At 43.1% G+C, this 119,974-nt stretch overlaps 2 protein-coding genes across 3 annotated transcripts; one reads left to right on the plus strand and one right to left on the minus strand.

The window, feature by feature from the left end:
• The first annotated feature begins 705 nt into the window (after positions 1-705).
• On the plus strand, positions 706-43,493 carry COL17A1 (collagen type XVII alpha 1 chain). The gene is made up of 55 exons (XM_065893738.1): positions 706-760; positions 2,659-2,703; positions 3,949-4,053; positions 5,052-5,186; positions 7,334-7,381; positions 8,268-8,303; positions 9,328-9,375; positions 10,749-10,892; positions 12,122-12,280; positions 12,880-12,951; positions 14,320-14,391; positions 15,211-15,279; positions 16,363-16,524; positions 16,897-16,977; positions 18,117-18,161; positions 19,172-19,384; positions 19,966-20,187; positions 20,551-20,580; positions 20,959-20,985; positions 22,341-22,367; positions 22,470-22,532; positions 23,270-23,374; positions 24,118-24,180; positions 25,056-25,091; positions 25,717-25,770; positions 26,141-26,176; positions 26,708-26,743; positions 27,392-27,454; positions 28,646-28,681; positions 28,950-29,021; positions 29,841-29,867; positions 30,830-30,865; positions 32,673-32,708; positions 32,944-33,024; positions 34,149-34,184; positions 35,669-35,722; positions 35,842-35,883; positions 36,046-36,099; positions 36,567-36,626; positions 36,919-36,945; positions 37,272-37,304; positions 37,385-37,459; positions 37,769-37,819; positions 38,292-38,408; positions 38,880-39,017; positions 39,354-39,422; positions 39,732-39,872; positions 40,362-40,451; positions 40,552-40,662; positions 41,146-41,292; positions 41,575-41,916; positions 42,404-42,541; positions 42,785-42,847; positions 43,003-43,083; positions 43,444-43,493. The coding sequence occupies exons 1-55, from the start codon at positions 709-711 to the stop codon at positions 43,491-43,493; spliced, it is 4,455 nt and encodes a 1,484-aa protein (XP_065749810.1). The 5' UTR covers positions 706-708.
• Positions 43,494-48,514: 5,021 nt separating this feature from the next.
• SLK (STE20 like kinase) lies at positions 48,515-102,263 on the minus strand. 2 transcript variants are annotated; one of them, XM_065894215.1, is made up of 19 exons: positions 101,773-102,263; positions 84,466-84,630; positions 82,228-82,276; positions 81,748-81,897; positions 74,955-75,027; positions 74,598-74,792; positions 73,727-73,808; positions 71,630-71,758; positions 69,915-71,285; positions 67,802-67,932; positions 67,450-67,573; positions 65,824-66,003; positions 63,291-63,383; positions 55,607-55,736; positions 54,885-55,009; positions 54,181-54,369; positions 53,501-53,626; positions 52,221-52,334; positions 48,515-49,103 (listed from the first exon to the last, which is right to left on the minus strand). In XM_065894215.1, the coding sequence occupies exons 1-19, from the start codon at positions 101,920-101,922 to the stop codon at positions 48,957-48,959; spliced, it is 3,723 nt and encodes a 1,240-aa protein (XP_065750287.1). In that variant the 5' UTR covers positions 101,923-102,263; the 3' UTR covers positions 48,515-48,956. The 2 variants fall into 2 exon arrangements, with proteins under 2 accessions (XP_065750287.1, XP_065750289.1); XM_065894217.1 differs by lacking the exon at positions 63,291-63,383 and having other exon boundaries at positions 48,957-49,103; positions 101,773-101,922.
• Positions 102,264-119,974: the final 17,711 nt, after the last annotated feature.

The following is a 119,974-nucleotide window of genomic DNA, read 5'->3' on the forward strand; positions in this document are numbered from 1 at the left end:
ATTTATAGAGACGTGGATGGATGTAGGGACTGTCATACAGAGTGAAGTAAGTCAGAAAGAGAAAAGCAAATATCGTATATTAACGCATATATGTGGAACCTAGAAAATGGTTCAGATGAACCAGTTTGCAGAGCAGAAATTGAGCCACAGAAGTAGAAGAAAAACGTATGGACACCAAGGGGGGAAAGCGGCAGGGGTGGGTGGTGGTGGTGGGATGAATTGGGCGATTGGGATTGACGTGTATACACTGATGTGTATAAAATGGATGACTAATAACCTGTATAAAAAAATAAATTAAGAAACAGGTTATGAATTTTTGATTGTTGTGGCTGGATTATGGGAACAGGGATATTCATTGTCCTATTCTCCCTGTTTGTATATATTTTCTATTATAAAAAGTTAAAGTTGAAAGCAACTTAAATCTTTATCAGTGGGGAATGAGATAAATTATGGTGTCTCCATTCAAAAAAAAAAAATCCCAATACAAAGGAGTAGAATCCAAGGTGGAACTATTAAATTACTCTCTCACTGATACAGGAAGTGGGAATGACTCTTGTTAAAAAAATATACACATGAAAGAATTATGCTTTGAATTCTAGGAATCAAGTTTTGGTTCTCAGCTTGAATAGTAGGGACCTATACTTATGAAGTGATGGTCATAGACATGGTTATTCATGGTTTCTGGCTTTTTCCGTAGGGGGCAATGGTATGGATGTAACCAAGAAGAACAAACGAGATGGCAGTGAAGTCACCGAAAGACGTAAGAGCATGAAACGTGTCATTATAAAAGTAAAAAACATTTTGGAAAGAGTAAATAATTTATTCCTAATTCTACCACAATTACTGTATCTTTTTTTCTATTTCTTATGTTTTTGTTTTTAGTTTTTTTCTTAGCTTTTTCTTTTTGCTTTTTTTCCCCACTGTATCATTTTAAATGTTTTCCTAAATAGACTATTTCTTCCTATAAGAAGCCTTTTGTTGATTTTTTTAAACACACTTGTAATCAAAATGTGTTCTGCTTTTTCTTCAAAGATGAAAATCACCATTTCTACGTTCCAGTTTTTATAACCAGCATTTTTAATGGTTTCATAATATCCTGTTGAATGAATTTACAACAGCTTACTTAACCGTGTTCTTTTTTAGAGATACAGGGCAACAGAAATCCAAAAGAATAATATCCCATTATTGCAGGGACAAAGTTGGAATCACACTGGTGTCACAGTTGCAGTCTACACTGAAAACTGAAAACAGACACATTTCTTTTGTGAAATTGCCCAAATAATAAACTCAGAGACATTAAAATAGCCCCTTAACAGCTCTGACTCTTTCATTTATCCCGTGACTTTCATATATTGCCAATAAAAAATTCTGGCTCCACAGACTTGGGACTTTTAGCTTAAGCAAGAATTAATTTTTATGTGTCTTAGGATCCCAAAGGTCCACACAATGAGAGGTTTAGTGGAAGCTCAAGGACTATTATTCAAATCAAGCTGCCATTTTAGTCTGAAAAACCGTTTCCTTTTACGCATGGAATGATGCTTCTGCTCCATTCATAACGCCATGTCGCTGCTAGGACAACCAAGCTAATAGGAACACGCAGGGTGAAGAAGGAAAGGGTGAGGGAGCAGTAAGACGGGTGTGGGATGCAGCCGTTGCCAGCAGCACAAAGTGACGCCCCACAATCCTCCTCATCCTTTTCTCCTTTCACCAACCATACGTGCATACACAACACGCATGTGAATATGCTTGGGCCTGTGCACGAGAAGGGTGCTTCTAGAAACCCGCGACCTTCGCTAGATAGGTGCTCCTTGATGTCCAACCCGGAGGGAGGTAGTGGTTGGTGATGGTCACAGGCAGAGCACAGAACTGGCCCAGTTATGGTTTCGGGAATCTACTCACCTCCCCATGCTGCTGTAGAGGAAAGAGTGATTCAGGAAGGCAAGAGGTCTTTCTTCTAACTGGTGTTTTTCAAAAACACCGGAAGCTTTTGTGACCTCTGTAGACTCACCATCACTTGGAGTCTTCTCAGTTTCGGGAGGCAAAGGGACTGGTTCTTCAAGTCTGTCTTGGATGTTCATCTGTCGAAGCACCAAATGTGACTTACCGGCCCCCTTCCTTCCTACACCTCCTCACACTCAGGGGTGCCCCTGAAGACTTTAGAATGAATTATGATGTCCTTGAGACACCCCCAAATTCATAAAGAGGTCCAAGGTAATTATTCGCATCACAGTGTAATCAGCCAGGATGATATGCTGGCCTCAGCTGGACTGGGTGACCATTTAGAAGGGGCAGTGCAGAGAAAGAGAGTGACTTGAGGGCCTGATCCTCCTTCAGGGGCAAATCCAGGCCTGGACTAGATCTAATTGTTATATGAGAGACATTAATGCAAGACAACTCATTGTTCAAATCAGTGGGTAACTAACTACTTTTGGTACCAAAGGGATATAAACCTGTTTTCCAGGTACGTTAAGCCCTATTGTTATTGCACCTATTTGCTTTTACAGTGGGTCAGATCAAATACCTTAAAGCACAAGTGTATAAAAGTCTATATGGAACCTAATTTAATGAGCCGAGCCTGTGAACGATGTGACACCTCGCCAAAGTACAGAGATTTCAGTACATTACTTAAGATCTCATCTTTTCTTTGTCTTTTTCTAGTTATCACGGAAACAATAACTACAAGACTTACGTCCTTACCACCAAGTAAGTGACCATCTTGAGAGCTTTCTTCTCAGTAAGGCCTGTGTGAAGGGCTCCACATGTAACCTTTTCCATGGGTACTCACTCTCCCGTCGAGCAAGTCCAAAATATCTGAAATCTTTTATTTATTTATTTATTTATTTTGTGCTGTACGCGGGCCTCTCACTCTTGTGGCCTCTCCCGTTGTGGAGCACAGGCTCCGGACGCGCAGGCTCAGTGGCCATGGCTCACGGGCGCAGCCGCTCCGCGGCATGTGGCATCTTCCCAGACCAGGGCACGAACCTGTGTCCCCTGCATTGGCAGGCAGACTCTTAACCACTGTGCCACCATGGAAGCCCTGAAATCTTTTTTTTTAAACAGCTGTATTGCAATTACCTTATATCCCACAAAATCCACCCGTGCAAAGTGTATAATTCAATTGTTGTTAGTGTACAGAGTCGTGCAGCCCCTTTGCAACAATCTAATTTTAGAACATTTCCATCACTCAAAAAAACCCTCCATGGCCATTAGCAGTCACTCCCATTCCCCCTTCCTTCTCCCCAGCCCCTGAATACCACAAATCTACTTTCTGTCTCTATAAGTTTGCCTGATCTAGACACTGAAATTTCAGAAATCTTATCCAGCCTGCGCCTGGGGTGGGAGGAGGGAACCACAGCCAGGCTTCTGTCTGAATCCACTTTTTTCTCAGGAGGTTATTAGGGTTAGTGGATTCTATAATGGAGATCTGAGCCCTCAAACTAGCCCTGCACCTCTTGGGAAGCCTGACTCAATGTGGGGAGTGGGGAGATCCCTCCATCCACACACGAGGTTGGAGCATGATGGGCTGCCAGGTGAAACACCAGCAACCCAGAGCTCTCACTCATCCCTCCAACACTTCCAGTGGCTGCCATGTCCAGTGTACCGACCAGGCATTCAAAAAAAGCAAGCCCAACCCAGGCCTTGGCCTCAAGGAGTTTTCATCACTTGCTGACTTTTCAAATATTTAATTTTCCTAATCAGCAACTTGCTATGCTCCACCCAGGGAACTTTCTTTTTAAATTGGGTAGAATATTTGCTCATGACATTTGTATCAAAAACAAACGAACCGAGAGCACGGCAGCATGTATCGTGCAGTGCAGGTGGGAAAGGGGCCCCAAACCAAGAGCCTCGTGAGTGAGAAGCCAGGGAAGGCTTCCGAGGGGCAGGGAACGAGGAAACCCTCTGCACTGACTCCACTTGTAAATTGTCACCTGCTCCTCCTTTCTGCAGAAGGGGGCACCAGCAACGGCTATGCTAAAACAGGCTCTCTTGGTGGAGGGAGCCGGCTGGAGAAACAGAGCCTGATGCATGGCAGCAGCGGCTACATAAACTCAAGTAGGTGCCTGCTGGTGTGAGGGCTGGGGAAGGGCAGATGGACAGGGAGAGAGAGGGTCCTGAATGGAGGGGGACCATTACCACTGCTTGCCACCCATTCCAAATACCCCAAAGAGCTGTGTAAAGGACACACATCCCACCAAAGGTGAGACTTTCGACTTACCCACATTTGAAGCCTACTTAAAATGGAATCAGTTATCATTCTGTCCCCCAATATAAATAACAATAATTAATTAAGAAGGCTTCCTGGGGAGTTGACTCCTTTTCCACTGAATTACTCTCTTTAAGCCATCTCTTTTAGAAAAGGGTGTGCATATCTGAGGGTTTACAGTTTGAATTAACAACAACAAAAGAAACTTAACGATTGGGTTACTGTGCTAAGGAAATCTGGTGACATATGAACCCACACTTTGTGCGTTTCCACTGGGCAAACGTCCAACACAGGCCTAGTTGTTCCCAAAGAAGCATTCTTTCATGGTAGCTTTCAAACTGAAACAAAACAAAGCAGGGAAAACACACACACACACACACACACACACACACACACACACACACACACTACCGCTGAAGCCATTTTTAAAATCTTGGAATGACACTAAAGAAAAGACCCAAGACAGGCAAACAGCTGGGCTGACCAAGTGCAGCGCCTGCCCTTACCTCTCGAGGAATACTTCCACGTGGGGTTGTATTCTAGTCCACCCAGCAGTGCTCTACGATTGCAGGCCAGGTCCTCAAGAAACATCCCGCTTCTCCATTTCCATGCACTTTGGCCACAGACATAAAGGACCTCCCTACCTTCCAGTAGCAATAATTTCATCTCCCATTTCTGAGCAGCCGCGGGAATGCTGAGGGGTGGATCCTTTCAGACGTGCTCTCCTGAAGTCCTCTGGCCCCTCCATAGGGCCCTCCTTTATTAGGAGCAGTCTGTGTGCATTTAGTGGAACTGTATGTCAATCTGTGAAGTGCTCTGAGGGTCTGTGCTTTTTCCCCTCTTGTAGGTGGGAGCACACGAGGCAATGCCTCTACCTCCAGTTACAGGAGGGCCCCTGGTGAGTTGGCCTCCACTCTGCCCAACTCACCAGGCTCGACCTTTGAGAGAAAAACTCACGTCACCCGCCATGGAACATACGAAGGTACCGGTCCCACAGACTTTGAGAGAGAGCCACTCTCTTCCCTCAGTGACTTCTCTCATCCTTTGAAGACTGAAGCCTCAGCCACCTGTCTTCACCTGGGCCTTCCCACCTTTCTTTCCACTCTTGTTTCGGTTCTTTTATGGACTCAGGTTTCTTGGGGATTTTGTTGATTTATCGACCCCTCATTTATTCATTTATCCATTTAGTCACTTTTTTAGCTGGTATTTTATCAGATATCTACCAGGCGTTTAATGCCGTGCAGAATGCCTTGATGGATGCTTAAATGAATCAGACCTGGATCTTGTCTTCAAAGGGCCTAGAATTTAACAGACAAGTTAAGATGACAGATAAACTATAATGTAAAGTAGAAGGGGATTATCATTTCCAGTTGGGTCTTCAGGGAAGAGTCTATGTGGGAGGTGGCATCTGAGCTGGGCCTTCATGATGTGTAAGACCTTTACCCGATGGAGACCTGGCCTGTTCCAGGCTGCAGGAACAGCAGCACAGTGAAGGGAGTCCAGGGCTCAGGTACGAGCAGCAGTGGTACTTGTGTGAAGAGAGATGGAAAGACTCAGATTCGGTGCTAGGCCGAGATGTTTGGGCTTTATTCTGCACACAACGAGGAGCCACAGAGATTTCCGAGCAAAAGCGTCCATCATGTCTGTGGTCCAGGACTAGAACTCTGGTTGCCATGCTCAGGACAAATAGGGCGGGAAGAGGCTGAACACGGTGACAAGTTAGGAGGTGATCAGTAGTCCGGGGAGGGGAACCTTGGCCAGGACTGCGGTGGTAGCAATGGGAGCCGACAGGAGGACCTGGAGTGAAAGGTGTTGCAGAGCTGGAATTGACAGGCTTGTTAATTATTCAATTTTGGGGGGAAGGGAGAAAAAGGAGTCAGTGTTTCCACTGAGATTTCAGACACAGGTGGTTGGGTTCATTGTGGTGCCAACGACTGAAGCAGGGAAGCCAGGGGGAGGCCTCCCAGTGGATGAGTTCAGTTATTTTGTCCTAAAGTAGAGCTGCTGGCACAGCTTTCTGGTGGGGGTACCACGCAGGCAGTGGGACACACAGGACTCGAACTAAGGGGAGAAGTCAAGGCAAGACATCCGGTTTGGGGTTTTTCACAAGGAGTTGTTAGTAGAGGTTGGAAAACTGAAGGAGTTGGCCAGGGAAAGAGTTTAAAAGCAGAAGGGGGGCTTCCCTGGTTACGCAGTGGTTGAGAGTCCGCCTGCCGATGCAGGGGACACGGGTTCGTGCCCCGGTCTGGGAAGATCCCACATGCCGCGGAGCCTGCGCGTCCAGAGCCTGTGCTCCGCAACGGGAGAGGCCACGACAGTGAAAGGCCCACGTAATGCAAAAAAAAAAGCAGAAGGGAGCATAGAAAGATAAAGTTGGGGGAAGATGGAGAAAGAAGAGCCAGATCACAGAAAGGAGGAGGAGTCAATGGTGACGCCACTGAAGTCAGAGAGATAGAGAGAGAGAGAGGGAGGGAGGAAGCTCATGACCGAAAAGGAGAAGGCGAGAGGAAGGCATCTGGGTCCTGCTCCTGAGGTTACTGGAGTTCCTGATGATCTGAAGAAACAGTTTTAGTGGAAAATAGACAAGCCAGGCGGCAAATGGGTCTAAGAGTGAATGGATATGGGTACCAATGATGGAGAAGCAGGATTAAGGATGGGTACCCCAGTAAAGGATTTTGACCCACGGCTGCTAGGGCTAGGGAGAGCCCCGAATCTCGGCCAGGTGGATGGGGTCACCACAGTGCTTCCTGCTGCTCTGCCGGCACGTGGGCTTGTCTCTTCATTTCACAAGGCCCACATCCGGGACGAGCTGCATGGAGTCAGAGAACCCCTGGTGCTGACAGCACGTTCATTTGATCAGAGCCGGTTCGCTGGTGTCAGCACTGCATAGGGCCAATGCAGTGGAGGACGTGAAAACAAAAAGGAAACGAAAACTTCCTGCTCTCCTTTGCTCAAACCTTGCCCCACCACAGTAGATCAGTGACCAGAAGCGAGTGCCGCAAGCACATCCACTGGGCGAATCCTGGGTGCTGAACACCCAGGCTGCAGAGCTTCAGAAGGGACCCACTCTCTGGGAAGCCATTTGGGCCTAAGGGGCCATTTGTACTAAGTGTTTTCTCCTCTCTCCAGGGAGCTCCAGCGGCAACTCTTCCCCTGAGTACCCTCGGAAGGAGTTTGGTATGTCCTATCCCTATCTTCTGTAGAAATGGTCAAACGTGCCTGGCGGGGATGGAGGGGGAGCGTCATGAGTTGAGCGGATTCTTCTCGAGGAGTCTGACCTCTGCTGACCCCTCTTCCCTGCTCTTTATCCTGAAGCATCTTAAGGGGACTGTCAGCCACGTTCTTTTGCTCGTGAAATGGCAAGTTATCCATACAAGGCTCAGGCTTGGACAGATAAGCCCTCAGGCCAGGCAACAGTCATAGGATTTTTCCTTCCACAGGACGAGACCTCCCTGCCAAGGGGAGCAGGGCTTAGAATGCGCAGATGTCAAACATCCCAGCACCTCCTCCAAAGCAGTCTCAAAGGGACACATTTTAACCAAATGAAACCCTATGCTGTATCTTCTTCACATGACCTTAAATCTTTAGTCCGCGTTCTTGGGTTCTCACTGCATGAATTTATGATACGATCGTTGATTTTACAGTGATTATAATTTCATGCATTTATTTGCATACAGTGGGAAAACGAAGGCAGTCTCTACAGAAGACCCGGAAAGGGAAAGACCTGGCAGGCTTTCGATACAGTTGACCGGTGGGGTCAGCCAGTCCGAGTGGATCACGCGCCCAAACAATTTCCTTAGTTAACACTAAGTGTGAGCCAACTTCACATTCATTGGCTAACTTAACACCCTAAATGCACCGAGGCTTACAAAACTTTCTCTGCCCTTTGGCTATGTGGGCATGATTTACTAAGCATCCACTGTACATTAAGGCTTCTATCTGGATATAGATGCACTATGAAAACAACCTCCACCTCCCACCCAAATAGGTCTTCCTCCATGTCACAAATATTTAGCATGCCACCTCTTATATGTGCCTAATATTACTTTCCTCTGTTTCTCAGCGTCTTCTTCAACCAGAGGACGGAGCCAAACACGAGGTGAGCTCTGTTGCTGGATTCAGTTCAGTTCATTCAACCAGTATTTTCTGAGCTGCTAACGTGTGTCCAGCTGTGAGCCAGGAAATGTGAGGTGTAAAGAATGAATAAGTCACGACTTCCACCCTCAAGGAGCCTGTAGCGTCTGGGCATCTTCCGCTGGCTCCATGAGGGTGGGAAGGGCAGATTTTGACAGCGACCTAGCAAGTACACGGAGTGGTTCGCACTGCTGTGGATTGTCTGAAGGTGCTGGCGTCACATCTGGTTTCGCACCCGGTCTCCTGGGTGACTTTAACAAGATGTGCTATAATTGCCTTTGTGCGGCAAAAAGTGAGCACAAGCCCTTCTTTTTCATCGTTCCAGGGGACAAAGGGCTCCCTGAGAGTTTTGCACTCTCCACAACTGCCTGTAGATAAGGCCCTAGGAGGGAATGTGTCCTGGAGAAAGCTGGCCTTGATATATCCGGTGAGGGTGGCAAGGAGCGTGTGAGGGCTATATGGAAGGCAGAATTCTTCACAGGCCCTGGGAGTTCTCAATGACCAGTCTAAACTTCCCAGGGGCCTGGTTGTATTGGAAACTGGAAAGTTAGACACACACCGACCGCCTACAACTTCAGGCTGATAGTCCGATAGAGGCCCATACTCCACCTGAAGCTAATAATGTAAAATCACCCACTTTCTGCCCTAAAGAGGCCAGAATGGCTAAGGAAACACTACAGGCTTTAGAATTGTCTTGCTATTGCGGAGTGGGCCCTGTGAGAGGGGCTGGTCATTGCCGATCGTGACGGAGTCTCGGGGCTCAGCCTGGCGTTTCTGCTCCAGGCACCTGGGAGGTTAGCTGTGGGCAAGCTAGGGGGTAGAGAGAAGACGCCTCTTTCTAAGCACTCTTCCTGGGCACACCTAGCTTTTCTGTTCCCAGGACGCAGATTGCAGAGCAGCCCAAAAATAATCTGCCGCTCAGAGCTCAGTGTCAGGCACTGCGAGCCAGGCTCCCTCACTCACAGCGTCTCCATCTCTCCCCTGTACAGAGAGCGAGATCCGAGTTCGACTGCAGAGTGCATCCCCATCTACCCGATGTGAGTGCTCAGGTCTTGGGAAGGACCCAGGAATCCAGGGCTACTGCTGTGCGTGTGTGCGCGTGTGTGCGCGTGTCACTCCACCATAAGTGACATGTCTAAGGCCTTCTGTGACGGGGACTCCGGGCTGGGTGCAGGGAGTGAGGAGCTGTGAGTCAGTCATGGTCCCTGATGCTTCACAGTTCACAGACTAAGGGGAGACAATAAACCTACCAACCGTGACAGCTCTGGGAGCTGAGGGAGTGGGGGCCACAGGAGTCTCCCCGGGCTAGTCAGTCGCTTGAAGGGAGACTGAAGGGTGGGTCAGCTAGACTCAGCCAGATGAGAGGGCAGAGACACGGGAGGAAGGTTCAGTGCAGCTGAAGGAAAAAGAGCAGGAGGGGACGCAGTGGGGCTGATGAAGCTTAGAGAAGGCTCAGAAGCAGAGTGTAGGAGTTTGAACTTTATCTCGAATGTCCAGGATTTCCCGGTCTCTGTCTGTTGACTGTGTTGGACTCCTGTTGTTTGCCGTTTTGAAATGAGCCCAAATGGGTGAGAGCCAAGTACAAAGACTAGGAGGAGAAAGATCTGGGTCGAGTGGCTCAGCAATCAGAGCCTGGGACTTGCCCAAAGAGCTCAGGGCCTGGGCTGGACTCCAGGCCTGATGCTGTCTCACCTGAGTCCTTCCAGGCTCGGGGTGCCTGAGCACAAAGGCTGGAGCTCTCGGGAGAGGGGCTGCCTGGGCAGTCCTCCAGCAATGTTGTCTGAAGATGTCCTGTGCGTTGCCCTTGCGCGACGCCTCCCTCCCCTCTGTTGGCCACCTCAGGAGGCACGGGGTGCTCACTCCACTGAACCACCTCGCTACAGATTGTATCAGCCAGAGGGTCTTGCAATTAACCCACAGGAGAGCAGTGTAATATTTAAGAGTTATGGGCCACAAATTCCTTTTGACACTACAGAGCATACAAGGTCAGGGACCCAACACCTGAGGCATCCTGTACCCGGGATGAGACCACTGTTGAAGCATTTGTTTCAAGGGGTCTGGTGCTCCAACTGTCCTGGGTGTAAATGTTCCAGGATGACAGTGTCTTCCAGCCACAGAATCTTCCCTGTGCTGTCTGATGAGGTCTAATTAGGAAATATGTACTGAGAACTTTGACTGCCTTGTAGAGGCACTCTATTTATGCAGCCACTAATATTACAAAACACCAGGTTAATCGGTGCTATAAATTGACAAAAGGCAAAAATTATAAGGCTAATGAAAAACGTCCCGGCGGGTGAGGTGGATGCTTCATCCTCCCTAGTATTCAGAGTGCCGTGAATGTTCCTCCCACTGCACTTGGACTCAGGAAGGGATCCTGGGCCTGATGGAAAAGTGGAGGATTCCTTTACAGGGACGGAATTGGATGACGTCAAGCGTTTGCTCAAGGGAAGCCGATCAGCAAGCGTGAGCCCCACCCGGAATTCCTCTAACACACTCCCCATCCCCAAGAAAGGCACCGTGGAGACCAAACTGGTGACAGCGAGCTCCCAGTCAGGTAAGCCCCACAGCCCCGATCTGCTGTGGAAGGAAGGGAACAAGGTGGCAGATGTGTCCGCGCAGGGCTTTCAGGCCGTGGCAGAGACTTCACAAAACCCTGAGCATTGCTCTTCCTGCAGCGTGAGAATGTGGGCTGCATCCTTCTCACCCCAGTCTGGTCAACCATTCTATGTGCTGGCTATAGTCCGGCTCTAGAGCCTAGAGATTCTCTCCCAGGAGATTCTTGACATGTCCTGGGAATGTGTTGGCCAGGTTCCCTGAATGAAGACTACTGGGGAAAGTTGCGGTGTTTTCTATCATTCACTCATTCATCCAATGAACATTTATTATATGCCAAGCACCGGGCACTGAGGAAAGACAGTGAGCAGGATGGACACGGCCACTGCCCGTGTGGATGTGAGGGCTTCTGGGGGGAGTCAAGCAGGATGGGTGTAGCTCAGCATTCATATATCACGTGCCTACCAAGAGCAAGGTCTCTGGGGGGAGATGAGGAAAGAAGCCAGTTCTGCTATGAGGTGAAGCTTTCCTCTCATTCACTACTGAAGAAAAACCTTCTTGAGACAGTGATCTTGTGTTGTTCAATATAAAACCAAAACCTCAGGGTACTTTGTGACCTGAGTGGCTAACTCCCTCTCAGATGAGAAATAGGCAGAATTGACTTCAGACTTGAAGAAGTACCCATAGCCCCTCTTGGGGGCAGAGTGCCCCTTGGGTCTGGTTGGCACATGGGAATGTTTAAGGAGGGTTCAACCGGAGAAGGCTGCCACCCGTGCGGCGTGGCCTTGGGACGGAGGGCTTCCCTACCTGTGCTGCTGTCTGCCTGGAATTCTCCTGTAAGGGAGTCTCGGGTCCATGGCATCTTTGAAGGTGGAGTCAGCAACAGAGGGAGAGAGAGACCGTTGGTGGGGACAATGCACCAGGAGGTGGCAAAGGGGGCTTAGCAGGAGAAATGGGTGGACCGCAGAGCAAAATTTACCTACCTCAGATTTCACCAAGAGCCAACAAGAATTTCTAACCCAAGAGGTCAGGTTTTCACCAGCTCTGAGATTTCAAACAGAAGTGATATGACCAACTGTCCCAGTTCACCTCAGACTGAGGGGGTTGCCAGGGCATGGGATCTTCAAGGCTAAAACCAGGAAAGTCCTGGCAAACCAAGCCCACTGGATCCCCCCAGTACAGAGAGGGTTTGTCTCTCACTGGGGTGTGGTCGGGCATGTCTGTTTCCAGTGTTCGGCACCTATGACACAACCATCCTGGATGCCAACCTTCCCTCCCACATGTGGTCCTCCACACTGCCGGCAGGGTCCTCCATGGGCACCTATCACAACAACATCACAGCCCAGAGCTCATCCCTCCTCAACACCAATGCCTATTCTGCAGGATCAGGTACGTGGCTTGCAGTGCACATCCCCTCCCAGTCCTAAGCCCTCCACGCCTTATGATGGAGCTGAATGACCCCTCCAGCATTTGCCATCCCCAAGGCTTCTTAGAGGGGCTTTCTGTGGCTAAGCATCCCAAGATTTTTCCACTGGAACTTCAATTCAACTTCTATGGCATTTCCTCTGGTGGGTCCCCTATGGAAAGGACTACATGGTACAGTGTATCCAAAAAAAAATGTAATGGGAAAGAACATGAAAACAAATGTAAGGAACCTGGTTTCACTCCATGTGGATTAACTGTGTGACCTTAAGAGGTCATTTAACTTCTCTGGGCTTAAAATGCCTTCTCTGTAAAATGGTCACTAACAAGAGGGGCTTAGCTGGAACTGATGTCCACTCAAACCCCACCGACCTGTGACCGCCCATTGGCTGTTATGACCCAAGGCACACCACACACTAATGGTTGGTTCCGTGCTGCAAAGCAAGAGCCCAGGTTTTTCCTAAAAACAGAAATGTAACACAATGCAGTGCTGGCCTTTCTTCCTGTGCTTCTTTGCCCCTGTTCTGTGTGGACGTCCTCTCACCAGCCTTCTTCTTCCCCCACAGTCTTTGGAGTTCCCAACAACATGGCCTCCAGCTCCCCAGCTCTGCAGCCTGGAATCAGCACCAGCTCCTCAGGTCGGTGCTTGCCAGCTTGAAACAAACAGGGATGCTCTTGCCTAGTGAGGACAATGGAATGGTTTGTAGGGAGGATGTTCTTCCTGACGGAGAGCATGAGGACTTCCTCCACGCCCATGGCAACGTGGAACCAGCAGCCAAGGAGCTGCGTTAGAAGGCACAGAGCCTGCCCTCCATAGGAGACTGGGCTCAGTCCCAGAGGGAAAGGGCTAAGGGGGAGGGCGCCGGAGACCACACTTCCGTGCTTAATTCTGCTCTGGTCTCCTTACTTAATGGGAGAGGTGGAGAGATGGAAATAAAGGGGCCAAGTGAGGCAGAGCTCAGGACATTTTCAGGTGGAAAGCATTGTTAATTTAGAAAGAGCTTAACTTCACATCTTTTTATAAATATCGCAGTTCCTTGGGGGCTCAATAATGTTACTGCCTAACGTCCAAGGCAAACATAGGATCATTTTAAAGAAGGATGTGTGCACTCTAGTTCCACATACATCGTAATAGCCTATACGTGAATAAGTGATCCGCCCACACCTTTTGTTAAAGCAATCTGCCTCCTCTCTGTGAGATCATGACTAATAAATACGGTGATGTGGGCCTCCCTTATTTCCTTGGCTGGTATTCCTGGCTTCTGATTTTAACACCTCCAATTGACTAGAGTCCCACAAGCCCAGAAGACACCAGCTTCATGCTTTGTTCCTCCTGCCTTTGCTATTCAATCAATACTTTGCAAAGTCCTGACTGAGGAGGGCAGGCAAAGGGGATCCTTGATCTTGATCCTTGATCATGCTGGATCCATGATCTTGTGCCCCAAACTCTAGACAGGATGGAATAAGAGAAGCTGTTACCTGGGGAGGAATGAGCTTCTGCACATTGTTAAAAACAGACAAATAACCAGCCTTTGAAATCGTAATGGGGGCGAGGGGAGTTTTGTGTGTTTGAACCAAGAAAAGAAAGGAGGAAAACTAGGGTCCTGCCCAGTCAGTGCTTCTTAGCCTCCACTGTGTCTGTATCCACAGTTCCCACACTGTACACCACGGCACCCAAGGGTCCTGCAGGGAAGGGCACCCCTGGGATATTTTAAATCTTTGAGGCATACAGCAACAGACCCTATGCGAACTACCGCTATTAAGTTGTGTGAACCTAACTACTCAATAAATGGAGCTTAGTAACTTTTGCCTGGGGTAGGGAGGTGGGGTATTAAAAAAATTGCCACGTCAGTGAGAGTGTGGGAACTGAGAATGTCCGGGATCTCTGTCATATACAAAGGCATTACTTGTGAAAATGGTTTGGGGAGCTCCTGGGACTGGCTGCCTTAACCTGGGGGGGCCTCATCTATGTACCTGCACTCACCTGTCCTCAATTCCTCTCACAGTGTTTGGCATGCAGAACAATCTGGCCCCCAGTTCACCCGCCCTGTCCCATGGCATGGCCACCACCTCCACAGGTCCGTAACTGGGGTTTGGAGCCTAGGGGATGGGAAATAACGCCTCTTTGCAGCTATAACTCACAATAGCCCTTTTCAACAAGGGAATTAGAGGGGCAAAAATGTCCCTAAAAATCAATCGACCTTTCCCACCAAAGAAACAACCCTCCACACCTCGACCCGGAGATGCCAAGCTGAATCGTGCTGGCACAGACATGAGTGGGAGCCTGTGCTGGGGGGGCTCCTGTATATCCCCATGTCTCACTGCTGTCCTTGACAGCCCACTGTCACCGCAAGTCAATCATCTGGCTGACTTTATAGTGCACCTGGCGGGGTGGGGGACAGAAGAGGTGGGAGCCTCAGCCTTTGAACTCAACTCGCTTCCTGTTAAGTTGGAGTAGAAAGTCTAAGACACATGAAACGTCTGGGGGATCCTGTTAGCATGAATCAAGCTGTGCAGAGCAGGTGTTAGCTGAAGGAATTCAGAAGGGAAGGAGATGTGGGAGGGTCTGGGAGGACTTCACGGGGGAGGTGGCCTTTGGAATGGTCCTCCAAGGATGGGGATTATATCATAGACGTTTTCATCTGAACTCACTGCTGCCCCCAAGGTGGGAGAGAGTTGATTCCATTATCCATTATTATTCTGTTTATTATTATCGGGTTGGCCAAAAGTTCGTCCAGGATGCTACCGAAAACCCGAATGAACTTTGTGGCCGACCCAGTATCTTCCTCTCGCCTGGGGAGGCTGCCTGTCTGCCAGGGCGGGTCAGGCTGCTTCCACCCAGCGTGGAGCTGCCCTCCTATGCTGGCTCTGCTCATTCATAGGTTCCCCTCTTGCAGCGTATGGTGTGAAGAAAAACATGCCCCAGAGCCCTGCCGTTGTGAGCACTGGGGTGTCCACCTCCACAGGTGAGTGCTGTCCCCAGCTGCTGGGGGCAGGCTGGCACACAGGAAGAGCTGTTTCTGAGTGACACATGGCAGGAGGGGACATAACCCATTGGTGGTCTGAGGTCTGCAAATGGGACTCACCCCACGGGCCTCTTGGTTGTTTTCAGGAGTGGGCAGGTGGGTATGCCCCTTACCTTACCTTGGCCTTCCTGTCCCAGAGGGCCAGGAAGCTCCGCACCTGCCCAGGGTCAGGCACTCACACCCCAGCCCCCACCCTCGTTGGAAGCCCCTGGCCTGGTTACTGGTTACCCATCACAAGGGCCAGGGCGCCCCCCAGAGTCTGCCGCACCCTCCCTCCTTCCCGTGGAATCCATCAACTTAGGCTGCCACGAGTCACGTGTCCATCTCTCCCGTTGCTCTGATTCTGGTGCGTTTCCCTCCATTCAACAACTCATTCATTCAAAAGCTGTTTACTGAGCACCTGCTTTGTGTGAGACCGTGTTCTGAGTTCCCGGATTACAGACATAGGCAAGGAGGCTAGATTCCTGCCCTCACCAGGCTGACAGTTCCAGTGGAGGAGGCAGATAACAAACAAGTGGAAAAAGGATACAAGATAGTTACAGGAAATGACACATAATTGAAGGGCCGACATAATGGGGTGGTAGAGACAGGCCTGTGTGTACGCTGGGCGGAGTGGTCAGGAAAAGCGCCCCCAGGCTGCAAACACTTGAGACCTGCAGTTAAAAATGAACCCACCCAGTTGATTAAAGAAAGGCCTGCCTGACACAGCAACTTTTGACCATTCACTGAAGACCCTGTAATGTTCAGGTGGGGGGCAGCCCCTCAGGCCAGCCCCCAGCACTTCTGACATTGACCCGACCTCCTGATGGCCAGGCCCAGCTAGGCAGGGGAGGGTGTCTCTGGTCCCCAAGATGCTTCTTAGTAACCACGGCGAGCAAGAGCAGATGACCCTCCGACACACCCGCTAACCCTTCCTTTTCCTCCACCCTCCTCCCCTTCCTCTTCTCCTTCTTCTGGTCATTTCTTCCCTCTTCCTCTCCCTCCACGTTTTCCGTCCTCCTCACCCACTTCTTTCCTCTCCAGCCGGCACCACAAGTGTCCAGAACAATGACCTCTTGCACAAGGACTGTAAATTCCTGATCCTGGAGAAAGACAACACACCTGCCAAGAAGGAGATGGAGCTGCTGATCATGACCAAGGACAGCGGGAAGGTCTTCACCGCCTCCCCCGCCAGTGTCACTGCAAGTACGTGGGAGCCCACGAGACTTGGGTTTTGGAAGAAGGACAAACAGCGTAGACCGATGTCCTAGCAAGATGGTTTGAGACATTTGAATGATGAAACCAGTCATCCCATTCAAATGGAAAATGGCTGACAAATAGGGTGTCCCAGGGTCTGCCTTGAGTGCAGACAAGTCAGGGAAAGTCCAGCAAAGAGCTCCCAGAGTGTCTTTGGGCAATAATAAGTCTCCTAACCACAGGCCCAGACTGGGGGGATTAACCCCGGGAAAGCAGGCCCTCTTCCTACCAGGCTAACTTCTACCTCCACAAGCGGGAAAGGATGTGGGGTGGCGGGAGCGGGGAGACAGTATCCGGCATCACTGTGGGCTGCGTGCACAGCTTCTTTTTCAGAGGACACCCTGAGACAGGAAAAGCAAGCCGCACACAACACTGACACCTACCTAATGTCAGAAGCTAACGGTAAGAGCAAATCTGATGGCTGTCCGCTTTGACTCCGGCCAATCCATCTGTCATTTATTTGTCTCCCAAGACCTCAGTACTCTGCGTGTGGTCCTGGACCAGCAGCACCTGTGAGACCTGGGCGCGCGTTAGAAATGCAGAATCCTGGGCCCTAGCCCAGACCTGCTGTGTCGGAGGTTGCCTTTTAACAAGCTCCCCTGTTGATTCTCGTGTGCTAATTATAGAAGCAAAGTGTTCTCATGGTACATCTAAAGTCCACAGTGGTATTTTTTTCTCACCTTACTTGTCCTCCGTAATTCTCAGAGCTAATAGAAAAAGTCTTTTCAAAGCACTTGCTAGCTTTATTTTTTTTCTTCCCAAATACCTGGATTCTGTCTTGGATAACCACATTTCTTCACTGCTCTGCTTCCTATGTATCTCTCCAAATCACTGATTTTAAGGAGGTCAGTAAAGGAAGGGAAAAGTTAAGTCACAGAACAGTTTTTTTTAATGCAGATGACATCAGTTATAGTCCTCTCAAGGTTGGAAGCCAAGTCTTCTAAGTTAGCAGTTCCTTACATTTTAGGGGTGGAGGTGGGGTTTGGAGCCAAAAGATCCTTTGCAGAATCTGGTGAAAGCTATAAACAGTTTTCCCAGAAAATTCCACACATGCCCACAAACTCAGTGGTCAGACAGCATCCAGGACTCATGATCTGCTCTCCTCCAAGCCCATCTTTGCCTTTCTGTTCCCTCCACCCCAGGTTAGGAACCTGTGTGCAGTCTTGTAACCAAGAAATCAAGAGTCATTTCTCACAGGCACATTTATTATTTGAATGCCATGGTCATTCCTAACACGGTCCTCCAAAGAATGTCTCGGACTTTAGAGGTGGAAGGTCACAAGAAGGTTATGACACTGTGCTTTTTCCCACTGTGACTTGTTTGCCAAGCCGTGTCTTCAACAATGTGATTGTTGCAAATATGAGATCTGTGAGGACTTAGTTAATAGATGTTCCTGCACATGCACGTGGCTGTTCCACAAGGTCCCTGGGGGCACATCTACTTTAAGCCCTGTCCCAAGTCCACGCACAGGCTGGACTGGACTGGGCTCCTGCAGTTGAAAGGCTCAGTCAAAACATGTGTTCTCGGTGTTTGTATTTCAGGAGACGTGAAGACTGTGTCCGCAAAGGGCAAGGCTGCCTCTGCCGGTGAGTAAGACCTGGGCCGTGCAGTGACTGGAGCGGAAAGGGCTGGTTATGGTGAATGGAATAGATAACGGCCTCCTAGCCTGGAGCCAGGGCGTGCATGAGCCACCCAACTCTACAGATCTTCCCCAAAAGCCTTCAGTGGGAGCGGGGTGGAGGGCAGGGGAGGGGCTGGCTGGGGGCTGGAGGAGGGCTGCTGAAGGAGCTTAGCTCAGGAGATGTGCTTATGGGCCACACTGCCCCTGCTGGGTGCCCATTGTCTGCCCTTAGCTGCAGAGTCTGCCAACACGGCAGGAGCAGCACAGCAAGGCTACTGTTGTGTCTTACAAACGCCTCCCCTCCCCCCACCCACACGGGCTGCAAGGTGACACTAAGACCGCACACTTCTCCAGTCCTTTACACTTTCCTCACTTGCTCCCATAATCTTGTGAGAGAAGCAGATCAAGGGGTATCAGCCCATTTTAGATACTAAAAACTAAAAACACTTTCACTGAAACTAAAAAATAAATAAAAATAAAAAGCTTCCTGACCACCCCTTAAGAGCTGAGTGCAGTTCTAGGCACTGTGGGGATTACAAAGAAAGAGCCATGTGAACTGAGACATGAAGAAGAGAATTATTCAGCTTTGGGCATAATAAAATGCAGGAGGTTGTAGCAGATCCACATTCATAACCGAGAATTTTAAGCCTGGTCGTATCTGCTAATTACACTACATGCCTTATTTCATTCAACATCCATCTCATGAAGAAAGGTCGGCTTTGAACTCTGTTTTCTAAAAAATGAAACAGAGAGGTTAAGTGACTTTCTCTGGGTCACACAGCTCAAGGCCAGGATTGTCAGACCTCCACTCTTCGCCAGCCACAACCCTGTGTTTTTTCCAGGAGCCACACAGGAACCTGAAAGCCCCACTCACATTCACTCAGGCCCACAGGAAGGCACCAAAAGTTGGAGAATTTGGAGGGAAGAGGGCAAGAGCTGCCTGCATTCACCTTACCCTTGCCCTCTCTTCCACAGACTTCTACGGCTACAACCGCCACCGTGGGGGCGGCAGTAGCAGCGGCAGGGGCGCCGGCAGCGGGGGCTCCGGTGGAGGCGGCAAGGGCTCGTGGGGGGCAGTGCCAGCCTGGTGCCCCTGCGGCTCCTGCTGCAGCTGGTGGAAATGGCTGCTGGGCCTGCTCCTCACCTGGCTGCTGCTCCTGGGGCTGCTCTTTGGCCTCATCGCTCTGGGTATGTGGTGACGGCAGCCCCGCTGCCTGTTCCGAAGGGCGAGAATCAGTGAATGTCCCAAGCGTCAGGGGCCAAGGGTCCCGAGATCATGGGTGCAGACCCCATGTTACTGCAGATGAGAAAACTGGGCCTCCAGGAGGCATCTGGCCAAGGTCCCATGGCTGCTCCGTGGCTGAGCTGGGACTCTAAGGCAGCTCCTCGGTCCTGGCCCTGGGCCCCAACCCCGTGGCGTCCTGCTCTAAGCCCCTGGCTGCCCTTAACAATCAGGCCAGGCCTTTCATAACCTTTTTACTTTCCACGTTCTGTTGGCGCTCACACCAGCTCCCTGGGAGAGAGGGCCAGCTTTGTGACCGTCTCAGGTGATGGCCAGGCGTCTCCAAGGCTCGGTTCCAAATTTGAGTAGCTCATCCTGCTGGTAGCCACGACAGACTGTCTCCCCCAAAATATGCCAACAAAATGTCCCCATGGCATGAAGAAGCCGCCACGGACTCCAGAGCCCCCTTTTCAGGCTCCCCTGGAAGCTTGGAAGGCACTGGCTCGGGGGCCCCTGTGCTGACACTGCCTCCGTGTGTCCATTTCAGCCGAGGAGGTGAGGAACCTGAAAGCGCGTGTGGACGAGCTGGAGAAGGTCAGGAGCAGCGTACTGCTTTACAGCAAGAAGATGGAGAGGACCAGCCAGGACTCCGTGCAGGGTGTCGCGCCGAGGCTGGGCGAGGGTGTCGGCAAATCTGGGCTTGACGGCTACAGTCAAGAAGACCTATGGCAATTCATGAGGGGCAAGCTGATGGCAGAACAGGAAAACGGTGAGCACATCGCCAGGCAAAGGGCCAGTGGCTCCTGGTCCCGGCTCCTGTATGTGGAATGGTACCCATTTAGGGCACTCTCAAGCTCCCCTCATTCAGCCCTCTTGACAGCCCTGGGAGGGAGGGAGGGAGGGAGGACCCGTATTGCTATCCTGTTTTACAGCTAGTAAAACTCAGACCTGGGGAGAATTGCCCATGATCAAGATCACACAACCTGCACACTTTAGAATCAGATTGCTAGTCCTAGCCTCTGTTTCTTCTTACTGTACCACGGTGATCCCCTTCAAATGTGTGTGTGCGTGTGTGTATGTGTGTGTGACACAGAAGTTGTGCGGCTAACTCAGGCTTTGCTGTCTCTTGTAGGAAATCTCCGAGGAAGCCCTGGCCCTAAAGGTATCACAGTGGATGGAGCCCTTTCCCTGCTCTCATTTCCTGCACTTGGAGCTGGGTTTTCTGGGAGGATCAGAAAACTTCTCTTTTTTCCAAATTGAAGGATGAGCAGTGGAAAGATCTTACAGAATCTGTTGGGAGGGTTGAGAATTGGCTGTACAGTCAGAATATCTTAGAATGAGAAGGGAACTAAGGCATCATCTAAGAGAGGCCGAGTGAAGTGCCCGAGAGACGCAGACGGACACTGCGAGGAAGCTACACCACACGCCAGCTCACCTTGAAATGCCATTTACACGCTGTCGGCTGGCCTTAAGATACTAGGAGAGAATGGCCCTTGGGTTCTCACCCCATCTCACAGTTTTCATGTCTTTCTGATTTTAGGTGACATGGGAAGTCAAGGCCCTAAAGGTAAACAAAACCTGGAAAACTTTACCTTAAATATTAGTGAGGGTTGACAGTTTGAAGCAATCAGCAAGTGTCAGAAAACGCACCTCCCACTCCCCTGGCCATGTCCCCTTGTAGAAAGCCCTGCACACCCTCGGGCTTTTGGGACCTGGGGGCTTCATGACAGAGCAAGGCTACATCTCTGGGGCAGCACGGTGGCGCTGGCCCCTTCTCAGGTGTTCCCACGCCAGGGACCCTGAGGAGGCCTGCATCCAGGGCCTGCATCTCCCCCAGCTACAAAGGGCAGCCTGCGGGCCTGCTACTGCACAACCCCTGGGGAGATTTCGAGAAATACAGATTCCTGGGCCCTGCCAGGAATCAGATGCTCTAGGGATGGACCCCCTCCCCCCAGGTTAATTCTGATGAACCAGGTCAGGGATCACCAATCCAGGTGAGAAGCCTGCTCTCAGGGGTTTTAGCCCAGGTAGGCTGGGAATAAAAGCCACCAGTCAGGAATGGAGCACCTGCGGGGTGGGGGGGGGCGGGGGGGAATTCAGTAGGACCAACACCACCTGCCTTCAGGGGAAGTAGGGGCGTCTGGCAGGGAGACAGGACATAGTCACAGGAAAAGGTGCCCCTCAGTGTTGGTTAGCTGGGGGACAGTCACCTGCTAACTTGGGTAGCACAGTGTCGCTGTAGGAAACTGATACATGTCCTCAGAAAAATGGTCTGACAATCACTGGGACAGGCCTAGGGGTGGCAGGAAGATCTTTCCAATCCCAGTGACCACAGAAGTGCCCCTCGATCTAGCTGAGTGGGATCCTTAAGATTTGGGGTATGTAGGAATTGCCGGAAGATTCTGGGCTCTACTCCCAGAGCCTCTGAGGAGCAGGTGTGGGTGGGGCCGTGAGCCTGTGGCCTGGATCAACCCCGGGTGGTTCTGAGGCCAGGGCTGCACAGACCATTCTGAGAATCACTATTGGGAATGACAGGGTCACCCCTCTCTCCTTCCCAGGGGATCCCGGTGCAGGAATTGGGGTTCCTCCACTTGGTGGCCCTCAACTTCAGGATTCCCTGCCCCGACACGCACACCCTGGGTCACTACCTCAGCCCCCCTTCCTCAAGGCTCCAGCTTGCAGGTCCCACACCCCTCCTGACTATAATATAGGATGCCCAGTCAAATGTGAATTACATATAAACACTAAATCACTTGTCACTATAAGTAAAAGTTTATTCAATGTTTTCCTGCAATTCAAACTTAACCGAGAGTCCCGTATTTTTCCTTGCTAAATTTGGCGATCCCACCTGAATTGCACTGGTGGCTCCTTAGGTGACCGGCCTGAGTCCTCTGGCTGACTTTTTTCTCTCTGTTCCCACAGGAGATCGAGGGTTCCCTGGAACTCCAGGTGCGTAGCCTCTGATGGTTCTGCTGAGGTTAAAGGCTGCCCGGTCCTTGCTCCTGGGGTTTGGGAGGAAAGCAGGGCTGAGCTTTTCTTGTGTGTCCACAGGTATCCCTGGGCCCTTGGGCCACCAAGGTCCGGAGGGACCAAAGGGACAAAAAGGCAGCGTGGGTGAGAACCGCTTTTCTGTTCACTTATTCCCTCATTCCCTCATTCATTCATTCATTCAGTAAATGTTCGTTAAGTGCCTGCTGTGTGCCAGACCCTGTTTTAGGTGCTGGGGAGGTGTGGTGAACAAAACAAAACCCTTGCCTACTTTTGGGTGGAGATAAACAATAGACATGATAAATAAGTGAAGTACACAGAGGGAGGAGGTGGCTCGTGAAATGGGAACACAGAGCCCATTGGAGCCTTGGGAGGGCTGAGGGGTAATTGAAAATAGGGCCGGCAGGGAAGGCCTTGCTGAGAAGGTGCCATTTGAGCAAAGAAGTGAAAGTGGGGCGAGAGCCAGGCCTGAGGACATCTGGGGGAACCCTCTAGGCAGAGGGAGCAGCTACACGCCCTGGGGCAATAGTGTGTGCCCGTGGGTCCAGGAGCTTGGGGGGGAACAGGAGGAATGGGGGCCGGTGCTGGAGCCCACTAAGAAGGCAGAGAGTCGGCAGGGAGGGCTTGCAAGGGTTCAGCTTTTACTCCCAGTGAGTAGAGAAGCCGTTTGCAGGTTGGGGCAGAAATGGGACACGATCCACTTGCCTTTTCAAACTCTCTGACTTCTGCTTTGAGTCTGGGCTACAGGAGAGAGAGAGAGGTAGGGAGTTGGGTGTGGACGCTCCAGGCAGGTGTCCCGCCAGCGAGGTGCTGCCTGGGGCATCCTTCGCAGCCCTAACTGAGATGGACATTCCTGTCTTTAGGAGAGCCTGGCATGGAGGGACCCATGGGCCAGAGAGGGCGAGAAGGCCCCATGGGGCCTCGCGGTGAACCAGGGCCTCCTGGGTTTGGAGAGAAAGGAGACAGAGGTAAGAGGTGATTCCTTCACCAGGAGGGTTAGCTGCGTCCACACTTCCTTCTTACATCATTCTCCCTCCCTCTGTCTTTTACTAGCATTAGCTGAGCACCTGCCTTGAGCCAGGGGCTGTGCTGGGCCCTGAAGAGACTGTGGTCTAATGAGGGGGCGTGGGCTGTGCTGTGCGTTCAAGCCTGGGGCTAAGACCCCTGCAGTCTGAGTCCACAGAACATGGTCACAGGGAGAAATGATCTTCCCAGGAGGGGGTGGGGACGAGTCAGGGCTGAGGTGGAGAGCTCAGGGCAGGGCCTGAAGGAAGGCAGAGTGGCGTGCCTGCCCTGGAGCCTCTCATGACTGGAAGGAGGCGGGGAAAGCTTCAGACACAAGCCCAGCCCTGGAGGGAGCTGGGAAGATGTTGCATTAGATACTTAACCGTGAGCCTGCTTTCATCAGGGGAAATGAAGCACAGACACCAGAAATCCTCTCAAGGCCAAAAGATTCACTCTCTCTTAAAAATATTGCTCTACCAGGCAACAAATACTTATTGAGCACCTACTGAGTGCCAGACTTCATGGAATATAGACTCTGGAGGTAGAAACTGAAGGTGTTTTGCTGATTCTTGGCCTCATGGGGGCCCCAGTGGATCAGAGACCACTGGCAGGGTGGGAAGTGTTCCCTCCACCCTGCAAATGACACCACTGGGCTGGGTGGGCAACCAAACTGGGGTACTCTCTCAAAGTGCTTATTTCTCCCCAGGGGATGCTGGTCAACCGGGCATTCAAGGCCCACCTGGTGTCCCAGGTTCTGTGGGTCCCAAAGGTAAGTCAGGTACCCAGACGGTACCTAAGTTTGCCACAACCAGGATGGATCTCAGAGATCCAGGCGCTGGGATCCCAGATGGTCCTAACCCACGGTCCCAGGCCTGTGTGGGGTCGACGGGCCCACAGAGGGTCCCCCCACAAAGAAATCCCTGGGCATCAGGATCGGAGCTGTATTTTTGGCTTTGTGGTGGATTTGGGAGTCACGTTTCCATCTCTCTTTTTTTATTTTTTCCGGTACGCGGGCCTCTCACTGCTGTGGCCTCTCCCGTTGCGGAGCACAGGCTCTGGACGCACAGGCTCAGCGGCCATGGCTCACAGGCCCAGCCGCTCCGCGGCATGTGGGATCCTCCCCGACCGGGGCACGAACCCGTGTCCCCTGCATCGGCAGGCGGAGTCTCAACCACTGCGCCACCAGGAAAACCCTCCATCTCTCTTTGATGGCCCTGTTATGTGGCCCCTAAGTGGGGGGATGGATCTGGAAATCAGAAGTCAGACAATTTCCTTGCTGGCTAGGGCCGAGATGCAAACGTTTGAGAGCAATATGTCTGGACAAGCCAGGCAAATGGGGCCTACTCACAGCGTGATGCCCATCTGGTCCACTCTCCGCCCTGCCCCTGCCCCTACCCCAGCTCAAATGTTTGACCGGGAAGGAGCAAAGGGTCTCTTGATCCCAGCAGCTACAGTTTCCTGCCTAAGGAGGACTTTGCACTGGGATCACTCCTGGACCCACTGGCTCTGGGGTCCTGGTGTGCACACGCAGCCCTCACCTGGGGGTGCGTGCCCCACCCCTTCCACCTGCCACTCACCATGGGGTCAGTCTCCCTGGCCTGTACCCGACCCATCTGATCAGCGTTGTCGTGTTGTCCTCCTCAGGTTCCAGCGGTCTTCCTGGCCCACAGGGTCCCCCAGGTTAGTAGCCTTCTTCTCATAAATAGATGCTATTTCTGAGGTAAAGAGAGGATGTTAAATGGAGAAACAAACATTTTTAAAGCAAAAGAAGCAATTATAAAGAGAGCCTCTAAGAGACACAAAACTCACATCTGCACGTGTGTCCCCTGCGGCTGAGGCTGGTACCGATGGGTCCCCTGAGATCTGTTCTGACCCGACTTGGGGCACGAGGCCCTCCAGCAGCTTCAGCAGCAGGCAGCTCCCAGCCTGCCTTGATCTGAGCAAAGCGCCTGCCTCACCTGGTCCCCTGTGGGCCAGAGCTTGTCCCGCTGTCCTGGGAGTCTCGAGCTGCAGCCCACTCTGTGATGCCGGCCAACGTCTCTGCCAGGGTCCCATGAGGGGTCCTCATCCCCGGGCCTGGTAATCTCAGGGACAAGGAACCTGCACCAGGATTATGTAGCAGGGACATGGGGAGAAGTCTGTGAACAGCAGCCCTTGACTTTTACTCCAGGGAGTGTGTGTGCCTATGTGTGTGTGTACATTTGTGTGCCAGATAGGTGTGTGTACGTGTTGTGTGTCGTGTGCATGTCCATCCCTTCCAAAGCTGGGGACACTCATCCACCCATGTGGTTTCCTCTGTGTGCAGGCTCTGTAGGTCGCCAAGGGCTCCGAGGTGAAGTGGGACTCCCTGGCATCAAAGGTAAGCTGGGGGAAGGGGTTAGAGGGAGGGGACATCACCTTGTAGATGCCACTCACTTAAGAAGGAGGTCTGGGGGACTTCCCTGGCTGTCCAGTGGTTAAGACTCCATGCTTCCAACGCAGGGGGCACGGGTCAAACCCTGGTCAGAGAACTAAGATCCCGCATGCTGTGTGGTACAGCCAAAAAAAAAGGAGGAGGTCTGGGGGGACAGGGTCTGGTGGACATGCCAACAGCCTGTGCAGGCCAACAGGTGCATGAGGGGAAGGGGCAGTCAGGACTGTGGAGGAGCCTGTCTTCAGACACAGACTCTGCCCCTTGTTGGTCGTCCCTACCAAGGCTTTTCACACTAAGGTGTCCATTTCCTTTTCAGGTGACAAAGGACCTATGGGACCACCAGGACCCAAAGGTATGCTTCTCCTGCTGCTGCCCAGACAACACCACAGCCTGCCGACTCCTGGGAACCCAGATGTGACCCCTGTCCTGGTGTCCAAAAACCCATATGACTTGGCTCCTGGACCCTGGGGCTGGGAGGGATCTGAGATTCTAGTCGAACCTCTCAGGGAAACTGAGGCACAAAGAGGAGAAACAGTACCAGCGTCACAATGCTCGGGGTGGCCCTCGGGGTGGCATCGATGCAACACTGAGGCTTCTCCCCTCTAGTGTGGTCCCCCTCTTGCCCACAGCACCCACTGGTGTGACAGCAGGGCCTGGGTCAGTTTGTGGGTGGGCCCTGACCCAGCAGAGATCTATCTAGTGTGCCTTTTGGGCTGTGTTAATGCTGAGTTCTTGCCAAAACTCAGCTGACAGCAGCTTACAGGTGCAGTGGGAACCGTTCTGCAGCCCGGGGTCCCTCTTACTGGGTGAGATTCTTTTCCTTGCTTCTGACTGACGCTTGTTTCCTCCACACCCCCCCACCCCTGCCCCATTTTTATTTTAGGTGACCAGGGTGAGAAAGGACCCCGAGGCCTCACAGGTCAGTCCCACACAGGAATCTACTGTGATCCACTAAAGTCTTTTTGTAAATCCATTGGGTACTGGAGATGGGGGGAAAAAATACAGAAGTAGGAGACAGAATCTCTGTCTAAAACCTTCAGGGGACTTGCAATCCAGAAAAAAGCAGGACAAGATAAAATAAAGCACTGAATGGAGTATAAGCCAGCATCAACATGTATGGTCCAGACAGTAAATGTCTGGGGCAGAAAAGGGAGCTTGTGATTATCTCTGATTCTTTTGAAGAGTTGAGTTGGGAAAATTAAGCTCTTCCCTAAGTGGCAGAAAGTTTGCCCTACTTGTATCCACTTACCTCCTGCCAACTTGCGTGATTAAAAAGGAATTTGACAGTACTAGTGCTTTGGCTACAAGGGCCAGCTTTCTGTTGCCAAGGAAATAAGACTCATACACAGGCCCCTTCAGACCAGGCGTGGCCTCTGGGCCAGTCCGTGCCTACTGCCGGGGGTGGGAGGCCTGACTTTAGAATCAAAGCTGACGCTGTGTCTCCAGCCTCTGGTTGGCACACCAAGCTCCTCTGGTTGGGGAGGTGGCAGGCTTGGGGGTGGCCGGGAGGGTAGAGTGTTCTACCACTGTCAAGCTCCTCCAAACACCTAGTCCATTTCCTTTGCAGGCGAGCCTGGCTTGAAAGGTTTACCTGGTGCTGTGGGCGAGCCCGGGCCTAAAGGAGCAATGGGTGAGTGTCTCACAGCAGCAGACACCATGGGTCTGCCCCGCCACCGTCATCATCATGGCCCTAGAGTTGAGATTCTCCTAGAGCTGCATCTCCCATTCTCTAATCTACCCACCCCTGGTAGAGGCTCCATTTACAGGCTGTTCCTGGATCTGGGCATCCCTCTTGGGGCTCAGAGAGCTGCTGCCGTCTCTAACAGTTTCTTACTGCTCTGGAGGGGCTTGGCAGGATATGGTCCATCTGCCCCGGTTCCTGCCTCTAAGACCCTCAGGCCCTTGGGGAGGAGAAACAAGGGCTGAGGTTCTTTGGAACCCACAGAATTCCAGGCACAGCCCTGATACTCCAGGGTTCAGCCCTTTGGCTGACCCTTACTGAGGGACCTGTCAGCCAGGACAAGGAAGACCCCACATGGGGCCAGGCATTTGACACCACATCCCAGAAGGGTCTAAGCCCCACCAAAGGAGATGTGGTGCATTCATGATCTCATTCATTAACAAAGTGCTAGGAAGCGCTGATGGCGTGCAGGATGCTGTGCTGGGCGAGTAAGATGCTTTACCTCCCTCGAGGGGAGATAAAGCTTGTGTGAGATGACAAGGGCCATGAAAGGTACAGGGTGCTATGTGGAAACAGTAGAGAGAGAAGTTTCTTCCAACCGGAAGGATGAAGGAGATGCCTTTTCAGATGGTTCTAAAAAGTAAAGAATATTTTAATCACATCAATTTAGAAAATGCCACGCAGAGACATGAGTGAGGAAAGACAAAGAGGTGGGAAAAAGCAGGTGGGAAGAGCTGGCCCCGGAAGGACATCACTGTGGATGGAGGTTAGGGTGATGCCTACAGCAGAGGAGACAAGATCTTGGAGAATCTTGACCTCCAGGACCTGGGCCAAATGAGGCCGACGTGTACTGAGCATCTGGTGTGTGTGAGTCCTGTGCCATCGGTGCGGGAGATGCAGTGGGGGCCGTGGAACAGTTCTCAGCAGGAGAAGAGGCATTACTGGTTTAGGAGGAGAGGGCAGGAAAGCTTCACCCTGCAGGTGTGACAACGACAGGGCTTCTTCCACGTCTGATGGCTGCAGGAGGGGATGCATGGGTGCCCCACCTAGGAGACAGCTTGTGAGGCTATAATGCAGTGGAGGGAGGGAGTCCCAGAGTAGCTCCCAGAGTCACTGATGAACTTGCATCTGCTTTCCTAGGACAAGCTGGCCCCGACGGACACCAAGGCCCAAGAGGTTGGTCACTCAGCTGCTCTCCTCACTCCCCCGGCCCGCCACTGCCCCCCCTGCCCACGTCCCAGTGCTCAGCCCCCAGCCCCCCCATCACAAGGCCAGAGGGCGTACATCACAGGGAGGTGTGCAAGGTCCCGGTCTCATCCCCCTCCTCCCTTCCACCTGCCAGCAAGTTACTCAGTAAAACCCCAAGAGACCATTGGCTCCGATGCGTTGGCTGGTCAGCTTGCCTAAAAGGCAAACGTTTCCACGTTGGTCATGCTTTCTCTAGGGGAACAAGGTCTTCCAGGGATGCCCGGAATCCGGGGCTTACCAGGACCTTCTGGAGACCCAGGAAAGCCAGGTAACAGAGTGGGAAGCGGGAGCTGGCCATGGTGTGTGTGTGTGTGTGTGTGTGTGTGTGTGTGTGTGTGTGTGTGTGTACCTTCCTTAATCCATTTTCCTCTAGCAGCTCATTAGGAAAATGCCACAGCTGCTGGCTAGAGCCGGGCACAGCGGCTGTGAGTCCTGACACCTGAGTCACCAAGTCTGGCAACTTGGAAAAGAGAGATCAACACTGAAAGCAAGGAGTTCTAGAAAGGGGCAAGGAGTCTCCTAAACATGGTAGTTTATCACCACCTCAGTGTCTGGGTCCCCTGTGGACCCCCTTGGGCCGTGCCTGGACCCTCGCCAATAGCCACCAGCCTGGGGAGATAAGCCGTTGTTAGGGTCTCCACCAAAGGCCCAGCAGGAGCAAGATCCTCAGGGCTGCAGGAGGAACAAATCAAAACAAGCCAAGAAAGCCGGGAGGACAAGGTGGCAATCCTCAGGGGCCGATGAGGAACAGGGGGCCTCTGGGCTCCTTTGGTGGGCGCACAGATGGAGAGCACCCAGGAGGGAGCCTGGGGGCAGCATTAGGGGTCAGTGGATGTGTGAACTTTTGGGGTTGGTAGCTCTCAGACACCAAAGGGTCTTGAGCCCAAATGGGCTAAGAACCATCCCCTGATGGAGCAGTGAGTCAGAAAACTGCTCTCATCCAGGGCTGCGAGGACCCTGGAGTCCGGCTGCCCCAGACACGGGGTTCGTCCTCCTGCACCCACCAATCCCTTCTGCCCGCTCCTGCTGCTGAGGGGTCGGCTCCTCTGCCCTTCAACTCTCCTCTCATGTCTTCTACTCTCCGTAGGTCTCACAGGACCCCAAGGACCTCAGGGTGAGTCATCGGGTCACTGCCACTTCAAATGCCACCGCCAAGCCTCCCAATCCCGGCATTCAGCAGATGCTTCTCCAGTCACCTTAGTGCTTCCTCTCCTTCCCTCACTCCCCCAGCAAAAATGGGTTCAGGTCATTTTGATGTGAGTCTTGAGAAACACCTTAGGAAGCAAAACTAGGCACAGAACAATCTAGAAAGCCATTCTAGGAGAGACGAGTTTAGATCACGTGCGAATGCTGTCTGCCTGAGCCTGGTCCCCTTTGGTGCAGGGACCCCCAAGAGGAGGCTCCAGGCCCAGGAGTCCCATTAGCCCCACAGAGGCCCACATCCCCTGTGGCACGGTAGGGAGTGGACACTCATCTCATGCAGAAGGGCCCGGCCTCCCTGGGACAGCCTCAGTGTCAAAACCTGTCCGACAGTTGGACAGTGTGCACCCACTTGGATTTGAGAAGCTGTCACCACACCAGCCCCAACTCCTAAAGGAAATCAGGCAAGGATGTAAAATAAAACCAGACAGCATCACCCCTCAACAGTTGAGCGCACAGGGATATCTTTCAGATGCTCCCTGGTGGAGCTGTGGACAAAAGCAAGAGGGGTTGTTGCATCAGATACAGGAAGCCCAGCCCCTACTCCCCCAGGCTGCAGGGACGGTGGGTTACAATGGCCGCTTTGCAGGCTGCAGGGGACTCATCACCCAGAGGGACTGGGATCCCCCAAAGCTGGACCTGTGAGCCTCTGCCTCCAGCCCAGCTGTTGCTCCATTTCCTAGAGAGGGAGAAGGGCTCAGAGCAAGAGGCTCCCTCAAGGGAGCTGGGCTAAGGTGGAAGGTCGAGCCAGGTGGGTCTGCAGGTTTCAGTCAGCAGTTGTGGCCTTGCCAGTGACAGAGCGCCAGGTACTACCACAGGGGGTCTGGAATTGCTGGCCCTCAATCATCCTGACTGACTTGTTTTCAATCACACCAGGACTTCCTGGGACCCCCGGCCGACCAGGGGCTAAAGGTAAGTGATTTTCCAAATTAGACAGTCACCGGTCATTTTGGCAGGAGGGGAGGCATTGGCAGGAGGGAGGTCCCTCTGTGGCCAGAGCCTGGATCAATAGTGGCATCTAGTGGCTTCAGTGGAAGGCTGTGAGGCTGGGGAGCCAGGGATTCTTCTGACCATTTGAGCCCAGAGTCCTCAAGCCCCACCCTTCCCCCCACAATCCAGAGCCTCGCTTTGGTGCCTGGCTGTCTCCAAGCCCTCGATGGAGGAGGATCTGCAAGGGTGCTGTCCCCACCGCTGACTCTGTAATGCCCCCCACGAGTGCTCTGTCCCCTCACTTAGGCGTGGTCCCCCCATGATGTGCCTCTTCCCTGGGACAAGTGTTATGGTCCACACAGGCCTCAGTGTAACGGGGACACTGCCACCCCCTTTCTGAGAGGGGGCTTTGATGCAGGCAGGGAGGAGCCTCTCAGATGTTACTAAGAGGCCAAAGTCAGAGTTCTCAGAGGGGCATCCTCAGGACTCAGACTCTTACATGTAGGGCGACATTCGCATCTGGTTCTGGGCCATCAGACCCCAACCCTGAGCCAGTCCAGGAAAGGGGCTGCTCAGGGACGGTCCTTCTCCTTCTGTCCCTGTGACCCCACGTTCCTGAACCCTGAGGTTCGCTGGAGCTGCCCTCTGTCACTGTCACCTTGGGGGGGGACCTGCTTTCCAGAAACTATGGCTAACAATGGGTTGGGCCAAGGAGTTCTTTCAAGAACATCCCAAGCAGACACGTCTCTGGGTCCACAGATCTGCTCATGGATTGATGGCATCTTTAGTAAAAGATCAGAGGCTTGGGGATTCTCGAGGAGAGACACCCTGCCCTTCTCCAGGGCCTGTGACTTTCTGTCCAGCGTGCACAGAGGTGGACATTGTACCTGACACTGGATTGTGTTCCAACAAAAAGAAAGTCAAGTGCTTTCTCTTGGCCTTGACCTCGAGGGGCTGGCAGATTGCAAGCTTCCCCAAAGGAGGAAATCAGTATCACCCCTCAGCGTGTGGATGACTGAATTGCCCTCAGGCCTTGGGAAATGACAAAAATGTCCCAGAAGAATCTCCAGTCAAGGGTTTTTCCATCCTCTACTTCACTCACTTGGTTCTGCAGAATGTGGATTTCCATCACGATAGCCTTGGGAAAGTGTGAATCTGACATTCCCTTCTTGGAAGTCCTCCATGCACATTCGCATTTTCAACCCTCTAAGACGCAAGGCAGAGAAGAGATCTGTTAACCTTTACATGACTCGGAGTTTCCCAGACCACAGAACCCCCTCTTGACTCTGTGCAGACCCTACTACTGTCCCAGGGAATTAGCACCTGAGGGGCACTGGAAACCAGGCTCTACCCCGCAGGCTCACTGCCTCTGCTCTTTGACCTCTCAGTGCTTTTTGCACCTAAAGCAATTCCAAGTAAGAGCCTGCAGTGCCCAGTGTGGGAGAAGATAGAGTGTGGGAGGGGGAACGACTACTGAGTCAGCTCATTCTGGCCTCACCACAAGGCAAACTCTCCAACATCCACAAATGAAGCCTCTTCGCAGAATCCCAGCTTCTTCCAAAAGCTAATGTGGGCCAAGAAGATTGATGCTCAAGCCTCCAGGGTCTCCAGCGCAGAGATTGGTGCTTAATGCATCCTGTATGCTCCCCTTCAGTTCATCAAAATGCCTTCAGCCTGAGGGTTAGAAGCCCAGGAGTGGGTCTCAAATGCAATCAGAAGCCTTGAAAATGATTCATTGAGCCACTAATTGAGCCTGGGAATAACCACTCTCCTTTGCCTCCCCTCCCAGGTGAACCGGGAGCTCCAGGCAGGATCGTGACTTCAGGTAGGTAGACCCTGCACTGTGTACAGCGCGTCCGCCCTGGCTCTGCCTCAACAGCCTGCAAGTCCGCGGGCTCCGTGCTTTGGGCAAGGTGCAGTGCTGAACTCTTCCAGTCAGAAGTGAGGAGGGTCGGGGGATTTCAGACGTAATACTGGCCCAACCTGGCCCACAGTCTGGCCTGGGTCCCCTCTGAGCGAGGAGAGTGGGGCTCAGCGTTCAACGTGCCTTCTGTTTTCAGAGGGATCATCGACTCTCACTGTCCCAGGTCCCCCGGGACCTCCTGGAGCCATGGGACCTCCAGGACCTCCAGGTGCCTCAGGTCAGTCTGTTTTCTTGCTTTGCCCCAGATCAGCATCAGGCCTTGGTTGCATCTGACTATAGCAGCATTCGCTCAAATCCTGAAACCCGGGCCGGAACCCGGGGAAGAGTAGGAAGGAGCTGAGAAAGCCCCTCCCAGACAGCCTGGTGAGCCCTGATCACTCCCCGGCACGTATCCTAAGCCCTGCATGGCATTGCTTCACTAGGTCCCCGCAGTACCGTTGGAGGCTTGAGCAGGTAAATGACACGCCTAAGGTCACACGGGTAAGAAATAGCAGAGTCAGGGTTCGGCCCAGGTCCTTCTGCCTCCAGAACCAGTATTGACTCGTCAGAGTCAGTCCTCAAATTGTTTCCTCTTGGAAAACAACTTGATAATATGCATCAAGAGCAACAAAAGTGCGAGGAATCTATTTGAAGCAAATAGCCCCAAATTGTCCAACAATAATGAGATGGCTACAAAAATATGAAGACTTAAAGTTGTTAGCAGATAACAGTGTTATTTAAAAGGGCAGGTAACACAACGTTGTAAATCAGCTATACTCCAATAAAAATTTTTTTTTAAATAAAAGCAGAATACTCGATAAGGTGTGCTCTGTAGTTGCAACTATATTTATATAAGATAAAAGAATGCTGGAAGGAAATACAACAAAATGCCTGTAAGTTAAAGAATTGTGGGTGATACTTTTTCTATTTATCCAAAATGCCTGTTTTTTTATATCTATTTTTTAATTATTTAAAATGTTTGTGTGTAAATGAAATACATTATTTAATATGACAAATGCAAGTATGGATCGGCCTTCCCTCCTGATAAACTCCAGTGAGACTGGGGACACTGGGGGTGTTTAGAAGTCCCTAACCATCAGAGGACAGTGTCAGAGAGGGCAGTCCTGCCCATCCCAGGGGCCCCAGTGCCTGGCAGAGGAATTCTCACTGGAATGGACCACAGGGCTGGTCTCAAATTGCTTATTGCTTTCAAATAAGCAAGATGACCTCTTTGGGCCACTGTTCCATGCCTTGTGAGGAAGGTACTTAATGTACCCAGGCACCTGTCTTTTCTTCAGTTCTTTCTAGAACTCTGCCCCTAGAGGTGTGATAAAACCTTTTCTTCCCCAACCCCATTTCCAGGCCCCATCGGCCCAGCTGGTCTCCCAGGACAGCAAGGTATGTCACACCCTGAAAGAACGCATGACTGTAGGCTGTGGAGAGCTTCCTTCCTGGGGTGGCCCTGCACCCCATCTTTAAGTGAGAGATGTGCACGTTGGGAAGGGAGGTGAGGGGCCACTGGGCTCTTCTCCAAGGCCCCGGCAAGGCCTCCATAGCCAGAGGAGACACCTCCTCCCACCTTCTTCCATGTTTCTGAGAAGGTAGGGGTCCTCCCGAAAGGGAGATTGAAGCTCTTGGGTCAGGATCAAGCTCAGCTATCTTCACAGGCCTCAGGCCTCTGGTGACCAGATCCTGAGAATCGTGTCACTGTCCAGCAACTTATCCAAATATCAAAAAACGGACTCCAGGTCCTCCCGGGGTGTGTCTTGTTCCCAGCCAACACTCTGGCCCTGCCAACAGTCAGCTCCGCTTGGCCCTGCCCCACCCCGAGCACCTGGGCGGCTCCAGAGAGAAAGCACTGACAGCTGCAGGTGGTGTCCCCCAACTCTGTGTCCTCCCCACAGGCCCGCGAGGGGAGCCAGGACTTCCTGGTGAATCGTTCATGGGCAGCAGCAGCTCCATCTCTGAGGTCCTCTCCGCCCGTGAGTGCCACCGTGTTCTCTGGGACAGGTGACACAGGGGTGGGAGTGGGAGAGGTGGCCATGCACTGGGGCCTGCGGCAGCGGCACCAGTGAGTCATCGTGAGCCCCAGTGTAAGGATGGCCAGTTCCTCTGAAACGCAGTGCTCGCTGAGAAGGAACAGCAGGGGTTTTATCAGCTGTGGAGGATGAGTCACAGGGGATGGTACAGCTGTCAGAGAGGCTCTCTGGATTCCAGGAGGACCAGGGTCACGTGAGGCCTCTGAACCCAGCCCTGTGAGTGTGACCGGAGGAGTCCTGAACCCCCCACACCATGAATAACGACGAGGGTCCCTGGGTTCTCAGCCACAGGCCCGGCCTAGGAGCACTGACTCCTGGGTCCTCCGGTTCCCAGAGTCCTTTAAAGAACCCAGGCAGAGATGCCGCTGGGCCTCCCACCTGGGCACCTGGACACTTGAACAGCAAAGACAACGCTAGCCCTCGTCTAACAGTCACCATGTGCCAGGCGCTGTGCCTTGTCGTCCCACAAGGCCCTTGTGATGTAGATCTTGCGCCTCTGGTTTACAGTGGAGGAAGCTGAGGCTGAAAGGTCAAGAACTTGCCCACAAGCTGGCAGTGATGAGGCAGGATTTGAACTCAGGCTGTCTGACACCGAAGCCATGCTCTTAATCATCACTGCACACCCCCATCAGCCACCAGGGAGCTCCACTCAGCCCTGCCCTGCCTCTGAGCAAAAGGCATCTCTAGCAGAGGGGCCCTTGGAGGGTCCTGTGCCACGACCCATGACCCATGGCCTGGTGTGTGGGTGTAAGCACCAGCACCGAGGATCCTGGTGAGGGGTGAGGCTGGCGGAGAGCAGCCTCATGACAGCTTTTGCTCATTTCTGGTTTCTCCTTTCCACAGAGGGTCTTGATTTACGAGGTCCCCAAGGCCCACCTGGACCACCTGGGCCACCAGGTGAGCACCTCAGGGATCTTTGGAAGGTGGGGAATCTTGGGGGCAGGGGGCTCAAGGCACTTAGTGAGGAAGCCAAGATCCTGGGTTCAGCATTGCCTCTTCCTCACCCTCTTCTACAGGACCATCCATTCCAGGACCCCCAGGACCCCGAGGCCCAGCAGGTGAGAGCTGAGCAATGGGAGATGAGAGGCGATGGGACCCAGAGCCCAGGCGTCTTCCGGGCCGGCTCTTAGGAAAGAGCTTCTCTGTCACTTCTGCTCCTGGGCAGAGTGTTCCTGGCCCACCTCTTGGCATTAATAGGTCTTGGGTGCTCTCTTATCTAGGGGAAGGCTTGCCAGGCCCACCAGGCCCACCAGGATCTCTCCTGACCAGCTCAGGTAATGCTGGGGAGTCAAGTCGCTCCTGTTCTCTACCTCAGCCCCAGCCCCAGCACATGCCATGGTCATGGGCACACAGCCTTTCTGACCTACTCACCATGCTTTCTCCTTCTGACTTTCCACCGTGAGTGTGTTTGCATAAACTCCATGCTACCTGTTGCGTGGAGAGAAGGTAACTGATGCCAACCCAGCCACCCTGAGAATCCCTGGTTGCCCAGCCAGGGGGAGATCTGCCTTTGGGAAGCTTCTGGGCCAACTGGGGAGACCTAGTTCCTGTCCTCAGGGAGCCCAGCTCTGATAAAGTGGGTAGGACACATGCTCGTGAAATGAGATAAACACTGACAGTATAACAGAAGCATATGGAAATAACTTTAGAACATACTTTAGCCCAGAACTTGTCTCTAGTGGAAAATTCATCCATCCATCCATCCATCGTCCACACTCAAAACTATTTCCTTCCTCTACAGAGACCTTCTTCTCTGGCCCTCCAGGCCCACCTGGCCCCCCAGGCCCCAAGGGAGAGCAAGGTGAGCACAGTGTCTTAGGGAGCGCAGGAGCCTGACCCAGCTGGTGGCCGGGAGAGCTCTGATGAGGCTGGATGAGCGGGCCTTCACCCTGCTGCCCTATCCCATTAGGAGCTCAGCAGCCTGCAGCAGGGCGTGGGGGGTGGTCGGAAGCTCTGCCAAGAATATCCGCCTCTGCCTTGTCCTGATGGGAGGAGAGGCACGAGGGGCCCTGGAGCCCCGACCCCTTCCCCATGGGCCCCTTGCAGTCACAGCATCTGGGTGGGAACTGTCTCATGACTGTCTTCTCCTCCAGGTGCCCCAGGCCCCCGAGGACACCAAGGTACAGTAGAACTGGCATCAAACAAACCTGGGGTAGGGGTGGGAGTGGCAAAGGCTGACCTTCCAAGATCCCTGAGCTTCTTGAGTTTGGTCCAGATGAGGGTAGATCAGTGTGTCTCTGATGGTTGAGAACTTGCGAGCGTGTGTGCGTGCGTGTGTGTGTGTATGTGTGTCTGTGTGGCAGCTCTAGATACTACCCAAGGACCGGTGCTGCCCCAGCCATCATTAATCTTGGGGAGCCTTGGGAGGGAGGTGGTGTCTTGGGCTGGGGCATGGGGAGAGGGAGGCTGACACAGCTGACTGTCCCCTCTCTGCTGTGTCCCTCAGGCGAGCGAGGCCTCCCAGGGTTCTCAGCCTCAGGTAAGTGCTGAGCCCCCTGCTGCCGGCTCTGCCGGAGCCTCTCCCCACCTGGCTGACTGCCCTGTGTTGTTGGCCTCCAGGCTCCAGTTCTCTCGGACTCAACCTACAAGGACCGCCAGGCCCACCCGGCCCTCAGGGACCCAAGGGTGACAGAGGTCAGTGAAGGCGGGGAGGAGTGGGAGCAAGGCTGGCTCCCAGAGCCCGAATAGAGGGCAGCGAGTACTTGCTGATGCTACAGCCTTGGGAGGAAGAAGAGGCTGAAGAGAGGAGAGCCTGGAGGGAGAAAGGGACGGTTGTGGGGATACAGTCTCTGCCCAGGGAAGCTGTGACACCATTGCAGAAATGAGACTGAGAAACATGGGACAGTTGTTGAGCCACAGCTGACAGTGTGGTTGAACTTGAGGAACCAGGGGAGGCTTCCTGGAGGAGGTGATGCAAACAGAGCTGCTTGTTTTGGATTCCAGGTGACCCCGGAGTCCCAGGGGCTCCCGGCATTCCCAGTGGGCCCTCTCGAGGTAAGAACCAAAGGTGCCCAAAGTTCTTCTCTCTTTCTTCAAGCGAGGGTGATCATGCCAGTGAGGATATTAATTAACTAATTCATTCACTTATCCACGATTCAGTGTTGATGAGATACTTTCTCCACGTGCTGGGATCTCTGAACTGCCTTTAAGGAGGTTACAAGTTAGCGGGGGTGGGAGGGAAGGATGCCTGCACGATAAAGATGACTAGCAACGCCGATGATGAATGATGGCGAGAACAGAGCCTGGGAGCTAGAGGTTCAGGGGCGAGGGAGGCCATGTGGGCGGTGAGCAGGTTGCCGAAGGAAAGGGAGGGCTCGGCCTGGGAGAGCTCCTAGGAGCTCTTTGCCACTGTCTTAGTTCTCCTACTGAGAAAGAATCTCCCTCCTCAGACTATAAAAGCATTGCCTGGGCTCCCTTGTTGGACCCCAGGGTGGAGAGACCAACTCAGAGGCTTTCTCTCCTGCAGGGGGATCGTCATCGAGCACCATGTTCATGCAGGGCCCACCAGGGCCCCCCGGGCCTCCAGGCTCCATCAGCAGCTCCGGCCTGGAGATTCAGCAGTACATCTCTGACTACATGCAGAGTGAGTGCCCGGCGTCTGAGTGGGGCAGCGTGCGTGTGTGTGTGTGTCCACGTATTGATACATAGACTTGTCCTCACCCCAGCAGAGGCTCGTACACCCTCATGCTCATCCACATGCACGTGCGTACACACACACACACACACACTTTCACACTGGTGTGCACTCCCCCAACCTCATCCGTGTGCTGTGGAGGTGAGGGTGTGATTTCCACACGTGGGCACCAGAGCTTTGTCAAATGGGTGGCTGACTGGAGTCTCGTTAGTCCACAGCCATGGAGATCCACCTGGCCCAGCACAGAGTCTGCCTCAGTTTCTCCATCTATAGCAAGGGGAGTCTAGGCTCCCTGCTGGCCCTGCCTTGGCCTGTGTGGGATGGGTGGGTGCATTTCCTCAAGTGCTTCAGGTCACCTCTGTGGGGAGGACACGCCCTCTTGGGGACAAGCCTGACTTTGCTTTATTTCCTTGTTGGCAGGTGACAGTATCAGGTCTTATCTATCTGGAGTTCAGGGTCCCCCAGGCCCACCTGGTCCCCCCGGGCCTGTCACCACCATCACGGGTGAGACTTTCAACTACTCAGAGCTGGCCAGCCTCGTCGTGAGCTACTTACAGAGTAAGCCTCTCCCCACCCCCTGTAATGACACCTTCCTCCCAGGGTTCACGGTTATTCCTGGAGCCTCATCTCTTAATTGGCTGTTTGCTTTGCCCTTTTTCTGAATGCGATGTTCAATGCTGAATTCACGGTAATCAGGCCACCGAATCTAGCTTCAAGAAAGGTTTGTTCAGATTAAGAAATATAGAAATAAGAAATTATAAATGGCCTGCTAACACCCCCGTGCATTCATTTCCCCCAAACGGAAACAGCTGGTTGACTGGGTCTGTGATTCTGGAGTAATGAGTGCGTTGCTTCAGTACCAGCTAAGCAGGTAACCGGTTTCCTTCCCCACAGCTTCGGGGTACAGCATCAGCACGTCCTCCACCTCCATCTCCTCTGAAGACATCCTGGCTGTGCTCCAGCGTGAGTCGGCTGTGGTGGGCTAGAGGGTGGGGTGCCTTCCCTCTCTCCTGGCCGCACTTGTCAGGAACACTTGGCGGTCCCTTGGGACAAGGAGCCACTCCCTCCTCGCTCCCAGCAGCCAGCTGGAAAGGGGGCATCAGCTCTCCCCTCGAAGGCCAGGCAACCAGGCAGGAGCCCCTTCAGCTACCGGAAGCTTGTTGATGTCCCCCTGGGGGGTCTGAGAACCCCCCGCTCACATGTCACTCGGGCCAGTCTGTGGGGAGGTTAGGCTGGACGTGTGGTCCATACTGGCGCCTCCTCTCCTTTCAGGGGATGACGTGCGTCAATATCTACGGCAGTACCTGATGGGCCCTCGGGGTCCCCCAGGGCCACCAGGAGCCAGTGGAGGTTGGTCCCTCCAGTCTCTGGACTACGCAGAGCTGAGCAGCCGCGTCCTCAGCTACATGTCCAGTGAGTGTCCGCCTCCGTGGCAGGGCAGGCAGCAGGGCGGGACATCCCGGAAATGGCCCCCTGGCCCGCTCCCGCCAGGCTGCACCCAACCCAGAGGGAGGGGGGGCGCTTCAGAGCTGTTCAAACCTGTGGCTCCAGAGCAGGTCACGGAGCTGGGCGAGGGAAGCCAGAATGAGTGTCCCGGGCACCGTCCCGCACACGACTCACATGCACACACGCACACTCCCACGCACCCAGCAGGAGGAGGGCTGTGGGCACTTCGGACCTGCACTCGTCCCGGCCCTGGGGCCTCTCCTCCGTGGTGCCGTTACCCAGGGTCTCGCGTCCGCGTTACCCTCTGCCGGTCTCTTCCCGCTGCCCCTCTCGCCCCTATCCCAGCCTCCGCTTCTGTTCAGGTTGCTTCTGTCTGGCTTCCTCTCTGACACGGTGTTTCCATCTGCCCTTCCCTGTCTGATCTGCATCCATCGCAACTTGGGATTTGTTCCTCAGGCTCCGGAGTCAGCATTGGGCTTCCTGGCCCCCCAGGGCCCCCAGGCTTGCCGGGAACATCCTACGAGGAGCTCCTCTCCTTGCTCCAAGGTAGGGCCGAGCAGGGCCATCTGACCGAGTGCTTTGGGGTGGACGGCAGAGCTCCTTGGCCCAGACTGTGACCGATCCTTGCTCTTCCTTGGTGTCTCAGGGTCTGAATTCAGAGGCATTGTTGGGCCCCCAGGTCCCCCTGGGCCACCAGGGCTCCCAGGCAGCGCGTGGTCCAGCATCAGCATGGAGGACCTCTCGTCCTACCTGCAGAGTAAGGAGTGAGGCAGGCGAGGGCTGCAGCCTGACCTCCAGGGCTCCCGCGGGTCTGAGCCAGGGCAGCCATGGAGGGCTCAGCCCAGGCACCAGTCCTCCTAGAGCGGGTACAGGGCCGGGCTCTGGGGCCCTGGAGGGGGACACACTTGACGTTGAGGTGCTTTCAGCCCTGGCAGGGGGAGAAGTGGGGGGACACCATGCGTCCAAGTCACGAGAGAACTCAGGGGCCATAGGGTGACCAGGTGCCCAGCCGGGAGCCCCAACTCCCAGCGGCAGAAGGGCTGAGGGGAAGGGATATGATTTGGGTTGAATGAGGCCCGGGACTGGGGGTGGAGAGCAGCGGGGAGCAGTCACCCCAGGGGAGGACGGGACACGCGTGTGGGGGCCTCCCTCACTGCCTCCTTCCAGACGGGCCCAGGCTGGGAGTTCCGCGGTCCTGGCAGGGGATCCCTGATCTTTCTTTCTCTTGCCCCCTGCTCAGCTGCTGGCTTGTCATCCATCCCAGGCCCTCCCGGTCCCCCTGGCCCCCCAGGCCCTCGAGGGCCCCCGGGTGTCTCAGGAGCTCTGGTGACATACGCAGCTGAAAACAGCGACAACTTCCGGAGTGAGCTGATCAGCTACCTCACAAGTGCGTGTCCCTGACGTCACTCTCCTTCCTCCATCCCCTCCCAGACCAGGCAGCTCCCTGTGAGAGGGGCAGCCAGCGGGGCTTGAAGGGAACTGGAGGCCAAACACATAAGCCGCCCGGGTCCGTCGAGGAAGCCCGGCTTCCTCCTAGCCCACATGCTCCCGCTCTGTGCGAGTTCACATCCTGCTCAGGGGTGCTGAGGCCCTGGGAGAGACACCCCCAAGTCCCACATCTTTCTCTCCCCCAGACCTGGCTCCCACTAATGCCGCTTCTTCCCCACAGGTCCTGATGTGCGCAGCTTCATCGTCGGCCCGCCGGGTCCTCCCGGGCCCCAGGGTCCCCCCGGGGACAGCCGCCTGGTGTCCACGGACAGCTCCTACAGCCGGGGCAGCAGCTCTTCTCTCGGTCGGGCCTCTTCCTACGGCTCCTCCACGGGCATAGGAGGAGCAAGCGGAGGCTCCCTGGGCGAAGGGGGAGCCTTTGGCCTGGACACGGGCCGGGGCCGAGGCTATGGGGCAGCGGCAGAAGGCGGCACGTATGGCGGTGACGGTGGTTTCGGGGCCAGCTTTGCTGGAGGTCTGGATTACAACGAGCTGGCCGTTCGGGTGTCTGACAGCTTGCAGCGTAAGTGGGGACACGTAGGCTTCAGCGCTGCGGGGTTACGGGAGCATGTGAGCATCTCCACATCCAGTAGGACAGCAGTTCTGGAATCAGACAGGCAGGGACTGAAGACAAGCTTAGTTTAAGGGGCCCAGTTGGGACTGCAACCTATGTTGCAGGGAACAGAGATGCTGGGGTCTTTGTCCTTTGTTTTCCTAGAGGAGTCTATATGACTATGAAGGTTTTCTGGTGGGGCTGAGGGAAGGCTGTTGACTAAGAAGCCCTTTCCCGGGCGGCTCACCAGCACAGCTATGCAGTAAAAGGCCTGTGAAACAAGCCCACGGAGGCGAGACGTGCCTGTCAACAGGGGAGGCTAAGGAGACTCTTCCCTCGCTGCTGCACAGAAGAGTTTGGGATGGGAGCTAGACAGTCAGAGGGCACCGCGCTCCCACCGTGAGGAGGGTGCCGGGTGACCCCTGCTGCCTGTGGCCACCCACTCTGGTTTTTACAGGTCAGGGCCTGCTCCAAGGGATGGCCTACACTGTGCGGGGCCCACCAGGCCGGCCTGGGCCCCAGGGGCCCCCTGGCATCAGCAAAGTCTTCTCCGCCTACAGCAACGTGACCGAGGACCTCATGGACTTTTTCAGAAGTAAGGGCATGCCCCGATTACTTTCCCAACACTTCACTTGCCGTGTAGTCTGCTCCACAGAAACCAGTCTCCCCAAAAATCTTGTTAACACTTGAGATGCTGAAAATCGGATAAATTCTGAACCGTTTTCTTCTTACAAGTCCAAACTCTACCACTACCTGCCTGCGTTAGTCTGAACAAATCACTTTACTTCCCAAGCTCCAGGATGAGCTCTCGTCTAAGGCCAGTTTTTCCCCCTTGCAGCGTATGGAGCCATCCCAGGACCCCCTGGGCAGAATGGAGAGATGGGCATCCCTGGCCCCAAAGGTAAGTGGTGGCAGGAAACAGCCACCAGGATCCCGTGTTAACGACTGCCTCTTGTGGGAAGCAGCTCCCTTGCCAGCGCCATGCTGGGAACGTGTGCGGCTCCTTCAGGCCCTGCACTGTGCCTCGCTTAGCCGTGCCCCTTTCTGTCCTCCTAGGTGAGAGGGGCCCTGCTGGGCCACCAGGTCAGCCTGGACCACCCGGCCCTCGAGGACACAAGGGAGAAAAAGGAGACAAAGGTAAGCCTCACTTGCCACAGTTCCTGGAGTGCTGGGAAGCAGGCCACGTGTTCCAGAGCAAGCCTGAAAATTTTAGGCAAATGCCAGCTACGAAAGGCAGGCACTGGCAACAGCATACTTTGTGTACCTATCAAATGAACAGCCAGGGAGAAAGGAAGAAGAGTGTCAATGCAGGGAGGAAGAGGAGAACCAGGCTGGTAATGAAATAGGGTAATCAATTTCAATCAGTTGACAGTCTTACAAAAGAGTTCATCTTTCAAGCCGGTTTTGTAGTAGTCACAGTTACTGTAATTACCCAAGCGGAAGTCCCCACAGACCACAGGACATTTTCTAACTTCCCATTCATCTTCCAACTTCTAGGTGACCAAGTCTATGGCCGGAGAAGGAGAAGCATTGCCGTCAAGCCATGAGCGACCCTTGGCGGAGCAGCCGCCTGGACCAGTTCTTGCAGTGGCTTATGTCGCTTATGTCAAGACCTCTCCAGAGGGTAAAAGCTGGAATCTCACTGTCCTACTGAGGCAGCACAGCAACTAGTCAACTAGAACCCTTATCTTAGTCTGGAGCAAAATATATGTATGTAGAATTCAGTCCAAGGTACACAGTCTGAAACAGCTTCACGGGGTAGACCCAACAGTGGCCGCATGCAGTGTGGGAGGATGAAGCTGGCCTCCCTGCTGTCCAGGCCTGAGCTCCTCGGCTTCTTTAACACTGAGTTCAAGCCCCAGCCTAGGAAAGCCAGGTACATAAAAGTTGTTTCAGGAGCCCTTGAGCTTCACCTTAAAAATGAGCCCAGAAAATGGAAGACGGGATGGGGGGGTGCCTTCCTGGGAGCCACTCGATGGGACTGTTCTGGTCAACGCTGCAAGGCTGTGCTCTCACCTCCTCTCTCCTCTCTTCACTCTGCATTCTCTAGTCATAGGAAAAAACTCTCAGCTGAAAAAACTTAAGAAATCCACTTCCCCTGAAGGTGGTGACAGGGTTTCTACTAGTATTTCTCACTATGTATCACATTCCCACTTAGGAAGTTTGTTTGACTGCAGCTATGATCTGTCTCCATAGGTCCACGCTAGAGTTGATAGTATGTTACACTGAACTCGGTTGCAGCCGATAGGAAGAGAAAGGCAGGGGGCAAGGAGGAAAGAAGGGGACGGGAGGGGAGGGGAGGGAGAGCAGACTGCCTGACACTGGAAGCCGGCACCCCTGCTCTGCACTTAGGAAACGCGTGGGGGACTGGGCGCAGTTGGTTTTATTGCACTTTTCAACGTCTACAAACATTCACGTGGTCTATTAGATGAGTCATTTCAATTGCAAAATTTCCAATTAAAGGGTTTTTTCTTTTTTAATATGCTTAATGTGATCCATCCAAAAAAAAAAAAAAGAAGAAGGGAGGGGAGGAGGGAAAGAAGGAAGGAAGAAAGGAAAGGAGGAAAAGAAAGAGGGAAAGGAAGAAAACATTTTCGGTTAATTAAGTTTGACATTTTACTGTCTAATGAAAACTTATGTATAATGAATGAACACATCGTGCCTTTCTCATATGTTAGTTTTACCTAAAGGCTGACTCAATTTGTTTTTGTAATAGTAGCTTTAGAAGCTCAAGTATTATATCCCCTTTAATGATTCTTACCTTGATTAACCAGACTTCTGAGTTTTGTCCTAGTTATGAGATCTGCCTATCCAAGCTATCCCAAAGTCTTCATAGAATCGTATGCCCAAGAGAAATAGGGTAAAAGCCCAGACTTGCTGGCTTCTCTGGACAGAACCCAGATATGAGATATGTCCTCAGCTGCATGGCGGTGGATCTTAGCCTCTTTTGTTTCATTAAAAAAAAAAAAAAAAGTCAAGCATGAGCTCCACAGTATGCAATGCTCCTGGATTAGAAAATGACATGCTGTGCCTCCCTCCATCCAAGCTGACCACGTGCCAAATGGTCAGCCCAGTATGTCTACTGAATCTTGCATGAATGATGAAAAGAGGTTGTTTTTAGCAGAAGTGACGTCACAGTTTGTGAAATGTTTGGTGAGAAAAATAATCCATTCCAAGGGGAAAAAAGGACATAAAAAGAGGTACATATACATATGTCGATGGAAATATTTTAAGCACCACCCAAAGGTGGGGTTTGGGCACTGAAAGACCAGTTACCAGTCCCAAGTTACCAGTAAAAAGGACCCTCTTGTGTGTGATGACTACAGATGGTCTGGAATGCTAGTAAGTCTGAAGGGTCAGAAGATCTGGAGGACTGCGAGTTTTAAAATATAATTAGGATTTTAAAAAATGCTATAAAATGTTCTCATGCAGGACAATCTAGTTTCAAATAGTCTCAATAAAAGACTGCTTCCCAAAGTAGAGTAAGAAATAACTTTATTTTTCATTTGCCAACCCCATGATTGAAAAGACATGTTGCTCCCAAATCGACAAGAGGCATTTTCTGAAACAAAATTCTTTCTGAAAATTTAGCTTGTGAAGTTATTACACGGCAAATCAGAGAAGGATTACAAAAAGCTACAGCCAACATTTAAAACTGGTATCACATTCTACCCCAAGCTTGGTAACAGAAGTTTTAAAGCTGTATCAAAACCATGTCAGCCACAGGATAGCAACAGTAGTGGCATTAACTGTTGTGCCTTCAACTTAAGAAAAGCATTTAAAATATCCCATTTCCTATAAAAGATCATTTCCCAGGAAAGAACTGATTTATTCAACCAGAAGCCTATTAGAACTGGAACTACAGAGCTCGCCGCCTCCGCCTCACAGCTCTACGTTTCCCTGTAATCAACAATATCTCTAGCTAATCATTTGACAGAATTTGGCTTCTCAGAAGAGTCTTTGTCATTTAAGCACAGTGTGGAATGGGGAAAAAAGTGTGTAGTTACAAGGGAACTAGGAGACTACAAAAGACAATCACTTCTGAAACTCACTGATGCTCAAGAAATCAGAGACCCTCCATCACAGTGGGTCTCATATGCCTGAGAGCTTTGTGCTTGAGGAAACACTACTTAGAGGTAGCTCTGGTTCTGGTTTATATTTAATTACAATTTGCTGTATCCTTTAACAGGAAAGTTTCAACATTTTCAGCAAGGTATAAGCACTCCAAATTTCCTCCTTACCCACCCTATAGCTTCCCCATAGAAAACGGTAAGAAAAAGCTTAACTGTGAGTCCATATAGCATAGCGGCTAATTCAGCAATTCACACCCGACTATGGACTGACAGGACTAGGAAAGGCAACCTGGTGCAACGAGCTCCATGAGCTAGACCTGCAGAAGCGTGGTGGCCTGGCGTGTCCACAGCACGCAGGGAGAGGAGGGGAGGCTGAGTAATTAGGGGGCACACATGGAGAATTTCTTCTATGCATTTCATAGCACATTCTGCCACAGCAACAAAACCACCAACTCAGGAATGCCTTTGACTGTACTCTGATTTCAAAGATGTCTGTGTCCCTCCCCAACCCCCCCACCTACACTTCATGCAAGAGAGAAGGATTACACTTCTGTACGTGAATACAGGGCCTACAGCAAGAAGTGGGCAGGGATGGGTACAAACAGCATGGTCTATACAACAAAATACCTTTTGAAAAGATTTATGTAACTTTAAGTATTAAAATGAAGGTTTTACCTCTACATGAATATCATTCTGTAGTCCTGCTCCTACATGCACATGGTCTGGTCACTTTTGAAAGAGAACTCGAGCGTGAACAAGGAATCCAAAGGGCAGTTTTACGGGAGATGCAAGAGGTGCTAACAAACTTACCAGCGTGTCAATCGTTCTACTCTGAGCCTCTTTATTCAATACTCTGTCAACTTGAAAGGAAGAAAAAGAACCAAATATTCAGACCAAATTAATTATGTGCCATAAACTATTCAGCACACAGGATATCCTTTAAACGATACTGAAAAAATGTCCACTGCCTGAAGTATTAATTTTTAAAAAGCCAATAAACTGAAAATTTCAAAGGAGAAAGTGGTATGAGAACCTTCTTCCTCTCTCCCTCTTCAAATAAATCATTAAATACACTGGGTAACATTATACTGTCATTTCTATCATAACAATATAAACAATTTCCATCATCACCCTGAACATTACTGTATAAAGATATATATTTTAAAAGGCTTTCAAAACATTCTTCAACCCAGCATTTGAGAATAAAGCATTAAAAGAGTTTTGTATACAGTAACACATTCATGTGATAAGTGTATGAATTTACAACCATACATAATATATATATATGTATATATATTTATATAAAAAACAAACTTGGCCAGAAGTTAAGGCTACCTACAAAGTTGTCCAAGTAAGTTATGCTTGTCAAAACAATTACAAAATTAAAATCACATGCATTTTAAAATCATCTAAACCACTGAAAAAATAAGGTTCAGCATTCAAAGTTTTCAAATTAACTGCAAGAAAGTGCTACAGATATTTACATTTTCTTAACATGAATCAGTGTTCCCACAAAGTTTCATTTGCATTCTTCACGAGCCTCAAATGTAATATAACTAAAAACTGAAATTTCTACAATTTGGTACCTGGCACTCATGACAGAACAGGCGCACATGGCAGGCAGCAAGCTTCGTCTACAAATGTACTGTCTCACACCCCGAAATATGGTTTATAATACTGTTTCGACCTGACACGTGCTTGAAATTCTAACCCTCAAAAGGGACTAGAGTGAACATTTCATTAATAATTACACGTATCAGCACCCTCATGATAAAGGTTTCAGGCTTTTCCCACTCAAATCAAAGTAAATAATTTAAACATGGAACAAAACAAAACCAAAATATAAATGACTCGATCTCAAAACAACGAAAAGTCATTTCTGATATTTGCCTAAATATTTTAAATTCTTAAAAACTACTCTGAACAAATGCCTCTTTTAAGATTAATTTCATAAAAATATATTCATAAATATAACTCAGAGCCTGCCAGCCTCCAACAGTTTTAAACAGAATTTGCTAAGATGGGAGAATTCATTTTACCAGCTCATGTATTATTTTCAGGAAATAAGCTGAGATAGCTATATCTGTATTTTTTTTAATTTGGTGAGTTTTACATTTCCAATTTGGACATCTAAAAGCTACCATTTTTTTCATCTTTCCAACTTTGTACAATATATACTTTAGGATGAAATTTTCTATCAATTGGTAATAGGAGCAAGATTTAAAAAACAATAATGCTTAATGCTAAGGGTGTTTTGTCCCTGTTGAATCAAAAAAGGAAATGCCATTTTAGACTCAACTGAAATTTAGTGTTTTAGGCACTATTTTAATAAAACTAGCACCCTTAATTATTAGCTCATGTCTAAACAGGTAAGTATTTTAGACAAATTATTGAAATAATTTTTCTCTTTTAAAAGAGTTTGATGCTAACATTTAAAGGTAACAGATTTATTTGCTGAATCAGTATCATATTTTGAGCAACTCATAGTTTTTTCATGAGAGCTGATTCACCAAAAAATTAATCCAACTCTCTACAGCAGTTTCAACTATAGATTTTAGGCATCATTGAGAAGTTAAGTTAAGGAAAAAAGATATTTAGTAATACTTAAGTGACGTAACAGGGTTTTTTAAAATAACTTTAAACATTATCTCTCTACCAGTTTTTCAGGTAACAGTATCTAAACAACACAATTTTTAAGATTATATACAAAAATCACCTTAGGGAATTACTGCAAGATGCTACTTTGCCAGCATGGCCCAGCATCTGTCTTAGTGCCTTTCCCTTTATCTTTGCTGAACAAAACAAACAAAAAAACATCTAGAAGGTGAGGCAGGTGATTGTCTTCGTGAGCTCTCTGATACAGACTACGGCAGAAGATGAAGAGAACAGAATGACATACTTAAGAAGACAAACCCAACCACAGAATGCTTCCCATTGTTACGATCCAGTGGAATGCAAGCTAGGAATAGGATAGAATTTGGAAATCCGGCTCTGTGTTGATGGGTTAAGGCATTCAGACTCCCCGGTCATTTTAAAGAACACTTCCTGTTCCTGTAGTTTCCTAGCAAACTCCTCTTCCAGTGTCTTAAAAAGGAAGGGAAAAAGAAATTATGCACTGGTATTAAAAACAGAATTTACTCTGACAGCCCAGATAAAATTATTTGCCCCAAAGACTTTGTTATCCTAAGGAAGAAGAGACTGCTCAACAGCTAGGACCATAGGCTGTACAGCCAGCCCTGGGTTCAAGTCCTGACTCAGCCACATGAATGGATAACTTGGGGGTAATTACTTAACTTCTCTATATTATAGAATCATTTCATTCTTCTGCTATGAAACAGCGATAATACCATCTACTTCTACTGGGTTGCTATGAGAGGATTAAATGTGATAATGTACTTAACACACACTAGGTACTCAACAGATGGCACCTATAATTAACTATTGATATTAACTGTCTCTTCCACATGGAACTTACCATTTTCTATTTTTTTATTTTGATTACTGATGTGCATGTCTTTTCTTTCACATTGAACTATACACTGTTTGAAAGTAACACCTAAACCAGATTCATCTTTACAACCCCACAATATGGAACAAATATAATAAGTGCTTGATAAATATCTGAGGTATCAATAACTTTGTGGACAAGTGACTCAGGAGAAGTACTGCTGTAAAAATACAAAGTACAGGAAAAGATGGAAGTATAGGAAGGTTTCTCAGAGGAGGAAAACCATGAGCTTAGTTTCAAAGGAAAGATAAGAATTTGATAGACAGGATGGGGAAGACACGCCAGACAAAGTGAGCTGAAACAATGCACAGAGGCAGGAAACTGTGGAGTTGCTGTGAGTAACGGTGATTATACCCAGTACCGGAACATGAACTGGGAACAAAGTGGCTAGTGGGAGACAAAGCTAGAAGGGCTGAAATGGGCAAAGTGTGGCACTATGAAGGCTTCAAAGTCAAAGTGAGGCGTTTATATTCTACTCTCTTGGAACTGAGGATTTATCAACACCACTATGACAGTAACAGAGATGCTCTTGAGGATGAACACTCTGGTGATGGCAGGCAAGTAGGAGGAAAGGGAACAAGAGACCAGAAGGACCATTAGGACATTACTGAACAATTTTAAGCCACTAGTAGGAAGACAGTAAAGAGAAATATTATGAAATAAGAGTCAAAATTATTTGTCATCTGATTGAATGTGGGGTGTGATGGAAATGAAAGGTAATTCAGGTTTCTAGCCTAGATGTCAGTTAAGAGAACAGAAATGTTAGCAAGAACACCTGATGGTGGGTAGGACTGGAGAGAGGGGGAAAGATGAGATGGAGATGAAAGAAAAAAGATTTTGAGTTTAGTTTTATCTCCACTGAGTTTACAATCTTTAGTCAACGTTCAACAACATTCAACAGGTATGTACTGATCATTTACAATGTGCAGCGAGCTTACATTCTGGTGGGAGAAGACACACAATAAAGAAATGTGTCTGGTGGTGATGAATATTATGAAGAAAAACAAAGAAAGGTTGAGGGGATAGAGAGTGTTCGAGGTAGGCATTGAAGCTATATTTTATATACAGTCATCAAAAAAAGAAACCTTTGATGAGATGACAATGGGACAGAATGAATGAGGAGGAATGGAACATCCATATGGAAAATGAGAGCTGAGAGCACGAACCTATAATAAAAACAATAAAATAATAACCATAACAACCATTCATTGGATCCTGACCACATCTCAAGTACTGGGACAAGTACTGTACACGCATCACTTCCGTTAACTGTCTTAACAACCCCAATTAGGGAGGTAGTAACATCCTCATTTTACAAATGAGGAAAGCTGGGCTCAGAAGTGTTAAGAGACAAAATTAATCAGTGTCAGCACTGAGATCTGAACCCAGACCTGTATGACTTTATAATTCATGTTCTATACAAGTTTTGGAATTGTCCTTAAACATGCAGCTGAAGCCATGACAATCTACAAGATCATCAAGATAAAGAGCAGAGGTAAGAGTGTAAAACTGGAAAATGTCTACATTTCCGGTGACTAGATGACAAAGAAAGAGCACAGAGAAAGAAGAGAGTATGTCACAAAAGTCAGGTGAGAAGAAAATTTTAAGAAGATTTTAAAGAAGAACAGGTAGATAATGCCACTGGTGACCACTGTCACCCAATTCAACTGGGGAGGAATTTGAGGCGAAAGCTAGACTGCAAAGGGTGAAAGGAGGAACTGGAGAAGGGACTTCTCACTTTCACCCTTCTGTGTACCCTTTGAATGCAGAAACACATGAATGAACTACCTATTCAAAAATGTAACAAAAAAACAAAATTCAAGTTAAAAAGCTACACTATTAGCACATGGTAGGTGCTAAATACATATTTCTTTGATTAAGCCATTGGGTGAATGGAAGAAAGGAATGGTTGAAATGTATAGCAGGCAGGAAGCCCAAGAGAAAATAAAGGTTTAAATTTGACAGTTGGCAAAGAGAGAGAATCATAGAGTAATAGCAAAGACAGAGTTGAAATGGTTGACCAGTTAGACCAGGCTAGCAGGGAGTCAAGTGCAAACAAAGAAGATAGCTGGCTGGCTGGCGCGGTGTAGGGAGCCATCCCTATTTTAGTAAATTGTCAATTAACACAGCACACAAGGGCCGTGTAATCTGGCTCCAGTCGACCCACCCAGACAAAGCTGTCATCCCTTCCCTCTCTCCCTCCCTAATGCCTACACACAGGCACACACTCCCTCTAATGCTACAATGACAAGGAGCTACTTATGATTCCTGTACACATTGTCTTCACTCATTCTCTTTTCTGTACTTAAATTGCCCCCACTCCACTCCGATCTGTCTGTCCTCCTAGCAAGCTCTTACTCATCTAACAAGCTTCATTGGCTTACAAGGCGTCTCCTCTCTAACCCTTCCTGACTTCCCTGAGCAGACTTATGCACTCCTCCTCCTTTGCTGGCACACTGTGCTCCTCTGCTCTGTATCTTGTGCTTACCTCCTTCAGACAAATGCTGCTACTGATCTGCAACGGCTTGTCAACTAGATTCTGAACCTTTCGGGGACAGGGACTTTGACTAGTCATCTCTGCGTCTCCTGTCCCTGACACTGTTCCTGACACATATTAGGTAAAGAGCCAATAGCTGGGAGGATGGAGGGATGGATGAATGCAAGCATATTTTAATTAAAGCTTTTAAAATTACCTTTTTCCTAGGTCTCAATTTCTCTCTCCATTCCTTTAATTCTTGGCTGTGTTCCTCATCTAACTCCTTTAGTTTCTGAGTCTCATGCTCAACCAAGAGATGGCATTTTTCATTCTGAAAATAAAGTTTGGATTTAAAAAATTTCAGATCAAGTTAGCAATTTTTCACAAGTACAATTATCTTCCAAAATAATAAAGTATTCATTAAACATAAAGCTATTACTGAGGTTGAAATTCTCCTCTAACAACCAAAGGCCAAGAATTATGAAAAGAGTCATAACTTCATTTTTGCAAGTTTAGAGGCTAGATCTGTTATCCATATGAAAAGAACTTGAATAGAAAGAAGTAGTTTGATCCTGATTTTCCTTCTAAGGTTTACTCACAAAACTGACACTTCAGAGGGCAACTTGCAAGCATTTTATCCAATGGTACCAGAACATGGGGTTAGAAACTATTCCACTCTAGTAAATTAAGCAAATATGTAGCATATCCACAATGTATACACTACTCTGAAACTGTAAACATTTTAGAAATTATACTACGTTACAATACATTATATTATATTATATTAGAGAGCTGCATACTCTAGGTAAGGTTCAAAAACAGTCCTCTCTAAAGTAATGTTTAAATTCCTTAGGAAAAGAATTCTCATATACTTATCACCTTTTTCAAAAACCTTGAAGAAAATGAACTATTTCTCCTTAAATAAAAAGAAATTTTAAATTCAGAATGATAAAAAAAAATGCCTACATCATTTTTAAAACTTTGTTCATCTTCTTTGCAAAATACACTAAAAATTCTCAATAGTACTTTTGAAAGATGTAACTTCTTTTTTTTTAACCGGTACACGGGCCTCTCACTGTTGTGGCCTCTCCCGTTGCGGAGCACAGGCTCCGGACGCACAGGCTCAGCGGCCCTGGCTCACGGGCCCAGCCGCTCCGCGGCATGTGGGATCTTCCCGGACCGGGGCACGAACCCGCGTCCCCTGCATCGGCGGGCGGACTCTCAACCACTGCGCCACCAGGGAAGCCCGAAAGATGCAACTTCTTATATCATAAATTAGCTTCATGTTTATACTAATCACGGCTGTGTAAGTTCTAAACAAGTGCCTGTGACACTAAACTGATCTTCCTTTGGGTCTACAGAGGAAAGAAAACCTTCAAATCCCAGCATCTTCACAAGCAATGCGCAGCGTACTCTGAGTAGCTATTATTTCCTCAAAACCAGACACCTGTACTGTGCATCTAGTACCATCTCTGCATTCATGCTTCTGCAGCTAACCTGCAGCTGATGCAGTTCTCGGACATTGGCTTCACACTGCAACTGAAGATCCCGCATTTGATTTTCATGTTTTTGATGCTGAGCCATTCTCTCATTTTTCTGCCTCTTTTCTTCTTGAGAGGCAAACTATAAGTAAGAAAAACAAAAGATAAATATGGTTAACAAGTAATGTAATTCCTGCGTCTTCCAAAGGTGTAATCAAGGAATGTAACAAAGCTTAAAGTACAATAAACTAAAGCTTCAAGTAGTAATATGCTGGGACTCAAAGCTGGAGTCTACGTCATGGCTTTGGTGGAGTGTAGGGAGGTGGAGAGAGACTTCTGATTAAAACCTTGTTCCTCCTACCTGCTTAGGGACCTCAGTTAATTTGCGTGTGGGATCTGTGACTGTAGAAGTATAGTGAGACCACACGTTTGACTGAAAAGCTGGCCAAGTCATCTTATTCCCAGAGCTGGTCTTAGGACCAGCCTAGCCCTGGATCTGGTGTGGGGCGTGGAAGAGAGCAGCTCTCCGTGGCCAGCACCTGGGGGAGACTGAGTTGGTATGTGCCATATGTGTACAGAGCCACGGTGAACATCAGCGAGCCCAAGGTAGCTCCAAATGTTTACAGCACAATTATGTGGTACCCCTAAAGGCCACTCAAAACTTTTAAACTTAAAGAGAGTAATTTTCTTATTTACTTGTTTAATTTTTTCACGATCCTGATCCGGTGTTGCTGTTGGGTTAATTCTCAAACTCTTCTTAAACATGGCCATGCGAGTCTTGGCTTCACTGCGCTGAATCTTAGGCAGTCTTGCTCTTTCTTGAGTCTGTCTGTTTTTCAACTCCTCAATAAGTCGTTGATTGTAACGCTGCATTTGTTCTGTTTCCTAAGAAAGTTTCAGAGTCCAGTGATGTAGATATAATACTCTGTACCCACATGTATGCTCAAACATGTCATTTTGCTGTTGCTTCCCCAAATTACTCTCTCCCTTGTTGCATACCAACCAGCAAAATACTAGGCAAAAAATAATTTCTAAGAAAAATAAGCTATTAGTAATAGGAGATTCATATTGACTCTCGTATACTAAGTATAGGGAGTCCACATTTTTAAGATACCTGAACCATAAATGGAGCCAAAATAGCTAACTCTGAGAGACAAGATGAAGATTATAATGTATAAGAGGTCTTTAAGCATTGTAATTAGTTACCTTCCTTGGAATTTGTAGAAAAGAGTTTGCAATCGTGACCAACATACAACTAATGACTCCAAATTTCAAAGAAATTTTAGGATAAAAGAAAGGAAACCTGAACTTTATTCTGTAAAAAATATAAGTTTCAAAAATAAATAGCTCTGCACACTTTAAAATGAACAAAAAAGTGAACAAATTTTCCTTTCATTAACCTTCTCATGGCGCTTAAGTAGCTGATGTCTTTGCATAAAATACTGATCTTTAAGTTGCTGTTTGAGCAGCTGGTGTTTTTCTTGTAAGTGTCGTTCTTCAAGCTCCCAAATCGCGGCTTCTCTAGCTAGAAGAAGAAAGCAATTTCAAAATGTAACTTTGCTCTTTTTACTAATGTACTTTGGTCTTCATTTTAACATTTACATACAAGTGTTCTAATAAACTAATTAATACACACGGACATTCTGAGCTATAAATGCAATATTACCAACATAAAGATAATATCCATTACCACTTTCCGTTCTGCTCTGATGTCCTGTAAACAGAGAATGCCCTACCCACAACACCAAAATTCCATTTAATCATCTTAATGAGAAAGAAAAAAAATATCAGGTATTTGTTAGGGGAAATAAGTGCTTAAAATTCCATTCTATCATGTAGCCAATTTAAGTATACCAACACTGTAAGGCATAATGAGTACATAAAATTATTCAGGTATATTTCTACCATCATCTGGACAAAAAAGATGTTTTAAGGATTATATGTTTATGTTCACTTCTATTGCAGTATTTCTTAATTTTATAAAGTATTTTCCTCTTATTTAAGTTGCTTCATCTTTCCCTCTACCACTCTAGCAAAAGAAAACATTCAAATAATTTCCAAGGTATATCTCCGCAATGTTTTGAGATATATATATATACATATGCTGCATAATTTCATGTACCTCTCATGAGCTGTTGTTTGTTATTCAGGCACTCTCTTTCAATATTGGCTAACTCTGCCTTCTGCTGTTGGATGATCTTTTTCAGAGAGCCATCTAATTCTTGTTGTTGCTTCTGAACAAACTCTTGTTCCTATTAGACATAGTTAACCATCAGTTAATAAGTATCTACTGAGCAAAACATCCATTTATCTATACCTCTGTATATTTTAGTGATTAACAAGATTTCTGAACCAAGTTTCTAAAGTCAACTGGATTTAAAAATCACCAAAATCATATAGTATAGACATAACATAAATGTATTAGTCACCCAATTCAAGCCCAGAAAGGAAGTACTAGAATACATAAAATTCTAAACTATTAAGAATAACACATACAAAAGAAGTCCATAACCCACTCATAATTAAAATGCCCTACATCTTTGGGAAAAAAATAAATTTACAGTTTCTAAAACTGACTATTCATTTCACTAGAGTGTGGACAAAACAAGAATAAACAAGAAATGCCTTTCAGGAAGAGAGGCAATAAAGAGCAAACAAGAAAAACGTATCGGGATTTTAAACTCTCTATTTTTCTATTAATAAAGAGGAAGCCATACCATGGCTACACTAACAGTGAAAGACAGATTCTGTACCTTTAGCCTGTGCCTAAAAAGAACAATACTTTAAGGATTTAATGAGAAATAATGCATTGCTAGAGAAATATGAACTAGAAACAGGAAAATGAATTAACATTTTATGACTCTACAAACAAAATTCCTTATAATCAGAGAATCCTACCAACATGTAAGGGATTCACTCATTCATTCAACAGTATTTACTGAGTACATACTATTTTTGCCAGAATGCCAAACTTATACTTTCAAAAAAAAAATCCTTCAATTACTGTGTAAGGAAAGGGAAGGTTGAAGTGACTTATGGTCATTATGCTAGATTATACATTTGCAGAAGGAAAGGAAGCACACTCAAATTGAAGAAATGCAAATTTTGCCAGTAAACGTTTGGCTCTCCATCCCTCTCTTGGCTGTTACAGCAGTTTGTGATCAGCTCAAGGGTATTCTGATCAATTTGAGTATAGATTTAGAAATTTGGGGTTGAGCAGCACTTCACCTATAATCCCTCCTCTTGCACATCTACGAGACATAAAACCTCAAGATCCATTTTGGAACTACTTTTTAGGCCTTGGACAGAGTCTGACAGGATCTGGATCACTACCAGCCTGGTCTTCAGTGCACAAAGAGTGAGTCAGCAGTGCTCCTCAAGATGCTTGTCTTACTACTGTTTCTCTGGAGGTGAGAATCAGGTCTTACCATCCATGACATCCTGTTAGTTTGTTGTCACAAATGCTGCTGTCTCATCTACATCATGATTTGTATTTTAGCAAAAATACAAATATACAGTTGCTACCGTATAAGACTAATAAACTGTCTCTATAAAATACAACTGCCAGGGGCTTCCCTGGTGGCACAGTGGTTGAGAGTCTGCCTGCCGATGCTGGGGACACGGGTTCGTGCCCCGGTCTGGGAGGATCCCACATACCGCGGAGCGGCTGAGCCTGCGCGTCCGGAGCCTGTGCTCCGCAACAGTGAGAGGCCCGCGTACCGCGAAAAAAAAAAAAAAAATACAACTGCCAGTTGCAAGTGGAATCACATGTACTTTTGTATTTATTGAGCTATGGTCTTATGTACTGGGGACAGGAAATGTACTTATGTGTCGTTAAAAAAAATATCACGCAAGTTGTCAGTTCCGTAGATACAATAAATGCTGAGCAAATTTATACAAAAAAAATTTACAATTGCCGACTTGACTAGAGTCACCTACATCGCTTTATCACAGCAAAGAAAAAAATAAAAACTCAATGAATATTTAAATTCAACTATCTAGAATAAGGCTTTTGAGCTTTATTTAAAGAGATGCAAAAATCTCCATCCTATCTTATAAGCAGTTATAACAAAGTAAGTTGTCAAGCTTCTCTTTTCCTACAGTAAATATCATTTGTAATAAAAATTAAATTGATTCTCTAATTTCATTGTGAAATTTCTATGTGCAAACTTGTTTAATAAACAATATAACCTGCAGATATATCAAAAGTTTTCTTTTGTTCAACATTTTTACCACTAGTTTGCATAAAGAACTTTTAAAAAATATCTGTGTGGACAGAAATAATGGGTCCAAATTATCATAAATAAAAATATTACATTTATCAAAAAAATCAAGTGTAAAAGATGGGGCAAATAAATATTTATATGAAACTAAAAAAGGTAAACACAGTGGACCCTTGAACAACACAGGTTTGAACTGTGTGGGTCCACTTAAACGTGGAGTTTTTCACTAAGTATGTACTGCAGTACTACGCATTCTATGGTTGGATTAATGTCCAGATGTGGAACCACAGATGCGGAGGGCCAACTGTAAAACTGTATGTGAATTTTAAATTGCGTGGAAGGTCAGCATCCCAATACCTGAGGTGTTCAAGGGTCAACTGTACAAGCCAGTGCCACTAAAAAAGTGAACGTGATTGCTTGTCGATGCAGTTTTTGGTCATATTATATTTATGTCTAAATTAAACAAGATAAGAGTTCAGGTCAAAGAAAACCTTTATTAAGCACTTAGTAAATGCTGGGGACTGTACTACTTACAGGGTTACTAAAATTAATAAAAGACAGTACTGCCTTCAAGGAGTTTCCACTCTATTGGTCCCAAATTGGTTTTATCTGTCAGCCCATATAAAGAGTAGTGGGTCCCTTCCCTTAGTAACATACTTTGAAAAGTTCAAAAGTAAACCACAGAGAACTCAAAGCAAGGAATAAGGGTCCAGAGATCAAGACTCAAAATGAGTGACAAGGAACTACAAAAGCATGCCCTGAAGCGGCCAGTATATGAGGAAAAAGGAGCTAAGACTGTTATATAGAAGCGGGCAGAACTAGCACTGTGCTGCTCCAGAAGATATAAAGATCAACAGGTCAAGGCAGGCAATGTATGGAAGCGTTTCCTAACCATCAGTTTGCAAAGACACCAGCTGCCTTACAGAGCTATGGACTTGAAGAATCAAGCAGAGTGTGGATGATTACACAGTCAAGAATACTGCACATTTGATTTTTTTTTTATATTAAGGCCAAAAACTACCGAAAAGGTCCCTTACACATTAATATATTTTATTACCACAAAAGAAATGAAAATTTAATATCACTGAGCTTTCATTAAATTTCCTAACTTCAAAAGCCAAGTATAATACATTCACAGTGGAATCTGTAATTAGAAATTACTCTTAGGATCTAAAAGAAAAGTGATCTTACATTCCAAAAAGACTGCACAAATTACACTCATTTAAAAAAATAATAACAGATCAATTTGATCACTAAGAGTAACAATTTCAAAATGGACACAGAAATTGTAAAATGAGTGTTCTTTAAATGTACAAGTTTTAATTCTGGTAAGGAATCTTATCCTATTAGTCAGATAACTGTGAACGTTAAAAATACAGCTTTGGGTTCTAGAAAACTCTAAGAAAGGGTTATGATACGTGGCACTATTTGTACATCATCTGGTCATTTTAACTTAAAAGCTAAAAATGGTAATGATCAGAAAAGTGTTCGTAATTCATAATTTCTCCCTCTCGTCAAAAAATAATTAACATTTTGACTACTCTTTCAGAAAACTATAGAGTCCAATGGCTGACAATAATATAAATAAATAAATAAATAAATAATTTCAGGAGGAGGGAAGGAGGGGTTGAAATCAAGCTGTATTCTATCTACTCCAGTTGTGTATATCAAACATCACAAACAAAACTTACAGTGTTGAATAAGCTAGTCATTTCCCTATAGAAACTGTGAGAAAGAATACAGCCTGGAACTCCAGACTTAATTTAAAACTGCAACATGGAGAATAGCAACCCACCATTCATTATGGACAATTTGAACAGTGAAAACTAAATGGAACTAAAATCACCACTTTTAACATGGCTTTTCTGACCATATCCATAATTAAAACATCTACATAAACATATATGCAATCAAAATGTCACTTCACACGAAGATAAAAATCTAACCACAGCATTCAATTTCTCACATGTGCAAAGTTCATAAAATACTATTGAGAAGATATTTCTTGAAAAAGGTGAAAATCTCAGATTAAAATTTGTGGTGGTGTAGACAGAAAAAAGAACACTGTAGTAGAAGTGTTCTAGTTCCAGCTCTACCACTAATCTCTTTTGTGACTTTAGGCAAATCACTTAGTCTTCTGTGCCTCGATTTCCTCATCTGTAAAACAGATACACTCCATCCCTATATTAGGGGTTGGCAACGGGAATCAAATGTGAACTCTTCAAAGAATACTGTACTATAAAGTTCATGTCAGGTTATTACTATTGTCATCTCTGACATTATCATCTATCAATCTTCTAGATTTACAACAAATGAAGCTAACAATGAAAAGGCACATGTGAGCCAAAGAAAAAGCAGGTAAAACAGAAGAAGGCACCCTCCTACAAGGCACGCGGGACTTACGTCCTGCATTTGGGCGTTGAAGACTGCACAAGATGACAACTGAAAAGACTGAATCATGACCTGAGCAACGCCCTGTGGATCAGAATACAACGCACTTCCCAGGTAAGAATAAAGCTGAATGACTTTTTGTAAATGGAAAGAATAATTATACAAACGCAGAGTTTCCTGAGGCCTGGAACAAGTCACTTAACAAAGGGGTCTCTTTCTCATCTGTAAAATGAAGGATTTGAACTAGATCAGTGGTTTCCAAACTCTAATTTGCTGCCATTGTTTTTAAACCAGTTGAACTCTCTTTTTAAAAAACACACCAAAACAATCTCAGTTTATAAAACAGATGTAAAGTGGTCCTGCTCTGGAAGCAGGGGCCCAGAGCCCTACTGTCCTTTTTTTTGTTTTTTTGGGTTTTTTTTGCGGTACGTGGGCCTCTCACTGTTGTGGCCTCTCCCGTTGCGGAGCACAGGCTCCGGATGCGCAGGCTCAGCGGCCATGGCTCACGGGCCCAGCCGCTCCGCGGCATGTGGGATCTTCCCGGACCGGGGCACGAACCCGTGTCCCCTGCATCGGCAGGCAGACTCAACCACTGCGCCACCAGGGAAGCCCTATCCTCACTTTTTGAAGGATTCTCGAGATGCTTCTTCCAAACTCAAGAGATCCTGAGAGTACAGTTTGAAAACCACTGGACTAGATGATCAAATACATTCTAGTTCCACGACCATATGGCTATTATTCATAAACTCTTTAAAAAGTTTAAAATATTAGACTCAAGTTATCATGTGTTAACACCTTCATCAAAAGTGATAGCTAAATAGAAATACTTTTGAAATTTGTTAGATTACTAAATTCTTCATTAAATTTACAGATAGAAATTTACTACTGCTTTCAGCTTTAGTTGGAAAATACAGGCCAGCCCCTCAAATTATATGAAAAATCACCAACAAAGTTTTATTAAAGCATTCGATCACTTACCATTCAACACTAAATCCTCAATTTCAACTCTAGAGTCTGACATATTACCTTTTGGAATTAAAAACTTTACATTCCTTTACAAGGCAAAACCAAATTGTTATCTTCTGGTTTGAAATCCAAATTACCCCAAAACTGATGTGTGGCCAGCAAGGACTTCCTCTTCACCTATTAATAAGACACAGCCAACAACCACTGGGCCAAGCCAATAATTTAGATTAGGCACAGAAGGGGTAGCTTAAATACAAGAAGCAGTATGATGTGGTGGTTCAGTGTATGAAACATGGAGCCAAATTTGCCTAGATGAGAATTCTGGCTCTACCACTAACCAGATGCATGAACGTGGGAGAGTCATTCAACCTCCTGTGCTTTAGTTCCCTTACCTGTAGAATGGGGGTAATATGAGTAACTACCTCCTGTGTTGTGAGGTTAAATGAGTTCATATAGGTAAAGCATTTAGAACAGTATGTGCCATACAGTAAATGCTGTGTTTGCTATTATCACCTTAACTACAGGCATACCTTGGAGATGCTGTAGGTTCGGCTCTAGACCACCGCAATAAAGCAAGTCACATGAATTTTTCAGTTTCCCAAATATATAAGCTATGTTTACGCTACAGTCTATTAAAGTGTGCAACAGCATTATGTCTAAAAAATATACATACCTTAATTAAAAAGTAGTTTATTGCTAAAAAATGCTAACCATCACCTGAGCCTTCAGCAAGTCATAGTAGTAACATCAAAGATCACAGATCATCATAACATAATAATGAAAAAGTTTGAAATATTGTGAGTATTACCAAAATGTGACACAGAGGCACGAAGTGAGCAAAGCTGCTGGGAAAATGGTGCTGACAGACTTGCCCAATGCAGGGCTGCAGGAACCTTCAATTTGTAAAAAACACAATATTGCAAAAGCGCAATAAGTGAAGAGCACTAAAACGAGGTGTGCTTGTAGTAATTCCCATACCAGGCCAAGACAAAATTTTTCATTGGCTCACAGGAAGAAAAAAACAACTAAATTTATTCAAATGGGCTAGTTTTATTAAAATTTTAAATTCTGAGATCGTTTCCTTATTTTTCATGGTGTTAAAATCATCTCTCTCTCTTTTGAAATGATGGTGACAAATAAAGGGCAGTTTCAAATAACCTTCCTTGTCAAAAACAAAAAAAATTTTTAACGGCAACCCATTTGTCATGCCTCCCAAAGGGTTTTGTTGCTTCTATGTTTCTTTTCATGAATCTATAAAATTCAAAAGTCTGGGAACCACTTTTTAAATTACATAAAACCCACATTAAAAAGATAATTTAAAGCAACAAATAAATAATCCATGTCTCTTCTTCCTTTCATTAACATCTGTAACTACAAACTGAGCTCACTTCTCTCTTTGCCTCCCAGCTGAGTGCAAGCTTAATTAAAAGAAAGGTGATCCCAAGTATAAAAGACCTCATACTCATGTGAGATACTTCTAGAAAAATCTGTTGAAAATACCAATTTATCTATTTTGTAGAGAATTCACCCATTAATTGGCTCAGCCTCATCATAATCTAGAATCAGGTTTATATAGGTAAAAACTGTCTATTTTTGCAACTGCTGGATTCTGAACCAAAAAGAAAAACAACATACTTAACATTTAAAATCTGGTTTTAAGTTGCTTATATTGTTGAGTTTAACAGTAATAAGTGTTTGATCTACCATTTAACATTACCATTTACCAGGCTTGCAGGATCTCAGTTCCCCCGACCAGGGAAGGAACCCAAGCCACAGCAGTGAAAGCCCGGAATCCTAACCACCAGGCCATAAGGGAACTCCCGAATTAATGGCCTTTTAAATATGCATTCCTTTTGTATGCATAAAGCTTATATACTCACCCTCTATATTCTTTTGCCCTAAAAATCTTCTATCAACCATTGACATTACCACTTAAATACAAGCTTCCATCATGATTAAAATAAGAATACAGTGGATTATACATTAACATACATGTTTATTTCATCTGGAGTCAGCTTTCCAAACATTTCACTTAATTTCACGTTAGCAACTTAAATGTCACCATTAGTGTGAATTTAGTACTACATAAACAATGCCCTGGGAACCTTTGTATAAGGAGACGTCAACATCATATAAGTACCGAATTTACCCTTTCAACCATGGTTCACTGAGCTGTGAGAATATTGCTGCTTTCTGTTTTTAGTAGCATTAAGCTGCTGCTGTTACCTGAGCATGCTGGCTTTGTGCAAGCTCCTCTTTCCTGCGTTTCATGAGCTCTTTTCTCAGCTCTTTGGGTGCTTTCTCCACTTCATTTATAACCTACAGTGTATAAGCATGCAGGAGGTGGGGAAAAACACTTTCTCCACAGCAAGCATTTATGTGAGCAGACAAGCTACAAGTCAAGTCAAGTTGTTAAAAAGCTCCTTTCAACATGCATCAGCACAGGTGTTAGTTTGGTGAAAAAGAATGAAAGGATAGAACATGCTTAATCTCAGTGCAGAAAGGGACATTACACCATATAAGGAAAATTAGTTGCCTAATTATCCCTACGTATCTTTCTCTCTTTAGATCCAAAGACAATCAGTAAAGAATTACTTGCAATGCTAACGCTGAACTAAAGGTGATAAAACTCAACTGACCTTGAAAGATCATAAAAATATAAACATATCTACTGACATTGTCTGAAATATTGGATATAAGGAAAACAAATGCCATTCATTTATAAATTGCAAAATTTCATAATTGGCTTGATAAAACCAATGAAATAATTCTAAATGAAATCCACTTAATGAGATCAAAAGAAAAACAAAAGGGAAAGTAAGCATTAGAATACACAAAGGAGAGACAAATGGACACTAAGTTTTCTTTTTTCATAATAAACTATTTTATATATGGTGCAATAAAAATGAACACATCTGATGATTTTGGAATTAGATTAGAAAAACATTCTCCTTTGCTGATAATTTAAGCCAAAATCAATTGTCAGCTTTAAAATCAGTAATATAACCCCTCATAAAATAAGTTTATATGCTATGATTTATTATACCAAATAAAGTATATTATAAAATGAAGTGTATTTTAGAGCTCCTTCTTTCAATCATTTCAAAACCCTAGATATGTATTCCACCTAACAATAGATCTGTAATCCAACTACGAAAGACGATCACGTGTTTATAAGTAGAAGCACCAAAAGCAACCAGATTCCAAATCACCACACGCCATTGATGGTCTGTGAAAGAGACTGATTTTGATTTAACATAGTGTATTTAAAATTTCCCATCAGTAATCTCTCATGAAACCAAATCACCATGAAAAAGAAGAGACTCCCCAAATGCAAGAAGTTTAGCGGTAAGGAAAAAAATACAGAATAGAATTATTTAAAATATGCATATCACTATCTCAAACATGTTCTCTGGCTAACCCTCTCCTAGTCCAAAACAGTAACAATAACTAGAAACTTCTATATATCTATAATTAAACCATATACTTACCTACAAAATTTTAAAAATTTAACCTGATATTAAAAAATAACCTCTTAATAAAAACTACTCATGGTTTCAAGAAAATTAATATTTAGTTAATACAGTAAAGGAATACATCATGGTATATAGAGCGATTCTATATAAAATATAATAAACAGTAATAAAACAGTAATTTTTAGAAATGGTAGCCAAGTCAAAAGGCTATATACCATTTCATTTATCTTTACCTAAAGAAATCATAGAATGCACTGTATTTATTAACATTTGATTCTATCCTCTTTAAAGCAGATCCTCAAGTTCAGCAAAATGATGTTCCATTATCTGCATAATTTCATTGTTAAAATCAATGAATCTGAGTACTTGGGACATGCAACAAAAATGAAAATGTATTCACTAGTTTGGTTGATATTAGTGTGTTCCAAAACTAATAAAACTGATCATAATATTGTCCTGGGGTCTTTCATATCATGAAAAGATAAATTCTCCTCTTACACTAAAGGAACAGAATAAATTATAAAATTATCTCTCAAAACTGCTAATATGTAAAAGCTCTCTTAGTGTTATTTTAATTGGGGAAGAAAAAGACACACTAATACAATATGTAAATCCTCTTTCTGAAACAATGACAATCCTTCATAGTAAATAACACCACAAATAGATTCTATGACAATATGGAACAGTTTCAGGAAAAATGAAAAAATTCATTATAATCAAATGACTTTACAGATATTTTCCACCTGTGATTCTTCAAAGTATCTCACAATTTGATAAAGATATTATTTCAAATTTCAGCTTACTCAGCTTTTGTTTTGACACAAAGTCCAAGAAAGGTAATCAAGCTAATCAAGAGAAAAAAAATTTTTAAGCATGAATTAAATATTACAAATAAATATTAAGATGAATTATTATTGCCACCTGCAAACAGAACATAGTATGCTTTCTTGAAAAAAAACATTACTATGTCAGGCCTTAAATGTTGCATTAATAAAGGAGGAGTGATAGGTTGAAAGGAAAATGGATTACACTCAATTTGAAGACTTGGTTCAAGGGTTAGCTGGACATTTAATAATAGTTTGTGAACTTGAACAGGCCATTAAAACCTCTCCTACTCCAGTTTTCTTGGCAGTAAAATGAGATAACATCTGACCTTACTACTACCCTACATAACTGCTGGGAAGACCAAAGAAAAAAAAGAATGAGTGCCATTTAACTACCAAGTATTATCTTAATTCCTTAGACAGTCTTAAGTGTACATTCAAAACAGTAGTTACACTTACCTCTTTCTTTCGGTTCTTTAACATATTCTGAAATTTGGACAACTCTTTCTCTTGTTCACCTTTAATGCGTTTGGCTTCATCTCGTAAGCGATTTGTGTGTTCTTGTTCTAGACGTTCAATAGTCTGTTTCTGCTGTTTTTCTAGATTCTCAATCTCTTGGTCATATTGTCGTTTCTTGCTCTGCAAAATGATGTAGCTCAAGATCATTTAACTTTAACATTAACGCTCATATCGTTATACTGAAGATGTTTACTAAGAGCACATAACTGGCATTTAAATTGAGTGACGTCATACGTATCCTTTGCAATACTGAACAAGTTCAAATGCACTCAAATATGTTTTAAAAATTTTTCTAAAAGATGTGCATTTCTTTTTTTTCTAATATGGAAAACACTTTTTTCTATTGTACAAGTGTAGAATGTTCAAAAATTTTAGACAATCTAGAAGAATATCCAGTTGCTATGAAATACTAAAGTAAGAAAATTTTCAATATTTATCCTATAAAATTTTTGATAAATCAAAGGTCTCATTTGAAGTCTATTTTAAAAACGTACCATTACTTGTCATTTTCAAATTTACTCTTCCTCATTAAGATTCTTAAACATCATATTTCATTGATACAAACCTTTTAGAATTATAAATCTACTCTCTCAACAAAAGATTCCTGCTTATATAATACTTGAGTAACATTGCAATTTTAGACACAGGTATTTGTAAAGGGTGTTTCCTTTTTAAAAAAATTAAAAAGCAAAATATTTTGGAAAATATGGGGGGGAGAAACAGTTTTTATAAGGTTCTGAAAAAACAGAATATAAGTACTGTAAAAATACTCAAAGAGAACAAAAGTTCATAATTTTCTTAGGAATTCTAAGTTATGATCCAACATATGTAATCAGCAATGCCAACCTTCACACAAAACAATCCTTACCACTTAAAATTATAAAAATGTAAGTACTATAATCAACCATGAATCCTATAACATTTCAGATGATCTTTTTTCTAACCTACATTAAGCTACATGTCCAACATAAGTTACTGAAATTTTATATCACATTAATAATTCCTTTTCCAACTTTGGACACAAAGTAAAAATTTAAAGACTCGGTGACAACTACCCTTTACAAGTCAGCACTAACTTCTCTAGCAGCTGTGAAAAGGGATGTGGAAGCTTAACTGTAGTAGCTAGAGAAGTAAGTGTATTTTGAAAAATTCCCCAGGAAGTTCTAATACTCAGCCAAGTTTGAAGACAACTGCTCTAGACTGGTTTAAATCTTGGATTCTAATTCTGAGAGGTCAAATTGTAACAATAAAAAGTTATACAGCAACAGGCACACCTAAGAACTTTGCAAACCATCTACTAGCTTCATGATTCCAGGTTTTCATGACAGATTTAATCAGAGAAAAATGAAAACACCTAACACACTGTAAGTCAGGCAAAAGGAGAAAAGAAGAGGAAGAAAAAAGAAAGCATCTAAAACACCAAAGAGATAAAGGTGATAAATACATCACAAAGCCAGAGAAATCTAGTAATCAGAGAACAAGTTCTAAAACCTGCCAGTGGTGGTTTTTTTTTCTAAGCCTTAAATTTCTTTATTAACAAAAGGGTACAAAATTCCAAGACTTTACCACCATCTCCTGCTCAAAACGCCGGAAAATTTGCTCTCGCTGTTGTTGCAGTTTGCCATTGAGCTGCTGTTGGGCTCTTTGCTCTTCTTTTTGAAGAAATCTTAATTCCCGAAGTTCCTGACGTCTGATAAAATTTAATGGCAAGGACAGAGAAAGACAGCAAAAGTTACACCTTTGAAGTAATGCTTTAAAAGAAAAAAAAACTTTAAAAGTAACATTTATTTTCAAATGGAAAAGTAATACAAGAATCCAAAATTAGCCAAGACTTTACTCTTGTTTCTCTATTCTTCAGACTCTGCAGAGACTTGAGAAGTCACAAAACCAGTTTAAATCACGTTGTTTCTCTACTCACCTAAGAAACCTCAATTCTTCAGTTTTGGAATCACTATCTGTAACTATCTTTGATGTTGTTACACTCACTTCGACACCATCAACAATAAATTTGCGTGTTTTCTTCAATGTTTTCTTTTGTCTTCTTGTTTCCTGAGTGAGATTTTATTTTAGTTAGGCTTTATATGGGGAATACTAGAGAGAGAAAACATTTTCTTCTTAAAAAAAAAACAAGAAACTGAACAGCTATGAAGACTACACTATAAAGTATGAATAGAAAGCAGTAAGACTCAACTTTGAAGCCAATTATATCATCTCACACCTCATTTGACTTTCACATGATTTTACAGATAAAATCAAATTTTTTTCAAGTGAAATTACGCATTTTGATGATGTGCATGTAGAATTTTTATACCACATCATAATTAGGCACAAGTGGTAACAAGCAATTCACAAAAAAGAGTAATTAGTACAACTTTCACATGTTAACCATTCTTTCCTCTTTTTATCTTGTAGGTTCGCAGATACCTCTGCTTTTCTGTTTTAGAAACACTTACAAAGCAATTAAAAATGAATTCCTGGGGCTCATCCCTTAAAGAATCTAAATCAACAGGTCTGAGGGTGGCTGAGAATTTCATTTTGAAAGGCTCCCATATAACTTTTAAACACTGCCAGGACTGGGATTCAAAATCCATTTCATCAACAATAGTATCACCAGCCCTCTTCCATCTCAGGGCTGGAGATGGATGAGTGATTTTAGAGTTGCTAGAGAGACAGCACCTTTACCGTACTCCCAAAATACCAGATCTGCCTGTTAGCTATTGCCCAAAATTCTTTATCAAGACCAAACTCTTCATTCCTCAGTTGGTTATCCAAATGCTTTTTAAAAGCAAAGAGAAATAACAGAAGTGTAACACTGCTACAAATACTTCTTGGTAAACATGTAAGTATTCAGAACAGATAATTACTTAGTGTTGATAGGTGGAAAAGGTTAGAAAGCAGAGGGAGCAAAAGGGGAATGTGAAAATACTACATTCAAAATGCATTAGAATTTTTAAGTTGATCTTTGGCACTTACTAATCACCTTTCTTCAGCCTCTTACTGTTGTACTCTCTAGGCTTCCAGTATTCTCACACTGCTCTCCCTAAGCCCTGGACTACGGCCACCCTATCCAGACTTCACCTAAAACCTAAAGTGGGCATGCTCCAAAAATAAATCTACCTCCCTGTAACCTCCAAATTTTCCATTTCTTCAGTTCCTACTAAAGTATCCACAGCTAATATCACCTTAATTCTCACAGAAGTGTCTACATTTTTTGGAAAGGCTAACTATTAAGTCAGTGAATGAACTTCAGATTAATGGAATTTCAGCAGGGAAACAACCTGAAAACTGAAGACCATCTAGGCAATACACGTAATAATTTGGGGGCAGATACTCAGGCTGATCAGTCATGCCCTGGCGTCCTATCCCTAAGGTCAATTTTCTTCAGTTCTTTCTGCTTTTCTGCCACCTGTCAATCCACAGTCTCACCTGTATCAGAATTCCATGGGATCTTTTGCTATAAATACTGATTCTCTGGCCCCACTCCATACTTCTACACAGCCCCCCCTAGTAACTCAGATTGGAGAATTATACTTAACAGCTCCAAGTGTTCGAGGTTTAGCGTTTGGCTTTCTTCCCAGGATGATTCTCACGGCAGCAGTGATTGCTATGACTGAGGAGGTAAGAGTGGTCACCGCACGTGCCAGTGGTATCAAGGGCTGTTTATACCCTAAACATTCTTAAAAAGAGATCATTCTTTCAAGTCCTCAATTCTTTCATATACTGCTGATTCTTGCTACAATTATACCTAGGTATGTACAATAGGAAAACCCAAATTCCAGTAAGCAACTGTATTATACTATTTCTATCAAGTTGGCAAAAATAGATAGGTACTACCAAAAAATTTAAAGATTACATCCAGAATCTCTTTAGTTTTTTTTTTTAATTGATTGCCCTCATAGGCCTTAAGAATTTTATAGGGTTAATACTACACTGATTTAGTGTTGTTTTGTTTTCAAGATGTCAGTTTCACATAAACTCTCAACTGCCAAAATAACAAAGAAACACCCAAACAAGGACCCATGTACACTTACTTGTAAAGATATTGATCCATTGTCTTTAGTTTTGCTTAGGAAGCTAGAGATGGATAAATTCAAGTCAATGCTGCTATTATCAGCAGTGGAACCAGTGCCTGAATCAGTATCATTTTCCTTTTGATTCTCAGATTCTGCTAACATGGTTTCAGTTTTTGATAAAGCACCTATTTCTCCTTTATTTTCTGCATCTTCAGGGTTGATATTAATACTGGGTATTACAACAGGCTGAGGTTCACTGGGCTGTGAAGTGGCAGGAACTTGAGGTTCTGCATTAATTGGCACTTCGCACGGGATATCTTTCTGCTCTGTGTCCATCTGAGCAGTGGCTTCGTGAGCATCCCGAGTTTCACTTCCTAGAGCCTCTTGGTCACCATCAGTCACCGCACTTCTGACCTCCATTCCTTCAGTGCTACTTGATTCAGTAATCTCAACTTCATTTGTCCCGAGCTTCTCATTGGTCTCCACTCTGTTCTCTGAACTGCTGATTAACTGTTCCTCACCTTTACCTTCTACAGATTTTTCATCTATCTCATTAGTTTCAACTATTTCTTTAATAGAAACTTCTTCAGTACCACCAGCCTCAGGACCCTCTGTGGACTTGATCTCTAGTATCTGGCCTACTTCACCCACTTCTTTCCCATTGTTACTCTGAGCATCCTCAGCACTGTTTTCAGTTGCCTTCTGAGCAACGTCTTCTGCCTCATTTGTTCCTATCACTTTGCTTGTATCACTGATCATATCTTTTTCAGTTTTGTCATCTCTTCCCAATTCCTCGAGGGTGTCTTCCTTTGTAAACTCAACTTCACTTTCAATTGCCTGAATATCTGCCTCTTTTTCTCCAGTCTCTTGAGAAACTAAATCCATTGTCTGAATAGCAGTGTCTTCAATTTCTTCAGATTTTATAAACTCATTTTCAAATATCTGTTGCTTTTCTTGATCCCCTTCTTCCTCAGGTTTCAGATTCTGTTCAATATTTGTTTCTGAAGTTATCATTATGCTATTTTCTTTTCCTTCATTGACTGAATTAATGTCCACTGTTTCATGGTCTTCTGTGTCAGGTAGATTTTCAAGCTTGGGTCTCTTCTCCTCTCTCCCATTTTCCTCAATTACTGTTGCTCTATTATGAAGTTCAGCCATAGCTTCTAAATGAGTATCATTAACATGTTCATTAATGCCTACCACAGTATTTTCAGGTTCATCGGTGGTGGGTTTTTCAGTAAGAATTTTACTGTTAAATTTATCTTCGGAAGTATTACGTTCTGTTTTTTCTGAGACAGATTCCAAAATACAAGCATTTTGTGAAAGTTTATCTTCTTCAGAGCTCGCAATACTAAGGTCAGAGGAGGCACGCTTACTTGCAGGTATCGGCTAAAAAAGATTTTATACAGTTTTAGTGTTAAAACGTAATTTCAAGATGGTAACCAAAATAACGTTTCATATATAAAAATGATTTAATTCATATATATAATGATTTAATATCTTTATTCAGTAAAATTTGATGAAATTATAAAAATAACTTAAAGAATTGACAAATCTTCACATAATAAATATGACAAAAATGGGCAGCAAGGAACAAACATTAAATCTTCACCTCTAAAATTAAAGGTTTTTGTAATGCTACCCATCAATTAATTCTTAGACACAGCTGCAATCATACCTCAAAACTCAACTCTAAAAATGACCTAAATGAAATTTCCTTTCTAAATACTGACCAGAGAATTTTCTGTTTCCTCATCATCATCCTCCTCTTTGCCATCTTCAACTTCTTCTGTTACTTCAGCCTTTGCCTCTGCAATCAATTCTCGAATTGGTTTGTTGGAATCAACAGTCACAAAGGGATGCTGTTTGATCATTAAAAAGAGCATACTCAGTAACAACTGAAATGCTTGTGAAATAAATTTCAAATATATAAAACACATTGTTATGTGGCAAAAATATAAACATATAAGTAGGAAAAATACAAACAACTTCAGATGATATTACATCTGGGAAAAGAAGGAGGGGGAGGGAATTGAGTAGGAGTAGGGGCTGCCTGCAACTGTATCTGTACCTTTTTTTAAGAATCTGAAAGAAATATGTCAAAAATGATAACATATTACATCTGGGTAGTAGGTATATATACTTTTCTGTATGTCTGAAAACTTCATAACCTAAAATCTAAATTAAAATTTAAAGCAAGTTTCAAGAACATTACTAGTTTTAGAAAGTAACAGTATGTTTACAATATGTTTAATTGTTAGAAAGTAACAATATGTATAAAGCCTCAATAAAAGAATTACAAAAAGCTTTAAAGTTCCGTTAAAAGTATCTACCTCCTACACTGGTGGTGGGACTGTAAATTGGTTCAGCCACTAGGGAGAACAGTGTGCAGGTTCCTTAAAAAACTACAAACAGAGCTACCATATGACCCAGCAATCCCACTCCTAGGCATGTATCTGGAGAAAACCGTAATTTGAAAGGATGCATTCTCCCCGATGTTCACTGCAGCTCTATTTACAATAGCCAGGACATGGAAGCAACCTAAGTGTCCATTGACAGAGGAATGGATAAAGAAGATGTGGTACATATATACAATGGAATATTACTCAGCCATAAAAAGGAATGAAATAGTGCCATTTGCAGAGACACGGATGGACCTAGAGATTGTCATACAGAGTGAAGTAAGTCAGAAAAACGAATATTGTATAATGTCACTTATATGTGGGATCTAGAAAAATGGTACAGATGAACAAAGTCACAAATGTACAGAACAAACTTATGGTTACCGAGGTGGGGAAGGGGGCATAGGACGAACTGGGAGACTGGGATTGACATATATACACTACTATGCATAAAATATATAACTAATGAGAACCTACTGTTTAGCACGGGAACTCTACTCAATGATCTGTGGTGACCTAAATGGGAAGGAAATCTAAAAAAGAGTGGATATATGTATACATACAACTGATTCACTTGTTGTACAGCAGAAACTAATACAACATTGTAAAGCAACTATACTCCAATAAAAATTTTAAAAAGTGTCTATAAACATCTTTTTTGACATAGCTCAAATATTCTTAAGAGTAAAGATATTTTATTCACCTCTGTACACTCAGCACTTGGTGTTTGTCACAGATTAAGGCCTTCAAATGGGGGGGGGCAGTGAAATAATAAGAGAAAGTGTGTTCCAAGGATATACTTGTTGTACAGAGAAAGGAAATTTTTCCCGCTTCTCCCCCCAGATAAATAGATCAACCTAAAAAACTATAATGGAGGAGTTGTACTCAATCTAACAGTAACTGCCTCAAGACTTGTCATTCTATTTCTCTACCTATACTATTATTGACAAAATTTTATTTCAAATATTACAAACAAGTCCTGCTATAAAACAAAATTATCCAATCACTTTAACACCATTTTTTAAAAGTTAGCAATATTTACTGAACATTTACCCTCACTGTAAGGGACATTAAAAAAAAATTAATTAGCTCATGGCCCCTGCCACCAAGGTGCTTGTTTTCTAGTAACTGGAGAGACAAAATGTAAGTAACTGATAAAGTGGAAATAACTAAACAAAATGAAAAAAACACAATTAAACTGAATCAAAAAAGCATACAAGAAATTTAAAAGCTAAATAAATGCCCTTTAATAACAGCAGCAAATGTTTGTAAAGCAAATGTTAACTACTACAATGAACCTTGAGTGAGTCTGCACAGGGAAACTCAAGTGGAGAGAGGGCACACTGAAGGAATCTGAAACTGTATTCTTCTTAAAGAGATGTTACAACAATTATATGGTTTGCCATTGTCATACTACTCTTATCTTACCTGCAGTAGCTGAGATGTAGTCCACCTGGAATCCACATTCTTTTCCAAGCATTTCTTTAGAAAGTCCTTAAAATTTGAAGACCTTCAAAATAAAATTTTAATAATGACATTCTATTTTTCTTGTTAATAAAATCAAAACTCTGAGAAACTATGGTTAAGTTCCATTATGTATGTAATAGTATTAATTCAACATAAGAAAACTAGTTATGAGAATATTAATATTTCATAAGTCATTTATCTATAAATATAAGTTACATATATGTAAATAGATTCATAGTTTAAGTCATTGAGATACAGCCGTATACCCATAAGTATGCTAAAAATCACAAAAATTCTTCCATTATATATATATATATATATTTTTTTTTTTTTTTTTTTTTTTTGCGGTACGCGGGCCTCTCACTGTTGTGGTCTCTCCCGTTGCGGAGCACAGGCTCTGGACGCGTAGGCTCAGCGGCCATGGCTCACAGGCCTAGCCGCTCCGCGGCATGTGGGATCTTCCCGGACCAGGGCATGAACCCGTGTCCCATGCATCGGCCAGCGGACTCTCAACCACTGCACTACCAGGGAAGCCCCCTTGCATTATATTAAACTCCACAAATACAGATCAATCACATATATGCCTCACTTTCTCATAGTACAGAAAATACCTCTTTCATGTACAACTCAAATCACTGGTATCTTTTAATTTATGGGGAAAGTTAGTTACAGGAGTTTATATGGTCCTTAAGTCTTGAAAATACACCAAAAATCAGTTTTCTATTTCATACAACCTTTGTACCATGTACCTAAATTTAAATACCCTTGGAAAGTTGGAAGAATAAAGCATCAAGTTTTGCTTCTTAAAAAAAATTGTTTAGGAATACTTTACCATTTTGATGGCTGTGCTAACGTAGGGGGCTCAGATTTTGCTATTTTTAGCAGCACTCGCATTGGATTTAACTCATGATGAGGTGGTTCTATCTCAGCCATTTCTATTAAAGTGATACCCAGGGACCAAACATCAGCTTTGTAGTCATAGGGTCTGTCCTTAGATGTTTCACACATGACTACCTCAGGAGCCATCCTATGAAGACAAAGAACTGAAAATTAAGATGTTTAACTTAAGAGCAGTGATCACAAACCACGTGAAAGATAGACAGTATAATTGATTATGTGGACAAAATTCATAAGTAATAATAACTGTTGACATAACTAACGCTGCAAATCCATAAAACTGAATACATACCAATAGGGTGTGCCGATAAAGGAATCTCTCCTTTGAATTGTCCTTGTGTTTTTAGCTGATACTCCAAAATCCGCTTGAAATAATCATACAAAAGTATTAATGACAGTTTTTAAGCAAAGGACGCTATATTCAACATAAGGGAAAAGCATATCAAGCCTTTAATAAGGCCACTGTTATTAAAGGGTAAGCAAAATAGAAAGATAAATAACTTCTCTATCATCCTAATTTTGACCACCCTCTTTCTACCATACACCCACCCCCCCCAAAAAAACTGCCAAAGAAAAGATTCCATCATTAATACACTTGATACCACCATCCTTACACATCTTCAGATCACAAATTCTCCAGAATTGGGAAAAAAAAAAAAAGTAACTTTAAAATAGATCAGTCTATCCACTTCACCAAAATAAATGCCAACTAGTGCTATATGTGACAATTAAATTAAGGGACATTTTTTCTATGGTGTGAAAAACAGAAATTATACCAAAGCAGCCTTTATGACAGCATATGTCTTGCTAACTTCCTCATAAAATTATACCACGAAGAAAAAAATTAGGAACGATGCTTTCTAATTTAAATTATAGGGCACAGCAACATTACAGCTTTATCGGTTCTTAACCCCTTTTCAGCTTAGAGCTCAATCATTAATAGCAACATGAAATTGCTATTGCTGCATAAATTACCTCATGCCATATATATTTAACTTTTAAAGTTTCATCTGACATGCCATGATTCTCAAAACTGAATAAATACCAAAAATCCTGTATTTAGTATTCATGCCCCAAGGCCTGGCACAGAATATACACACAATAAACGTCAGCTACTGTTAGTAATCATATGTGTAATTTTAACCTTTGTGATACTTTGGCCATAGAACTCTTAAAACTCATGAAATCCTGCCCTATATTCTAATTATTTATGTCTATTATATAGTTCTTTCTTTTCTTTTTTTGACCATGTAGTTCTCCTGCTTAAAACATCTTGGCAGCTACCTATTGCCTGTAGAATGATGTTTAAGCTTCTTAATATGGTGTATGAAGTCTCTTGTTACACTAGATATTTCATTAATGTTTTATAATTAAATTAATAAATGAATTTGCCAATAGAACATACTATACTTGGAAGATATATCTGCAGAAAATGCAACATAAATAGATGTATTCAGGACTCTCCATCCCTATTACCCCCCTACTTCCTCAGCTTATAACTTGCCATGTTTCCACAGGACGGGATTGAGATCACAATATGAAATTCCTGCCAGAAGAGGTTTTCTACTCAGGTAGAGTCAGCTCAGTACGTATTCCAGTGTGTTCCTAGAAGCTACTAATGGTCTATTCTTTTTAACTTTTTCCCCCTCAGAACATGACTGGGAAAGGAGGTTGAGAAACAGGCCTAAACCACTAAGGTCCACTGTCAACATTCGTACCTCTCGAAGCACTCTTATGAGCAGGAGGTAAACTAAGGAGGGACAAGAAGCCATCTTCACTTTTGTGCAAAGGGGAAAACTAAGGTCATTATGTGCTTTACAGTTCTACTTATAATGGTATGGCATATATATGCCTGTCTGTTAAAATAGCATTTTACATACTTATTTCCATTTGTAACAATGTGATCTGACAAGACCATAAAAATTTGATTATTGTATATATGGTTCTTGAGGACAGTATGGTTCTACATGCATCTGTGTACACTTAATACAATGTCACAGAATTGGAAGGTTCTCTGTATTTATGAATTAATGAAACAAAGTGCAACTATTTTAAATGTCAACCAACTCAAAACTATTTTGGCATTCCTAAATCTTCAAAAATATACTTATTTTTAATGGCATGCATTATTTTACACAAAAGTATATTCCTGTATTCAAATAAGATTTCAGTACACTTACAGAAAAACATGCACTAAAAAAGATCAAAATTATATTTCAAAACGAGCTACAAGACTAAAAAATGATGACATAAAAGAGTAACGGAAGTCAGAATTTTAAAACTCATAAATGAGGTGACAGAACTCAAGGGAAAATTAGAAATAAAAAACAACTTTAGAAACAAAGGCTAAAGTAGGAGGAATGCAAGAGCAAATAAACACAACAAATGCACACCCATTACCACTTCGCACCCATTAAGATAGTTATCATCAAAAATACAGAAAATAACAAATGCTGGCAAGGAGGTGGAGCAACTGGAACTCTTGTGCATTGTTGTGGAAACGTAAACTGGCGCAACCACTGTGGAAAATGGTATGGTGGTTCCTCAAAAAATTAAACAGAGAATTACCATATGATCCAGCAATTCCACTTCTGGGTATATGCCCAAAAGAACTGAAAGCGGGGACTCAAATAGGTATTGTACACCCATGTTCATAGCAGCGTTATTCACAAAAGCCAAAAGGTGGAAGCAACCAAAGTGTCCATCAATGGATGAATGGATAAATAAAATGTGGTGTATACATATAACAGAATATTATTCAGCCTTAAAAAGGAAGAAAATTAACACATGCTACACCATGGATGAACCTTAAAGACATTATGCTAAGTAAAATAAGCCAGTCACAAAAGGAAAAGTATCGCAGGATTCCACTTACATGGGGTACGGAGAGTAGTCAAGCTCACAGAGACAGAAAGGAGAATGGTTGCCAGGAGCTGGGGGAAGGAGGAAATGGGGACTTAAGCGTTTTAATCTGTACAGAGTTTCAGTTAAGGAAGATGAAAAGGTTCTGGAGAGGCGTGGTAGGGTTGGCTGCACGACAGTGTGAGTGCGCCGTATGCTACAGAACTGTGCACTTAAACATGGTTAAGACGGTGAATTTTAAGTATATTTCGCCACAATGAAAAAAAATGAAGAAAGATAAAAAGAACCTGAGAGAAAGTTATAAATACTGATGATTGTCAAGCCTGACAAAAAGATAATAAAAGTCTCCAAAGGAGAAAGTCAGTGCAAGGGAACAGAACAAATACTCATATCTATAATTACAGAAAACCTTCCTGGGGGGCGGGGGGTGAGCGGGAAACAAAAAAACAACACTTAGAAAAGTTTAGTCAAAGTTTAGTCCTTAAAAAAAAAGTCTTTGGCATCTAGGCAAAAAGATCACATGACTTACACGAGAAAGAAAATCAGATTCTCATCAGACTTTTCAATAACACTTTATAATAGAAGAAAACAGAGGAACATATTTTAGATATTCAAGGAAAGAAATGTGAACCAAGGATTTTCTATCCAGCAAAACTGACCTTCAAAGTATAAAGGGTAGAAGTGTTACCATTATATAAGAACTCAGAGAGCCCTTTCAGAGAAATCTACCAGAGAATGAACTTCAGACAACCAACATAACCAAATAGACATGAACAAGAGCGGTGGTGAGCGCTGAATATAGAAATGAAGGTTAAAATGAGTAATTACAGAATACTCCAAATCTATCTTCAATGTTCTTGAGAAGCAAGATTCTCAGGATAGAAGAAAAGCGATACAGATGTAATACAGAAGGGGCTAAGAGAAGGAAAAAACAAGGCTTTACCCTGAATTTGAATAGGTCATATGTAGGAACTCATGAGAGCCTAGCTCTGTCCTTCGTAAAGGCCTAGAATGAAGGCAAATCCAGAAACTATAAGCATGTCTAATACTAAGATTGTGGTCTTGAAATACCATGTCCTACTAAAACAACTTCTTCAGGGCTTCCTGAAGAAATGGCTAATTACAGGTCTGAGGTAGGAAATGTAAAAGATGAGCCTGAAACATCTCAACCTAACAGACGGCAAGGAATCTACCAAAGATTAGTAGAGTCATGTCAAAAAGATTAACAAGCCAGCTTGAAGAAGCTCCCACTGACCAAGATGGTACAACGTGAGCTTTAATAAGGATAAAAATTGTAATAGATTTGAAACCTATAAAATAAAATTACATTCATGAATTAATAATGCCATTTAAAAAAATACTGGCCACCAACTAAGGATGAGAGAGAACCAATTCATTGTCTTTAAAGCTAAATAAATAAAAGGAAAGAATCAAGCATTTTTCCTGTCCTGTCTATAGGAACTATACTCCTGAATAACCAAACAGTTGAAGGGAAGTGTCTTTTTATATAAGTATTCCTAATTTTTTAATGATGATAAATGAAATAACTGATGAATAATTACACCAAAATTATTATCAAAAATAATAAACGAAAACAAAATGATGTAATTCATTTTGCCACTCCAATCAAAGAACGGATCCAGGCATTAAACATCAACAGCTGCTAACATCAAAAAAAAGATCAAAAAGCCGGTATTACATGCCTCCCAATGAAAGAACACAAAACCACCTATAGTCTTGCCAAAAAAGTCAAACTTGAGACTGATGAGGTTTTGGATTCATCTGCAAATTGAGGGAAATACAGAGAGGAACTTACTACAGTCATCAGGAGTACACAGTCAGCAAAATGCAAGATGAGAGAAACTCTACAGGTCCAACAGCCTAGGTCCTACACATCAGTGTTTCTCAACCTTTTTTCATCTCTCTCCTAAGGAGCCTTTTTAGACATTTTTTCCGAATCCTCCCTCCCCCCATGAAATTTTAATGCCACAGATATACTGTATATCTGTTTGTGTATATCTATGGGCCTTTGGAGGGTCACAACCATGGTAACACTAAAATTTTTTGTCCCCAAAGAACCAACTTTCTTTGAGAAAGCATGCCATGAGAATGAATGCCATAGATAAAATGTAAAGAGAAAAAAGGAATGACAGGGCGGTGGGGGGCAACCTATAAATTAAAAGAGACTTAGAAGAAAAAGCAGGTTTTAAATATGGTTAAGTCTAAACGCTAAAGTCTAGACATGAACACTGGGTGATAGAGCCATAAAGAAACACAAGGAAGTGATTACTATAAAAGTCAGGATATAGATTACCTGTGGAGAAGGGAGGGACAGTGTGATTGAGAGCGGGCACATGAAACAGCTGCTAGGGTGCCTGACATAGTGCTAGTTCTTTTTTTTTTCGTTGAGGCATGTGGGATCTTTCACTGTGGCGCGCGGCCTCTTTGTTGAGGCTCGCAGGCTTCTTCTCTCTAGCTGTGGTGTGTGGGTTTTTTCTCTCTAGTTGTGGCTCTCAGGCTCCAGAGAGTGTGGACTCTGTAGTTTGCGGCACTTGGGCTTAGCTGCCCCGCGGCATGTGGGATCTTAGTTCCCCAACCAGGGGGGATTGAACCCACGTACCCTGCATTGCAAGGTGGATTCTTTACCACTGGACCACCAGGGAAGTCCCATTCTATTTATCTAGGTGGTGGTCACAAAGCTATTGTGTACAAAGCTACAAGTCAATAAGCTACACAACTGTTAGTGTGGTTTTCTGTATCTGTAACCATTTCTTAATAAAAAGGTTAAAATTTAGTAGTAGTCACTAAATTTTACTATAATTTTTCAAATTATACCTGTTTAGATGTCATGACAAAGTGAAGTGAAATGACTATGATCACTGGTATCAGCATGGCCTTTGAATATATTTTGTTTTTAATATCCATCCAAAATACCCAAATTTAGACTTCATCACCAGATTTTTTAAAAATTCATATCTTGGGGATACTTACTTCTATTTGTATGCGCATATGAAATTCATTAGTTTCCCATCTAAAATCTACATCTATTTCTCCTTATGAAATTATCATTTATTCCCTCAGTGTAAAAAACAAAATTAAAAATTCTAGTCCTTACATTTATTTTAGGCATCTTTTTCAGACTTAAGGTTAGTTACTTTGTTAGTTTAGCCAAGATACCATATCTACAAAATAGAATATAAAACTAAACATGGAAAAAAAAAAAACCACTAGATATGAGTTTTGGAAATGAACATAAAACTAAGTTAGTGGTTTTACATACTATAGCATTTTCTAAATGTATTATATTTACAAGTATTAAGTCTACATACAAAAATTTAAGGGAAAAATAATTAGCCAGTCTTTTAAAAGTGTGCCATTTTAAAAATAAAAATCCATCCTTTCTTACTTTTTAAAGAGTCTTTATATGAGGTACCTATACTTAGGAATTCTGGGAGTTAATGGATAATTATGTATCCAAGGAAGTTTTGTTTTGTTTTTTGTCTACACTGCATGGTGTATGGGATCTTAGTTCCCTGACCAGAAATTGAACCCAGGCCCTCAGCAGTGAAAGCACCGAGTCCTCACCACTGGACCGCCAGGGAATTCCCTCCAAGGAAGTATCTTAAAAATTAACATTGAGGGGCTTCCCTGGTGGCGCAGTGGTTGAGAGTCCGCCTGCCGATGCAGGGGACGCGGGTTCGTGCCCCGGTCCGGGAGGATCCCACATGCCGCAGAGCGGCTGGGCCCGTGACCCATGGCCGCTGGGCCTGCGCGTCCGGAGCCTGTGCTCCGCAACGGGAGAGGCCGCAGCAGTGAGAGGCCTGTGTACCACAAAAAAAAAAAAAAAATTAACATTGAGGAGATATGGGGATATATGTCTATGTATAGCTGATTCACTTTGTTATAAAGCAGAAACTAACACACCATTGTAAAGCAATTATACTCCAATAAAGATGTTTAAAATAAATAAATAAATAAAAGCATACAGGAATTGAAAGACCTGTACTCTGAAAACTATACAACACTGTTGAAAGATATTAAAGAAGACCTAAATAAATGGGGAAAAAAATTAACACTGAATAATTCTCCATGTTTCACATATTTGAATACAATTCTCCATGTTTCACATATTTGACTTGTAACAAAACAATATTAAGTTACAGACATACGGGGGAAATCTCAAAGCACAAATTCAAATGTTTTATATAAAGGAATAAACTTACCCAACTTAATATCTCCATCTAAGGTAAAAAGAATGTTTCCAGCCTTTAGATCTCTGTGGATGATTTTATTATCATGTAAGTAGTTCAATGCCTCTAAAGTCTGCTTACAAACTACTTGTATTTGGGACTCAGTTAATGGTCTCTCAAGCTCTACAAGGAAAAAAGTAAACAAATCTGCATTTTTGTACAGTGAAAGCATACCAGCAGGCTATATAACTTTACCATCACTGTCAAAGATCATACACAATGAATTGATTTTTAAAAAACTATACACAAAACTTTCTTCACATATTATACTCAATGTTTAATTTTAGAATTTTATTACAATTATCCAAGAATATAAAAATAATTAGGCTGATTTCTTAACTTACTGAATGTCTCTAAACAATAAGATAAATATATATGTATAAATGTTTGAAATCATTTGACTTTTTGAAGTATAATTTAAGATATAAACATGAAGAACAAAAAACCATTTACCAAGCATCACAGCATCCACTGCTCCACCTGCACAAAATTCAATGAGGATCTGCAGGCAAATAAAAAAGCATGTGTCTAACATGACATTGAGTTTGAGTATTTTTTCTTCAATTTAGCATAAAAGATAAAGAAATAGCTATAAAATAACCTAGGTTACAGAAACAATAGTATGCTAACAACCATAAAGATTTTCTTTGTAAAAAGAGTTACAAGTCTTAATGATATACAACTAAGAAAGCACAAAGAAAACACATTGTGGAAATAGGTGCATTTTTGTTAATCTTCATTTTTAGTGTCCCTGCTTCTATAAAATTACCAGGTGTAGAATTTTTATTCAGGACAGTATTATATATCCATTTCATCACCACTGAAAGATTTTACACTCTCCTTTTTAAGGTAACTATTGAGAAGTGATCAAGCATATTTTTTAACTTTATTTCTAGGAATAAACCCTGAAAAGAGAAACTTTTAGTTTTTCTAAAAAATAGGAGAAAAAACATATACAAAAGCTTCAGATCCTAGCTCAATTATCACTTCCTGATGGATGCCTTCCCAGACCTCCCTGGTACATACCACCATGCACCTTTCCTTCTTAACCCTTTATCACAGTTTTAATTTTATATTTATTATGATTCTTTGATTAATTAATGTCTGTCTCTCCCACTAAACTGTCCCTCACAGTTGTCCAGCTTTTTATTTTGTAATAGTCTCAGGTTAAGATCTTATCTATTTATTAAGTTGTCTAGGAATTCATTTTCATCACTATCTCTGGAAACATTCTGCTAGAACTCTGAACAACTATATTAGAAGGCACCACACTAATAATAACTACAGATTTTATTTTTAATTACATACCTTAACAAATTGTGTAGCTTCACACTTTTTTCTCCTCTGTATAACAACACTTTATTTTTTACAGGAGCTTGCCAATAAATTGTTTGGAAATTCATTATATCATATGAAAAATAATTTGAGAGACAGATCATTACTCATCCTAGAGATGAGTAAACAAGTCATAAAGGTTAATTGACTTATTCAAGCTCCTGCCTAGCGTCACCAAAATCAAAAAATAAAGGCCTTTTGATTCCCAATCAGGTACAGCTTGTACAATCTACTCTTCTTTCGTAACACTTTGTTTCTTCCTTCAAGGAGAAAAAACTAAAAATCCATTTCAAAAAGTCCTCTTGATTAAATTAGTATCAGTGCAGAGCAAGTGACTGACTGGTTATTATACTAAATATTAACACTTTACTTATATATTTATTTATGCCTAATATTTCCTAAAAATGAATAAAATTTTTACATACAGACTTGGCCACTACATCATGCACTAAAGTTGGGCTTGATAATATATAAGATAAATGTTGGGTTGGCCAAAAAGTTTCCGTAAGGAAAAACCTGAATGAACTTTTTGGCAAACCCAATATTTAACATTTCTAGTAAGCATTTTATAATTTATTACATGATTTATCAAAAGTTTAGTATAAGAAATTATAAACAACTGCAAAGAAAACAAAAGAAACTCTAAAACATTTTAAGTAAATGCTTAAATTTAAATCAAGACACTTAAATTTAAACAAGACACTTCAAACTAACAACATTGTAAATCAACTATACTTCAATTAGAAAAAATAAAATTTTAAAAGTGCTGGAAAAAAAAGACTTCAAAGAAAGAAAGAAGTTCCAACTGGGAAAAAAAATTAATTAAAAACAAGAAAGGCATCTAATTTCATTATTTAGGAAATTTAATATTCGTAACGAAGTTTCTACATTTGAGGCCAATGCCAAACAATCATGAAATACAGTACAATCTGAAATACACATCAAAACATATGTTGAAGGGGCTTCCCTGGTGGCGCAGTGGTTGAGAGTCCGCCTGCTGATGCAGGGCACACAGGTTCGTGCCCCGGTCCAGGAGGATCCCACATGCCGCGGAGCGGCTGGGCCCGTGGGCCATGGCCGCTGGGCCTGCGCGTCCGGAGCCTGTGCTCCACTACAGGAGAGGCCACAACAGTGACAGGCCCATGTACCGCAAAAAAAAAAAAAAAAAAATCTGTTGAAGCTAAGGATAATTATGTTGTTAATGACCCCTCTCATCAGCAGGTCAATTCTCATTCAAGTAGCATAAGTGACTAAAAAGAAGAGGTAGTACATAAAACAGGCCTACAAAACTTATAAACCTCTTTAGGACAATTAACTCATTTTGGTTATTCCTATAGATTAACAGAAAACACTTACCCAAAGATTGTTCTCATAATAGAAGGCATCTAGAAGCTTGACTATATTAGGGTGATCACAAGATGCTAATATATCAATTTCAACCATGTAATCTTCAAGTTCTTCTTCAGATTTGGTGTCAATCACCTTTGCAGCAGCTAAAACATTGGTCTCTTTATTCTGGGCCTAAAAACAAAAGTATCAGAAGTTCATGCTTATAACTCATACTTGCTTTTTAAATTTTTTTTTAATAAACTTTATTTTTTAGAGCAGTTTTAGGTTCCCAGCAAATCTGAGCAGAAAGTACACAGAGTTCCCATGCACTCTCCTCCCTACACATGCACGGCCTCCCCCGCTATCAACATTCTGCACCACAGTGGTACATTTGTTACAACTGATGAACCTATATTGACACATCATTATTACCAAAAGTCCACTGTTTACATTAGGATTAACTCCTGGTATGTGCTCTGCGGGTCTGGACAAATGTACGATATGTATCCACCATTATAATATCATACACAATAGTTTCACTGCCCTAAAAATCTCTATGCGCTGCCTATTCATCCTGCCCTCTTCCTAACCCCTCCACTGATCTTTTTACTGTCTCCATAGTTTTGTTTTTCATACAGTATGTAGCCTTTTCAGATTGGCTTCTTTCACTTAGTAACAAGCATTTAAGATTCCTCCATGTCTTCTCATGGTTTGATACCTAATTTCGTTTTAGCACTGAATAATAGTCAATTATATAGATGTGCCAGTTTATCCATTCACCTACTGAAGACATCTTGGTTGTTTCCAGGTTTTATCAATCGTGAATAAGGCTGCTATAAACATCTGTGTGCAGGTTTTTGTGTGGACATTAAGTTTTCAACCCCTTTGAGTAAGTACCAAGGAGCAGAATTACTGGATCATATGGTAAGAGTATGTGTAGTTTTGCAAGATACTGCCAAACTGTCTTCTAAAGCGCCTATACTATTTTGCATTCCCAACAGCAATGAATGAGAGTTCCTGCTGCTCCACACCCCTGCCAACATTTGGTGCTGTTGGTATAAATTTTTGTCATTCTAATTAGTGTGTAGTGGTGTCTCCCTGTTTTAACTTGCAACGCCCTAATGGCATATGATACTGAGCATCTTTTCATATGCTTATTGGCCATCTGAATATCTTCTTCAGTGACGTGTCCAAATCTTCTGGCCATTTTTTAATCAGACTGTAGGTTTTCTAATTGTTGAGGTTTAAGAATTCTTAATATATTTTGAATAACGGTCTTTTATCAGATATATCTTTTGCCAACATTTTCTCCAAGTGGCTTGTCTTCTCATTCTCTTGACATACTTATTTTTTAAAGATAGCCTAAACATAAATATTAACTGATGCATGCTTTTCACTGTGCTAAGTGCTTTATATACACATATGATAGAATTTCAAATTGCAGGCTCTACCGGGTCAGACTGGTAGGGCTCAAATTCTGATTCTGCCACTTGTTAACTATGTTGCTTGGGCAACTTACAAACTCCCTTTTTTAGTTTTAGCTTCCTCATCAATAAAACATACTTATATCTCACGAGTTTGTGAGAATTAATAAATATTTGCCAAGTGAAAAGAATACATATAAACATTTAATACAACGCCTGCCACACATAGTAAAAAAGATTCAAACATCTTATCTGGAATTATTACTATTATTATTTAATCCTCAAAATGAGCCCATGATATATTAGCATCCCTACTTTTAAGGAGGATAAATAAATTTAGAGACATTAAAAGGCTTCCCCGAGGTCATGTAGAGCTAGTAAGAGGCTGAATCAGGATTCAAATCCTGGTTGTTTCCAAAGCCCTTTCTTTACTTTAATCATTACCCTTTCCAGTTTCCCTATACTTCCATCAGTTTAATTATTTTTCATTGTTTTTAGTACTTTAACTTTTCCATTTTAATTGAATAACTTCTCACCTCCATTTATTAGAAATGAAAGGTTTCCAAATATGTAGTAGAAGCCAAGATCATTTTTTTTAAGTTAGGAATCAAATCTTAAAATACTAATGGGTTTTTAAAAGATATTTCAATATTATATATGTTACCATCACTTCAGTAAATCTATCACCTTAAAAGAAAAAATAGCAAACTTTCAAAAGCTAGTAATAAGTGTTTTAATAAACAAATAAATGTCCAAATCCCACTTTTAATAATTTATAAGGAGATAATTTTACAAAAAAAATGCATGCACAAAATATTCATCAAAGCACTGTTTACAATAAAGAAAACTTAATCGGCCTAAATGTCCATTAACGGGAACCTACTTAAATCATTCAGTATGCTTCTACAATGGAAAATTATGCAACCATTAAAATTATTTGACTAACCAATTAATATTTCTTAAGATGGGACAAAAGCCACAACATATCACTGAATGGAAAAAAAGTAACTTACTAAACACAAAAGGTATGCAGTTTTACAAAAACTACACATCCATTTTCACACAGGGATAACTACATAAGAAATATCTGGAAAGACATCATCAGTGGGGATGGCAGAGTTTCACGTGCTTTTGACTTTTTCTATATTTTTCATATTGTTTACATTTTTAAATGGACATGTATTATTTTTACAGAGGCAATAAGATATAAAAAAATCAGTCTATGGGATATTTCTTAGGGATCTATTATCTAACCTTTGAGATGATGATGAAAGAATAAACAAACCAGGTTATCAGCCTATATATGGGAATTCTCCTAAGTAGATTTTGCTACATTTTACTTCCTTAGGTAGAAAGAATAAACAAACCACGTATTAGCCTATATATGGGAATTCTCCTAATTAGATTTTGCTACATTTTACTTCCTTAGGTAGAGGTAAAAATGAATACTAATTACTAACAAAGTAACCCTAATGTTTAGGGTTCACAGAATATGTATGGATAAAAAGATAACTTTATTAGTCATAACTACCACTCTAGAATAATATGCTAACCTACGAAGCCTTTTAAGATGTGCCATTATCTTATGCTCCACTAAGGAAGAAAAACTGCCAGGCACTTTATTATTTAGAATTTTCACATTATTCCTTTTTAAGAGCTCTTCTGGATAAATATAGACAAAAATTGTTAGCGTATATTACCCTTGTGCATACATGAAAAATTAAACACTTCTTCACATTTAACTCCTGAGTCACTTTTTCACTCAGAATTATCTAATGTCTGTGTTTTTCCACACAATATCATTCTCTAGCCATGAAAAGCTTTGGTGATGCAGCATTTCTTTAAAAAGTGCCCCTCTACTGTCTCCAAAATTTTCTTTGAAGCCACTGTCTCCCATTTTGCAATTATAATGCTGATACTTTCTTGATCTTACCACAGGTGCTAAATGAAGTTTTCAGATGACAACCAGGACTCACATTCTTTCTTCAAAACGTTCTTAAATGGTTTATTGATTGAAACATCAAGGGGTTGCAACTGTATGACACCAGAGATACAACTACGTTCACAAAGCATAGGCAATGACAGATACATCACAACTGCCATCTGGCGAACAATACTAGGGCGTCAATCAATAAATTGGGACATATCCCAATTTGAGAGATGTTTAAAAGTTAAAAGTCTGGGCTTCCCTGGTGGCGCAGTGGTTGAGGGTCCGCCTGCCGATGCAGGGGACGCGGGTTCATGCCCCAGTCCGGGAAGATCCCACATGCCGTGGAGCGGCTGGGCCCGTGAGCCATGACCGCTGAGCCTGCGCGTCCGGAGGCTGTGCTCCGCAACGGGAGAGGCCACAACAGTGAGAGGCCTGTGTACCGCAAAAAAAAAAAAGTCTATCATAACTGGTCAAATACGACATTACGTTTATCTCCCTAAGAAAGATACTACAGCTGAAAAAATAATAAATAGAACTCGCCCTCCCCCAAGTCAGGAAATAAGCCAGTGAGAAATAAGCCCTTCTCTCACCATTTTAACTTAACACTTTGGGAAGAAAGAGTACAGAGGAACTGTTCTTAAAGAGGAACACTATAAAATACAAGCCCTGGTAAGAGACCAAGGATATTGTGAGTAAAGTTAAAAGTCATCCTGCTTCTGCATGCCTCTACCAATGTCCTGGAAGATTTTAAAGATGTGTATTTTACTTGCGAATAGAATGGCATGAAAGGGGAAAAATAATTAATACTAGATAATCTCTAAAGTTCTCTGTAGTAACAAATTTCATTATTCCATTGCCCTGGGTATACTAATTAAACCAACAATAATACCATTTGGTTTAATATAAATAATAAATAAAATTTACATTAGAAAATATAGTGCTTCTTACATTATTGTTTGAAAATAACTTGATTACTCATCAGGATCTGATTCCAGAGAACTCTAAAAATCAAAACTGAAATAAACATTGTTAAGTGTGTAAAACTATCAACAAACATAATGCAAATAAAGTGTTAAAAAGAAACAGTCTTGGGACTTCCCTGGTGGGTCAGTGGTTAAGAATCCGCCTTCCAGTGCAGGGGACATGGGTTCGAGCCCTGGTCCAGGAAGATCCCATATGCCACAGAGCAACTAAGCCTGTGCACCACAACTACTGAGCCTGCGCTCTAGAGCCCACGAGGCACAACTACTGAGCCCACGAGCCACAACTACTGAAGCCTGGTGCCTAGAGCCCGTGCTCCGCAACGAGAGAAGCCACAGCAGTGAGAAGCCCGCACACTTCAACGAAGAGTAGCCCCCGCTCGCCGCAACTAGAGAAAGCCCGTGCACAGCAACGAAGACCCAATGCAGCCAAAAATGAATAAATAAATAAATTAATTTTTTTAAAAAAAGTCTCATCTACCACCTAAAGCATGAAAATTCTTCACATAAAGATGTAATTATAACTAAACAAATGTTAATAAAAACAAGAATGAAATAAATACTCAGATATTAATTTAAAGGAGACATAACTTCAATACATAAACAGTTTTCAGAGATCAGTCGTGATCACTTAAAAATCACTATGTTTTTATCTTCACGAATCACAGGAGCCAAGGAAAGAGACTGGAATAACTAAAACTCAGAAACCTGGAGGAAAGATTCTGCAGAGCTGAAACTGAGCTCCCCGAGGAGAGTGCTGCTCTGCTCAGCTGTTGCTGGCGGCTCTGAACTTGGAAGAGGATCTTGTGGGGCTAGGGTACCTTTTGAAGAAGAGGGGACTAGCCAACTGGAGCTGGTGTTAGTAAGGGCTGTGATGAGGCTGGCTCTGTGAGTGTTGGAAAAACTACAAACTGAATTCAGGACTACTGTTGCTGGAGTGAAGAATTTCCACTAGGATGATGGTCAAAGTAACAGGAAAGCAGACAAGGGAGCCCACAGGAAACAAAGAGAAAGGTGTAGGTTCTTTCTTCCTCCTCCTCCTTGCAGCCTCCCTCTAGTGCTCCATACATCTGAAACCTAAAAGTGAGCAGCTGGCAAGTCAGAAATGTGATTGGCAAAATCTTAGAACAGCATCACAAAGTAGAGCTATAGAAGGGGGTGTCTGGAGCTGAAAGACACGAATTTAATAAGTGGCATAATCCTTCTAAAACAGATGAGGATTACAGATGGGAGAACTAAGACACATAGTATTAAATATTTGGTTATGCAGAATCTAAAAAGAAATGATACAAATGAACTTATTTACAAAACAGAAACAAACTCATACTGGGAAGGATGGGGGGAAGGGATAGTCACGGAGTTTGGGATCAACATGTACACGCATGTACCAGGCCCCAGGTTCATTCCCCGGCACCTCCAGCTGTTAGTTGGCTTTCAACAAGCCCCTTAAAGGCAGACTGAGCTATTCTTGGGGCTTCCCTGGTGGCGCAGTGGTTAAGAATCCGCCTGCCAATGCAGGGGACATGGGTTCGAGCCCTGGTCCGGGAAGATCCCACATGCCACAGAGCAACTAAGCCCGTGCGCTACAACTACTGAGCCTGCGCTCCAGAGCCCATGCTCAGCAACGAGAGAAGCCGCTGCAATGCGAAGCCTGCGCACTGCAACAGAGAGTAGCCCCCGCTCTCTGCGACTAGAGAAAAGCCTGTGCACAGCAACAAAGACCCAACACAGACAAAAATAAAATAAATAAAACTTTTAAAAAGATCTATGCATTTAAAAATAAAGAAATAAAATAGATAACCAACAAGGACCTACTGTATAGCACAGAGAACTCTGCTCAATGTTATGTGGCAGCCTGGATGGGAGGGGAGTCTGGGGGAGAAGAGATGCATGTATATGTATAGCTGAGTCCCTTTGCTGTGCACCTGAAACTATCACAACATTGTTAATCAGCTATACTCCAACATAAAATAAAAAGTTAAAAAAATTAAAAATAACTATTGGTTAATAAACATTCAAAGTTCCAAAGAGCAGTTAAGTGAGGGGAAAAAAAAAAGAATAGCACTAGAGAAAGCAGATAGTTTTAGATTGTTTAGCTATTGTTGCTACCTGTTTTACATTATATGCTAATTCTGGTGATCTTCTCAGAGCCCTGATAAGATTTTGCTAGGAATGAGTATGAATATCAAATGAGAATAAAACTACTCAACATCACTTGGCAAAGATATACAGTTGCTTTCCATTATTTGTGCTAGTTATGTTCTATATAGGTCACTACAAATCCTGAATTAGTGAATACTGAACCACTGCTCCTAAAAGAAATACACACACACACTCCTCCTCATATAGATTATAATCTTCAATCTCAAAAACAACTCATCCTGGTAGATTCTATTTTCTTTGTTTTACAAAAGAGAAAATGAGGTTCAGAAATGTTAGGTGGCTGCCCCAATTAACAGGTGCCAGAGCTGGGATTCAAACCTCATCCAACTTGTCCCAAAGCAGGAGCTTCTTGCACTTCACTACATTGCTCTCTACTGTCTCCATCCTTTGGAAATCTCTGTATGAGAGCTGAGACAAGAAGACGTAGCATCACCTAGTTCAATCTCAGCATGTAATGTGTGGGTCTAGGGACTCACATTTTACATAGCTTTGCACACGTACACAAATGACTGTGAAAGTAATGCATGTATAGACTTGGGGACTACAAACAGATTTTAGCAAGTAGACAAATTCACAAATACAGAATCCGCAAATAATGAGGATCAACTATACTCTTCCCATCTGGAAAACATTACAGAAATCCTTTTTAAAAAAGCATTTTTGGGGGAATTTCCTGGCAGTCCAGTGGTTAGGGCTCTGTGCTTCCACTGCAGGGACCATGAGTTCATCCCTGGCTGGGGAACTAAGATCCCACATGCCTCTTGGCATCGCCAAATAAATAAATAAATAAAATTTTTTAAAAAAGAATTTTCATGTCATTTCCTGAATTCTGCAAAAGAGAAAGGAATATACTCTATAGTCTCTTTATATTCCCAAACACTATTTTATTTATATTGTTCTGGTTATTTATTGAAAACTGAGTTACTGCCGGTCAAGATACCAACAGCAAAATGTCAGTAATAAGTTAATGTTGGCTAAATCTGCAGTTTCCAGAATGTTTTACCAATTCTCAGATCACACAGTTTTCCCACTTATTTCAAGGACTTGCTGACTCGGAGCAGCCTGAATAAACTGAAACATTATTGACAATTGTGTGAAAGATAAGCTGTGGAAATTTGCATAGGCTGCGTAGTTGAAAAGATGAAAAAGTGAGAACACGAAAAGACAATTTCAAAAAAATATTTAAAAATATGACAAAGATGTACTACTTCTGGACATTAATTCAAGAAGAATAAAGGCTTTTAAATGGTAAGGAAGGTCATTGCCACACAACTATTCTCAACATTAAATTATAAAAGGGCCAGAACATGCTGCTCTCAAGGCAAGTTATTCCACACAAATACTAAGATCTTTACAAAGAAGGACAAAAGAAGAGCCAGCACGTTAAAGCTATTTTTGCAATCCAAAGTTTCAGTTACCTCTTTTAAAACATAAATGTATACATGCTAGGAATTTGGACTTCATGTGGTATTGAGTACAAAACATAATGTGGTATTTAATAAACACTATAACTTTAGTAATAGTACAGAAGTAGTTGCGTACTCTGAAAGGAGACTTTCTTTCTCCTTTCATAGAAAAAGAGAAAGAGAAAAATGATGACTATATAGAGGGAGGGAAAAAATGTGAAAAGGAGAACTGTTAAGTGAAATAAAGCAATGTGTAGAAGAGTATTTTAAAATACGACCCCTTACTTTTTTATTTTGAAAAAGTCAAACCTACAGAGAAGTTGAGTGAACAGTGAACACCCATACACCCCTCACCCAGAGTCACCAATTAACATTTTGTTATATTTGCTTTTCTCACTCTCACATACACACACACACAAGATCCACACACGTATCTTTTACATATATATGTGTGTATGTGCATAAATACGTATATACTAACACACACATGCATGCATTTCTTTTTTACTATGCCACTTGCAAAGTAAGCTGCACTTCACACATAACCACGATATAATTAACATACCCAAAGAATTTAACTTTGATACAATATCTAATATATACTCCATATTCAAATGTCTCAAATATCTAAAAAACTCCTTTATTGCTTACATTTTTAAAAGTTCAAACCATGGATTTGTCTGATTGTTTCCTCATTAACAGATTCAGGTTAAATATCTTTAACAAAAATACTACATTAGGTGATTATACAGTTCCCACTGAATTATATCAGAAAATACAGTTCCTCCTGTTACTGTTGATTAACGTCAGGTTTGATCACTTGATTAAGATGGTATCCATCAGCTCTCTCTACCAAAAAGGTACATTTACTGGGTGATACTTACTTATGATACTTACGGGGTGAAACCATGTTCCTCCACAGCCTTCCACACAATGATTTTTTTAGCATCCATCAATAATTTTTGCCTGAATTATTATACTGTGGTTGCAAAATAGTGGTTTTTCTAATTTTATCAATCTTTACATATTAACTAACTAGCATTCCTCTATTAGGCTACTATTTTGTTGATATTTTTGTTGCTCAAAACTAACCGGTATTCTTTGGGCATGTCCCCGTTAATTTTTGAGCATATCTTTGCTTTCTGGTCCAAGATATCCAGGCTCCTTTGGTAAAAAACAAGTAGTGGGGAGGCTTTTACTTTTCAATTTTTATCACTTTTGTACTTCTCTAGCCCAGACCTGGATCAGACTTTTCAACGAGCCCTGGTTCCTTTTAGTGGGAAATGGTATTTAGAAACCAAGAGCTAGGAGTACTAGTTATCATTACTTCTAGGCCTTTTCAGTGGAAAACAGGAATATGTATAATATGTATTGTGTGTGTGTGTGTGTGTGTGTGTGTGTGTGTGTGTGTTGGGGGGCATGAGTGCATGTGTTATCACGAGTTCCAACTAAAACCTCCAGTTCAAAAATCAACGTCATAGGGTTCTTCCTTACATTTCAAGCTTATAACCCCTTTCTCTGAGTTACAACCCTAGTTTCTAAAACAGCACTATATTAATTAATTTGCTCTATCCTATAGTACATATAAAGTATTTTCAGAATTATAAGATTAGTTATCACTACTAGTAACAAACCTATTTAATAAAGTTCAAGCATTCTTTGCTGTTCTTTTTATCCTTTAAATACATCCCACGAGTCAGAGCACTCTATTCAAAAATCATTTGGGACTTCCCTGGTGGCGCAGTGGTTAATAATCCGCCTGCCAATGCAGGGGACACGGGTTCGAGCCCTCGTCCGGGAAAATCCCACATGCCACAGAGCAACTAAGCCCAGGTACCACAACTACTGAGCCTGCACTCTAGAGCCCATGAGCCACAACTATTGAGCCTGCGTGCCACAACTACCGAAGCCCACGCACCTAGAGCCCGTGCTCCACAAGAAGATAAGCCACCATAATGAGAAGCCCGCGTACTGCAACGAAGACCCAATGCAGCCAAAAATAAATTAATTAATTTAAAACATCATTTGAAGCACTTTTCCAGTATGATTATGCTATCAATTTGATAGGCAGTTAAGTTCACCGGTATATACTAACGTGCATGTGTCGATATATTTTCAGTTTTACAAACAAGCATTTGTATATATGCTCATACAGGCATAAAATTTTACCTGAAAAGATACACAGATACTATTATAGTGGTTAAACTCAGGAAGAAAGACTGGCGGGGATGGCTTTCATTTTTCAATTTTATCATTTTTTGTACTGTTCAAGTTTCTAACCACATGAGTATACCCTTGAGTTCTTTTAAATTAACAGGTTATCTAAAAGGTAGAATTATTTTTATATATTCTTCTTTATACTTTGCTATATTTTCAAAATAATAGTATTTACATTTCTAGAAATAGAGAAAATATATATGTATTTTTTTAGGATAGAATAGAGTGTCATGTCAATTAAAATTAAAATTTTAATTGTCAATTAAAATTAAAATTCTTCATAACTGAACTATTAAGAAGTTTAGAAGAAAATATAGATAAATATTTATCTAATTTCTGGGTAGGGAAGGCTTTTCTAAGCATGAAAGTGAAGGAAAAAAAAGCAAAGTAACACACAGACAGATTTTGTAGAATGAAGAACATTATATGTCTTTATATCAAAAAAGCAGCATAAACTAAAGTAACTAAAATAACTGCATCATTATTATAAAGTGCTCATTTTCATAGTACATAAAAAGTACTTTCAAATCAACAAGAAAACAACTCTATTAGAATATGAATAATTCAATTAATTTTTAAATGGCAATCTCTTTAAAAATGAGAGAAATGGAAAATGAAATAAACAGATACTCTTTTTGTCTACTGAAAAAGTAAATAAAAGTAAAACTTTTTTAAAAGGATAAAAACTAACATTGAAAAAGATCAAGGAACAAAGGCACAGAAATAGACCATTGTTGGGTTGTTTAAATAGGTATAACCCATGTATATATACGTAAGTACACAGAAAAATATCTAGAAACATATACATGAAACTGATGATGGGGAGTTCCCTGGTGGTCCAGAGGACAGGATGCAGCGTTTTCACTGCTGTGGCCTGGGTTCAATTCCTGATCAGAGAACTGACATCCCGCAAGCCAAGCAGCACGGCCAAAAAAAAACCCCAAAAACAAAACAAACAGAAAAAGAAACCGATGATAATAGTTACATTTATGGAGAGAAGAGCAGGAACAATAATTAGAGTAACGGTCAAAGAAACTAACAATCTCTAATAAGTTAATTTTCCCAATAAATAGAACTTCTTTAATTATTTGTATTGGATTGGCCAAAAAGTTCATTCAGGTTTTCCCATAACATCTTACAATATAATTAAAAATTAATTTAAAAATAAATTTATAAACCTTTCTAGAGTAATTTCACAGTAAACATTAATAAATGATCATGTATTTTGCCCTAACAATTCTATTTCTAGGAATTTATCCTAAAGAAATAGGAAATTCATAGAAATATACCATGTGTATATGGACATTTGACATATGATGGAGGCATTGCAAAGCAATATGGAAAGGGTGGTCTTTTCGGTCAATTGTGTTGAGACAACTGGGTATCTACATAGAAAAAATGAAACTGGACCCCTACTTCACACTATAGACAAAAACCAACATCAGTTTAATTACAGACCTAATGTATAGGAAGAAGTCAACACCATAAAACTTTAAGAACATAACACAGGAGGACATCTTCATCACCCTGGGTAAGGAAATTTTAAGACAAAAAGTTAATAAATTGAACTACATTAAAATCTGAAATGTCTATACAAAAGAAGGATATCATAAAGAGAAAGAAAAGACAAACTACAAAGCAAGAGAAAATAATGTGCATCATATATAACTTGAGAGGGTTAGTTTCTGGAATATACAGACTCCCATAAATCAATGAGAAAAAGAAAAAGAACTCAAAAGACTTTAACAAGCACTTCAGAGAAGAAGAAATCAAAATGGCCAATAAGTATATAAAAAGGAACTCAACCTCATTAGTAATCAGACAAAGAAAACCCCTGCAGGAACAGGAATTGACTGTAAATGGGCACAAGGGAACTTCAAGTGGCCAAAAGAGGATTCTAAAGCTAGATTGTAGTGATGGTTGCACAACTGTGCAAAGTTATTAAAACTCATCAAGTTATAAACACAAAATAGGTGAATTCTGAGTTATATAAATTATATCTCAATACAGCTACGTTTTTAAATGGGCAAACAAACAGGAAATTTCACAGAAAAGAAAATACCCAAATATTCGATAGGCACATGACTCAATTTTTTTAGTCATAAGGAAAATGTAAATAAAACCACTTCACACTCACCAGAATGGCTAACATAAAATATTAATAACAGTATTAATAACAATAGCAAGTGTTGGTGAGAACAAAGAGCAACTGAGAAAATCCCCATCCCTTACTTATGGGGGTATAAATTCATACAATCACTTTGGAAGACTGGCCATAAGTAAGGGATGGGGATTTTCTCAATTGCTCTTTGTCCTCACCAACGCTAGTTCAAAAATGTATTTTTGACCTAGAATTCTATGACCAAACTATACATCAAGTATGACATTATAATACAGACATATTCAGACAGGCCTGGTCTTAAAAACCGAACCTTCCATTCATCCTTTCTCAGAAGACTACTGAAGGCTGTACATAACCAAAACAAGGAAGAAATTCCAATAGGAAAAACAAAGCATTTAAGACACTCTTGAAGTAGTTTGAGCTCCTAAGACTTCTGGGGAGGAAAATTATAAGCCATTATTGAGAGATATTAAAAAAAAGACCTAGAGATAAAACATATGCATAGGTAGGAAGACTCAGTATCAGGGAGACGTTAATTTTTCCAAAGTTGATCTAAATATAAATTCAATTAAACCCCTTCAAAAAGGCACAACAGGTTTTTTTGTGGAACTCAATTAAGCTAATTCTAAAATGTACATGAAAGCACTGAAGGCCAAGAATATACTAGACACTGCTGAATAAGAACAAGGGGAAGTCTTTCTCTAGCTGAGATTTGTTTCAATGCTTCCCTAATTAAGACAGCAGGATACTGACAAAGGAATAGACTCATAGATCAATGAAGAGACTAGAAACAGACACATGTTGCAGACAGCACTGCAGAGCAGTGGAAGAATAGTTTCCCCCAGTGATGAGTCTTGGGACAATTGTGTATCCATGGGATAAAAAAATGAAATTGGACCCCTATATCATACCATTTGCAAAAATCTATTCTAACATTTAGGGTTGTAGACCTAAATGTTAAAGGCAAAATCATAAAGCTCTTAGAAGATAAAATAGAGGATTATCTCCATGATCTCAGGTTAGGAAAGCCTTTCTTTTCTTTTCTTTTCCAAAGATCTAATTAGCTTTATCAGGTGATTTATCAATCGGGCAGCATCCCATCCAACAACTGGAAGGACGCTCCAGGAAAGAATTTCTCAAATACAATAGAGAAAGCATTAACTGAAACAGAAAAAACAAAGTTGGAGTATATTAAAGTCAAGAACTTCCTGTTCATAAAAAGACACCATAAAGAAAATGAAAAGACAGGCACAGAATGAAAATGTATTTGCAATAACCATAACCAGCAAATGGTTAAAATCCAGAATACACTACAAATAAACAAGAAAAAGACATCCAAGAGGAACATGAACAAGAAACTTGAACACAAAAAGAAGAAATTCAAATTACTAATAAACCTATGGAAAGAATCACTTATTAGCAGTCAGAGAAAGATGTATTAAAAGCACAAGGAAAACTATAACATCAGATTGTCAAAACTTAAAACTTCTTACAATATCAAATGTTGGAGAGAATGCAGAGCAAGGAAATTACCATACGCTGCTGGTGGGAGTGTAAACTGGTATAGTATGGCATCATCTAGTAAAATTAAAGATACACTACCCTATAACCCAGCAATTCTACTCCTGAGTCTTAGTGAAACTCATACATATATGCACCAGTACTGTGTATAAAAGCCAAACACTGGAAACAACTGATATATCCATTAACAGTACAATGGTAAATAATTGGTGATGTAACCATATATTGGAATTCTATGCAACAATTAACTACATACCGCTTTAGCGATAACAAAGACAAACCTCACAAACATAATGCTGATTTCAAGAGGCAAGACATAAAATACACTCAATACATACAAAACTAAAGTTATCATGTTTAGTTATACACTCCTAGATAGTACATTATGAAGAAAGGAAAGAAATGAAAAACTTACAGATAGGATAGTGGTTTCCTTTAGGGGGAGAGAGGAAGTAATTCAGAAAGGAGGTGGGAAGGATTCTGGGGTACTGGCAGAATTCCTTTACTCTGATGGTTGTTAATATGAGTTCACTTTACTATTGTTTGCTAAACGTACATATATGTTTTGTACTTTTCAATACAAAGATTATATATTTCACTACTTTTTTTTAAAAAGGTGCATGCCCATCAGGGACATAAAAAGAATCACTTTCATCCAACACACAGTCAATAGTTCAGCTTCAATTCAACAGATCATTTCATGTCATTCCTTCTTTTTTTTTTTTCTGTTAAAAGCAACAGAAATCCAAACATAAAAAATTGTGAGGGATACTACATATCTTCATTTATGTGTCAAATAATACTATTAAAAAGAGAAAATAAATTTAAAATCGGGAAGATCTTTCAGGCAAGAAAGTAACTGTTAGAGTTGTATATAGTGCAGGACTGAGTGGAGAGCATACAACAATACGACGGAAAAATGATTGTCTATTTAGAAATTTAACCTTTGTAACAGCTACTAATTACCATAAGCAAATGACAGTTGGAATCAACTTTAGAAATAGTTTTCTATTACATACTAATACATACAATTGTAAAAAAAGCTATCAAAGTTTTTTCTCTTACACAGAAGTTTATAAATTTAAAATTTCTAGAGAATCTTGTACAGTAAAAAAGGTTACACAAAAGGCAGAACAGGTAAGATAAGTTTAAATTTAAAATTCTCTTTTTAAAAAAATCTCAGAGCTTACTCCTTGAAAGCATAAAAAAATGAAAGATGAAAAGAAAAAGATGCAAAGAACTCACACTCTTCAAGTATCACACTAAAATAGATATCAAGCCCACAAAAATTATCCTTGACACAATCTTTTAGTGTTCAACTACATAGAGTAAGTCTCTTGTTTTTCAAAAATTTTTCAATTGGTGTCCCACTATAGGAAGATACATTCACTCTGCAGAGTCATTAAAGAATTAAATCACATAGCATTAGCATGTCCACACAATCTGCCTGTGCCAGAAAATGGTTTACTATCTTCGTAGGTCCCTTTTCCTGTCCCATCCCATATTTTGTTTCCAAGCTGTAAATGTAACAACAGTAATTTTCTGCCATTTTCTGAGCCCTTTTTTGTGTCTTACATTTTTTATCTCCTTTAATTCTCACACACTAAGGAGTAGGTCTTACTGATGAGAAAAATGAGACATGGAACGATTAAGTAACTTGTCCAAGGTCACAGGCTGCTATTGAGGGAGCCAAGATATAGTCCAACTCTGGAGCCAGTGTCTTAATATTACACTGTTTCTGTTCAATAAAACATTTATACCATGAAAACTGCCCATAATCACCTACTGCCTTCTAACTACCAGATCCCAGATGCCTTGAGGATTTATTTTTGCCTTTCCTATATAACTGCATACTCACAGAACATTAATGGGTAAAAGAATCTAAACATTTAGGGAAATCTATGATTTCCCACCTCAGAAAAAAGAGGTCCAAAGACATTAAATTTCTCGAAGATCTCGAAGCTGGTTTGTGACAACCAGCAATAAAACACAATTCTTAACTCCCAGGAGTGATCTTCCCACTGCACTAAAAGCCCTGTCTACCATACATTCTATACTGTAAGCTCTTGTTGAAATCCATAGTCTACCCTCCACATTAGGCACTGAAGTTTACTTTGTCAACTTTCACAGCACATAGTAGCTTCAATAGCGCTCACAAGCAGGTAACACACATTCCTTCATTTCCACAAATATAAAGAGAAATGCACTATGTGCTAAGGCAATAGAATTAACCCAAATGTATATAATTTTGGCCCCTAGTCTTATCATAAAAACATAAATACATTAACATGTGACAAGTGCCATAGTAAGCAAGGTGAACAATGTGTTTTGAAAGCACACAGAAAAGAGTAGATATTTCAGACTAAGAATGAGGGGCTTTGAGATGCATCAGAGGCAGGGCAAAGGCAGACAGTGTGATGATGCTTAGAAAGAAGGGAAAATGCTATCACTTCTACCAATAGACATTAAAGTAAAAAAAAAAAATAACAGTAAATATGGGGTCAGAGGACTTGAGATCAAATCTAGGCTGTGACTGGTGTGAATGTGAACAATTTGAGTCTCAGTGTCCTCATCTATGAAATGTAGACACTACCGACCTGCAGATCTCGCAGAACTCTCATGGGGGCCAAATTATGGGAAAGTACTTTAAAAACTGCGGAGTCCTGTATAAACTTAAGTTACTTATATTGTCACTTCTAGGCGACCCTGTGGGTCCTTCCCCTTAAACTGTCTCATAAAATCCTCACCCTTCAGGATTAAAATATTCCGATGACATCATTCATATACTCCTTACAAGACAGTAAACAGTTAACCCATGCCTTCCTATTGAAACGGCAAACCTCTTTCTACTGAAATGAATATCTGTATGTAAAAATATGTGTATATATGTAGGTGCATGTTTTTTTTTAATTTCTTAAGCCCTGAAATTGACTTCTAGTCAATGCTTATTATAATTATATTTAGAAACTAATACCAGATGCAGGTTTTCTTCCAAAAATTTTCTATCAGAAATTCCACTCCATTTTACAGTATGCTGTCAAGCCACCAAGTCAAGAATAGTCTGCAAGTAGCAATCACTTTGCTCTCATCCCCAAGAGACTGGTTATGTATGAGCAATAGATACAACCAAATATATACTCTGGACCCCAAAAGGGAACTGCTTTAGTGTAAGTATATATACGAATGCAAACAGCTAGTACACAAATAGAAATCCACTGAAAAGTATAATGAGTTTCTGATTTGAAAATGCTTGAGGGCCACAACCAGACCCCTCCTTTAAATTAAAGAACACTCTCATTTCCTTTAACGTTTAACAGAGCAGACGGTAAACCTTGCCTCCGTTTGGCAACCACTCTTTAAACTACATCCAGGCCCCATTTTGTTCAACCTTAAACCCTACCTCTTAGCTACTGCTTGGATGATAACCTAAATAAAGTTCCAACGTACGTTTACGAAATCAGAAGAAGGTCCAAGAGACAGGAACAGGACGCGGGAGCGAGAAATCCTCGTGCCACTCCGGGCCACGGGCTGTTTGATCTCACAAGTGCAACTTCCCGTTTCTCCCTCTTACCTTGTACACTTTCCCAAAGGCTCCGTCGCCCAATTCTCCTATAATTTCCCAAAACTCCTCGGGGTTTAGGTCCCTCTTCACATGTTCGTACTGCTTCTTCTTCTTCTCGCTCCCCAACTTGAAGATCTTACGGAAATTGAAGAAGGACATTCTTCCTTCCAACAGAGTTCCTTACACTTAAGAAGTAAAAACAACAATAAGAGGCAAAGTTTCTCCTCCCCGCTCTCCCGCGCAAGCCCGGCGGGCGACGGCAGGCGCTGGCTGTCCGGGCTCCCGCCGCTCCGGCCCGGCAGTCTCCGGAGAAGGCGGGGCGCGACTCCCGCTCCGGCCCGCGGGGTGGGGACGCTGCGCGGGCGGCCCCTCTGCCAAGCCCGGCCCGCGGGCCGCGCGGCTAAGCGCCTGGCCCCCGGCCGGCCCTCGGGGGGCGGCACCTGCCCGGACGCTCGTCCCTCTACCGGCCCGGCCCGACGGGCCCGAGTGGTCCGGACGCCCGCGGCCACCGCGGTTAGGCCCGTGTCACGGCGAGTCTCCAGGGGCGTCGGCCACTCCGGGATAGGGACGCGGCCGGCGGCCTCTGAGGCGGGCAGTCGTCTGGCCGAGCTCTCCCGCCCCGGGCCGGGAGCCCGGGGTCTCCTCCGCAGCCGTCTGCACCCGCGGTGCGAGGTCCGCGCGTCCCCCTGGGCTCTGGGGCGCAGCCGCCGCCGCTGCCGCAGCCGCTGCCGCCGCCGACGCCGCCGCCTAGCTCCCTCCCGAGCCCACGCAGCCTCGGCCTAAAGCGCGCGCCAACGCCGACTCCGCAGCGCGCCCGCGCGCTCCCCCGGCCGCGCGCCAGGCTCTCCGCGCACTCGCGCGGGGGTGGCCCCTCTGGCCCCGCGCACGCGCGTTGAGACCCGCAAGCTGGCGGCCCTAGGAGGCTTGCTTGCCCCCGGCGCGGGGTGCGCTGTTGGTGCTTGAGCTGGTAGCTGGTTGACGGTTGCTCCGGGTTTGTCCTCCAAGCCCCAAATTCTTGTCAGCCAACGGCTTTGATGGAGTTGCCCCTTTGCGCACGACCCTGTTGGTTGTGCTAGCGGATGTTTCCTCCATTCTGGATCTGGGAAAATACGTAGCGAGCGAAAGCTGAGCTGTCCCGATCTGGACCTTTTCGTTCTCAAACGGGCCCCAGAGTGAGTGGGAAGTATCTGTGGTGGCTGTTTGCTTTGGATCCAGAGCTTATGAGCTCTGTGACCTTGGGCGCCTAACCTCTCCGAGCCTCAGTTTCTTCATTGTGAAATGAAGGTCCTTAAAGTCCCGACCTGGGGGTTGTGGCGAGGAGTAAATGAGGCAATGGATGTAAGCCCTTTGCAAGGTGCCTGCACCGGCAAACGCTCCATTTCAGTTCCTGCTGTTGCTACAAGTGTGCACGTAAGACAGACATAAACATATAAAAATTGTTTAAACCCTATTCTTGGGTGATGACCACGACACTCCCTTGAGGGCAATCTACCTTCTTCTGGCCACTTCCATAGCCGTAATCCTGGTGTCACCCTTCGTGACTCCATCTGAACCACTTACTAAGGCCTTCACTTCCTGATCTGCCTCCGGCCCCCTTGGACAGCACTAGTGGAAAACGACCTAATGTGGGCGCTGGCTGCAATCTGTCAGATGGTGCCGCGCCTTCCCCTCCACTAGGAGGGAGCACTTTCAGGGCAGTGGCTGGTTAAGCATCATGATATGCAGGTACCTACCAACATTCCTGGCATGTGATAGGAAGGCAGATTCCATGAATGAATGCATGCATGCATCCATGCTATCTGGAGCAGAGACCATTTTGCTGTCTAAGTACCCCTACCAAATCATTTTGTCCTCCAGCCCCAAAATGGCATAACAAAACCCCTCTTGTAGTAAGAGGGGTATGATGATCTTGTTTCTCAAGACTATTTTTTAATAGGTTTATTGAGGTATAACTGATATACAATAAAATGTACATATTTAAAATATATACTTTTAGGTTACTATACTCAGTATCTTGTAATAACCTATAATGGAAAAGAATCTAAAAAGGAATATATATATATATATATGGTCTGAATCACTTTGCTGTACACCTGAAACTAACACAACATTGTAAATCAACTACATTTCAATAAAAATGAGAAAATAAGTTATTGTAAAAATAAATAAAATAAAATATACACTTATGTTTTGACAAATGGAAACACCTGTGAAAACAATACCATAATTAATCTTTTCTTTTTTTTTTTTTTTGCAGTACGCAGGCCTCTCACCGTTGTGGCCTCTCCCGTTGCGGAGCACAGGCTCCGGTAGCGCAGGCTCCGGTAGCGCAGGCTCAGCAGCCATGGTTCACGGGCCCAGCCGCTCCGCGGCACGTGGGATCTTCCCGGACCGGGGCATGAACCCGTGTCCCCTAGCATCGGCAAGCGGATTTGCAACCACTGCGCCACCAGGGAAGCCCTATTTTTAATTAGTATCATTTATGTAGTTGGCTTTAGATGTAAAGAAAATACATATTCATTGTGGGAAATGAAGAAATGCACAAAAAAAATTAAAAGTGCTATAATTCTACCATCCAGACATAGCCATTGGAAAGATTTCATTATATTTCCAAACAGGACTTTCTGGCTGTGCATTAACTTTTTTTACATGGATAAAATTATAAAGATTGCATATAAATATTTGCATCCCGTACCTTTCATATTTCAGTGTGATTAGTAATTGTTTTCTTCCATCATGAGATATTTAGATTGCGTAACAACTTTTCTCTGTTTCAGATAAAACATTGATAAATATCTTTGTTCACAGATCCTTTTCCACATATTTGATTATTTCCTTAGGGTAAATTACCAGAAGTAGATTTGGGTCAAAGGGTATAAGTCTGTTTCCTTTTTTTGTTCTTTTCAAAATAGAAAAACCTTTACTGTTTTCTCAATGAAAAGATAGTATATCCTTGGTGTAAATTAATTCAAATGAGACAGAAATGATAAACTAGGAAGCTGTCTATAATTCTCCCCTCCTGCCTTCACTCTCCCAGACTTTACCCTCAACCTAACCACCGTTAAAAGTTAAGCCTTAATGAGCAGGTGGGAACTTTGGATGGTAACAGAAAAGTTCTAAAACTGGATTGTGGTAATGCTTGCAAAACTGTACGCATTTACCAAAAGTCATTGGATTGTAAACTTAGAATGGGTGAATTGTATGGTATGTAAATTATACCACAATAAAGCTGCTTTTAAAAAGTTATAGATGACCAAATTTTTTTCTATGCATATACCTTTTTAAATAAAAATGGCCTCTGATATGGATCATGGACATCTTTCATGTCAACACAAATAGATCTATCTTTTTAATAGCTGCATAGAGTCCCAGTGTATAGCTCTACCATCATTTATTTAAGCATTTCTCTACTGGCAGGCATTTAGGTGGTTTCCAATTTTTTGTCATCACAAACAACACTGCAGTGAGCATGCATATACAAGCACTTTTGTGTACTTGTCTGATTATATTCCTTTAAGATAAAATTCAAGAAGTGGAACTGCTGAATCAAAGAACATATTTTTAATTGTTTTTACTTGTATTGCCAAATTGGCCTCTAGAAAGGTTGTACTAATCTCTGCTCCTACTACCAATGTAGGTATGAGAATGCCAGTGTCACCAGCCCCTCAATAGCACCCAATCCATCTTTTTAAACTTTGCCAAGATAGTCCAAAATAATCTCTCATTTACAATTCTCTGATTGTTGGTGATGTAACACCTTTTCAGATGTATACTGACCACCTTTATTTCTTATTTTATGAATTGCCTCATCATATCAATGAATAATATCAAATGACATTGTCAGTAGTGTATAAATGAGGTGATCAAGTCCAACATACTTTGGTAAAATGATTGTGGAGCTAATAATAGCTTATATAGTTTTTCCATGAGGTTACAACCACAGAAATTATTTAATAATACCAGGTGAGATGATATTTAGTCAGATTCAGATTTTCCCAATAATGACCATGATATCTAGATGTTTGTGTTAACTGTAAATATAGTTTGCCTTCCTTGAATTTTTAATCCTTTAAAAATTAAGTTTAAACAGTGGCCACGTAAAGTATTCATTTAATACACAATGTTTTGTCTCCACTCACTGACAGATTGGTGAGGGGAGAACTGTCTTCACAATTTACCAGATAACTAACCTTCACTGATAATAATAAGGATATCATTAAAAATTAAAAACTGAATACGCATGGAGTGCTTACTACATGCCAGGCACCGTGCTAAGTGGTTTAAATGTATCATCTCATTTAAACCTCATATAAACCCTTGGAGGTAAGTTCTGTGATAGCTCCCAAGTAAAAGTGAGGAAAACTGAGACAACATTAAATATAAATAACATAGTCATGACCTCAGATATAGTAATGGAGGATCTGAACTTGAATCTAGATCTTGGTAAACCAGGTCCTTAGCATTTAACAACTCCACTATGACTATCTCCTTAGCCGTACTGAGCTTCTGTAATAGCTGTCTCACAGTATTGTTGCCACTGTTATTTCTTTCTCCTTCCCTTTGTAACTTGGAAACATACTCTACTCATGGTCTCCACTTTGTGAGCTCCCAAATGTATGTGTGTGTGTATGTGTAAATATGTTTATATGTGAATGTGTGTGAGTATGTGAAAGTGTATGGGTGTTGTGTGTGTTTGTGTATGAGCAATGAATATGTATGTGAATATATGTGTATGGGGGTATATGTGGGTCTGTTTGTGTGTGTGAGCATGTGTATATTTGAGTATATGTCTGAAAGTATGTGTATGTTTCTCTGTCTAGACTTTGAGGGCAGGGACTGTGTCTTGCTCATCCTTACACCCCCTGCATCTAGCCCAATGTCTTTGTCGTATTCCATAAATTATTGTTGGATAATGAATGAAAATAAAAGAATTTCATACCTAGTGAAATCAAGTTACATGTCAATTCCTTTTCCCTTCCAAATTTCTAATTTAGGCAGTGAATTTGCTAATAAGTTCTTTAAATGCTACTGTGGAGGTTACGTGGAAGGAGCAAATTCCTTTGGTGTACAAGCACCCTGTGGTGTAAATATATTTTTCTATCCTTGTGAACTTACACTTTTAGGAAGGAATTTTTTCGGGTATTTTAAGAAAGTAACCTGCAATTATGACAATTATTCTCCTGAAATAGGATTTGTGTGTCATTCAGGAAACTACAGATTTTTGGTCATTTTTTCCTGTTTTAAAAGTAAACAAATTACTTGATTTAAGCTATTTTTGATTCAAAAAAGGAATCCAAAACTTCCTCCCTTCTACTTCATCTCCCTTTCTGCGTCAGGCAGAACTGTTACACTCACACTCCCACCCTCTCCTCATCCCTAGCTGCTTCTGCTCAAATGAATCATAAGCATTTCACAGTGTAATGACAAGTCTTAACATATTCAGATCTTAGGAAATTAAAAAAAAAAACATACAGACATACTTCTTTTATAAGTGGTATTCAAATTCCAGTTTAAAAATCTAGATGCCATAACATATTTTGAACTTCAAGGATTTGAATGATCCATATCAAATTTACTTCATTCAGACATTAACTAGCCACAGCATTCAGGCAGCTAAGCCTGTGAGGCTGATAGAAGCCTTTGTGCTAATATGGCTCCATAGTTGTATGTATTATATTTCTTCTCTCTTTGTTACATAAGACATATGTTGGATGTGATCATTTTGAGCACTGGCTCAAAATTACTTGTCCTGTGATTAACCAGCTCTGTGCACAAGTCACTACTCTACCCTGAGGATTACACATGAGTTTCACGTTTAACAGAGGTGTCTTCAAGGAGTCGAAACAATTCAGAACGACCCAGAAAACAGGATAACTGCTAAGGTAAAATTTTTGTAGTAGTTTGCCCTTTCAGAATGATCGTATGGTCTCTAAGAGCCCTGGCAACTATAAAATTCTGTTTTCATGGTGCCCCTAACTTTAGTTGCCTTATCTACTAGTAACTGTGTGCATTTTTCTGACACAATTTTGACTGAAGAGTAATAACTGTAGTTAGGAATTTCAAAGGAAGATCTCACGTGCCGCGGAGCGGCTGGGCCCGTGAGCCATGGCCACTGAGCCTGCGCGTCCGGAGCCTGTGCTCCACAGCGGGAGAGGCCACAACAGTGAGAGGCCCGCGTACCGCAAAAAAAAAAAAAAAAATTTACCTAGTGAGATGTCACACTGTCACATGTGCTGGGGGGAGGGAGGGATATTTTCAGAGTAAAGTCAGTGGCTATCTTCCAAAAGAAATTTTTAGATTTTTCCTGTAAAGAAATAACTTTCCAAGCCCTTGTTACCATCTTGTACTTCTTCCTCCTCCCCTTCTAATCTTTTAGAACCTAGTGCCTCACCCAGGTTTTTAACGAAAACTTTGTTACTGCAAATTCCTGTTTCACGAGGCTGTCACAGCAATTACAAACCACAGTTTGTGGCTTATTATAGTAAATCATTAACACTATCATGGGATACTGCCTTTTTGTCTGGGTGATCACAGTTTTTTTTCTATTTCCCTGGCTTGTATTTTACGTTGTTGCAGGAAGAAATTAACCAATATATATTTCTATTTACATGCATATATATTCTCGAGTTTTTAAATCCATGTGAACTTCATAAAATGGCATTTCTCACAAAAACGAACAAATTATATGTAATTGAGGGTTCAGCTGTGTAAATATATAGAGTTGAGTCTTTAAATACCTATTTAGAATTGCTACCTTTCATTCACTCCTCCATTCAATAGATAGTCTCAATCTGCTACTATACGCCAGGCATATATTCTAGGAACTTATATTCTAGATGGTTAAGAGGGATTTAGACAAACAATAAAGGAGAGATATTATCTTCTAACCCAGTGATTTTCAACTGGGGGTGATCTTGCTTGCCCCCCTCCCAGATATTTGGCAATTTTTGCAGACATTTTTGGTTGTCACAACTAGGGGAGAGGGTGCTTCTGTCATCTGGTGGGTAGAGGCCAGAGATGCTGCTAAACATCCTGCAATGCACAGGGCAGTTCCCCACCTAACCCCCAACAAGGAATTATCCAGCTGGGGTTGAGAAACCCTGTACTAACCTATAGTATTATAGTCCTGGACGTTGGTTACCCTTGAGGGAGTAGTGACTGGAAGAGGACAATGGGGTGGGAGCAGAGCCAGGGTGGAGGGAGGTTTCTGGGTGCTGAGTACACAGGTGCATTTATTATGCAAAATTTCTCTAAACTCTGCTCTTATGGTCTGTGCATTTTTCTATGTGTATAATTTTAACATATATCCACTACATTTTTTGAAACTCCTTCCACCAAGAGAAGTATCTATGTTCCCTCCCCATGAATCTTAGATCTGTGACTGCTCAACCAATATTATACAGCAGAAGTGACACTTGTGCCAGTTTCTAGACCCTGACTTTAAGAAATTGGCAATTTCCACTTCCTGTCATTTGGAACGCTCACTCTTGGAACCCAGCCACCATGCTCTAAGGGAGCCCAAAATAACCCACGGAGAGGCCCATGTGGAGGAAACTGTGTGGAAGGAAACAGAGGCCCCAGGCCCTCAGTCCTGGTTGAGCTCCCACCTGACAGCCAGCATCAACCTGCCAGCCACGTGAGTGAACCATCTTGAAGTAGATCCTTCTGACTCTATTCAAACTACCCCAGCTGACATCGAGTGGAGAAGAGCCAAACCTGCCCCACTGAGCCCTGCCCAAACTGCAGATTCATGAACTAAATAAACAACTGCTGTTAATTTAAGTGACTACGTTTTAGAAAAGTTTGTTAGGCAGCAATCTATAACTGGAACAAGGTTAAGTAAATCAAAACTTTACTTTAAAAAGGAGTACTACAGCCATATATCTTTGGGAAACTCTTGGCTAAATAAAGTTTTAAAATTTCTCTTACTGCAGAACTTTTAATGGGCTAATGTGTTTTGCGTTTCTGCACAAGATTATCCACTGTTCCTCAAACATTTTTAACCGTAGAATCTGCATTTTAAAGTGCCATCTTGCAAGAAAGGTGCTCAATAGACCAGATTAACCTTTTAACCAGATTAACCAGAAAACCAGACTAACCTTTCAGTAATTGAAATTCTAACCCTTAAAATTGAAGAGTTAATATCAAGATAGTTTTAACTAGAAAATTCATATGTAATCCAGTTAATTCTGGTAATAAAGTGAAATATCTTAAATTTGCCTAACAAAATTTAAAATTATTTTAACGGCAGTTAAAAAGCGTAGGTGGCATCTCAGTAGCTATTTCAAAGTCCCTGGGGTCATAATCAAAGGCTACATAAGTTAAAAAAAAAATAACTCTACATTCTGTTTTTGCTTGGAAAGTAATAGTAGCAATGTGTACTTCAATTTTTTTTTTTAAGTGAAGTATAGTTGATTTACAATGTCGTGTTAGTTTCAGGTGTATGTATACTTCAATTTAGGTGTTGAATGTTATAGAATGCTTTCCGTGTTTCCTAAAATTCTCACCTGATCTTAAATTGAACCACACAACATACTTCTAATATACTGATACAAAGTTGTCTATTTATTTGTCCTTAAAGACAACATTGGGGACTTCCCTGGTGGCGCAGTGGTTGAGAATCTGCCTGCCAATGCAGGGAACACGGGTTCGAGCCCTGGTCCGGGAAGATCCCGCATGCCGCGGAGCAACTAAGCCCGTGTGCCACAACTGCTGAGCCTGTGCTCTGGAGTCCGCGAGCCACAACTACTGAAGCCCGCACGCCTAGAGCCCGTGCTCCACAGCAAGAGAAGCCACTGCAATGAGAAGCCCACGCACCGCAACGAAGAGTAGCCCCTGCTCGCCGCAACTAGAAAAAGCCCGCGCGCAGCAATGAAGACCTGACACAGCCAAAAATTAATTAATTAATTAATTTTTTAAAAAAGAAAACATTGGACTGAAGTGGATAAATTAAAAAAATCAAATGGAGGTTTTGTTTTGGTTTTCTTATCAAAGACCAATTCACAGTCCCCACGCACATTCAGTTTCCCCATGTCTCAGCTCAGATGTATCACTTCAGCATGAGGAAACTTTGGAATAAAAACTGTAGCATCAAAGTATAGCATTGTGCCGAGTAGGATATTGACCAGCTACACAAATACCCCTGTCATCATTCTCCTTTAGCCTTTCAGATCCTCCACTAGAACCTGACCGCTGCAGATAAAGGTCTCCAATCAGTCCTTAGTCCCCTCTTATCCTGGATCCACAGCACCTTGATTTCCATCCCCTGGCCTTATTATCAAGTCTTAGCCACCCTGATCTATACTTGATTGCTGGAAAAGTTATTTTGTTTGAACCTTTGTGTTCAAAGTGTGCTGACTCTAATCAGCTCCCTCTCAAACCAACTGAGTTAGAAATTCTGGTTTCTAGATTCCTCTCTGGCTTGGGGAAAGACACTTGTTTGGCTTTTGTGCCAAAACACAAAAGCACACCATCAAAGGGGCCTGGGAAGGCTGAAATCCGGCACACAATTCATTAATCAAGCTGAGAGCCTGTGAGTCTGTCAGCCCAAAGGGACGTCTTTTCTGGGTTTCAACAAAGGTGATTCATAAAGTGGTGGTATCACTGGCCTCTAACATAGACCTCAGTGTCATCATTGAAACCTCTGGGTTATTCTCTTTCCATCTTTTCTATTGTCTTAGGCTCTGTGCTATCCCATGGCATTTCAGAAAGGTCTTTTAAATATGAGACATTCGACAGGGTGACCTCTAAAGAATTTTGTGTCCTCAAGTTCTATGACTCTATATTCTATTCTTCCTGTCTCCCCTCTTCTTATGGACTTAGTGCCCTATCCCTCCACCTGAGAAGCTGTCATCTACCCACTGCTGCAGCAGAAGTTTCGGTTCTTCCAAACCCACCCCAAATTATCCCTTTTTCCAACAGCCTCACATATAGATGTGCAGACATCCAATTAAATTGTAAAGGTAAATCTTATTGACTTCTATTACAACGTTTAAAATCATTGAAAACTATGATTACTTTTTAATGAGTTTTTTTTTCAGAGAAAACCTAAAATAATTGTAACATGTTGTGTTCCTTACCGAGAGCAGGAGAATATGGATGTCCCTGCTCAGAGAGCAAATTCACCCTTGCTTTGCCTTTTAGTTCTATTCAGGCCCTTTACAGATGGATGATACCCACCTACACTGGCGAGAGTGGATCTTCTTTCTCAGTCTACCAACTCAAACGCTAATCTCTTCTGAAACACCCCTACATACATATACCCAGAAATGATGTTTTACCAGCTTTCTGGGCATCCCTTAGCCCAGTCAAGTTGACACATAAAATCAACCATCACACCATACAATGGAACACTACTTAGCAACAAAAAGGAATGAACTATTAGATGTGCACAGTAACATGGATGAATCTCAAAAACCGTGTTGAGTGAAAGAAGCCAGACAAAAAGGAGTACATGGAAACTAAAAGGCAAACTAAACTACGGTGATAAAAATCATGCCAATGGTTGTTGGGAATGAAGAGGGAGAGGACTTAGTGGCACATGGAAACTTGCGGGGGGTGATAAATGTGTTCATTATTTTGATTATGGTGATGGATTCATAGGTGAATATTTATGTCAAAACTTACCAAATTGTACACTTTATTTTTTTTTTAATTTTTAATTAATTAATTTATTTTTATTTTTGGCTGTGTTGGGTCTTCGTTGCGGTGCACGGGCTTCTCACTGCGGTGTCTTCTCTTGTTGCAGAGCATGGGCACTAGGCATGTGGGCTTCAGTAGTTGTGGCTCATGGACTATAGTGTACAGGCTCAGTAGTTGTGGCGCACGGGCTTAGTTGCTCCACAGCATGTGGGATCTTCCAGACCAGGGATCGAAACTGTGTCCCCTGCATTGGCAAGCAGATTCTTATCCACTGCACCACCAGGAAAGCCCAAATTGTACACTTTAAATACATGCTATTTGCTGTGTTAATTACACCTCAATGAAACTGAAAAATACATTTTAATGATGTTATCTAATCAATTAATAATTATAATCAATTATTGTGACCTTGTATCTTATTCAAAGGCAATTCATAGGCTTCTCCTTAGTAATGGTAATAATAAATCCAGGTTTATATCACGGATATGCAGCTAACTTAAGTTTACAGTCAGGGTCCCTAAGCAAAACATTAAGAAATGGTCCTTTGATAACTTTGTTTATTGAAAATTTATTTTCATAGGAAAGAAAAATGGTAGTATGCAGGGGTGACCTGAGTGGGCTTTGGCCCCCCCATCATCTCTGTTGGCAATGACCCCCTCCATTCTTTGAGATGGACCAATATTATAGACATAGTTTTTCTCAATGTTATGTAAATGGTTAGAGGTAAATCCAAACCAATAAGCTTCCAGACATACAAGTCTGGCCACCACTGGGAGAGATCTCCCCTTTAAGTGACTCTTCCTACAATGTGGAAGCCACTTTGGTGGTTTTTATGCCTTTGATTAGCACCAATAATTATACTGAGATTTGTAGAACATTTTGTTTCTGATTGGTCTTCACTAAATTTCTCAAAATGTAGGCTTCCAGTGGAAAACTGTAAGTTCTTTGCTCCCCTTGAACCTTTCTGCCTCATTCAGGAAACCATCTTAATTCCATTCCACAGCTTTGCCTTTCAAATGTTTGCTGGTTCACATAACAACAAGGATTAGGGAATTATTAAAGGATAAAGACTGCTTTGACGCCAGTATTATTGCCATCCAACCCCACAACCGATCTCGCTAAACCCACAAACTCAGAAGCACAAGCTCTCTTCCAGAGCTTTCCTTTGTCTTCCTCTCAAGCCACATGATTTACTTTCCCAAAGGGAGGTTATGTTCCATTATGTTTTGATAGCATCCAGATTCTCCAGATAAACTCATTTACAAGGTGGTACACTCCTGTAAACCAGGCCAACTTAATTATTTTCCAATTACTCACCCCTTGATTAAACTGGCAAAACAAGCTAGCTTGATTTTTAATATAAAAGCACTGTAATGCACTGATGTGCTTCTTCAGCTTCAATAAAACATCATTTTTATTAAAGAATGAGGGTTTCTGTGTAGTCAAAGTATTACTTATATATGTACTACACAGAAGGAAAAATTCAGTATTCCCTTAATTCCCAAGAGCAGGTAGCAAATTCACCAGAGGATTTAAAACCACTGCAATAAGAGTCAAACAATGAGTGGGTGGAAGTAGGGTTTAAAAAAGAAAAAGTGATGTTTCTGATATAGAAGACATTTCATCTTTTACAATTTGCTTAATATGAGAAGTTAAGAGCTCATGAAGACCAGCAATTAAATGGTGTTGGTCGATATTTTAATATGAGGAGGCAGTGTTTGAGGATCAATAGCCAAAAGCCAGTGCTGTTCTTAGCTGTATCAGCTGTCTTTTTTTTTTTTTTTTTTTTGTCTGTGTTGGGTGTTCGTTGCTGTGCACAGCCTTTCTTTAGTTGTAGTGAGCGCGGGGCTACTCTTCGTTGTGGTGCGCGGGCTTCTCATTGCAGTGGCTCCTCTTTTTGCAGAGCACAGGCTCTATGTGTGCAGGCTTCAGTAGTTGTGACACACGGGCTCAGTAGTTGTGGCTCACGGGCTCCAGAGCACAGGCTCAGTAGTTGTGGCGCCTGGGCTTAGTTGCTCCGCGGCGTGTGGGATCTTCCTGGACCAGGGCTCGAACCCGGGACCCTGCATTGGCAGGTGGATTCTTAACCACCGTGCCACCAGGAAAGCCCTCAGCTGTCTTTTGAAGGGCTAACCATGTGGGGTTCTCCTGACAAATTTACAATGCTATTGAGCCTGCAGGAAAATGGGCTCTGCAACAGAAGTGGTGTTAAATAGGCCACCCAGTTCCCTCTTCAGAACTGAAGGACTTACTCCTTTTGGGTGATGGGAGACCAGAACTGACTCAGCTCAATAGTCTCCTCCCCCGAGTTCATATCTTCCCGTGACAGCCTCACGCATTGACTGGTTGATGCCAGGGTACATCAAGGTCTGGCCCTCTCACCCCGATGCAGGGCAGCTGTGAAGAGCTATCCCAGCTCCAGAGATCCCAATAGGCTTAGCTGAGGCCATTGTTGAGACTACTTCACAGCCCACCTTCTTCCTGCCCAATCCTGCTTCCTTCCCTTCCTTCCACAGGTGTTGAACCCAAGCATGCTCAAGTAATAAACTTGCAGCACAGTTATCTCTGTCTCAGAGCTGGGTTCCCTCAAATCGCCTGTTATTCCCAGCTGTACTGAGATATAATTGACATACTGTGTAAATTTGAGGTATACAACGTATTGATTCGTTACATTTATATATTGCAAAATGATTACCATCATAGCATTAGCTAACACTTCCATCATGTAACATAATTACCATTTCTTTGTTTGTGGTGAGAACATTTAAGATCTACTCTCTTAGCAAGTTTCAAGTATATAATACAGTATCATTAACTATAATCACAATGCTGTACGTTAAGTCCTCAGAACTTATTCATCTTATAGCTGAAAGTGTGCACACTTTGACCAATATCTCCCATTTCCCCACACACCCCAACCCCTGGTAACAACCATTCTAGTCTCTTTTTCTGTGAGTTCAGCTTTTCTAGATTCCATTTGTAAGTGATATCATACAGTATTTATCTTTCTCTGACTTATTTCACTTAGCCTAGTACCCTCAAGGTCTATCCACAAACGGCAGAATGTCTTTTCTCATAGCTGAATAATATTCCATTGTGTGTATGTAAGTATGTGTATATGTATCTCATCTTCTTTATCCGTTCATCCAATTATGGACACCTAGATTGTTTCCATATCTTGACTGTTGTAAATAATGCTGCGATGAACATGGGATCCCAAACCCTTCCTGTTTGTTTTCATCTTATTTTTTTAAAAAATAGTTAAACAACAAAACAGGATATAAAATGGAAGATTAAAATCATACCCCTACTCTCCTAGCTTCCCAGAAGGAACACTGTTAACTATTGCTTGTATATCCTTCCAGAAATGTCCCATAAATCCATAACCCTATACACATGTATGTCCCTTTTTTCGCACAGATGAGAGCATAATATCTAAAATGTTGTGCAATCTGATTGGTTTCATTTAGATATATTCTGTATATCTTTTCGTATAAGTACATACAGATTTCCTCCTAGTGGCTCCATATTATACCATTATAGAGATACACCATATTTTTTTAATCAGACTTTCCTACACAAATATGTAGGTGGTTTTTTGGTTTTTCTTTTCACAAATAATATTGCAATGAGCATCCTGTAATGTTACCTTTGCCTATTTGTGTAGTATATCTAAAGCATAGATTCATAGAAGTAGAATTCTTAGATCAAATGCTGTGAGAATTTAAAAAAAATTAAGATATTGCTAAATTGTTTCCCTAAAAGGCAGTCCCAATTTAAATTCCAAAAATTCCCAAAATCAATGCAAGAGAATGCCTCTTTCCCTTGTACTCTCACCAGTTGTGAGCTTAACAAAAAGGTTTTCATCGTTGCCAATAATAATTGGTGGGAAATATTACCTCACACCCCTGCAAACCTATAGAATGCCTTTGTTTAAATTTTTTAAAGGTGTCCCCTCTGGGTGAATGAATTTTAAAAGTTCCCTCCCCACTCCCAACTTTCTAGATGGACACAGACCATGCCAGAATGTGTAATTTCCCATTCAGAACTCCATTTCCACACTGCTCTTCCCTTGGCCAGTCACCTTTGCACATTGCCCAAGCTGAACAACTCCACATGGCAGCCTTGGAACCTCACTGTTTGAAATTGTATTTCTTTAACTATGCATTACGTCCATACGACCCTTGGTACTTTTCTTGGTCATTTTTTTTTCATTTTTCTTTATGGAGAAAACTGTTCTAAGTAGCTCAAAACCCATCAAGGTGATATTTTCATGAATCTGTATAATACCCCAACAGAATAGATGAACTGTAAATAATGATATCATTTGGTACCTTATTTACTGTATTGAAACCAGTTGACTTTATTTTCATTTTGTTTATTTATTTTTAAAGTTTTGGCCTCACCACATGGCATGAGGGATCTTAGTTCCCCAAGCAGGGGTTGAACCTGTGCCCCCTTCCATGGGAGCACAGAGTCTTAACCACGGGACCACCAGGGAAGTCCCAAATTGTCTTTAAATTTAGTGATTCTGGGCCACTAGCTCATCTGCCTCAACTAAAATTGTATATCCAAATGTATGAAGCAATTCCTAGACCCTTGTCCTCTTTTAAGAGCACTAGAAAAAATGATAATACTAATAGATACCATTAATCAAGTGTCTGGTATGAGCTGAGCAGATTAGAAGGCAGTAGAGCTTAGAGGCTTCACACCCTCCCAGCTGTGCCTAACCTATGACACAGACTCTAAGATCTCATTGTCTCTACTCTGGCCACTGTACACCTTAGATTATTTACCTAATCTCTCTGAAAACACCCCTCCCCTCTAAAATGGGGATAATAATAGTAATAATAGTACCATCCTGATGTTCGAAAACACTTAATATGATACCTAGTAATTGCTCGAAAATTGTGATCTATTTTGACTGGACGTCTTACACACATTATGTGACTCTCCTGATTTTAACCAAAAAACTTCAACAAGCCCCTATTGCCAGCACAATAATATTGTTTTTGAAACTGTGTTCTCTGGGACTGTAGAGGAACACTGGGGCTGCCATAGGGAAAAGGACTGAGAGAGAATAGTTCCATTCTTATCTGTCTATTATACTGTTCCAAAGAAAGCTTAATATGAAAAAAAACTTTCTTTTTTTTTTTTTTTTTTTAAAGTGGAAATTTCTCTGAACCATACAGGGGAAATCTTGGCTTTCAAGGTCTTCCAACAGTTTGGCCTCAACCTACTTTTCCAGACTTATCTTCCTTGATACTCAACCACAAACTTGTCATCGTATCCACTACAATGGTGTATTTGCTACCGGCACACTAGATTACTCATTCCTTAGAAATGGGTCCACTGTCATTTATCTCAATATTTTCGGAGACTAGCAGAGTGTCTGACACCAGCAGGCGTTCAGAAAATATTTGTTTCATTTATTTCAGTAAATGAACCCTCCACTTCAGTTAAATTTGTCTCCTGGGCACCTCTCAAATGTGTCTTGTATCTCCTTCCTGCCCTTTGTTCATGAATATTCCCTTGTCCGGATGGCCCTTCACCATCTCACCTCCACCAAATTCTTAATTCAGTCTTTAAGGCTAAAATCAAATTGCGTGTTTCCTATAAACTCAATCCTGACCCTTCTAATTGGAAGGCCTTCTTCCCCTAAACTCATATGGTTTATGAGTTGTCCGTAATTCACTCAGTGCTTTAGCACGGATTACTTTCTATTGATGTTATCTGCATGTCTTATCTTCCTGCCCTGGAGAGCAGTGACCCATGTCTTAAAGTCATCTGCTTTCTTTTATTGCTGAGCCCAGTCTCAATGTGCTCAATAAACATTTAAGAAGCAGATTAACAAAGGAATGAATGTTTTGTCCCTTGATATCCCAGCCAGGGTAGCCCCAGAAAATGGGGGACACACAATAGGTAAATAAGAGTGAGACAATGCTTCTCAAAAGTTTCAAACAGGGACTCCCGAAAATGAGCGCTCTTGCCCCTGGGGTAGGTGATCGAGGAAATCCTCAATTCCATATCCACCAAGGGACAGCTGTATAGATTTACAACAGTGTAAGGTTAAGTTCAGATAACAAAGCAAAGATAAAAAGAAGACTTTTTTAACTCTCTACAACTGTACAATAAATTAATATGTTTGGAGAGCAATCCCTTCTTTCTGCAGCATCCCCTGTGAAGTTGAAGCTGTTTGGGCAGCCTAGGCATTTATGAAGTGCAGTGTTTCAGATGTCCATGGCTGTGTAACAAACCAACCCAACACATGGTAATTTAAAATATCAATGTTATATTATGTCTCACAATCTTGTGTATTGAATCTTTAGGCATCTACTTTTCAGGCTCAGCTGGGGTCACTTATGTGGCTGTAGTCATCTGACCACTTGCCTGGAGCTGGAGGGTCCAAGATGCTCTCACTTACATGTCTGGCAGCTGGTGCTGGCTGTCTTTCGGGACCCAAAAGCTATCCTTCAGGTATGCTAAACTGGGCTTCCACACAGCATGAAGCATCTCAGGATTGCAAGATGGCAAAAGAAGAAGCTGCAAGGTCTCTTTATTTATTTATTTATTTATGGCTGTATTGAACCTTTGTTGCTGCACACAGGCTTTCTCTAGTTGCGACAAGCAGGGGCTACTCTTCATTGCGGTGCACGGGCTTCTCATTGTAGTGGCTTCTCTTGTTGCGGAGCATGGGCTCTAGATGCATAGGCTTCAGTATTTGTGGCACACAGGCTCAGTAATTGTGGCTCACGGTCTCTAGAGCGCAGGCTCAGTAGTTGTGGCACACGGGCTTAGTTGCTCCATGGCATGTGGGATCTTCCTGAACCAGGGCTCCAACCCATGTCTCCTGCATTGGTAGGCGGATTCTTAACCACTGTGCTAACAGGGAAGTCCAGAAGCTGCAAGGTCTCTTAAGGTCTAGGTCCTGAAATTCACATCGCATCACTTCTGTCACATTCTATTAGTCAAAGCAAGTCACAAAGCCAGCCCAGTTTCAAGTGGTGGAAAATTAGACTCTGTTGATGGGAAGAGTGGCAAAGTCACATTTCAAAGGGGCGTGGACACTGGGAGCTGGGATTCATTGGGGACCATTATCATGACCTAACACAGGCAGCTCCAGACATTCATTTATATGCCCCATGATTCTGCTGAGTGAGAACCACCTGACTACTTTTGGTCAAGGGACACTGACTTCTTACTGAAGAAAAAAGTCGTGTAGTGGTTAAGAATCCACCTGCCAATGAAGCGGACACAGGTTCGATCCCTGGTCCAGGAAGATCCCACATGCCCCGGAGCAACTAAGCCTGTGTGCCACAACTACTGAGCCTGGGTGCCACAACTACTGAGCCTGCACGCCACAACTACTGAAGCTCGTGCACCTAGAGCCTGTGCTCTGCGACAAGAGAAACCAAAACAATGAAAAGACCCCACACTGCAATGAAGAGTAGCCCCCGCTCACTGCAACTAGAGAAAGCTCATGCACAGCAACAAAGATCCAAAGCAGCCAAAAGAAAAATAAATAAAATAAAACAAATTTATTTTTTAAAAAAAGTAATATAGACTCATG

Source organism: Phocoena phocoena, chromosome 16 (assembly GCF_963924675.1).
Source record: "Phocoena phocoena chromosome 16, mPhoPho1.1, whole genome shotgun sequence".
Taxonomy (NCBI): Eukaryota; Metazoa; Chordata; class Mammalia; order Artiodactyla; family Phocoenidae; genus Phocoena; species Phocoena phocoena.

Bases quoted from the DNA above. Each gene is read 5' to 3' on its own strand.
- COL17A1 (XM_065893738.1), top strand. From the start codon at position 709: ATGGATGTAACCAAGAAGAACAAACGAGATGGCAGTGAAGTCACCGAA. The intron at 23,375-24,117 runs GTAAGAGGTGAT...ATTTCTCCCCAG, and splicing joins TGGAGAGAAAGGAGACAGAG to GGGATGCTGGTCAACCGGGC. The intron at 24,181-25,055 runs GTAAGTCAGGTA...TGTCCTCCTCAG, and splicing joins AGGTTCTGTGGGTCCCAAAG to GTTCCAGCGGTCTTCCTGGC.
- SLK (XM_065894215.1), bottom strand. From the start codon at position 101,922: ATGTCCTTCTTCAATTTCCGTAAGATCTTCAAGTTGGGGAGCGAGAAG. The intron at 73,809-74,597 runs GTAAAGTATTCC...TTTATTTTGAAG, and splicing joins TTAGCACAGCCATCAAAATG to GTCTTCAAATTTTAAGGACT. The intron at 52,335-53,500 runs GTTAGCTGCAGA...CTTTATTTTCAG, and splicing joins GAGAACTGCATCAGCTGCAG to AATGAAAAATGCCATCTCTT.